This window comes from Pipistrellus hanaki, assembly GCF_964339955.1.
Source record: "Pipistrellus hanaki genome assembly, chromosome: 13".
Classification (NCBI taxonomy): domain Eukaryota; kingdom Metazoa; phylum Chordata; class Mammalia; order Chiroptera; family Vespertilionidae; genus Pipistrellus; species Pipistrellus hanaki.
Genome location: NC_140515.1, coordinates 35666920 through 35791226, shown reverse-complemented (window position 1 = coordinate 35791226; position 124307 = coordinate 35666920). Strand labels below are relative to the sequence as shown.

General features: G+C 46.2%; 3 protein-coding genes and 2 long non-coding RNA genes across 6 annotated transcripts; 3 read left to right on the top strand and 2 right to left on the bottom strand.

Moving 5' to 3' along the window:
• The first annotated feature begins 19500 nt into the window (after positions 1-19500).
• Positions 19501-54419, top strand: TF (transferrin). The gene is made up of 17 exons (XM_084902125.1): positions 19501-19670; positions 21518-21678; positions 24866-24974; positions 25723-25899; positions 26647-26794; positions 27542-27597; positions 28138-28316; positions 29315-29492; positions 31157-31311; positions 31874-31964; positions 32538-32573; positions 33940-34098; positions 37803-37947; positions 39102-39166; positions 50952-51136; positions 52658-52847; positions 54214-54419. The coding sequence occupies exons 1-17, from the start codon at positions 19628-19630 to the stop codon at positions 54267-54269; spliced, it is 2133 nt and encodes a 710-aa protein (XP_084758251.1). The 5' UTR covers positions 19501-19627; the 3' UTR covers positions 54270-54419.
• Positions 31318-60991, bottom strand: LOC311631725. 2 transcript variants are annotated; one of them, XR_014796632.1, is made up of 3 exons: positions 60839-60991; positions 34309-34455; positions 31318-31594 (listed from the first exon to the last, which is right to left on the bottom strand). It is a non-coding gene; the product is annotated as an uncharacterized lncRNA (long non-coding RNA). The 2 variants fall into 2 exon arrangements; XR_014796633.1 differs by lacking the exon at positions 60839-60991 and adding an exon at positions 54193-54320.
• On the top strand, positions 39175-41751 carry LOC311631727. The gene is made up of 2 exons (XR_014796635.1): positions 39175-41339; positions 41488-41751. It is a non-coding gene; the product is annotated as an uncharacterized lncRNA (long non-coding RNA).
• A 108-nt stretch (positions 60992-61099) lies between the features above and the next one.
• SRPRB (SRP receptor subunit beta) lies at positions 61100-72463 on the top strand. The gene is made up of 7 exons (XM_084902153.1): positions 61100-61364; positions 62386-62480; positions 63305-63382; positions 64714-64796; positions 66926-67062; positions 68498-68552; positions 70332-72463. Exons 1-7 carry the CDS (start codon positions 61208-61210, stop codon positions 70543-70545), a joined length of 819 nt encoding a protein of 272 aa, XP_084758279.1. The 5' UTR covers positions 61100-61207; the 3' UTR covers positions 70546-72463.
• A 2584-nt stretch (positions 72464-75047) lies between these two features.
• Positions 75048-122338, bottom strand: RAB6B (RAB6B, member RAS oncogene family). The gene is made up of 8 exons (XM_084902156.1): positions 121842-122338; positions 96105-96163; positions 86671-86724; positions 86362-86467; positions 85578-85689; positions 84479-84572; positions 81636-81702; positions 75048-79522 (listed from the first exon to the last, which is right to left on the bottom strand). The coding sequence occupies exons 1-8, from the start codon at positions 121909-121911 to the stop codon at positions 79458-79460; spliced, it is 627 nt and encodes a 208-aa protein (XP_084758282.1). The 5' UTR covers positions 121912-122338; the 3' UTR covers positions 75048-79457.
• Positions 122339-124307: the final 1969 nt, after the last annotated feature.

Below are 124307 nucleotides of genomic sequence, written 5' to 3'. Positions count from 1 at the left end.
AGGGTTGGGAAACCATAAAAATACTAGAAGAATCCACAGGTAGCAAAATTTCAGACATGCCAAAAGACCTTCTTCACTGATACTGCCTTAGGGCAATGGAAGATAACACAAGCTGATAAAACTATTCTACTGATTTCCCTCTTTTACCTTTTGTGCTCTTTTTATCATTCATTTTACTTCTACATGTTAGAAACTCCATAATACATATTATTTTTACATCAAGTAATCATCTAAAGAAATTTAAAAATGAAAAAGAGAAAAAAGGTTTACCCACATGTTTACTGTTTCTGGCTCTCTTCATACCTTTGTGTAGGTTACATATTTTAGGTGTTCTGTGGGCATATTTTTCTAGCATGCTTTCATAGTCTATAGTAGGGGTGTCGAACTCAATCAGAGAAGGGGCCAAAATCTAAAATCCAGCCTAAATCGCGGGCTGAATGGTTTACTGAACAGTCATAAACTGACAATGTCATAAACTGACAGCGGAGTGCAGTGATGACAGCGCGGTGCGGGCCACATTGCAAGGCCTGGCGGGCTGGATTTGGCCCGCGGGCCTTGTGTTTGACATATGTGGTCTATAGAGTAATTTCTCCCCTTATTTAATATTTTCTTATAATATTTGTATGGTGTTTGACCACGGGACTTTTCTGTTGCCCAATTTTAGGTGAATTTTGTTTTCCTGAACTTTTAGAATAAGGTTATTTTTACTCAAAAACATAGTAGCTTGCTTTTTAGGGTTTTTTGATTTTATTCTTCTTGTCCATTTTGGTATAGACCTTCTTTTTACTTCATCCTTGTTGTCCGTTTCCTTAACAATTTTGATTTCACTTCTAAATAGCGTCTCCTGCTTCAGATTGCTTCAGTTCCTTTAGTACTTTTTGGGAAAGGTATTTTCACATCTAGTCGTAGGTCATTTCCTTGCAGGCTTCCCCCAGAAAGTCACAGGCATGCTTATCCTTTACACTGGGGTTCTAGGAACATGATCTCCTGGAATTTCACCTGCTAAAAAGCCCTTAAGGCTCTGTTGGCCAAAACCTTGGAGAGCCAAATGTAAGTCTTGAGTGACATAGACTGATCCAACAGGACCTTTCTCTGGTGCTGGGGAAGAGCTGTCAAGTACCCTACCTCCACTTCCTTTCAATTCTAAGAACTTGGAAAGTAGACTAGAGCAGATAATTAATGGTTAGCATTCCAACATATTTGAGATATTAATGGACCCCTTTTGAGGACTGATAAAAGCCTGGGGCTCTCACCCTGGTATCTCTCTCTCTCTCTCTCCCTCTCCCCCCCCCCCCCCCCTTCTTTCTCTCTCTCTCTCTCTCACACACACACACACACACACACACACACACACACACTACTTGGTGTATAATTTTTATGCATTCATATCTCCAGTCCAGTGACTCTGTAGCCTTATACCACGTGCCACTGGGGACAGAGGCTAGTTAACCTGTTTTTAGCAGATTCTAGCCCATGGGACTAAGTGTTGTTAAATTAAACATATAGACAAGTGACATATATTTATGTAAAAGGCCTGTCAGTGGGAAGATTTAGAAGAAGTAAAACATAAGATAATTCAACTGTAGAAGCTAATAGGGGACACCAATTGTCTATAAATTTGTACAGGTCAGAGGTTTACTTTGAAACAGTAAACCAGGTGGAATTTGCTCTTCTCTTCCAGTAGTGAGCAGGGACATTAAACAATGGTGTTTGCTCTGGGGGCAATAGAGTGATCAGTGATCTGTTTGTTTTGGCCTCAGGACCACTAGACTCTGCTCAGCTTAACCAGTTGCTACTTATGGGCCCAGCTGATGATCGTGGGACTTGGCTTCTTTTGGTGAAAGAGTAACGGGAAGTGAAATCCCTAAATAATTTTGGAAGAAAAGAAGAATGACACTTTCCAAGAAACTGTGTCACAGGATGGTTAAGGAAAACTGAAGGCACTGAGTCCGAACTCCTATGTTCTGGCTTTGCTTCCTGGCTGGGCCTCGGTTTTCCCCTCTATGGAATGAGCTCGTTGTACCAGGTTGTCTTTCAAGGTGTGTTTTGCTGAAGGGCCCATTAGCAATGGGAGGAGCCATAAAGAAATTAGGTGGAGTCCCTTCATTAATTCACTGAATGTGTCATCAGTACTTGGTCCATGCCAGGTGTTCTATAATAATGATAGTCATTTACATCTATTGGTGCCTGCTATATGCCAGGCAGAGCCAGCATTTTAACACATTTTCAAAATAACCCTAGATAACAGATATTTATATTCCTTTTACTAATGAGAAAACAGAGGCTCAAACAGAGAAGTAACTTGTTCAGCATCATGCAGCTTCTAAGTGCTCTAGAATTCAAACCCAGGAGTCTCTGATTCTAATTTCATACCTATGTTAATCCACAGATTGCCCATTATATCCAATACCTGTCTTTAAGAATGGACAGGTAATAAGAGGAAGTGCACAGGTAACTGATACGCAGAGAAACAATGCTGCTAGGCTCTGTCTGCTCTATTCTCTATGTTGCATTGTCTAGGACCTGGTGGACAGAGGGCCTGCAGGGCTTCCTGATGTGGCGTGATCTCATGGGCTGGGCTTACAGTGCTACGTATGCAGGACTTACATGAGGAAGCTATTTGTAATGACACAACTAAAATTAATAATAATAATAATAATATGCTGGGTACAGAAATAGGTGATGTACTTTAATTGCTCTTCTCGTAATAACCCTAACAAGTAGGTATCATTATTTCCATTTTTTAGATGGGAAACTGGGAGTTAAGTAACTTGCCTAGTTCACTAAACTACTGAAAGTCTTACCATAAAGAAAGGAACGTGTAGGAACAAATGACCTAATCATACTAGCTTAGTGGAGGCCCCAGGCAGGGAAAACCAGGGCTACATTTTCCTCTTTTTCTAATCTTTGCAGCTGTGATCATGTCTCATGCTTACTTAATGACATTGCTACTACCACTATTTCCTACTTTGCACTGGGTAGATGGTTTCTAATTATATATCTGGGAATGAACTCTACTTCTGTGAGCAGATCCCTCTACCTGAGATCTTTTTTTTTTAGTTTATAATCCAAATTCCTTGACACCCTGGTGTCCTTGCCACATTATACCAAGCTCTCAGAATTCCCCAGCCTTCCTTCCCCTTCCCTAGCATTCCACTTTGTGGCCTGGGAGAGGTCAATTGCCAGAGGGGTTTCTGGAGTGGGAACAGAAGCAGCTCCTGGGACAGATATGGCCTGAAATTAACCCTGCCATGGACCTCTAAACTGTATCCCTGGCCCTGAACTCTAACCCCTTTCCCATCTTTGCCAAGCCTATTCAAGTGTTGTAAACAATGTGCCAGAGAAGACCAGCTCTTCCTGCATGCCTACCCTCAATCAGGACTTTGTTCCTTTACACATGAGAGTTTCTAGAGTCTACTCAGCTCCAAGGTCAGTGGTTTCTGAAGCTGTTGGCCTACAGGTCAGGTATGGTTGGATTAGGTTGAACATTATACTAATGAGGAAAGGGTTTTCTTAGGTTATTTTGCTTGCAAAATGGATTGCGCTGACTTTTAAAAAGAGGACATATGGCTTCTAGTCTCTCCCAGTAACTTATAGAACTAGAGGCCTGGTGAATTTCATGCACTGGGGAGAGAGGGGGAGTCCCTCAGCCCAGCCTGCACCCTCTGTCTGGGAGCCCTTGGGGGATGTCTCACTGATGGCTTAGGTCCACTCAGTCAGACATCCTTAGCACTGAGGCAGGAGAGGCTCCTACTACTGCCGCTGTGCTTGCCAGCCATGAGCCCAGCTTCTGGCTGAGTGGTGCTCCCCCTTTGGGAGCGCACTAATCACCAGGGGGCAGCTCTTGTGTTGAGCGGGTTCAGGCTGAAACCAGCTCTCCAACATTCCCCAAGGGGTCCCAGATTGTAAAAGGGAGCAGCCAGGCCAAGGGACCCCACTAGTGTACCATCAGGGCTGGGGAAGGATGTGGGAGGTTGGCCAGCTGGGGAGGGACTGTGAGAGGGCTCCAGGGCATTTCCAGCCCATCTCACTCAGTCCTGATCAGCCAGACCTCAGCTGCAAGCTAATCTATCAGTTGGAGTGTCTGCCCTCTGGTGGTCAGTACACATCATAGCAACTGGTCGACCAGTCAACTGTCTACCCCCTGGTGGTCAGTGCACATCATAGTGAGCAGCCTTAGCATATCATTAGCATATTATGCTTTAATTGGTTAAATGGATGACTGGACACTTAGCATATTATGCTTTTACTATATAAGATGTTTGAATTGAGTAAAAGGAGCTCAGAGCTTCCTAACATTGAAAGATGCTGTTCAGTTATTTCTCATTCTACACATGATATTGCTGTCTGCTCTTGACAGTACCATCTGACTGTGAAGACAGATAAATGGCTTATTTTTCGTATTCCTCTTCCCTTTTTCCACCTTTCTTACTTCTTTGTTCTTTTCTTCAGCTAAAATTATGTATTTACTTTCCTCCTTTTTCTTTCCTTGTAGTGCTGGTAGGAGTCACCACCTGCAGGACCAGGTGGTGGGTATCCCTGCTGGGTAATCTGAGTCTTGGAGTACTGCCATCAAAATGGGGGGATAGGACAGTCAGGGAACCTGGTTTTGTGTGCTGCTACTTATTTCCCTAGATCCATTGGTATTGCTGTGCTATGGCTGGAATGCTAGAGATGCATCTCTGTTACTGTTACTGGCCTCTTCAGTGGTACAAGCACTACCAGAACCAGGGGAGGGAGCCAGATTCTTGGGTGCTGATGCTTCCCCTCTTACACTTTGCTGGGCTCTGGTGTGGGAGCTGCATCACAACTCCTCCACTGCTACCACATATTCTGGAGCTGAAAACTCAGCTGGGCAGCTGGGGAACCAAGGTTGCAGGCACCTTCTCTCTCCTTCCTCTTATTCTGCCTCCGTATAGTTCCAATATGTCCACTTTTAGATATCCCAACGTGTGCATCTCTCTGCTGTCCGAGTATGCTGAACAGAGGAATTTTTTTGAGTTACAGAGATTCCCACTAGTTGTAGATTAAAGGGGAGATACTAAGGAATATTCTGATTTCACCATGTTGCTGATGTCACTACTATCAGTAAGTACTTTAAATGTAAATGGATTAAATTCTCCAATCAAAAGGCAGAAGAAGAACAGAAAAAGAACCATATGATCCAACTATATACACTGTATACAAGAGACTTCAACCCAAAGACACAAACAGACTGAAAATGAAAGTATGAAAAAAGATATTCCATGCAAAAGAGAGCAGGGCTGGCTATAGTAACATCACACAAAATAGTCTTTACATTTAACAAAAGCTTACAAGACAAGAAAAGGACATTATATATTAAAAGTTTCAAAACAGCAAGATGATATAACAATTATAAATATTTATACACCTAATAAAAGACCAGCAGGATACATGAAGCAAAAATTGACAAAATTGAAGGGAGAAATTGATAGTTCTACAGTAATAGTTGGAGACTTCAATACTTCACTCTCAATAATGGAATGAAGAACCAAACAGTATACAAATAAGGAACAGAGGACTTGTACAATTCATTAAACCAATTAGATCAAACAGATATATACAGAACGCTCTACCAAACAATAACAGAATACATATTTTTCTCAAGTTCACAGGGGACTTAGAGCATATTCCAGATTAGGTCACAAATTAAGTCTCAATAGATTTTAAAAGATAGATATAATATAGGTATCTTCCCTGACAACAACAGAAAGAAGTTAGAAACAAACAACAAATTTGTTACCAGACTCTCAGTCAACCAAAGATGAAATTGCAAGTGAATTTAGAAACAATTAGATGAATGAAAATAACAAAATATACCCAAATTATGGGACACATCAAAAGCAGTGCTAAGTAAGAAATTTATAGTTATAAATACATTGAAAAAGAATAAAGATCTCAGGTCAATGGCCTAATATTATGGGGCTAAAAAAAAGGATAACAAACTAAACTCAAATTCAATAAAAGGAAATAATAAAGATGAGAGTAGAGATAAATAAAAAAGATAATAGAATAGAAAAACTAGAGAAAGTAAATTAATCCAAAATTGTGTGTGTATGTTTTTAAAAATATCAACAAAATTTACAAACCTTTAGCTTGCTTGACTAAGAAAAACAAAAGACTCAAATTAATGAAATCAGAAAGGAGAGTAAGGCATATTACTATGAAATAGAAAGGAGTATATCAACAATAAATAGTACATCAACACATTGGATAACCAATGGCCAAATTTCTAGATACACAAAGCCTATCAAGACTAAGTCATGAATAAATAAAGGTAGGGGAGGATGGAGGTAAGGGGGAGAGATCAACCAAAGGACTTGTATGCTTACATATAAGCCTAACTAATGGACACAGAGAACAGGGTGGTGAGGGTATGAGTGGGGGGATGAGGGGTAATGGAGGAATAAGGACACATAAATAACACCTTAATAAATAAAGAAATTATACAAAAAAAAGAGAAAATAGAAACTCTCAACAGACTTTGAACTAGTAAGGAGATTGAATCAGTAACTTTTTTTTAAAAAAAAATCTCCCAACAAAGAAAAACCTTGGACCTGCTAGCTTCACTGAGGAATTCTACCAAACATTTAAAGAACTAACACCAATTCTTCTTAAACTTTTCCAAAAAATTGAAGAGGAAGGAACACTATCAGGTCAGCATTATCCTGATACTGTAGGAAAAGAAAACTATGGGCCAATAACCCTAAGAACATTCACTTAAAAAAATCTTGAGTAAAATATTAGCAAACTGAATTCAGCAGTATATTATAAAGATTATATACCATGATCAATTGGAATTTGTTCCTGGAGTGTAACATGTGAAAATGGCTCAACATGTGAAAACTGATCAGTGTAAAACACCACATTAACAGAATCAAGAGAAAAATCCACATGATCATTTAAGTTGATGTAGAAAAAGCATTTGACAGAATTCAACATTCTTTATATATATATATATATATATATATATATATATATATATATATATATATATCACCAACAACAAAATAGGAATAGAAGGAAACTACCTCAACATAATAAAAGTCATATATTAAACCCCCCAGCAGACATCATATCCAGTGGTGAAAGATTGACAGCTTGTCCCTAAGATCAGGAACAAGGCCAGGATGCCCACTTTTTTACTTTTGTTCAACATAGTTGGTACTAAAAGTTTGATTCAGAGCACTTAGGCAAGAAATAAAAATATTTCTTGTGTGGCTCAGGGAACCAAGAGGCCACCACATTGATTCTTGATTAGGGCACCTGCATGGTTTGCGGATTGCGTGTTTGATCCCCAGCAGGGTGCATGCAGGAGGCAGCCCATCGATGACGTTTCTGTCTCATCGAGGTTTCTATTTCTCTCTCCCATTCTCTTCCTCTCTCACTCAAAACCAATAAAAATACAGTTAAAAAAGAAATAAAGGCATCCAAATTGGAAAGCAAAGTAAAATTATCTTTGTCGGCAGGTGATAAGATCTTATATGTAGAAAACCCTAATGATTACACAAAAAATGTTAGAAATAAAATCAACAAATTCAGCTAAGTGGCAGGAGCTAAGATAAACACACAAAAACCAGCCACTTTTATATAAGCCTAACCAATGGACACAGACAACAGGGGAGTGAAGTCATGAGTGGGGGTGGTGGTGGAGGAGGGCAATGGGGCTGATAAGGACATCTATGTAATACCTTAATCAATAAAGAAAATTTTTTTTTTTTAAAAAAAACCTGTCACTTTTCTATATACTAACAATGAACATATGAAAAGGAATTTAAGAAAACAATTCCATTTATGGTATTGGTATCAAAAAGATTCTTAGGAATTATCTTAAACAAAGAGGAGAAAGTCTCCAAAACATTGCTGAAAGAAATTGAAAAAGGCATAAATTAATGTAAAGACATCCTATGTTTTGGATTTGAAAACTTAATATTGTTATGATATTATGCCAATACTATCCAAAGCAACCTACAGATTAAATGCAATCCCTATAAACCCGATGACTTTATTTTTTAGAAATAGAAAACAAAATCCTAAAAGTCATATGGAATCTCAGATGATTCTGAATAGCCAAAACACCTTTGAAAAGAAACAAAGCTGGAGGACTTATCCTTCCCGATTTCAAAACTTCAGTAACTAATAACGTTACATTTATCAAAAGAGTGTTATACTGTTTCCACAATGCCACAGTCCTTTCACCACTTGTTCCATGTAGGGGATGATAAGCAATAGTTCTACTTTGCATTTGTTGTTAAAAAAGAAATTCTTCCTCACAAAGAATGAATTTACAGCAAGAGAGTGAAAAAAAAAAAAAAAAAAGGTATGGTACTGGCATAAAGACAGACACATAAGTGAATGGAATGAAATGGAATGGAATAAAACAAAATAGAAGAGCCCAGAAATAGTCACCTAAATGGTTAAATGTTTTCCTACAAGAAGCCAAGGACATTTAATAGGCAAAAGAACAGTCTTTCAACAAGTTGTGTTGAAAAAACTGAACAAAAAACATGCAAAAGAATGAAATTGGACCCTCTCTATCACCACATATAAAATTAACGCAAAAACAATTTAAAGACCTAAATTTAAAACCTAAAAGTATAAAACTCTCAGAAGAAAATGTTGGGCAGAAGCTTCATGACTTTGGATTTGGCAATGATTCCTCAGATATGACATAAGGCACATGCAACAAAAACAAAAATAGAAAAACTGGACTTTATAAAAATTTCAAGTTTGTGCATCAAGAGACATCATAAACAGAATAAAAAGGCAACCCACACGATGGGAGAAAATATTTGCAAATCAAATAACTCTGAATATATACATATACATATTCATATACATATACATACACATACACATATATGTATATGAGTAATATCACAAATATACAGAGAACTCCTAAAACTCCACAACAGAAAAACAAATAACCAATTAAAAAATGGGCAAAGATCTTGAATAGACATTTCTTCCAAAAAATTGTAAGAATGGCCAATAAGCATATAAAAAGATCCCCAAGATCACTAATCATTAGGAAAATTCAAATCAACTCTATGAGATACCTTTTCATACTTATTAGGATATCTACTATTAAAAAATCAGAAAGTAGTAGGAGTTGAGGATGTGGATAAACTGGAACTCAGCACTGTTGGTAGGAATATAAAATGGTACAGCCATTGTGAAAAACAATATGGAGGTTCTTAAAAAAGTTAAACATAATTACCATATGACCCAGAAATACCCAAAAGAACAGAAAACCAGGTCTTGAAGAAATATTTATGCATATATATATATATATATATATATATACATACACACATATATATACATACACATACATATATATACACATATAAGAGATATTTATGCATATATACACACACATATATATTTTATATATACACACACACACATATATATATGTTATTCACAATACTTAAATTGTGGAAGCAACACAATTGAGACATGAACAGATAAGCAAAAACATAATACATAAACACAATGGAATATTATTCAGACTTAAAAAGGAAGGAAATTATTGAAATATACTACAACATGAATGGAACTTGAGGACATTACTGTAAGTGAAGTAAGACAATCACAAAAAGTAAAATTCCACTTAAATGAGGTACTTGGAGTAATCAAAATCATAGAGCCAGAAAGTATAGTGATAGTTGTTAGGGACTGGAAGTAGGGGGAAATGAGGAGTTATTGTTTACGGGATTTAGAGTTTCAGTTTGGGAAGATGAAAAGAGATCTGGAGATTATTGGTAGTGGATGGCCATACAATAATTTGAATGTACTTAATACCACTGACTTACACACTTACAAATGGTTAAGATGGTAAATTTTATGTTATGTGTATTATACTAAGTGATAGGAGTCAGACAAGAGGACAAATACCATATTATTTAACTCATAAGAAATCTAAAAAACAAAACAAATGAACAAGCAAAACAGAAACAAATTATATACAGAGAACAAACTGATGGTTGCCAGATGGGATAGGGATTGGGGGCAATGGGTGAAAAAGGTCAAAGGAATGAAGAAGTAAAAAGTATCAATTATTAGAATAGTCATGGGGATGTAAAGTAAGCATATAGCCAATAATATTGCAGTAACTATGCATGGTGTCAGATGGGTACTAGATTTATCAAAGTCATCACTTTGTAAATTATGTAAATGTCTAATCACTATTTTGTACATCTAAATCTAATATAATGTTGTATGTCAACTGTAATTGAAAAATTAAAAAAAGAAAAATGATAGGAAAGAATTATAATCCACTGAATAAAAAAGGAACACAAGTCCATAGTGATAAAAACAAATAAAGGAAATAAAAAAGGGAAAAAAGAGAAGCACTAGTTTAGAATACCAATTGATAAATGATATAATCAGAGAATCACTATTTGGCAACTAATATAGTAATAATTGATTTAGGCAAGAATCATCAAGGGGGTGAAAGTGTGATGAGCAAAATATTAAACAAAGTATTTCCCCACACACTACTCATTTATTTAAAAGATAAATTTACAGTGTAGAAACCTGTCAGACACCACCCTAACCAAGCAAACAGTTTTAATGGAAGTAATAATGGGACAAATCACTACTATGCTCCTTCTAATGCAATATCCTGACACACTTTTGTCATATTGCTGTAAAAAATGCACGCTCTGAAACATCCGACAAACAAGAACTGAGGAGCTTTCTACCAAAAGCTGTTAAATACAAAATAACACCATGGGGACACACATCAGCCAAATCCAGAAATTCCAAAGAACAAATGATGTAGTTTCTTCAGCAAAAAAATAGCATAAAAGATAGAGGGACTGTTTTAGAGTAAAAGAAATTTAAGAGACATAATCAATGCAACTCCTAGATCTCGTTTCAGGTTCTAATTTCAACAAGGTCACTTACAAATATTTTTAGACAGCTAGGGAAATTGGCATATTAACTGGGTATTAGAATGTATAATATTATAGAATAATTGTTCATTTTTACAGATGTGATAAACATGTTATGGTTATATAAAAAAAATTCCTTGGCTGTTAGAGATGCATGCTTTTGTTGGTGAAATATTATGTTTGTTAATCCAGAAAAAAAAAAGTGGAAGTGGAAGGATGAATGAAATATGATTGTCAAATGATTGACATTTATTGAAGCTAGGTATGTTGTGAATGGATGTTTATTACATTAACTAGTAGCCCTGCGCATGAATTCGTGGGCCAGTAGCTCTCTGCGGGGCGTGGCCACTCTGTGCCCGCTGCCTAGAGGCTCTCCGCGGCCCACAGGCCCATCTGTGGCTGGGTGTGGAACACTTGCTTCATTGCCGCGGTGAAGCAGGCATTTTGCCAGGCTGTTCACACTGTCTCTCTAGACTGGGGGACTCTAGCGGGGCTGAGAGGACTGGGTGCCTCTATCTTGTGGCTATGGGCAATGCCATCTCTGCGTCTTTGTGATTGTCTTATTTCACTTACAGTAATGTCCTCAAGTTTCATTCATGTTGTAGTATATTTCAATAATTCCCTTCCTTTTTAAGGCTGAATAATAGAAATGATATAATAGACTTTCTGATCTTTTTCATAATAGAAATGATAACAGACTTTCTGATCTTTAATTCACAGTTTGCATATTACTCTTTGATTAGATAGGATTTTTCTTTTAGATGTTTGAATTTTTTCATATATATATAAAAGGAGGAGGAGGAAGATTAGACAAATCTGAAAAAGACTTATGCCATAACTACTCAAAAGTTTAGTTTACTTCTTAATGTGAAAGAAGTGGAATTATTTTTCCAAAAAATTGTAAGAATGGCTAATAATCATTTAAAAAGATGCTTAAGATCACTCACCATTAGGAAACTAGACTTTAGTTCTGGCGGGGTCGCTCAGTGTGTTAGGTCATTGTCCCAATATGCCAAGGTTGCAGATTCAATCTTCCATCAGGGCACATAGAAGCAGCAACCAATGAATGCATAAATAAATGGAACAACAAATCAATGTATCTCTCTTTCTCTGCCTCTCTTTTTTTTTTTAAATAAATGTTTATTGTTCAGATTATTACAGGTGTTCCTCCCCCCTTAGCCCCCCTCTACCTGATTCCCAACCCCACCCCATGTCCTTACCCCCACCACTGTTTTTATCCATAGATGTAAGATTTTTGTCCAATCTCCTCCTGCACCCCTCAAACCTCTTTCCCCCTGTGAATTGTTAGTCCAATCCCTTTCTATGTCCCTGATTCTATTATATTCACCAGTCCATTCACCAGTTCTTCAGATTTTTTTTTTTTGATTTTTTTTTTTAAACCCTTGTGTCGAGGGCTGACTTTCAATAGATCGCAGCGAGGGAGCTGCTCTGCTCCGTACGAAACCCCGAAAGCCCAGATTTTTTTTTTATTCTCTTGATTTTTAGATTCGCTTTTTGATAAGTATGTGTTTGATGCCTTTTTGTTGTTCATAATTTTTTACCTTTACCTTTTTTTTCTTCTTCCTCTTCTTAAAGAATACAGTTCAACATTTCATGTAATCCTGGTTTTGGGTTGATGAACTCCTTAAACTTATTCTTGTCTGTGAAGCTCTATCTGACCTTCAATTCTGAATGATAGCTTTGCTGGGTAGAGTAATCTTGGTTGTAGGTTCTTGTGGTTCATCATTTTGAATATTTCTTGCCACTCCCTTCTGGCCTGCATAGTTTCTGTTGAGAAATCAGCTGACAGTCGTATGGGTACTCCCTTGTAGGTAACTAATTGTTTTTCTCTTGCTGCTTGTAAGATTTTCTCTTTGTCTTTTGCTCTTGGCATCTTAATTATTATGTGTCTTGGAGTGTTCCTCTTTGGATTACTCCTGTTTGGGATCCTGTGTGCCTCCTGAACTTGTAGGTCTATTTCTTTCATCAGGTACGGAAAGTTTTCTGTCATTATTTCTTTCATTAAGCCTTCAATATATTCTGCTTGCTCTCTTCTTCTGGCACCCCAAAAATCCAGATGTTGGTATGTTTTAAGCCATCTTGGAGGCTCCTTACACTATCCTCACACTTTTGGATTCTTCTTTCTTTTTGCCTCTCTGGTTGGGTGATTTTTGCTTTCTTATATTCCTGTTCTTTGGTCTGATTCTTGGGGCATGTTGATCTATAGTTGAGTTTCTGTATATTCTTTATTTCAGACTTCGTATGCTTAATTTCTGGCTGGTCCTTTTCCATTTTTTTTTTTTTTTGTATTCTCATTAAGGTCCTTGAAGGTCTCACCAAGCTTCTTGGAGGTCTCATCAAGTTTCTTAAAGGTTTTTAGAAGATTTTTGAGTAATCTTATAAATGTGACTCTGAACTGTTTGTCGTCCAGTAGTTTCATCTCCTCCATCTCTCCCATTCGTGTCATGCTTCTGTGTTTCCTCATTTTGGCTGTCTCCCTGTATTGATGGAGTGGCTTTGTGTGGTCGGTGATCTATAGGGACCAGTAGCTCAGCTTCCCCAATCACCTGAGGTGGTCGCTTTTGGTATATCCTTTTGTGGGATTAGTGCAAAGTCTTGGAGTAATTAAGCCTTGATTGCTGTTGGTACACTGGGAGGAACTGACCTTCAGGCCAATTGTCTGTGAGGATCAGCTGTGTCTATAAAGGAAGAACTGCTGCACTGGAGACACACCTTGTTTCAGTGGGGCTTTGGTGCTCACTGAGACCATCTCCTGAATGTGTCACTTACGGGTGTGAGGGACTGAAACAGCATTAGAACTCTGGTTTCTGGGTCTCAATGAGGTACGGTTCAGCTACTGTTTGAGGCCAGTACAGTTGCAGAAGCTACAGCATGAGCTACTGTCCTGTCCTCCTTGGATCTGTTTGCCCCAGGTTGCAATTTTGCTAAACTGCACCAGAGAGGGCCATTCATATGCAAAGTCTGATGCTTCTAGCTTGGATGTGTTGTGAGGGGTGGAGTCTCAGGGAGGAGTCTCAGGGTGTCACTAGGCTAGGGCGTGGCCAACAGCGATGGCTGCCATCCACCGCTTCTCCAATGGCGCCCCTGCATCTCTCCACGTCTCGCACCACAGCACAGTAAATAATCTCAGCTCTGCAAGCAAGACAGCCTCACTTTCTGACCTGATGGCAGACAGTCTAGCCTCTTCCCAGAAACTGTATTTCAAAGAGATCGGGTGCTTGTCTCTCTTCGGGTTGAAGAAAGCACCGCCCTCCGCCAGTCTGGATCCACCACCAGCCCTTTTCACGTCCTCACCCCTCTACCATAGTTTTTCAGTGCCTGTGCCCTGGATTCTCCTCTTTCTCTTTCAGTCTAGAATGTAGGGCTTCCTCTCAGTCAGCTTTCATTTGTTTTTTGGGAGACAGCCTTTTGTTTTATAGTTGTTGTTTTTTGGACTTGTTGTGCCTGGCAGCTGTTTAGGAGTGTTTACCTAACACTGCCATCATCATTCTCTCCTCTCTTCCTCATTTAATCCATTTAAAAAAAAAAACCCTCAATTATATACTTTTTGTAGTGGATATATGACTACAAATCCTTAAGTATTGAGTGGACTGCATATAATTTTCATTCCATACTACTAGTCCAGTTTCAAGTTATAGAAAGCACTTAGGTAAAATTATTGATAATTAACACCTGAATTGTATTATTGATCTTGGTGCTCAAGTAAGAAAGGTAAGGTAAGAAAAATCAAATATATTCTGTTCTTACCTTGCTATCATACAATTTACAAAAGGAACCAATTGTCTATTTTAGGACTTTTTCACTTTCATATAAATTTTAGAATTATATTGTCAATTCCCAAAAATATAGAACACTTATTGGGAATTAGACTAGAAGTACTTGAATCTATTTATTAATTCGGAGAGAATTGAAATCTATATGATATTGGGTCTCCACTCTATGTTTTGGGTATAACCTTTTATTAGCTTAATGCTTCCTTATTTTTACTCAGTCATATTTTATAGTTTGGTGTATACAAATTTTAGACATCTTTTGATAAACTAATTCCTAGGCATTTGTAATTATTATACTACTTTATATTGCACTTTCATGGTCCTTTTCATTTTGTATATAGAAATACAATTGATTTTTGTATCCAGCCTAATATTGCCTAACATTTTTCTTTCCTTTAATAATTTTTTTTAGAATTTTATACATGTACAATCATATATCACATGTAAAAATAATAGTTTTTTTCCCTTTTTAATACTTATACATATATACATTTTTTTTCTTTTTTTTTTTTACCTGCCTGTACTAGCAAGGACTGTAAGTAAAAGTGTTGAATAGAAATGATAATAGACTTTCTGATCTTTTTCATTATCTCAAAGGGAAAGCTTTCATTCACCATTCCACCACTGAGTATGATATCTTTTGTATATAAAATATTTCTTTTATATATGCTTATATATATATTGAATGGCCAGATTATTATGACCACCTAATGTTTGCAGGCAAATTAGCATACTGCATCATATGGGATATGGAAGCCGAAGGCCTGTTTGAACACCTTTGCTGTCTGCAGTTAGCAAGATAAAACATCTCCAATTTGCACAGAACACAAGGATTGGACAGTCGAGCATTGGAAAAAAACCATGTGGTCCAAAGAATCACATTTCCAGTTGCATCATGCAGATGGCACAGTGAGAATTTCCTGGAAACAGCATGAAAACATGCACCCCACATGCATGAGTACAATCCTTCAAGCTGGTAGGGGCAGTATTATGGTATGGGGCATGTTTTTCTGGCATGACTTGGGTTCTTTAATTCGTGTGGAACAATGTCTGAATAGCACAACATACCTAACTATTGTTGCTGATCAAGTTCACCCCATCGTGTTGATGGTGTATCCCAATGGAGATGGCTTCTTCCAAAAAGACAATACACCATGCCACGATGCTCGTATTGTGAGGAGTGGTTTCAAGGACATGAGGGAGACTTTAACTTGCTTATGTGGCCCCCACAATCACCAGATCCCAATCCAATTGAGCATTTGTGAGACGAAGTTAAAAGAGCCATCAGGCAGCTGCTTCCACAACCATCAAATCTCACAGAACTGGACAGTGCTATTCATCAGGCATGGTGTCAGATTCCTCGCATCACCTTTCAACATCTCGTGGAGTCAATGCCAAGAAGAATTGCCGCAGTATTGAAGGCAAAAGGTGGCCCAACAAAGTACTGATGAGGTGGTCATAATAATCTGGCCACTCAGTGTGTGTGTGTGTGTGTGTGTGTGTGTGTGTGTGTGTGTGTATCTGTATATATTATATGTATGTGTATATATGAATATAGATGTATACACACACACACAGATCCAACAGATTAAGCAAGTTTCATAGAATAAGTTTTCTAGAAGGTTTTAAAATGAATAGATGTTGAATTTTATCAAACACTTCCTATACAGATGATATGGTCATATAACTTTCTCCTTTATTATGTTAATGTGATCAATTACATGATTGATTTTCAAATAGTATTCATTGAATAAACCCAACTTAGTAATAATTATCATTTTTAGATATTGCTGGATTCAATTTGCTAATATTTTGCTTAGGATTTTTACATCTATGTTCATAAAAGGTAATTCTAAGTTTTTTGTCATGATATCCTCATGGTTTTTGCTTTCCAACTATACTTACTGACCTCAAAAAGTAGTCAGGGAGTAATGTTTCTTTTACTGTTTCCTGGATGTATTTGTCAGATTGTCTAATTCTTAAATGTTTGGTAGAATTCATCAGTGAAGCTATCTGTCCCTGGGCTATTCTTCACAAAAGGATATTTTTATGGATCCCTTGGGGAAAGAATGGAAATCTTGAGAATCACTGTTGGGAGATTTCTGAGAGGTAAGAGAGAGAGAGGTGGTGGTATATGGCATTTCAAATTATCTGACATGTTTCTAAAAGGAAAATTGCCCTTGGTTTCCACTCTTGGTGCTCACCACACTTTCCCTGAGTCACAGGGCTATGGGATAACAGGTCTATGAGCATAGGAGTCTATGACCCAGAGTCAGGTCTTTTAGAGAAGGCCCTGTTGTTGGGCAGAGTTCAGTGAGTAGGAGGTGGAGGAGGAACTGGTTTAAGCAGACAGAGGCTCTTTGTTTGCTCTGTTTCTTTGTAAATGAGGCAACATTTGGAAACAACAAATATTGGTTCAGAAAACTAATGCCCACCCTCTTCAGGTCAGCTACCCAACACCCCTGCACGTACACACAAGTTCAGCTCTTTCTACAGGGGGCCAATCTTGTTGAAATTTAAGACTTTCATTCAGTTTATAATAGAAGATTTAGGTCATGACTTGGATTGTTCTGTAAATGGAAAATCTCTCATATTCATATTCTCTCTTTCCTCCTTTCTTCCCTTCCTTCTTCCCTTTCTCTCCTCTTCTGGATTAAAAAAACAAAACAAAACAAAACCAAGAAGGCAGTTGTGGTCTGCAGAAGGCTGGGGCACTTAGGAGATCCGAGTTCAAGTTCCAGAGCTCTGTGAACGAAGACCTGTTATTTCACTGTAGTGTCCACATTTAAACAATGGTTAGGATTAGAAACAGTGCTTGGCACATGGAAAGGCTGCAAACATGAGACTTTCCATCTGAGCATAAGCCAGGGCATGCCTGCAGTTCTGCAATAGGGGTAGTTGATGGACCAGGCCCTTTGCAGATTGAAACCTGGGGCTGCATCTCTGGAGAAACTGCAAAATTGGGAGTGCCCTGTCCATCCCTCACTCATATGAGCTCTGTGTGTCCCTGTTTCCTAGGAGAGGGAGTGTCCCTGGTGAATGGATATGTACATTCTAGAACCAGACTCATGATTTTGCATCCGACTCACCAGTCGACTTTGGACACATTATTAACCTCTCAGGGCCTCAGTTTCCTAATTTCATTTGTGAAATTGGGATTCAAATGCACCCATCACAGAGGGTTAGCATCCAGTAGAGTTCTCAGTGTGTATTAGCCATCATTAAGTGCTGAGGGACAATGAGTTTTCTGACTCGAGTGCTTATAATGTAAAATTAAACATAAGAAGGGAGAGTACAGGGATAAGTGTCAAGGACATGAAACACTGTCATGTTAACCTTTACCTCCTCACACAGCCATACTCTTTACAGATGTGGGCACAGCCATATAACCAGGGTGCTATACACATGTGCACCCCACAGCCTGCCTCACCCCCTTCCTCCAAGGAAGGGCAGACATAGGGATTTTTTTCTGTCCTCCTGCTGAGCAAGAACTAGATGATGTTGGGCTCCTGCTGTCCATGCCTCATCTGACCTTCTTCCCCTGCACCTGTATGGGCTTGGACTCAGAGGGCTCCACTAAGGGGCATAGGGCTGGCCAGATGGTGCTCCCTTTGAGGGGCTTAGCCTATGCCTGTCCCTGGAGGAGCTACCTCAGAAAAGGCTCACTATGTGAGTGCAGTAGGGGCCCAGGAAGGAGAATCATGGTCCATTGACCTTCCATGGCCTCCACCAAGCTTTCCTGAGTTTGTGGATTAGCTCAACATTTAGCAACTCTCCATCCTACTTCCAGGCAGATTCTGCAAGCTCACTGTAGGGCCTAAGGAAGGCATGTCTGCTCTGCAGTGTCCTCCCCCAGCCAGTTCTGCCCCTCACTTTCCTCTCCATCTTCATCTCCGTACCTCAAGGTCCCCACATGAAGCCAAACTCCCTCCCCTCAATGCCTTTCAATTATGAAAAGAATAGAAATGTATAAGAAGAAAAGTTAGCTTATATTTGTTTAAAAAGCTTAAATATATTAGTTTAAAAAGTCACTATTTTTTTTTTTCCTAATAAAGTTGCGCAATCAAAACCTTTTGGAGACTACTTAGCTGGAGAGTTAGGGTGACCCAGGTCATTGAGATCAGGCCACATCCTCCCCGGGGTCTCTTTCTTTGAGCTCATGTGTCACTTTGTTTTGAGTCTCTCAGAATCTAGACCACATTCCTGGGCAGCTTCTTATGGGAGAGAATTTGTCTCTCCTGTGACTCTGACCCTAGACCAAGATGTCCAGAAAGCTGCATGAAGGGAGAGAAGATTTCTAGTCCAGGAGCCTTGGCTCAGCAGGGCACATGGGGAGAAAGCAAGCGAAGGGTGTTGAGCCTGTTTTTTTGTTTTGTTTTGTTTTGAACCTGATGCCAGTTTTATTCTTCTTCAACACCCTCCCCAGGTAGGTTTTTGCCTGTCATTCTCTGGTTCTAATCTGGATCTGGGCAGTTCCCTTCCCTCTTTCATCTGTGCAATGAGCACCTAGGACTGGGGCAGGACTAGCTCTGCCATCGCCGGGATTCAAGAACAGAGCTACCCCTTCCCCATCCTACCCTCACCCCCTCCTCCCCAGCCCCAACCACCTGCAGCTCCACTCCTGCACAGAGGCAGCACACATGAACAAAGGATTGGTTTTTCTTTAATTTTCTTCCAATCAGCATTTTTGCGCTGGACTCCTTCCAGGGGTCTGACCCAGATCTCAGGAAATGAGGAGAGCGGGGGTGAGGAATGAAGGGTGATTGGGCAAGAGGCTGTGCAAACACAGGAGGTCAAAGATTGTGTTTGGTCGCCCTGGTCAGGGATAAAGGGGAGAGGGGCACAAAGAGGCAGCGCAGAAGACTGCTGGTCTGTGCCTGCTGCTCCACCCCACAGACCCAGACCCGGAGGATGAGGCTCACCATCCCTGCCCTGCTGGCCTGCGGGATTCTCGGTGAGCGTGGGTATAGGGAAGGTCCTATACTCTGGACCCAGCCACACTGCCCCCTGGGCTCCATGTTCCCTCATTGGGGCTGGAGAGACACAGCCTTTCCTCAGCTCTTCCCCATGGCACCTCTGCACCTGCTTTAGCACTGCCTCAGGGATAGCTTTGTGCCTGCATGCACCTGCTGGTCCTGCTTGTGCCCCTGGCACTTTTTCATGCTCTTCTTGCTTTCTCCTCCTCCTCCCTGTACAGTAAATCTTGTAACAGAGAAAGACAATAAATTAGAGCACTCCCATCACAGTTTATCAAATTCCTTCTCTGGAGAGTCTCAATCAAGTCCAAATGGTTTAGCGAGGCCTTCAAGGCCTCGCTGGATCTGATCTCCTCTTTGGGAATATGATGACTCGTTGGAGCCATTGGCGCTGACAAAGTCCTGATGCATAGCAGTCCAGGAGTCTGGAGTATGGGATTTAAAGCCAGACTTCTTGGGTCCTCACCAGTGAGGAAGGTAGTACAGCCTGGCCAGGGAGGGTAGGTGAGGAAAACTGAGGCCATGGATCCAGGCAGTGGTGGAGTTTGCTGCAAACATCCCTGCAATGGGGGCTGCCAATGGTTGGCCTGTCCCACTCTCATCACCTCCAGAGATTACGGGCCCCCTTCTCCTCTTACTTTTACCTTTGGAGACTCCCATGTTCAGTCATTTGTCTCTCCTGAAAAAGTTTACCCTTGAGAGTCGGTCTCACATGATTTGCCTTTGCCTCACTCCTATCCCACCCGCCACCTCAAGGATCTCATAAGGCTGTGCAAGGTAAATGCATAACTAAGACACATTCCTGCCCAGGGGAACCTCAGGAGGGGCAGTTTGGGAAGGGTCTGCCCCTGGTTCCTGAGGCCCCCTGTGGTTTCCCAGGGCAGAGTTGGGATAAAGGATATTGGGGCAGAAAGTTCCTTCTTACACATTCTGGGAACTGCTGCCCTCCCTCTCTGCTGCTTTGTGGATATTCAGTGGCTTCCTTAAGTTAGTTGATCCAAGGGGAGTAGAGATAACAGAGGGTTTGGGGAACAATGCCAAAGCTCACATGATGGGGACAACACATCTGTAACCACATGGATTTTAGTAGCTACAGACATGGCTGACTTTAGCTTCTCCTAACTGCAGCCCAAAAGACTGGTGAAAATTGAGGGTCATTGGAAACACTGCCTCTGCGGAGTTTCTAGTTATTCCTGGGACAGAGGAAGACAGATGGTGTCACAGACAAATTCATTATCTCATCAGCCATTTATCTCTACCTACTGCCCAACCAGATGCAAATAACTCAGAATGTTATCTTCTTTAGTTCCCTGGGCAGAATCCAAAGAATGGAGGCCTGGTTTCTAAGCATCTCGGCTACTAATGATAGGCTGGTTGAAACATCACTCTCTAAGCACAGTTCCTGCCTCTTTTAAAAGTAGTAATTCCTAGCCTGTTGGCTTCCTGACTGCGGTATTGAGCCAATGTTCAATTGAGATGGTTGAAAATGCCATGGTACACTGATGAGGCTTATGTACCATTGCAGTCCCATGATGGTGAGGGAAGAAGGCACGGAGAACACAGAGGAGCAGATTGTGGTTTCCTATTGAGAACTGAAGGTCAAGCCCTCTCTCCTGCCAGCAATTCAGGGAAAGTGGGAACCTGGGAAGTCATTAGGGTTCGCTTCTCTTGTCCCAGCCTCAGAATGCAGTGGAACATGTGCCCTTCACTGATCATGGGCTGGAGTTGAAGGAGGACAGGGCAGAGGGGATGTAGCCTCAGGTCCCTTCAGAGGGTGCTGCTGTCTCTCCCACTGGAACAAGGCTCTCTGTCCTTTCTCCTGTAGGGCTGTGCCTGGCTGTCTCCGAGAAACCTGTGCGATGGTGCACTGTCTCAGATCACGAGGACAGAAAGTGCACAGCTTTCAAAAATCAAAATGATGATTTGAAAAAGGCTCTTGACTGTGTGAGGAAAAGCTCCCACTATGAGTGCATTGAGGCCATTGCGGTAAGTCACGGCTGCCTAAAGGAGAGTGGAAGACAATCTGCACTTCCTCTTGCTCCTGGCGTTCTGGAACAATTCTGTACTCACACACTGAGGCTGATGTACTTTAGAAATGGACATCGGAGCGGCTATCTTTAATGAGTCTTAAAGCAAAACACAACATGCTCTGAAAGGGGGCTATTTTGAGGGACTAAATTCTCTGAACTCAGGGAAAAAACAAGAAGGTTTGCTATCAAAATAACATGGTTTGGAAGTTCTTAATACATCATGAAAGCAGATGATTGATAGTCACAGAGAAGAGAAATATGGTGACAGAATTGCAGATGATAGCTGATCCCTTTGTTTTCTAGATTTTCCAAAATCCTCTTCTCCTTCAACATTGTTCCTGTTCATTTGAACCTGTGTCAGTTGCTGGCTGGGCAAAGGGGCTATAGTGATAAATTTAAACATACATGGTCCTTATTCTTGAGGAACTTTTCTTCGAAGAAATGCATGCAAACAAGTAGATATGTAATTTCAAAATATGTGCCATAAAATGAAGAGGGAAAGTAGAATGCTCTCGCAGAGCCTGGTGTCAGGAACAATCTCCCTGAGAAAGAACAATGAAGCCGAGATTCCCAGGGATGAGCATGGGTAAGCCAAGAGTCAAGGTATAACACTCCAAGCAGTGAACAGTAGCATGTGCAGAGACCCTGGCAAAGGGGAGAGATGTTTGAGTTGCTGTAGAGCAGCCAGGGTGACAGAGCAGAGCAAGCAGATACTGGAAGGAGCAATGAGGTGGGAGAGGCAGACTCAGCTAAACAGAGCTTGCTAACTCCGGAAACCAGTGATTTGATACAAATACTTGTGTGGTTTTTTGTTTTTTGTTTTTTAATATATTTTTATTGATTCCAGAGAGGAAGAGAGAGAGAATCATCAATGATGAGAGAGAATCATTGATTGGCTGCCTCCTGCATGCCCCTTACTGGGGATTGAGCCCAGAACTTGGGCATGTGCCCTTGATCAGAATCGAACCTGGGACCCTTCAGTTTGCAGGCTGACACACTATCCACTTAGCCAAACTGGCTAGGGCTTGTGTGTGTGTGTTTTTTTATTTTTTATTTGCTTTTAAATTGTACCTCAGTTTCTATCATGGCTTAATTATAACCCTTGAATTATGAATATGATCAGCTTTGGTCTATGCAAGCCCCTCTTTTTAAATATGTAAATAATATAAAGTAATACTATCCACAAATCCACCACAAGTTCTGAAAACTTCATTATTGCCAATAGCTTATGTTTGCAGCAGCATTGGATTCTATGGGAATGAGCTTGATTAACTCCGGAAACCAGTGATTTGATACAAATACTTAGGGTTATGGAACCCCCTGGCCTTACTTGCAATGATTTGTGCTTCCCCTTCCTAAGAAAACAGAATCCTAAGATTCCCGCCCCACCCCCTTTTATTTTAGTTTTAAGCCTTATCTATGTACTAGAGGCCCAGTGTATGAAATTAGTGCACTTGGTGAGGAGGGTTCCCTCAACCCAGCCTGCACCCTCTTACAGTCTGGGAGGCCTTAGAGGAAGTCTGACTGCAGGCTTAAGGCCCGCTCCCCATAGGGAGCTATACCTCCACGATCTGTGTCATGTTCTATATAGGGAATAAGACAATAGTAGTTCTAAATGAAATTTAACAATAATGTAAGCCAAACTATATATTTGTCTAGTTGATACTTGTCTAGCCCTATAATTCTATCAATAAAAACTATTCATAGAGTACTGGCAAGGGCTTCTAAAAATTATTTTGATCAAAGATAGTTGAAGAAAAATGGGATAGAAGTTATTAAGAGTATATATAAAAAATAGTGCTTCTTACTTTAAGAGAAAATAAATTATAGATACAGTGGAGGGTACCAAAACATTTAAAGTGAACTGTTATTTAATTTTTCACTCCTAGTAGTGGTGCATTTAAATACTTTGCATTATTAAATTAATTATAGATACAGTGTGTAGGCATCAAACAACAACCAGCAAGAACAATGCAATGAAGGAAATAAACCCATACTGCCTGTATTAGAATTCCTGCTCCATGACTCACTAGCTATCTGGCCTCAAGAAGTGATTTCAAGTGTCTCTGTTTTTTAAATATATATTTTATTGATTTTTCACAGAGAGGAAGGGAGAGAGATAGAGAGCTAGAAATGTCGACGAGAGAGAAACATCAACCAGCTGCCTCTTGCACACCCCCTACCGGGGATGTGCCCGCAACCAATGTACATGCCCTGGACCGGAATCGAACCTGGGACCTTTCAGTCCGCAGACCAACTCTCTACCGCTGAGCCAAACCGGTTTTGGCTGTCTCTGTTTTTTAATGTGTAAAATGCAGCTGCAGAATGGCTCCCGCCTCCAAGATGGCACTACTGAAGGCTGCTGGCTGGCAATGTGCTAACCTCCCAGCTTACAAGTTGGCATGTGTTGGATAGCAGTGATCTGTGACAATCTGAAAAGTCCATTAAATGAGCCATGAGCCACAATGGAAGCAATTATTGCTTAACACTTAGTTCAGAGTAAAGCAAGAAGTTAAATCCAAAAACACACTAACTCTGTGAATGCAGGACTCCTATAGTTATCTGGACCCAGGACAGGAAGGGAAAGTGCTGAGTACTGAATCTGAGTGGAGAAGAGTATCATCAAACCCCATAAGGAGGGCCTCACAGTGACGCCTGAGAAGGCCCACCATAAAGAGGTCATTAAAGAAGAGCACCTGGGTTCTCAGCGTACACATGTGAAAGAGCATGGCCAGGCAGCGGGCCCGAGTGACTGACTGCAGCCTCCTTCAGAGCCTGCAGTGCCTGGGCTGTGCACCCAGCCTGGGGTGGGGAGGGCAGTTTTCCACCACGAGGCCTGCGGGTAAAGCCTCTGTAGCTCAGGTTGATCCTAGAAGATTAAACACAGGTTTCTGAGCCAAGAACCTGACTCCTCACCAGGAAAAAAACAACAACAATCCATTCCTTCCTCTATGTTGGAGGAAAAGGAATACGGTGGTCACACTGCCCCCACTGAGGTGGTGGAGTCAACTGAAACGGGTTAGTGGGTGGTCTGGCCAAGATGATGGCTTTTCTGGCCCCAAACGTCACCTTCACTCACCTGGGTTTAGGCGGTGTTTCCTGGAATTGAGGGCTTCATTGGTGTCTGCTTTGTTCCTTTTCAGAACAAGGGAGCAGATGCTGTGACATTGGATGGAGGTTTGGTGTTTGATGCGGGCCAAGCCCCCTACAACCTGAAACCTGTAGTGGCAGAGTACTACGGGTCAAAAGAGAGTGAGTTTTCCCTGTGGATCCAAGAGAGAGTTTGTTGGCTTTGTTCTACCCTGATAGAACCTTGTTCCCTCCCGATAAGACTCTTGTCTTGTTTAGACAGGTAATATAGGAGTGAGTGGGAAATGTGGTGTCCTGTAGGTCCCCACAGGCACAACTCAGGCCTCTGTGACTTTGGGCTAGCTGAGGACTGGTGCTGTTGACACGGACCTCCTGGGCCAAGAAATATGCTCCCTGAAGAAATAGAGCAGCAGGCTGCGTATAGTGTGACCCGAACCATTAGAGTTCAGAGCTATATAGAGAGTCCTCTAAGAACCACAGGTGCCTCACGCAGAAGACACCACACTGGAGCACACACTCTGAGAGTAACCTGACTATCTCTGAGCCTGTGTCCCTAGGTTCCAGGAAATACTTAGGAGTCAGGAATGTGATCTCTGGTTTCCAGGTAGCCTTGGGTTGGCAGGTGTAGGCAGACAACCTGCAGGGCGAGAGCAGGAAAAATCATTGAGGCCCATGCACATGTGGCCTTCTGGCCAGTGTTTGCCCGGAGAGTTATACAAATGTCCCCTCTGTGGTCCTTTTCTTCCCTGCAAACCTAGGGAAGTTATTCTGATCTCTCCCTCCTTAGCACCCAACCCATCATAAGTGTGGCTTGTGGGTTCCCCTTCCCTAGTTAGGAGCCCAGCAGTGATGAGCAATGTTTCCCTGAGGTCCAGGTTGTGGGTCTTCCAGTCACACTGTCTCTCTGTAGATCCACAGACCAGCTATTATGCTGTGGCCGTGGTGAAGAAGGGCAGTGGCTTCCAGCTGAACCAGCTTCAAGGCAAGAAGTCCTGCCACACAGGCATTAACAGGTCTGCTGGATGGAAGATTCCTATGGGTACACTCTATCCCGAATTGTCTGAGCCACAGGAAGATCTTCAGAAAGGTAAGCAGGCAGGAGGGTGTGTGCCCTCAGGCAGACGTCCCTTCTTTAGGTGCCATAGGCCACCCTGAGGTCACTCGGACATGATCAGGTGATCATGTGTGATGATTCCTGGGGTGGAGGTGGGAGGTTAACCAGTTTTAAACTGGTTGGGTCTGCAACACCGACAGCCCTTGGGAGGGTTCGGCTAAGTCCTTTCTTCTCTGAGCTCCTGATACCTCAGCTCCTGGAGGAGTGGGTGGGGAAGGGCATCAGGCCCGACAGAGGGTTCAGGCAGGACCAAGGTCAGTGGGCCCTATTGCCCACTTCCCTGGGGCTCCTTCCTTTCTATGTTTCCCCTCCTGCTGGAGCATTCTCTGGTGGCCATGTGCTGGCCATGAGCTTGGCATGCACTTGTCCAGGTGGGTCTGTCATCTCCTGGGCATGACTTCCAGGGGAGATGTCTCTCTGAGCTGTTCCAGTGGGACAAGGCAGGGAGGGGGGTGAGGGTAACAAAGACCTAAGACAGGCCTTAGTTGGTGGCAGGCATAGGCCTGGTCCTTGGGGAGGGCGATGGGAGAATAGTTGTTAACATGTCCCTTTTGGGAAACCTTGAGCTTGACCAGTGAACACACATATGTGCAAGCTGGGCCTGGTATGCTGGTTTTGTTCTGGTCCCTCTCGGTTCATGCATGAACCTGGGTTGGGAGCTGGAATTGTCTTTGGCCAGGCTGGCTCATGCTCTGTGTTCTACATTTCTGTGTTGAGCAGCAGCGGCCAACTTCTTCGGGGGCAGCTGTGTCCCCGGTGTGGATCCGAATGCCTACCCCAAACTGTGTCAGCTGTGCGCTGGGAAAGGGAAAGACAAGTGTGCCTTCTCCCACCATGAACCGTACTTTGGCTATTCGGGTGCCCTCAAGTGAGTGAGACCTGCTGCTGCCCCATGGAAGCCAAAGTGTTCAATGTCCTTAGGCTGGGAAACCCTCTCTGGTCCTGAACAATAGTGTTCAGGTGACCTAACCCGCTCTGCCCCCCACTTTCCTTGCCCAGCTGGGACTCGATAGACTAGGCCAGTGCATGCTCCCTTCATGCTTCATTGATAGGAACCCACTTTCCTTGGGACTCTTCTGTCTTCCCTGAGCCCTGAATCTGGCAAGTGTGTCCTCTCACGGTACTGGGCAGAGCCTGAGGGGACAGAAACATCACTAGTGTCTGACTGGCTCTCTGTTTTCTACTGCAGCAATGTCACTTGCTCAATGTACTGGCCTCTCTCCTGCCTTCCCTTACGGCTTCTGTGCAGACAGCTCACATAGCTCATTTCTTGCTTCTTCTTTTCCCTTGGTTTTATAGCAAGCTAAGGGTACTTTTCCCTCCCTCAGGAGATGCTAAGCCTTTATTCTCCATTTCAGAAGTTTGAAAAATATTCACTGTACTAAAATATCTTCAAAGCCTTTTTGCTGCTTTGGGGCCCCTGGTGAGGGCCCTCTAGTTCCTGGAGCTCACTTCTCACACATCGGTGGTACCCTAGATGCTTCCTCTGCTGTTGGTCTGCACAGAGGTCTCCACCAGGCTTTCCCCGTGTCCCAGGCAGGATAGGTGATCAGACCCTCAAGCCAGGAGAAGGGTCTATCCTGCAGAAACCCTCCTAATGTGTTTCTTCTCACAGGTGTTTGATGGATGGTGCTGGAGAAGTGGCCTTTGTCAAACACTTGACGGTATTGGGTAAGTTATTAGAAGAATTTGCTGATCCCCATGAAACAGTGGGCCTTCTCTTTTTCCTGCCTCCCTTTTCATGCTTAGCAGTCAGACTTGAGGATAGTATGCTCCTCCTTTATCATTGCTTGGGCTTCTACATGTTCAGAGGTATGGGTCTATGGGGTCCCTGCCTGGACTCCTGGGCCTCTTTCCATCATTCAATATCCTGTATACAGGGCCCTTTCCTTCTGTTAAATATTGCCATAGCAAAGGACTGGGGACAGGTCTGGCCAACCTTGGCCTGTAGTTGGCCTACTAAGATGAGACCAATGTGCGATGCGGGGCAGTTAACTCTGCACTGGGTATCAGAAAATTCCTCTCCGGTAACTGGCTTAATTGTGGGACCTTGAGCAAGTCAGTTTCTCTAAGTTCTTTGGCCCTCAGTGTTAGCTCTAGGCTTCTCAGCTCACACATTTTATGATGCAGCGGGATTGCAAGGGAGGGGGCGGGGGACCAAAAGCTGATGGCTTTTCGTACAGTAGGTTCATCTGGGCTTTCCTCCCTCAGACGATCTTCCAAACCAGGCTGAGAGGGACCAGTATGAGCTCCTCTGCAGGGACAACACCCGGAAGCCAGTAGATAAATATGAGGAGTGCCACCTGGCCACTGTCCCTTCCCATGCTGTTGTGGCCCGAAGTGTAGACGGCAAAGAGGACTTGATCTGGGAGCTTCTCAACAATGCCCAGGTATGAAATCCACTGTTCTCCCTCTTTAGTGGTCCTTGCTTGGATTTGGGGCATTTTCCTTCATTTCCTTAATGCCACTGCAGACCCTCCTGTTTCTAGGACACAGTGGAGATTATGCTACACACCATCCACTTATCTAAAAGTGCTCAGCAGGGACTCTTAGAGTAGTATGGAACTTATTCCTGCATTATCATCTACGAGACTCCTACATTTTGGACCAGTGACATGAAGATGCTCCTCACTGCTCTATTGCATTTCTTTCCACCTAAATCAGGCTTTTAGGACAAGAGCAAACATCCCTGCCCTCATGAGGCCTTCCAGGAACTCCCCAGAATAAAATGGTCTCTTTCTTGATGTCCCTCAACCTAACTGCAAGGGAGCTTTACATCCCTAGGGCAGCAGAATGCCAGAAATGAGCCAACTATCATTCAGCCCTCCCATCCATCCATCAAGAGTTTAAGTGACAGCTGAAATTGATTTGGCTCAGTGGACAGATTATCGGCCTGCGAACTGAAAGGTCCCAGGTTCGATTCCGGTCAAGGGTATGTGCCTTGGTTGTGGGCACATCCCCAGTAGAAGGTGTGTAAGAGGCAGCTGATCGATGATTCTCTCTCATCGATGTTTCTAACTCTCTACCCCTCTCTCTTCCTCTTCTTGGTAAAAAATCATATATATATATATATATATATATATATATATATATATATATATATTAAAGAAGAGTTTAAGTGACAATCACACAGTGTCAGCCTCTGACAGAGATACTTTGCTTGCACTCAGTGAGAGGGAGATAAATACAGAAACACATTCAGGGAAATAAGATATGGCATAGCCTCCAGACGGCTGTTAGTGGAAAAGGTGATGGGTAGGAAAGAGCAGGCCTTGGCATTTGGAAATTTCATAGTTTAATTTAATTTTCGGGAATTTGGTTTCTTTTAGTCCCATTTCACAACTTACTTAGTCACTGTAACCATTCACTGCTGTTTTACCATAAATAGGAACATTATGGCAGAGGTACAACTGGAGACTTCCAGCTCTTCAGCTCTTCTGAGGGGAAGAACCTGTTGTTTAAGGACTCTACCCAAGGGTTTTTAAAGGTTCCCCCTAAGATGGACGCCTGGATGTACCTGGGATATGAGTATGTCTCTGTAATGAAGAATCTGAAGGAAAATACACGTAAGTACTTGGGAAGAACCATGTGACCTTAGGAACTTGGAAACCTGATGAGGGCAGGGACCAGTGATAGAGTCTGTTCAGATACTGAACACCTGCCCTGATGTTCCTTTATCAGCCCTACCTGTGGGATAGATGCATTCATCATCATGAGATAAGCCTGGGCATCACTAAAGGGAATTAAAGAAAATTCTTATGTAAAATGGACATTATTTCCCTTGTATAAATCAGGGCTGACCCAACCACTTTGTGAAGCCAATTAGCCTGACACAAAGTAAGTCAAAAAGAATGAAATTGATTTCCTACATATAAGCCAAGTACAATGGTAAACAAGTGGTCTAGTGAGGCTGAAATTCTAGAAAGGTCCGTCCTGTTTCTGAATTTTCTTAGGTTACTGGAGGTTTGTTTGGTCATTCATTCATTCAGCAGAGAATTATCGGTTATCTGGCCATAGATTGTGCTAGGTGCTGGCATATAATGGGGAGACAAACACATATTAGATTCTGTTATCATGAAATTTTCTCACCAGCAAAGAAGACAAATGTTCAATAGATAGTCATTCAATTGAATGATCAATTAAAATGGAGACATTTACTCAGAAGGAGGAGAAAATACAACACAGGACAAAATACCATGATCCTATGAGACCATGAAAACAAAAACAGGTCCTGGAGTTAAGATAAGGCTTCCCTGAGGAAGTGGCTCTTGAGCTGCGTCTGATGGTTAAGTGTTCATTCATTCAGCAGACATTTATTGCGCTAACCACAAGCCAGGCACTATCCTGAACAATGAGGGTGCAGTGGAGAAAAGACAGGCCTGGCCCTTGCCAGGCAGAGCTTATGATCTTCTACAGCAGTGGTTACCAACCTTTTTTTCGTCATGCCCCACCTAAGCATCTCAAAAATCCTGATGTCCCCCCTGTGACATATAATTCTTATTATTCAAAAAGTGAACTCCTATTCACACAGAGGAAGCCTAAAAGGCCATTAATGTGGTCTAAACAAGCTTCCAAATAACATGGCATCACGAATGAGAAAAATGAGAGGACAGTTGAAGTACTGAGGAAGAAATCACTAAAAAATTGTTTAAAAAATAATAATATGAATAAGAAAAAATAGCAAATAAAGTTTCAAAACATATAATAGAGAACTGAAATGCATAAATGTCACAAAATATATTAATATACTGTATATGAGGCCCCTAGAAACATAAGAAATGCAAAAAATTCACTGTTAATGACTCATTCTCGAATTGCTCCCTTAAAAATTACACTGCCTCCCTGTGGAGTGTGTACCCTATGTTGGGAACCACTGTTCTACAGGGAATAGACAATAAACAATGAAGAAATAAATAAGACCAGCTCAAGTGGTTAACTGTTATTTCAATAAAAGGAAAAAAAACAAAAACAAAAACCTAGCCTGAAGTGATAAGAGTGCCCAGCATTTGGGAGGATGATTGGCTTTTCAGAAGAAATAAATTTAAACTAAGTCTAAATGATAAGAAGTCAATCAAGAGATTGTTATTGCCTGTGCTTTCTAAGATAATTCCTTGAATGGGATCTGTTTGGGCAAATCCCAGCATTTTCATGAAGACAGTTAGTAGCATTCAAAGTAGCAGGCAGCTCATGGTGCTGCATCTGAAACCCCATTCTCTTTCTTATGTCCTAGGCCCGGATCCCTCAACAGCTGGATGCAATACTGTGAAGTGGTGTGCAATAGGCCACCAGGAAAGACTCAAGTGTGACGAGTGGAGTGTAAACAGTAAAGGGAAAGTAGCCTGTGAATCAGCAGAGACCACCGAAGATTGTATTGCCATGATCATGGTATGTCATTCCTGCTTCCATAGGGCAGTGCCTTTGCCACTGCTGCCTGCCTGTCCCAGGTGTTCCTGGGAGTGTTATGAAAACCCAGGAATAATCAGGTATGTGGGCAGCTAATTCATTAGGCAAAACGAGTTAGAACCTTACCCTCACTGAGGGAGCCCGGCCGCATAGAAGCTTCAGTATTTCTGAGCGTGTGGATCTGATGAGCTCCTTACAGCTGGCTCCATTCATCTTTCTTGCAAAAGAGAATTCTTGGTGGCAGAAAGATGCTGTAGGAATGTCCCTGAGACAGAGTTGTACTATTAGAGAACAGGCAGATCAAATGTGGGTCTTTGCTCCTGAAGAAACTAAGCAAGATACTCAGAACTGATCATCAGTTCAAGGTGGTTTGGGTGAAAATGAGAGTACATAAGGAGGGGGTCCAGAACTATTGTAGCAACAGCTGTCTCCTTGGTACTTGATGACCTGGGCTAGGAAGGATGCTTCAAGGAAACACCTGGAAGGGCAGACAGGACAGAAAATGGCCTCCTTACATCTACTCAGATATTCTGTGTCTTTGCAGAAAGGAGAAGCTGATGCCATGAGCTTGGATGGAGGCTTCATCTACATCGCGGGCAAGTGTGGACTGGTGCCTGTCCTGGCAGAGAACTACAGTAAGTGGAAGGGGCGCCCCTCAGTGTTTCATTTCTTCTAGGCCATGAAGAAAGGAGAGGGGAAAATCATAGCCTGATTCTTACTACAATGGCCATAAAAGATCTTGCTTACTGAGCATCTCCCACTTCCCAGGCTCTGGGCTCCCTCATCTCTAATCCCCACAGTTACCCTGAAGGATAGTTCTTCTATCAGACCTTCCAACAGGGGAAATGGAGGCTTTGCATTACAAAGTTCCAGCTAAAAGAAAACCTATTGCAGAGAACAGTGGGGATTCTCAGCTGAGATTCCTGGCATGTCTTCTTGCTTGCAAAGATTCAAGTATAATTGAATTGGCAAGGACCACTGTGGCCACGGGACAGACAGAGCAGGAAACTTGAAATTCATAATTTTGGGCTAAATTCCATTGGCCAGTGAGTTAAAGTGAATCTGCACAATTAAGAGAGCTTGGACTTTTTGGGAATTGGTGATATGTAGTTTTTATGGCTCTTTTTATTCTAATCTGCAACATGGGGGAGGCATGATTTCAATCTATAAATGAGTATTTAATGAATTCTTCATTTTCTCTTCTCCAGAAACTACCAGTAATTGTGTGCACACACCAGAAAGAGGTGAGTTGGGATTGGGAACCTGAGTTTAAGATAAATTCCATTGCTTTTGGGAAAGAGGAAGATAAGTTTAAATTCAAATCACAAGTAGATAAGGCAACAGAATAGATCAATTTTTAGAATGCAAAAGAACCATGGAAAGATAGTAAATGGTAATGATGGGTCCTCTTTTACACTTGCCAAGACTTACACAAAGGATTTCTCATTGAATCCTATAAAGTAGGTCTTGTCATCCTCTAAGGATGTTGAAGAGGCTGAGAGAGTTTATAAGCTGTCTAGGCTCCTATATCCTGTAAGTATTATACATCCACACCCTCCTCACCACTCCTGACTGCCTTGTATTACATTAGGCCTGCAGTTTCAAATGAAAGTTAGTATCAGCCAAGGAGCCTTGCATATTTGTGTCTGGCAGGCCTGGGGAGAGAGGCTCCCACAGACAGATGTCTAAGAGGATAAATTTCCCCAGTCTTCCAGCCAGGGATGGGCTCAGGAAGCCAGGCCAATGGTGGCTCTTGCCCAGGGTTCTGGCTGGGGTGGATTTGGAAAGATGGAGTGGGAGCAAGTCAGGAACTCTTACACCCTGGTAAGCACTGGGCCCCAGAACCTCTATGCACAGACCTCTCCAGGTCATTTTCCAGCTACTAGTGTGTAATTCTGTCCTTGTGACTTCTCCTGATTACAACCTCCCAGCCTTTCCCCATCACTCTAGGAGCCAAGCTCAGTAGGAGAATATAGAAAGGCCTATTCTCACTCCATGGATAATATGACTTCTCTGTTTTCTGCTGTAAACAAGTTACTCAGTTAAATTAGAAAGTTGAAATCACAGGTTGATGTTCCATTTCCTGTTTTAAGAATCAGCAACTATTTGCTGCTAAAAATGGTAGCCGACTTGCTTTTGACAGTTTGCACTTCACATATTTATTTTAGTGCAAATCTGTATTCTCCTTATCGCAACATATCTGGACAGAATATTCCCTGCAGTTTATTGGCCATATACAATATTTCCTAATAATTGTTAGTACACTATGTATTCTTCAGTATTCATTTCTCTGATAGTCCCCAGTGGAAGGTGAGCTGCTGATTTTTAACTTCAGTAGCTTTGTGCATTTGGAAAAGGGTCATACACCACCCACTACTCTATGATAACATATTTTTGTTATATTGATTTTTCAGTTCAGATTAATCTCCACCTGAAAGAATCACTTGTATTCACCTCACTGTTATTGGCAAGGGCTCCTTCAGAGACAGTAGGAATAATTCAGAATAATTTTGCTTCCCTAGGGAGATGGCAGACTTTGATTGCAGATAGACACTCTGGAGTGCCTAGAGGTGTTAATATGTCATTATTTTTTTGGCGTATTTCTTATAGGATATTTGGCTGTGGCTGTGGTTAAGTCATCATCACCAGAGGACCTCACATGGAACACTCTACAAGGCAAAAAGTCCTGTCACACTGCAGTAGATAGAACTGCTGGCTGGAATATCCCCATGGGCCTGATCTACAACAGGCTCAATCACTGTCAATTTGGTGAGTGAATCCTGGGAGGTCCCTGTACTCGGGGCAGGCCAGAAAGAGGTGATCTGGGAAGAGAGTGGTATAGTACAAAATTCTGCTGTGGCCCTGGTTCTATAGTAGTTAAAATTTGTTTAAAGTGAACCTTAAGGAAATACCTAAAAAGACAGTAGGGCTGGAGAGATGCATCAAAATAGTTCTTTATGGTTGCACATAATGGCTTACCTTTCTCTCATGAAAAAGAGGAGAGGTGAGTAGTCCATGCTGATATCATCATTAGAAACCCTTTCTCTTTTGCTTCACCATTCTGAGCATGAGGCCTCTATCTTCAAGCTCATCCATAATTACCGTCACATCCATAATCCAGGAAACCTCAAGGAGCAAGGAGTAAGAGCAACTTAAAGTGAATGTCACCTGCTGTTAACATATTAAAGAAGCATCCAGGAAATCTACCCAATCACTTCAAATAACTTCTCATTGCTCAGAATTAGGCACATAATCCACTTAACTCTAAAAAACACTGGAAAATGGTCATCTTTTATTTGGGCATGTTTCTGGATATGATTCAGCAATTCTACTTCTGGATATTTGTCAAAAAGAAAAAATACTAATTCAAAAAGATATATGCACTCCCATGCTTACTGCAGCATTATTTACTAGTGGCCTAGTGCACAAATTCATGCACATTAAAAATAAAAAACTAATTAGAGAAAATATTTTAATATCAATATTTACCCTTTAGATTAGAAGTGTCAACCAAATTCACGATCAACAATGATACATTGAAACATACACATGCGATTAGCACCAGCAAGAGCTTTATATGGATCACACATACACAAGTCAACTTAGCCTTACACACACACACACACACACACACACACACACACACACATATATAATATATATAATATATATAATATATATAATATATATTATATATATATATATATATATATATATATATATATATATATATATAATATATGGAATAAACTTGCTTAATTAGACCTGCTTTCTGATTTAGTTAAACTTTTTCCAGCCCAGAGAAGCACCCCAACTTCTCTTTCAGGTAATTGTTAGCAACACAGCAGTAAATATCAACATGAAGCAGGTTATTATTGTAGATCACAGCAGGAGAACAAAGGGTAAAATCGTTAACTGCAGCAGTGTTTGATTATATTCTACACAGTGAGAAAACCTGAAGTCATTTTCAAGGTTCACCTTTTTTTACATCTTTTCAATTGGGTCAAGTTTCTAAGCTTTCTAAATCTCAGTTTTCTGGCAAATAAAAATAGGATTCTACTGAGTCTCCCATCTACCTACTCCAAGACTTCCTTGAGAATCAAATGAGCTGAGGCACAGGAAAACACTTCACAGACATTTGGTTAAAGTATAAATGTTTCCACCTGGCTATAAAGCAAGTCCTGTTCCTGGGCTGAAGAAACTGCAAGGAGGCTAGTCGCTAGGGAGAGGAAACTAGGCATTGCTACATGATGCCATTATCAGTACCCACAACCACAGTTTCCAGGCTGGGCTGGGCTGTGGGCAGCATTTTGTGCCATGGGGTTTTGACACCGTTGGCTGCAATTTGGTAAAGTGTTACTCCAGGGTGGTGGCTGGGCCTGTGTCCCACTTGGGGGAAGCTGAGTGTTGATTAGTCAATGCCAGGTCCACGGTCCCATTTATTTTTAAATGGCCGTGCATGTCACGGCAGTTCCTGTGTTGAGTGCCTGCCCTCTGATGGTCAATGTGCGTCATACTGACCAGTCAGATGGGCAGAGCATATTAACCTTTTATATATATACTAGAGGCCTGATGCATGAAGATTCGTGCAGTGGGCCTTCCTTCCCCTGGCTGCCGACACCATCTTTGCTCCAGCTGGAGCTGCCTTTCCGCCTTCACTGTGGCCTAGAGCTGCCTTTCTGCCTTGACTCTGGCCTGGAGCTGCCTTTCTGCCTTCCCACACTGCCCCGAGGCCCAGAGCTGCTGGGGCAGTGTTGAATGCCTGCGTTGTTGCCATGGTGAAGACACAGTGTCCTGCCACATCCTCAGCTGCTCATTACCTGCATATGCAAATTAACCCTCCATCTTTGTTGGGTTAATTTGCATACTCATTCCTGTCACAAAAGTACAGTCAATTTGCATCTTTCTCTAATAGTGTAGATAGAAGAAGATAGCCAAGACATGGAAATTACCTAAATGTCCATCAGTAGATGAATGGATAACGAAAATGTCACACACACACACACACACACACACACACACACACTGCAATATTATTTAGCCATAAAAAGTAAGAAAATCTTGCATTTGCAACAAGATGGATGGACCCTGAGGGCATTATAGTAAGTGAAATAAGTCAGATAAAGATAAATATCGTATGATTTACTTATATGTGGAATCTAAAAAATAAAAATAAAAACAGGAAAAGAAAACCAAACCAAGCTCATATATACAGAGAACGCATTGATGGTTGCTAGATGCCAGGGTTGGGTTTGGACAACAAGGGTAAAGGGAGTCAAAAGGTACAAACTAATAAATAATCATGGGGATATGCAGCATGGTGACTAAACTTAATAATGTTGTGTTGCATATTTAAAAGTTGCCAATAGAGATCTTAAATTTCTCATCACAAGAAAAACAGTTTTATAACTGTATGATGGCAGATGTTAACTAGACTTATTGTGGTGATCATTTCTCAATATATTCATAATCATTATTTGTATACCTGAAACAAATATAATATTAAATGTCAATTATGTATCAACAAAAATGATAAATGGAGAAAAATATTGAAAAAACTAGATCTTTGTTAATAAGGAACCACGGGAAATAGCTATTGGTCAACTGCTATAATCCCTGCCTTAGGGCTTTCTAGGTAATGTGAGTTCGAGGTCCCAATTCCCTGGACCCTTCCAAGGGATGGAAATCAGTATATCCTCTGTCCTCTGAATATCCTCCAGCTTAGTTTTAGCCCCTAAAAACCCAGGTGAAGTTCACCATGGCCAAATGTTTTCTAATGGTTCTCCTTTACATTAACTTCCTGAGTATGTCCTCCCTGCCACCTCCAAATACATGTAACTGATGTAAAAAGGAGAGTCCTCTAAAAACAGTTATGAACCAGATGAGTCATGTGTGTGGACTGGATCACAAGTAAGCACCAGTTGTTCTGATAGCAATCTGACAAGAAGCATAGAGTGGCTGGGACATTCAGAAGTTTTGGTTCCCAACCAGCAAGGGCACCACCTCTGCTCTCCTGGAAGTGGTACAACCAGGAAAGAGCAGCTGAGCTGTGACTAAGTTTCCCCAGCCCTTTTCTGATCATGGAGTTCTAAGTTCTGTTAAAGCTTCTTGTAATAAATGGCAGGAGAAGAAAACATCTGCAAATAGGTGGCACAAGTTCAGGGAGTGAGACCTTCAATTTTATCCCCTTTATGTTATTTCCATCTTTTTCCTTTAGATAAGTGATATCATTCTCAGGGGGTCGAAAGAATTCTCTTCACCAGAATTGTAACAGTCACTAACTTCTATTCCCAGTCTTAATTAAGTTTCCCTTTGAATCCGATAGCCTGGTGGGTCCTGAGTTGGTGGCAGGTTCCAGAATAAATGAGTACATTCTACCTCTCTTGGGCTATCCACACCTGTTAATGTGTTAGATGAAAGCCATTTATATCGACTTATTTAGGAAAAGCTGGCTTCCTCTTGCTCTTCTGCAGATAAATTTTTCAGTCAAGGCTGTGCCCCTGGGTACGCAAAAACCTCCAGTCTCTGTGCTCTGTGTGTTGGTTCAGCAAGTGTTCCAGGAAAAGAGTGTGAACCCAACAACAATGAAAGATACTATGGCTACACAGGGGCTCTCAGGTAAGTCTTACAATGCTGAAATTAATATAATACTCCAAGATCTGACAAGATTCCTTTTTTTGGTACTAAGGTAAGTTTCTTATGTTACTAGCTTATTAGTCCTGCGTGTTTCAGGTACCACATTCAGCAACCATAGGTAGAACCCTGTGTGAAAGGGCCTCAAGGACTGTCTCCAGGCCTGGCTGTCACAGACAGCAAAGACTGGCAATATGGTTGTTCTCAACAGAGGGCAATTTGTCCTCTGGAGATAACTGGAAATACCTGGAGATTATTTTGATTATCAAATAAGACTGGAGCGGGTTGGGGTGAGGAGAGGGTGCTACTGACATCTAATTGGTAGAGGCTGCTAAACATCCCACATGCATAGGACAGCACCCTATACCAGTTATCTGGCTCAAAATGCTACAAGTGCCAATGTGAGGGAACCCTATCATAGTTGAATACAGAAATCAGGGGCCTGGATCATGCTCTTCGTGCATCTCTGGGGAACCTACAACCACACTCAACCTGGAAATATATGAAAGTAAAGTACATGATTTCTACATTCCCAACTATAATTCTATTTCATGGAATGTTTATCATTTTTAAATAGAGAAACCTGTTCACTTTATGATCTTATTACTTTTTAATTATCCTTTCTGATTCATACCTGTGTTACTTAGCAGTTCATTAATCCATCAACTGCACAAATATTGTAATTGAACTTCTCGATGAAGAAAAACACAAAAATGTATCCCAATGTATCAGTTAGAACCACCTTGTGAATTAGAGCAAGTAAAATGCATAGTCCTACACATTTCCAATTTTACAAAGAAATCACCTCACTGGAAAAACTACTGTCTAATATCTGTTTTGATGTAGCTCTCTCTGTTGGAGAAACTGTGCCAGAATTTAAGATTTAGTGTGTAGAACCGAGACTGTATAACTTACAAAGCAAATTGGAGATTTCTTTTTCTTTACTACTTCGTGATGTAAGATTAGTAATAATAGTTGAGTAGTGATAATCTATTATTTGAAATATTAGATTAGTGATAGAAGGGGAGTCAAAATTGCTTATGTCAGATGGCCAGCTCTAGATCTGTAAGGCTGCCCTTCTGAATGACAGATCTCTCTCGCTGACTTCCTCTCTTTCCTCCCTATCTTGCTCTCTGTAGGTGCCTGGTTGAAAGTGGAGACGTGGCCTTTGTGAAAGAAGAGACTGTCTTGCAGAACACTGGCGGTATGTGCACATGCTCCTCTGTTCCTCTGCACCAGGGTTGCTGTGTTCCGTTGTGCTCAGGATGCTCTGGTGAAAGTGTTATGGACTCTGTCAGGCAACAGAGCTCTGATTCTCAACCCTTTTGTTCAGTGAAGAGAGGTTTTTCACTTGGGTAAGCAGCATGCTAAGAACCGTGAGGTTCCAGTGGCCCTGAATTCTCCCCCAGGAACCCTACTATGACTGCAGACATTATGCTGCCTGTCCTCTAAATACCTCAGGGCATATTTATTTAAAAAATATATATTTTATTGAAAAAAAATAAAAAATAAAAAAAATATATATATTATTGATTTCAGAGAGGAAGTGAAAATGAGAGAGAGAGAGAGAGATAGAAACATCAATGATGAGAGAGAATCATTGATTGGCTGCCTCCTGCATGCCCCCTACTGGGGATCAAGTCCGCAACCCAGGCATGTGCCCCTGACTGGAATCGAACCTGGGACCCTTCAGTCCGCGAGCTGACGCTCTATCCATTGAGCCAAACCAGTTAGGGCTCAGGGCATATTTCTTAAGAACTAGGACATTCTCTTAGATACCTATTTTACAATTATCAAGATCAGGATATTTACATTAGCATGAATTTAATATTCATTACATCCACAGTCCATATTTAACTTTTCCAAATCATTGAAAAAGGTCCTTTATAATTATTTCCTATATTTTCATGTCCAATATATATCCCAAATATATTCTATGTCCCCTGGGGGGAAAAAACCCTAGAGACGGTGGCATACTAGTAGGGATGAGCACAAGATATTGGATTCTAGAACCAGTTCCATTAAAAGTAACCAGGGCCCCTTAGAACAATAGCCTATTCTAACGCTGAGCTGGAAAAATATAAGGTGAGCTTGGAACATCACATGGAAGTGATCAGAGTGATGGGATACGAGGAAGCACACAGGAGTCATTTGGACCCCCAACTGGCCAAATCTGGGGCATTCTGAATATTAAAGGAAATAATATTAGTGTAAACTATGATAATCCATTGAATAAAATAATACGAGTCGATCCTGATTAAACAAATGAAGATAAAGGAACAGATATTCCTTATTGTAGAATGCTAAACTAATAAACGTAGAAATAATTATAAAGTTAAAAAACTATCACTTGGCAAACAATATAGTCATGATTGATTCCATCAAAAACCATTATTGGATCCTAAAACTAGAGGGTGGATATTGGATGGCTATGACATTAAGAAACAAGCCCTGGCCAGGTGGCTCAGTTGGTTGGAGCATTGGTCTATAAACCAAAAGACTGTGGGTTTGATTCTCAGTCAGGGGACATACCTCGGTTACAGGTTGATCCCAGTCAGGGTGCATAGAGGAGGCAACCAATTGATGTTTCTCTTTCTCTCTCTCTCTCCTCTCTCAAAATAAATAAAACATATATCCTCAGGATTAAAAAAAAAAAAAAGGAACAAGAAAAAGTTTTTAAAGTTGGTAAGAATGAGCACTCCACCTGCCCGCTCTATATTACTAACTATTCATAGAACGCATTATAGTCCAAGAAGCTATTTCTTCCCTTCCTTTCCTCTTTCCCTTCACCCAACCTCAAATCTTTCCAGCTACCCATCTAGAATAAACTAACTCAATCTCCTCCAAGAAGTCTTCCCTGATGGGACACAAACATCCACAACAGAATCCCTGTCCATATTGCTAGTGTTATTAAATTCATCACACTTTATAATAATAAACTGTGGCCACAGGAAGTCTTTTGAGCTTCTTTTTTCTTCCTTTTCTATCCAGACACTGACTATAGTATGTGGAATACAGACGTTGCTAAATACTTACTTGAAGGAATATTGTTTTGGCTAATATTTCTTTCCTCCCTCCTATTATTATTACTATTTTTCTTTAAGGGCTGTGTTTTTTTTTCCTGCTACGGAGAATTATCCTAAGACTGGTTCTTTGTCACTCCCTGATTTCTTTTTGTACTCTTCTGAGTAGGGCTCCCCTTTCTAGGCTTTAATTCTCCACTCTCTGCAATGACTCCAAAAGCTTTGCCTCTTGAGGGGAATTTAGAGAGGAAGCCTAACGTATATTGCCACATGGCCATTTCTATGTACAAAGTACACTGGTGCTGCAACCTCAACCTGTGCAAATCCAAACTCCTCATATTCTCTCGAAATCCAGTCCTCTTCCTCTGTCCCTATTAAGACTTGACTATATGCCCTGCCAGTCAAGCCTAGATTAGTCTCTCAGTATGTTTCTTATTTCTTCAAAAAATGTCTTTATTAATTCCATGATATGTTGTGATATAGAAGAGTCAGGATAAAAAAGCATGTGGAGTCTATGATCTAATGATTTAGATTTGTCTGCAAATTATGTGTGTTGAAAAATGACTAGAAGAAATGCACCAATCTGAAAAGTGGTTGCTGTAGGATTTTAAGTGTTTCAAAATTTTCTTCTTTAAACTGGGTAACATTTTACAAATTACTGTTGTAAAACCAAAACCAAAACCAATGATTACTTTTTTTTTTTTTTTTTTTTTTTTTTTTTTTTTTTTTTTTTTTTTTTTTTTTTTTTTTTTTTTTTTTTTTTTTAGCATGTTACTCTTTTATTAGGTAGATACACACATTTATTTATTCTACAGTTGATAAATGTCCCCCCCCGCCCCCAGTTTGGAGCTATTACAAATAATACTATTACGAACATTCTTTTACATCAGTGGTTCTTTTTTTTTTTTTTTTTTTTTTTTTTTTTTTTTTTTTTTTACATATTTTCTTGATTTTTTTTTTATTGCCCCCCTCCCTCCCTCCCACACATCCCCTCCCTCCCCATAGTTTTATGTCCATTGGTTGTACTTATATGCATTTATACAAGTCCTTCGGTTGATCTATTATCTCCCCCTGATATCCCTACCCTCCCCACTGTAATTTGACAGTCTGCCTGTTGCTTTACTTTCTCTATATCTGTCTCTTGGTTCATCAGTTTATAAAGATCTTTATCATCCACCGATGTGTGAGGTCATGTGGTGTTTCTCTTTCGTTGATTGGCTTATTTCACTCAGCATGATGCTCTCCAATTCCATCCAGGTTGCTGCAAATGATGAGAATTCCTTCTTCTTTATGGCAGCATAGTATTCCATTGTGTAGATGTACCATAGTTTTTGGATCCAATCATCTGCTGACGGGCACCTAGGCTGTTTCCAAATTCTGGCTATTGTAGATTGTGCTGCTATGAACATAGGGGTGCATATATCCTTTCTGATTGGTGTTTCTAGTTTCTTGGGATATATTCCTAGAAGTGGGATTACTGGGTCAAATGGGAGTTCCATTTTCAGTTTTTTGAGGAAACTCCACACTGTTCTCCACAGTGGTTGCACCAGTCTGCATTCCCACCAGCAGTGCACGAGAGTTCCTTTTTCTCCGCAACCTCGCCAACACTTGTCGTTTGTTGATTTGTTGATGTTGGCCATTCTGACAGGTGTGAGATGGTACCGCATTGTTGTTTTGATTTGCACCTCTCGGATACTTAGTGACTTTGAGCATGTTTTCATGTGCCTTTTGGCCTTCCTTCTGTCTTCTTTTGAAAATATTCTGTTTAGGTCCATTGCCCATTTTTTAATTGGATCATTCATCTTCCTTTTATTTAGTTGTATAAGCTGTCTGTAAATGTTGGAGATTAAACCTTTATCAGTGGTAATATTTGCAAATATGATCTCCCACACCGTGGGCTTTCTTGTTGTTTTATTGATGGTTTCTTTTGCTGTAAAAAAGCTTTTTATTTTGAAGTAGTCCCATTTGTTTATTTTCTCTTTAGCTTCCATTGCCCTAGGGGCAGTATCAGTGAAGAAGTTATTTTGGCATACGTCTGAGATTTTGCTACCTGTGGATGCTTCTAGTATTTTTATGGTTTCCCGTCTGATGTTTAAGTCCTGTATCCATTTTGAGTTTATCCTTGTGAATGGTGTAAGTTGGTGATCTAGTTTCATTCTTTTGCATGTGTCTTTCCAATTTTCCCAACACCATTTATTGAAGAGACTGTCTTGACTCCATTGTATATTCGTGCCTCCTTTGTCAAATATTAATTGAGCATAGTGATTTGGGTTGATATCTGGGTTCTCAATTCTATTCCATTGATCTATTTGTCTGTTCTTGTGCCAGTACCAGGCTGTTTTGAGAACAGTGGCTTTGTAGTATAGTTTGAAGTCTGGTATTGAGATCCCTCCTACTTTACTCTTCTTTCTCAGAATCGCTGTGGCTATTCGGGGTCTTTTATTGTTCCAAATGAACTTTTGGAGAGTTCTTTCTAGGTCAGTGAAATATGTCGTTGGTATTTTAATGGGGAGTGCATTGAACCTATAGATTGCTTTAGGAAGTATGGACATTTTGATGATGTTGATCCTACCAATCCATGAACATGGTATGTTCTTCCATCTCCTTACATCTTCCTCTATCTCTTTTTTCAGTGTCGTGTAGTTTTCCGCAAATAGGTCCTTTATTTCTTTAGTTAAATTTATTCCTAGGTATCTTAATTTTTTTGGTGCGATGGTGAATGGAATTGCTTTTTTAGCCTCTGTTTCTGTAGTTTCACTGTTGGTGTATAGAAATGCCATGGATTTCTTGGCATTAATTTTATATCCTGCTACGTTGCCAAATTCATTTATTAAGTCAATTAGTTTTTTAATGGAGTCTTTTGGGTTTTTTATGTACAATATCATGTCATCTGCAAATAAGGATAACTTTACTTCTTCTTTTCCAATTTGGATGCCTTTTATTTCCTCCTCTTGTCTAATTGCAATGGCTAGTACTTCCAGAACTATGTCAAACAGGAGTGGCGAGAGTGGGCATCCCTGTCTTGTTCCTGTTCTTAGAGGGAATGGTTTTAGTTTTTGCCCATTGAGTATAATGTTGGCTGTGGGTTTATCATATATAGCTTTTATTATGTTGAGGTATGATCCTTGTACTCCCACTTTTTTAAGAGTTTTTAACAGGAAAGGGTGTTGGATTTTGTCAAATGCTTTTTCTGCGTCAATTGATATGACTATATGATTTTTATCTTTCAATTTGTTTATGTGATGTATCACGTTTATTGATTTGCGGATATTGTACCATCCTTGCATTCCTGGAATAAATCCTACTTGGTCATGGTGTATGATCTTTGTGATGTTCTTCTGGAGTCGATTTGCTAGAATTTTGTTGAGGATTTTGGCATCTATGTTCATGAGGGATATTGGCCTGTAATTTTCTTTCATTGAGTTGTCTTTATCTGGTTTTGGTATTAGGGTGATGTTGGCTTCATAGAAGGAGTTCGGAAGTGTTCCTTCCTCTTGGATTTTTTGGAATAGTCTGAGGAGGATAGGTTTTAGTTCTTCCTTGAATGTTTGGTAAAACTCTCCTGTGAAGCCATCTGGCCCTGGGCTTTTGTTTGCTGGAAGCTTTTTGATGACGGTTTCAATTTCTTCCCACGTCACTGGTCTATTGAGATTTTTAGATTCTTCCTGATTGAGTTTTGGCAGTTTGTATTTTTCTAGGAATATGTCCATTTCCTCCAGGTTGTTTAGTTTGTTGGAATAGAGTTGTTCGTAGTATTTTGTAACAATCTGTTGTATTTCGGTGGGGTCTGTTGTTATTTCACCTCTTTCATTTCTGATTTTGTTTATTTGGGTCCTCTCTCTTTGTTTCTTGGTTAGCCTGGCTAGAGGTCCATCAATCTTGTTTATCCTTTCGAAGAACCAGCTCTTGGTTTTGTTGATCTTATGTATTGTTTCTTTGGTCTCTATGTCATTTATCTGTGCTCTGATTTTTGTTATTTCCTTCCTTCTGCTTACACTGGGCTTTTCTTGTTGCTCTTTTTCTAACTCTTTGAGTTGTAGAGTTAGTTCATCTGTTACCATTTTTTCTAGTTTTTTGCAATAGGCTTGTAAGGATATGAACTTCCCTCTCAAAACTGCTTTTGCTGTGTCCCATAGATTTTGGATTGTTGTGTTTTCATTGTCATTTGTTGCCAGGATGTTTTTAATTTCTTCCTTGATTTCTCTGGTAACCCAGTCCTTGTTTAATAGCATGTTGTTTAGTCTCCATGTATTTGATTTCTTTGGATTATTTTTATTGTAATTAATTTCCAGTTTTATGCCACTATGGTCTGAGAAGATGCTTGATATGATTTCTATCTTCTTGAATTTGAATAGACTCTGCCTATGTCCCAAAATGTGGTCTATCTTTGAGAATGTCCCATGTGCACTTGAGAAGAATGTATATTCTGTGGCTTTGGGGTGGAATGTTCTAAAGATGTCAATTAATTCCATCTGGTCTAGTGAGTCGTTTAGGATTGATATTTCTTTGCTGCTTTTTTGTTTAGATGATTTGTCGAAGGGTGACAGTGGGGTATTAAAATCTCCTACTATGATTGTATTGCTATTAATCTCTCCCTTAATGTCCTCCAACAGTTTTTTTATGTATTTGGGTGCTCCTGTATTGGGTGCATATATATTTACCAGGGTTATTTCTTCTTGTTGGATTGTACCCTTTAGTATTATGAAGTGACCTTCATTATCTCTTGTTATGTCCTTCACTCTGAGATCTAATTTGTCAGATATAAGTATTGCTACCCCAGCTTTTCTTTCCTTTCCATTTGCCTGGAAAACTTTTTTCCATCCCTTCACCCTCAGTCTGTGTGCATCTTTTTTTCTGAGGTGGGTTTCTTGTAGGCAACAGATGTAAGGGTCTTGTTTTCTTATCCAATCTGACACCCTATGTCTTTTGATTGGAGCATTTAATCCATTTACATTTAAGGTTATTATTGATAGGTACTCATTTGATGGCATTTTTATTCTATACCCATGTTCCTTCTTCAATTCCTATTTCTTTATTTTTACAGTAGACCCTTTAGCATTTCTTGCATTGCTGGTTTGGTGGAGATAAATTCCTTCAGTCTTTTTTTGTCTGTGAAGCTCCTGATTTCCCCTTCAATTTTGATTGATAGTCTTGCTGGGTACAGTATTCTTGGATTCAAACCCTTCCTTTGCATGACTTTGTATATTTCATCCCATTCCCTTCTGGCCTGATATGTTTCTGTTGAGAAATCAGTTGCTAGTCTGATGGGGGTTCCTTTGTAAGTAACTTTCTGTCTCTCTCTGGCTGCTTTTAAGATTCTTACTTTGTCGTTGTTGTTTGCCACTTTAATTATAATGTGCCTTGGCGTCTGTCTTCTGGGATTCATTTTGCTTGGGACTCTGCGAGCATCTTGGATTTGTGTGGGTTTTTTCTTCTCTATCTCAGGAAAGTTTTCTGTCATTATTTCTTGAAATACTTTTTCCACGTCTACCTCAGTTTCCTTTCCTTCTGGAACCCCTATTATTCGAATATTATTTTGTTTTGTAATGTCCCAAAGCTCCCGTAGGCTCTCCTCCTGCTTTTTAATCTTTTTTTCTAGAAGCTGCTCTAATTGGGTATTTTTTTCCATCTTGTCTTCTAGCTCACTGATGCGGTCTTCCGCTTCATCTAGTCTACTCTTGATGCTTTCTATTGAGTTCTTCATGGTAGCGATGTCATTTTTCATTTCTTCTTGGTTCTTCCTCAATTCCTGATGGTTCTTCCTCATTTCTTCTTGGTTATTGTCAAATTTCTCTTCCATTCTTTTTAGCCAACCAATAATCATTATTCTGAACTCTTGCTCTGGTAGGCTGCTTGCCTCTGGCTCGTTTACTTCCTTTTCTGGTGATGCCTGCTTTTCTTTCATTTGTGGGGTGTTTCTTTGTCTTCCCATGGTATCTCTTTTCAGGATGTCTGGTTATGTGGTGTTCTTTCTCTTGCGTTAATTTATAGGTGCAAAATACAACACTACCATGTACAACACGAGAGGCACTTAACAGGAATGTATTTACAATATTAATAACCTCTAATAAAGGTAACCCCTAGCGATAGGCAAATTAGGGTATAGGAGAGAAGGAAGGAAGGAAGGTAAAAATAAAATAAAGAAAAATTAAAAAAAAAAAAAAAAGTCAAAGAAGAAATAAAGTAATGACAAAATGAAGTTAGAAAACAGGGAGAAAAAGAAGAGAGAGAGAGAAAGAGAGAGAGAGAGAGAGAGAGAGAGAGAGAGAGAGAGAGAGAGAAGAAGCAAACTAAAAAAATGGGAAACAAACTATATATATGTGGAGAAAATTGCCATAGATCAACCAGTGAGCCCAGCCAATGCCGGTAACAATACTTGGAGATTAATACAAACTACAATACAATATCCACTATTATTAAGTAAGGTTATGATATACAGAAGTCAACGAAACAAACAAAAACAGAGGATTTAAAAAAAATTACAAAGCAACAATAACAACACTGGAATAAGCATAACAATTTCACTGAAAAGCACCAATATTCACAATAATCAACCTTCACTCAAACAATGAGAAAAGGATAGAAAGTAGAACCGTTTTTTTTTGTGTGTTTTTTTTTTTTTTTTTTTTAACTAGTTAATATAGTGCAGAGAGTGATATTTATACACTTGTATCAGGGGTTGGAACTTAGATCTATGAGTATAGTGAGAGCTTTAGCAGGGGGTATACAGAAAGAATAGAGGAAAAACTAAAGCCGGAAAGGGATAGGATAAACTGGAGACTAAAAGGTTAAAGTTTAGTAAGAGAGTGATGGGGTAAAGGTCGAATTGAGATAGGGTTGAATGATGCTATAGTAGAGATTAAAATAGAATGAAGGTTACTCCCAATGTAAAATAAAGACGAAGTAAAATGGTACTGGGGAGGAAAAGAAAAAGAAAAAAAAATTGCAAAATAGCAGTAGTAATAGTGAAGATAGAGATTGAAAAATGTAATAATTGAAAAGGTAAAATCAAGTAAGGAAAAAAGAAAAAAAATCGTTTCTGAAGTAAAAGATGTAAAAAATGAAAATTAAATAAAAAATGTAAAAAATGAAAATAAAATAAAGAATAGTATAATTAGCATAAAATTGTCCAGTAGAGTTCAATCACTTCCTCTGTTATTGTATTTGGTATGCCTGGTTCTTGGATCAGAGAGTCTTGCAGTTCCCAGCTTTCCACTGCACCTCAGTTTTGTAAGGTAGTCCTTAATTTTAGGCAGGCTATATCTTAGTTATTTGTGTCCATTTATTTATTTTTGATTAATTAAAAGAAAAAGAAAAAGAAAAAAGAAAAAAAAAAAAAAAAAAAAAAAAAAAAGGCAGTTTGTAGTTCAGCCCTTAGGTGTCAGTGTTACTGGTTTGACCTCCCAGACTTTGGTTGCTCTGGCCTTCTTTCTCTCTGGGGGCGGGCCCTCGCAGCTCTCCCGGGCTACAATATAGGCGGGGCCACGGCCGCTCTGGGGGCGGGGCCTCGCGGCGCTCCTCCGGGGCGCAGCGCTCAGGGCCGCACTGGGGGCAGGGCCTCGCGGCGCTTTGGTGCTACAATATATCAATAGGTGGGGCCGCGGTGCTCTGGGCCGCTCTGGGGCCAGGGCCTCACAGCGCTCCTGGTGGCGCGCTCAGGGCCGCTCTGGGGGCGGGGCCTCGCGGCGCTCCGGGCCGCGGTGCTCTGGGCCGCACTGGGGCCGGGGGCCTCGTGGCGCTCCGGGGCCGTGGAGCTCAGGGCAGCACTGGGGCCGGGCCTCGTGGCGCTCCTGGTGGCGCGCTCAGGGCCGCTCTGGGGGCGGGGCCTCGCTGGAGCAATGGCGCTATCGCAGCCTGAACTCTCAGCCTAGCCACGCAGACTCTGACCTTTCTGTGGGTGGTTGAAGAGCTTCCTTGAATCCTCCCGCTTGCTCCGATCGGGGCGCCACAGGTGCTCGATGGACTCCTCGGCTGTGGGTTTTCCAGGCCTCAGAGAAGCTGCTCCCTTCCTGGTAGGGTGGCGCCGCCTTTGCGCTGAGCCCGGAGCTCCGGGAGAAGTCGGGAGTGCTGGCCGCTTGGTCAGGAAAAATTGTCCAGCGGACACTTCCTTACCTTCCTAGAGTGATCCGCTGCCCCTTAGCTGCTAATCAACATTCCCTGAGCGACTCAGATGTTGCTTCTATCTGTTTTGGGACCGGGGTCAGAACAAGTCCGTCTGTTCGGTCGCCATCTTCTGATTACTTTTATTGGAAATAAAAAGTTTTATCATGTACTTCTAGATGCCCACTGCTATCCTCCCACTGCTAACTCAGACTAAATCTCCTCCCATCTCATTATTTGTAATTGTCCTATTTTAGGTTCTGGCTCACACAGACATGGAAGTCATATTGATTTCCGTTCATAAATCCTCATAGACCCACTTTCCCTCCTGCCACGTGTCACACTCCATCCCACACTCAAGGCCTTTAGTGCCTGGGTGTGCCTCACCTGCTCAGCCCAACCACCGAAACTGTCCCACTGGGTCCAATTCTCCTTTCACCCATTAGAAACACCAAGTTTGTACCTCCCTGGGTCTTACCAGTGCCCTCCATCTTCCCCAGAGAAGCATTCCTTTCTCCTCCCCCCAATTCTATACAAGACACATAAAACCTTGCCTCTTCCAGCCAAATTTCCCTAATTAATGTACCCACACTGTGCTGGTTCTGAGTTCACACAGCATTTAGAGTGCAGTGTATTCCACCAAATAGAAAATGTTATTATCTGTGCCCTGAATCTTTGCTTTTGGCATGTGCGCTATCTTCCCCTCTAGTCAGACTGTGTCTTGTATAGGGCTGAGAACAATGTATTAAATAAATGCTTAAATAATGAGTAGAACCAGGGTTTAAAGAGAACTAGGATAGATTTCATTTGGAAGGTGTTGAGTTGGAGGAACTGATAAGAAAGGAGAAATTTTTGAAGGTGAGTAAAGATGTGTATGGTTAGGCAATTTGAGTTTTTTACTAAATCTAAAAGAGTACATGTTGGAGTATAGAAAACAGGTATTTTGACTTTATAGATAAGTAATATAAAATTTTATAACAGTGAGTTCATGTATTAGTTGTTCCATTAAATGAAAAAAAAAGCTGAAACCAGTTTGGCTCAATGGATAGAGCGTCGGCCTGCAGACTGAAAGGTCCCAGGTTCGATTCCGGTCAGGGGCATGTACCTTGGTTGCAGGCACATCCCCAGTAGGGGGTGTGCAGGAGGCAGCTGATCGATGATTCTCTCTCATCGATGTTTCTAACTCTCTATCCCTCTCCTTTCCTCTCTGTAAAAAATCAATAAAATATATTAAAAAAAGAAAGAAAATTAAATTAAGGAAAAGATTAGGAGAGAAGTAAAAAGTAGGAAAACATATTTTAGAATTGCTTCTGGAGGAAAGAGCCAGAACCCTGAGAATGGGTAAGATTATTTTCCAGAGAGAATACAGAGAAGGTGAAGTAAAGAGCTGAGAACAGGGTCGAGACCTGTATGCACAGAGGGATGTACACATTTTCACACAGAGCCAGTATGAGCGAGTCAGACTTAAAACTCCACGAGTTTCCAAAAGGGCTTCTGGGGAAAATTCCTTTGCTTGTTGGTGCAAGAAGATTGTCAATCAGTTGAGGGTCACATACTTCCTATGCTGGAGCAAGAGGCCTAAATGCTTTGGAATTTAGTAGAAATAAAGAACTTTTGGAACAGCATCCACAGACTACAGTCCTCTTCTCTGGCTGGGGGGGGAGGGGGGGGCAGGTTGGAAGGGGTGGTCACTAGGAATTCCTGATAAGTCTCTTGTTCTTCACATCACTGTGACCTCATGGTGTGCACTTCTGTCGGCCACTGGGTCCAGGCCCTCCACACACCAGTGGATTGATCACTGCGCCCCGGGGAGGGTGACTTGACCAAAGCTGCCAGCTGTGGCTGACCCACCTTCTCTATCTCCAGGGAAGAACACTGAAGAGTGGGCTAAGAACCTGAAGCAGGAAGATTTCAAGCTGCTGTGCCCTGATGGCACCAGGAAGCCTGTGTCCGAGGCTGAGAACTGCCACCTAGCCCGATCCCCAAATCATGGTGTGGTCTCAAGGCAAGATAAGGCAGCTTGTGTTCGCCAGGTGCTACTTGAACAGCAGGTATGAACCAGACAGGGCCTCCACCCTTTCTCTTTGAGTGGTGTGGATAATTTGGGAGGAGCTCACAGCTAAATGCAGCCCATATTCCCGCATTCTCTTTCTGGAAACTAGAATTGTGAGGGTATGGATTTTCAAAGTGGATCTCGTAGGCCTGGCTCTCCTGGTCACTGGAGATTAGCCTCCATCTGATGTGCATGTCCTCAGGTCTGCCTTCCTGCTTTGCCCTTGGTACCCTCATTTTCTGCACATCTGCATTTTGTTTAAATGAAAGAGACTGATTCTGTTTCCCAGACCTCCTTGACACAGGTCATGAAATGAGGATCTGTGTTTCCCTTGCTTAGACAGAGAATGACTCAAACATCCAGAAAAATCCAAGCTCCCAACCCTCATGGAGCTTCTCCTCTGGCATGCCTTGGTGAGGAGATGGGCTGCCTGAGTATTCTTTTTTTTATATATATTATTATTGATTTCAGAGAGGAAGGGAGAGGCAGAGAAAAACATCAATGACAAGAGAGAATTGTTAATTCCTCAAGACCGCAATCTGGGCATGAGCCCTGATGGGGAATTGAACCCGGACCTCCTGGTTCATAGGTTGACACTCAACCACTGAGCCATGTTGGCTGGGCCTGCCTGCGTATTCCAATTCTAAAGGCTCCTCTACCAACTAATACTAACTGCCTATTGAATCACCAATAGCTTTATTTTTAAAAACTTAAGATAGCTTATTTTTATGAGTCCTCTTATGGTAAATTATGATAATAATTCAGATTTAATGAAGATTTCCTAGGTGCTAGGTGGAATGCTAAACATTTTGTAATCATTTTTTCACTTATATGCTTAGGAAGCATGGAATAATTAAGCGTCTTGCCCAACATAGGATAAAAAATGTAGTCAAACCCTTGCTGGGTAGCTCAATTGGTTGGAGTGTTGTTCCGTACACTAAAAGGTTTTAGGTTTGAATCCATCAATCTCTGGTTGGGGTGCTTACAGGAGGCAACTGATTAATGTTTCTCTCTCTCCTTTCTCTTTCTAAAAATCAATAAAAACATTCCCTTGAAGATTAAAAAAAAACATTTAGCCAAACATGAACTTGTAACAACTACCTGTACCTCCACCTATTGGGTGGCTCATGTTTAACTTCTTCTTTGACAATAACACTTGGGAGGGACATGTTTCTGCCTGAACTCTCGTTTCCTGGAAGCTGCTCATGAGGCCATGGCCAAGGAAGTGGGGTGGAGAGATCAGAGAAATCAGGAGCAGGTGGCTGGGTGGGAAGGACTCCACAGAGGATGTGGACCAGGAGGGACCCTACAGAGGACTTTGGGAACTTCATGGAAGCTTGGAGCTAGGGCCAAAAGTGGGTGAATGCCAGGTGAGGGAGGTGGAGAGATCCTGAAGCATCCTTGGTAGCTTCTCTTGCTTTCCAAAGCCAGTTCTTAACTTTTAGCCTCCTCCATCCCATCCATATTTTCCTAGTTTCTCACTTCCACAGATCCTCAGCACTTTCTATTCATTTGACAGGCCCTATTTGGAAAAAATGAAAATGACTGCTTGAGCGACTTTTGTCTATTCCAATCTAAAACCAAGGACCTACTGTTCAAGGATGATACAAAATGTTTGGCCGAACTTCAGGAAAGAACAACGTATGAATCCTATTTAGGAGCGGAGTATGTCACGGCTGTGGGTAACCTGAAACAGTGCTCAACTTCAAGTGAGTAGGAGGAACAGCATGGGGGGAGCTGCAAAGCAAATACGGCAGGGTTCTGGATGGTGGTTACAAAAGGAGAAGTGGGCTATAGCTCCAGGAGATGACCACTGGACAAGATGAAACAATGAGCGAACGCATAATCCCAGGAAATATGAAGGCTACTTGTAAGGGCAGTTGGCAAGAAGGCTATTGCCTCAAGGCACTGAAGTAGTGAATTGCCTAGATATGCAGAATTCCATGTTATTGTGAAGAAAAGAAGGGATTTATGTGCCCATGCCCTTTGCTCTGCACCAAAATCCTTTTTTTAAAATTTTTATTCTGAGTTGTACTGTCTAATATGGCAACCCTAGCTATATAACACCATTTAAATTTAAATTACTTAAATTTAAACAGAATGAAAAATTTAGTTCCTTGGTCACACTAGCCATAATTCTAGTGCTCAACAGCTACATGTGGCTCCACATAGGTGAGAAAAGATGCATTTCCATCAACGCAGAAAGTTCTTTAACACAGTGCTGCTCTTGGGAGCTTGGACAATGATAATTCTTGTAACTATAAAGTTGTCATATATAATACTCATCTGGAACACCAGTTTTCTCAGAATTAAAATACAAAACAGTACATTTGCACTATATCTATGTTGGACCTCATTTAATCACTTGAATCATTTGGAAGTTGTGGGAGAATAATATGTTATAGAGTGAATATACATCAACTTTTGTGTGCATATAAGTGAGCCATAGTCCTTAAGAAAGCATATCTTAAGGACCATGGCCATGTGGATTCTGATTCCCAGGCCCTGTGGAGACTGAATCAGCAAGTCTGTGCCACAGTCAGGTTTTCTGCACTTTAACAGCTGCCCCACATGATTTTGATGTAAAGAACATGCTTGCCCATGGCCACTGTTGTGAGCACCCAGTTATATTTATCTAACCTATATCCTCTAAGAGGGGAGAAAGTCCGGCTCTGCTGTTCTCTGCTCCATCCCAGCCCCTAGTACGGAAACTAAAACATGCAGGTGCCTGGTGCATCTTGCTATGAGTGGTTTTTTTCCAGCCTAAAGAGGTCAGAGAGGACAGTACTCACAGGCTCCTCTCAATCACATGGACTCAAGTGTAGGAGCTCTGCCTATAAGACACCAGGTGAGGGATGATGCAGGGCAGGGAAATTGTGTTACCATCTTTGGCATGGGGCATGACCTGGGGTAGGCACAAGGGCTATGCAGGCAAGTGGAGAAGGCCACTGAGAGAATGACTGGTCCATTCTACGGTCTGAATGCTTTTGTATCAGGTTTAACTGTTCATTCACTCGACAGAAAATAAATATAGGTATATACTGACTTTCCTACCTTTCTTTTCTTCCCCTACAGAACTCCTGGAAGCCTGCACTTTCCATAAACATGTAACTCCAAAAACGGGACCATGAGCTGATGGAGATGGGAGCTCATGTGACCCATCACTGTCCCCTGGTCTCGCTGGCCTGAGTGGTTTTTTGGCTGCCTTCACAGTTCAATGTTGCCATCTGTGCAGGAAATAAATAAAAAAATATTATTGGTTTTATCTTTTAAAAACTTAATTCTTTCCTAAATGTTTGTCCTGTAAGGATTTCTTCTATACCATCCATCTAAATATGTGTGCAATTGAGTCCTTCCTTCAGAGCTCAAGATCTGATCCTTCCCACAGCTTCAGTTGTGGTGCCACAGCCACACCTCCTGGGTACAGTCCCACTAGGAATTCTTTCTAAAAGGGGTTTGCATGGCCATTATAATGGAATCAAGTGTATGTGGCTGTGTGTGTGTGTGTGTGTGTGTGTGTGTGTGTGTGAGAGAGAGAGAGAGAGAGAGAGAGAGAGAGAGAGAGAGAGAGATACTAGAGAAGAGGCAAAAAGGAGGATGCAGAGTGAGTTATTGAGATAGACTACAGAAAAAGAATATAAAATATTTATATAAAAATTTTTAAATGAATTTTATGAGATCCTGATTCTAACTGGTTGGAAAAGTGAATCACTGGAACATCCTCTTGCTAAAAATCATCCCTTGACCCCAATTCCCACAGCAGTCATTGCCCTGTCTCCTCCCCTTCCCAGTCAAGCTCCTGAAAGATGGAGGCTCTCTCTTTCCATGCCTCCTTTATTATTAATGGCTGCACATACGGAAATCAGCCTTCTGTTCCACTCACTTCTCTGTAGCTACCCTGGCTAAGGTCACCTGGGTAAACCCTGGCAAAGGTCTTCCTTGGAAGTGTCCAGCTTCTCTGCCCTGGTAGTCCCTCTGTCCATTTGCGGCCTTACTTTGGGCTCATCCTGTCAGCCCTAAATTTTTTTTTTAAATATATTTTTTTATTGATTTTATACAGAGAGGAAGGGAGAGAGATAGAGAGTTAGAAACATCGATGAGAGAGAATCATCGATCAGCTGCCTCTTGCACACCCCTTACTGGGGATATGCCCGCAACCAAGGTACATGCCCTTGACCAGAATCGAACCCGGGACCTGTCAGTCCCCAAACTGATGCTCTATCCATTGAGCCAAACCGGTCCCGGCCAGCCCTAAAATTGTAGGGACATAATTTTGGGGTTTTTCTCTTGACCCAGCACTCTTCTCACTTTGCAGGCCGTCCCTAAACAATGTGAGTGACTCTTCGGCATCTATATCTATATTTCTGCCTCCTGCCTCCAGTGTCCCCACACTCATACCCCCTGCTCCTTATTATGGGTGTCTATACTTGTAGAGTTCTCACAGGAACCAGAAATCCAACAAGTCAAAAAATTGAGATGATCATCCTGCCCCTTCCCTTTCCTGCTTCCATAACCTAACTGTTGTTTATATATATTTCACACCAGCTAAAGTCATGGTCTTGTACCCGCACAGGAGTCAAATTTCAGCTCACTGTTTTCCCTCACTCTATGTCCAATGTCAGCAAGTTCTGCTGATTCTGCCTTCTAAACAACTCTCCAGTTTGTCCCTTTATTTCCAAACTCCTCCCGTAGCCTCAATTTACACTCAGGAATGGAGCTGCAGAAAGGAGTTTCTGGACACAACAGTCCACATCTCTCTTACATTTCTAATGTCCATGGAAACAGGATTCTAGGTCCGCTTTGCAGTGAAGACCTGATGTTCACATTTTCACAACAGCCCTACTTTGCTTTGAGCTTATCAGCACTCTGCCTTTAATATTCACCAAAACTCCACCCTTACCCCAAATCCTATAATAACTTCCTTCTCCTTTATTTGGTGAGATATCCCATGGAGTGTAGTCTGTATTACTAAAATACAATGAGACAACACACCTACCTTTGCCAACAATGTACTAAGCACCTACCATGAGCCAGACACTGTTCTAGGGACTGCAAATATAGCCGTGCATGCTATAGTTCCTTAAAATAATTTCTGTGTATTTTTATTTATCCCTCTTTCTAGATTGCCTTCTTATCCATATTTATGTACAGAGAAATGCCTAAAATAATGTTCACCAGTTACTTATAGGTATAAAAGTTGAGGTGATCTGTGGCCGCCTTCTTTGACCTTTCATTATTTTTTTAAAATATATTTTTTATTGTTCATAGTATTACAGATATCTCCCATTCTCCCCGCATCCCCATTAACTCCTTCCTCCCAGACCCTATCCACCCTCCAGGTCTTCACTACCCTATTGCCCATGTCCATGGGCTATGCATATATGTTATTTGGTTAATCTCTTCTCATACCCCAAACCCCACCTCAAGATATGTCAGTTCCATGCCTCCATGATCTTTCATTATTGTTTGAGTTTTTTGTTTTTTAAAAAATATATTTCATTGATTTTTTTACAGAGAGGAAGAGGGGGGGATAGAGAGTTAGAAACATTGATGAGAGAGAATCATCAATCAGCTGCCTCTTGCATACCCACTACTGGGGATGTGCCCGCAACCAAGGTACATGCCCTTCACCAGAATCGAACCCAGGATCTTTCATTCTGCAGGCCGACGCTCTATCCACTGAGCCAAACCGGTTTCGGCTGTTTGAGCTTTTAATAAGTATAACTCATTTTAATTCTTTTTAAAAATCCTCTAAATATTTTTTCAAAAAGACAGAGTTAAAGAGACAAGCCAGAGTAGGGAACCACATAATTGGTGTCCCTGAGTCTGAGATAGGTTCCATTGTGCTTTGGAACTGTTGGGAACAAGAGAGGAGATAAGGATGTACCTGGTGAATGAGACATTTTAATGGAAGAGAAAAAAAAATTGTATCACTATACTTTGTTTCCCAGTAACTGTCCATCTGCTGTTCGAATCAAGGAGCAGAACTCTTTCAGCAGAACTCTTTCTGCTGCCTTTATCTGCATGTCCTTCCTCTGCATCCATCCTCAGAGAGATCCTGGAAGCCTGTGGTGTCCAGGAGGTGGACCCGTGCGAGTAGGGGTGTCGAACTCAATCAGAGAAGGGGCCAAAATCTAAAATCCAGCCTAAATCGCGGGCCGAATGGTTTACTGAACAGTCATAAACTGACAATGTCATAAACTGACAGCGGAGTGCACTGATGACAGCGCGGTGCGGGCCACATTGCAAGGCCTGGCGGGCTGGATTTGGCCCGCGGGCCTTGTGTTTGACACATGTGCATTAGAGGATAGCAAGCAGCTCCTGCTCTCATTCCTGAGAATGGCAGCCCCACCTTCTCACTTGGGTGTGGAAAGTGTGCACATTTCTTTGGCTTTCATGATACCCAGGATAGAAATTGGGAATAAAATGATTGTGTCTTCCTAAACTCTCCTTTTATCATCCCCAAATTTCATCACCAAGGCAGTACTTTTGCATTCACATAACTCTGACTAAAAATTCTGTTAGGTCAGTTATGATGTGTGCTCTCCTTGTCTGGTCCATCCTCCTTCCCTGCATTTTTAGTCCATAACAGATGAATTGATGATTATTATAAAGGAGGTGTGTGTGTGTGTGTGTGTGTGTGTGTGTGTGTGTGTTGAGTGGCACATACAGAGCAGGGATTGGGATCATAAGATACAATTACTGTCAGTTCTGATTGTTTTAACTGATTATGCTTATTTTAAAAAGTAGTTGGTTTACTTTAACCTCACATCCTAAACATCCATATTGCCTATTATATTGATGAAGTGCCTGGGAAATGAATTGTACTATGTCAGAGAAGATAGTAAATATAGATAATTCCAACTGCCTGGAATCAATGAGTAAGTTAGTTAACCCCTGACTCAGTTTGCCCTCTGTAAAATTAGGATCATGAGTCACTGCGAAAATTAAACAAATTAATAAATTAAAAGTATTTAGGACAATGCCTACTAGCAAGTACTCATTAATGTTAGCAATTACCTACCCACTTCACCTCCTACAGTCTTGCTTCCATATCCATGACCCCACTGCCAACCCTAACCCCTCTATTCCCCCCGAGCAGGGAAAGAGAGAGAAACAATGAGAGAGACACAATGACTGGTTGTCTCTCACACATACTCCTGCCAGGGCAGGGGATCAAACTTGCAACCCAGGTATGTGGCACTGACTGGGAATAGAATCTGAGACTCTTCAGTGTACAGGCAGACACTCTAACCATCAAGCCACATGAGTCAGGGCCCCGAGCTCATTTTTTACTCAAGCCCTCATCACAGGAACCTCTGTGGGGTTTTTTTTTTATATATATAATATATATTTTATTGATTTTTTACAGAGAGGAAGATAGAAGGATAGAGAGTTAGAAACATCGATGAGAATCATCGATCAGTTGCCTCTTGCACACCCCTCCCTCCCACTGGGAATGTGCCTGAAGCCAATGCCCTTGACAGGAATCAAACCTGGGACCCTTTAGTCCCCAGGCCAATGCTCTATCCACTGAGCCACACCAGTTTCGGCAGGAACCTCAGTTTTAAGCAATGCTGCTGACCACTTCCAGGACATGCTTTACTCCAGTGTCGCTGCTTCTTCCTTCTTAGGCCTCTTTATGGGTTCCTTTCCCCTTCTGACTCTTCAAGCTCACCATGATCTTAATGACCATTTGTTTCCGACTCCCTAGTGAAAGTCTAGCACCTATTGCTGAAACTTTCCATTTGTTTCCTGTATCGCCTATGTGATGTAAGATTTTATTTATTTATTTATTTATTTATTTATTTATTTATTTATTTTTATTATTATCCAGAGGCACCAGAAACTCAATATATCCAAAAGAGAGGCAATTTTCATTCTGGCTCTGTTCCCAACTCCAAAGTCCCTTTAAGTGAGTTCTAATCCACTTTATGTACTCGGATAGCCTCAGTAAGCCACACCTACCACCTCAGATGCAGTCTTGATAATTCATCTTAACTCAGAATGCCCAATTAATCACCACACCCTATATATTTTCCTTCTACACATCTGTCCAATTGGTGCACTCCACACCTACCTCTGACCCTCATTTAGACCTTGTGCATCTCTTGCAAAACACTGTACCAGCCCCTAGCTGGTCTCCCTACCTCCAGTATTTTCTCCCCCAAACGATAGTTTTCTATTGACCTGCCGATCATCTATGTCACCTTCAACTGCCACCCACGTCTTACTGCATTCTGTATAATGCAGCCAGTCTCTCAGCACAGCAGTCCCTTCAGATCTGATTCCTGCCAACATTTCCTGCTTCATCTCCTGCCACTTCTGCGGAAGTGACACCTGTTTCATGACAGTCTGCAAAATGGCAGTCCCTAGGCTGGCTCTTCTGGCCCAATGATGTGTTTTATTTGGGCCACAAACTTTTGAATGCTTTCCATTACTGGCTGAGTGGCTCAGTTGGTTGGAGCACCATCCTGTATATCAAAAATGATGTGGGTTCGATTCCCAGTCAGGGCACATACCTGATGTTCAAGTTCAATTCCTGGTTGGGATTTGTACGGGAGGCAACCAGTTCATGTTTTTTCTCTCTCTCTGTCCCTCCCTTCCCATCTCTAAACACATCCTAGAGATGGGAAGGGAGGGACAGAGAGAGAGAGAGAAAATTGTCTCTCTTTTGGATAGATTGAGTTTCTCAGATTCTATTCCCAGTCAGTGCCACATACCTGGGTTGCAAGTGAGTATTCTTTTAAAAACTGGAAGAACTGACCACTTTGGTCCCATATACATGCCTGGCAGGTTGTGGCTGCCCCTTTGGGTGGGAATGACAGCTGCCCTTTTCAACAGCTCTCACCCTCCCACGGATTTTCCTGGCGGCCTGCTTTACAGGAGACCTCTCAGTTGCAGCCCTGGGTCACAGGGTAGGGACACTGAATTGCTTGTTTGCCTTTGCCCAGAACACCCTTTCTCCTTTCACACCAACAGAGGCTAGGGGCTAACTCATCCTTCGCGGCTCCATCCCAGTCACCTTCTTCCAGGAGATATCCTCTGAACCCATGATGGACTAAGCATCCTTCTCTGTATCCCCGTATCTAACCGTCCATCCTCTGTCACATTCCATGCCACGTTCTATTCAGATGAAATGCTTCTGTAGCGAAGATGTGGAAACTGCCCAGGTGCCCATCAGTAGATGAGCGGATTAAAAAAAAACCTGTGGTACATTTACACCATGAAAAACTTAGCAGCGGTAAAAAAAAAAAAAAAAAAAAAAAAAGGGGGGGGGTCTCTTTCCCTTTAAGAAAGCATGGAGGGTATGATGCTAAGCGAAAGAAGCCAATCAGAGAAAAACAAGTATCACATGATCTCACTCACATGTGGAATGTAATGAACAAAATACTCTGACGAACAAAACAGACTCGCAGGCATGGGTACATGGAACACACTGGCGAATCTCAGAGGGGACGGGGTTGGGAGGGACGGGAAGAGATTCCCCAAACAACTTTTGTTACCCCCAAAAAACTTGTATGTATAACCCATGGACACAGACTACAGTGCCGTGAAGCCGTGGGGTAGGGCGGGGGCTGGGTTGAAGGAGGGAAAATGGGGGACATCTCTAATACTCTCAACAATAATAATAATAAAAAATCCATCAACAAGTAAAAAGAAATGTTTCTGTAACGTTTGAGTTCATCACAAGACTCACCTGAGGAAAGGAGCGACTGGAAATCCTCATGGGAGATTTCTCAAGCCACTCATTTTATTCCTCCAGCATTCTGTCAAAAGCATGAAGAGGGTGGCGACATTTGACAATTTATCTCAAAAGGATAAAAGCCTCACTCGAGAAATTCCGGTGGCCCCAGCTCGCGCGAGCAGCAGGTACGCACTGTACCACGGTACGAACGGTGCGACAGAACTACAACTCCCATCAGGACGTTCGGGACCATGGCCCTCGGGGAGACCATATACAACTCAAGGAACTACCACTCCCGTGATGCTCCGCTTCATACGTCTGCGCAGAACGTAGGGACACGTAGCATTTTTACGGCGCAGGAGACCACGCAGGCGTCTCAGCATGGCTTCCGCGGACTCCAGGCGAATGGGGAACGATGGCGGTGGTGCCGGGGGCGCCTTCCAGCCCTACCTGGACTCCTTGCGGCAGGAGCTGCAGCAGAGGGACCCGACGCTGGTGTCAGTCGTGGTGGCGCTTCTCGCTGTGCTGCTGACGCTGGGTAGAGAGGCGGCGGTGGTTGTGGAGGGTGCAGGGCGGGGAGTCCGGGCTTGGATTGGGAGGATGCCGGGCGGAGAAGGCACCTGGGGGTCGTCTATTGAGGGAGACTCACCCCTGATGACACACTGTCCCCCTGCCCGAAGCAGTGGGAGCAACGCTGAGTTAAAGGGGAACCCTCGCGACCCTGGAAGGGATGTCCTAGACCTCAGGGAACCGATTACTCTTCTTCAGCCCCTGTTCACGCTGAGAGTGTGGTGACCCCCTTAGATTGCTTTTACTACCAAGGCTCACAGGGCCTCTCCTTCAAGTTCGAGCGTCGCGTGTTTGCCTGCTAGGCGCTGGGGATACAGAATTTATTAGACGAGATTGCACTTAGAGGGTCCACAGTCGGAAAAGGGGGTGCACACAAAAGTTGATACCTTTTGACATCGAAGTTGGGTCTCAAAAGAGCTGTTGGCCCGGAAAAAAACTCACTGCAGACTGATTCATATGCCTTTCAGTATAACGATTATGGCTTGTCTCAGTTTTGATTCTTATATTTCCAGTAGGGCATGATCTCACTAATCTAGGGGAAATGGTGAACAACATAGACTGATGAACAAGAACAGACCCAGAGATCAGGAGCCATGGGTCAGACTGTTGGACCTCAAAGGGAGGGTGGGGATAAAAGGGAGAGATCTACCAAAGGACTTATGTGCACACATATGAGCCTAACCAGTGGTCAAGGACAATAGAGGGGTGGGGGCATGAGTGGGGGGAGGTGAGGGATTGGAATGGGGGGTTAAGGACAAATATGTGATACCTTAATAATAATTTAAAAAGTTGATACTTGATAGTAGCCAGTACCCAGTGGGGTCTATTAAACAACAATAACTATTATAATGGTGGTAATAAAAAATAAAACTAAGTTTCATATAATTGCGGTGTTCTGTTGTAGACTTCTGTTAACTTCCTCACCCCAACCGTACACACGTACTGTTGTTGATAAGGCGTAATCTTGGTTCGTTTTCTCTCTTCCACAGTGATCTGGAAGTTCATTCGCAGCCGAAGGAGCAGTCAGAGAGCTGTTCTTCTTGTTGGCCTTTGTGACTCCGGGAAGACGTTGCTCTTTGTCAGAGTAAATGCTTTGATTTACGTCTCTCTCAAACTTGATAGGAAAATTGAGGGCATCCCATTATTTCTGTCAGGTCATGATTTATGATGGTGATAAATTAGGGAGTTAATTCTTGACTCACCTGAAAGGACAAGACTGCTGGAAACTCATGAACTGGAATTTTTTGACCATTTCTATTTTCATGTGCTTACCAAATTTAGTCCTTATCCCATTTAAAGGTTTTATGTAACTACGTTCATGTTATGGTTAGAATGCCAGAAGTCCTGGAAAGAGAGAAGACATTGATCTGTATATGGTATATAATCCATTGTACAGTATACTCTTCCTGATAGCTTGTCAAAGAAAATTTTTAAATTTTTGTCATTGGGCTCCTTAGGTTTCTTTTCACTAGTATTTTTAATCTATTTAGTATTTTTGCTTTTTTTGTTTTGTTTTGTTTTGTTTTTTTACTATGGAGAGTAGCAGAGATGTTCTCATTCTTCCTTTTGAGAGTGTAAAAGATTTTCCTTTCTATAAAGAAATATAAGTATTTTAGTAATTAAAAAAGGTGTAAGGAAAGTTGGAAATTTGACCATTAACTATTTGAAACTCTTATTTGAAAAAAGCAGGGATTCCCCCTCCCTCAATTGGGTAGATGGGAATAAAGTTTGCAATTGATTAGATTTTTTTCTACAAGTAAAGGGGAAAAAAGGCAGCATGGTTCTTTTCACCTTCTGCAAGCAACACTCATTTATTGGACCACTTAGGAGCGTTAGAACAAAATTACTCTCTTAAAGTTTGCTACTTACATGTTTACACTGATCTCACCCATGTTATTTTTTTTACAGTTGTTAACAGGCCTTTACAGAGACACTCAGACTTCCATCACTGACAGCTCTGCTCTGTACCGAGTCAACAATTCCAGGGTAAGCAGTTCCTAGAATGTTGGGAGTCGTGACCATTTTACTTCACTATGGTGTGTCAGGAAAGGACATTTCTAACAAATTAGTCTAAGGTTGTAGTTTATTGTTATGGATAAATAGAATCCATGTGACAAATTCTGGTCTTGACCATCCAGAACAGATTTAATCACAGCCTCCCTCCTTTGTTGTACCTCATGTACACTGATGTTACATTACATTTTATTAGTATTTGTGTCTTAAGGGTGAGCATCAAGCCTTTCTCTTTTCTCTTATGTCTTAAATATGTAATAACATGCATATGGGACAAAAATTCAAAATGTCAGATCTATGGATTATTTAATAGTGTTTGCTGCAGTGTTGATTATGAAATGTGGTAGTGGGTCCCAACCTGAGGTCCCTAGACTCTTACCTCTATTTAAAAAAAACAACACATCATACTTTTGCCCATAAAAGACTCACAGACTAAGTGACAGATCATAAGTTCAGCTATATTTATGTCAAATCTGAGTGATACTGACTTCCTCCTGCTAAACAGTGGTTAAGGATGGCTATGGATAAGGTAGAGTATCTGAGAAATGATTTGTGTGTCTTACGATACATGTGCCAGAGCTGTACCTGAGAGTCTTGCCTTTGGGCATGGTCACATCTACATTGAAGGCTCTAGGGTGAAGGCCTGGAATAAAGAGCACGTAAATGGTGCTTAATGAGTCTGCTTGGTAGGGCACAGTCCTCCCTGTTTCAATTATTGTTATCTGGATCAAGAATTGACACAAAATATTGACAGAGTTAGAACAAATGATGTGTCTGGTAGACATATTTAAAATTAAATTGTGGTAGAAATGTAAAAGAATGTTTTATTATAAAAATTGGGGATCCCTATAATGGTAACAAGCTATATGGTAAAATATAGGGTCTTATATTATTTAGTTTTGCTATTATTTACACTAGGGTATTTCCCCAGCCTCCTATGGACCACACTTCCCTGACTCCCCCAGACAAGGCCAGGTTTTCTCATGTACCCTCAGAACATGTATCAGAGTTGTAATTTTACATTTACATTTATGTAATTTTACATTGTGTTGATATTTCTGATCATAAGGTCTGTTAGAGCAGGGACCATGTCTGTTTTTGTTCATTTTCCCTCAACTGATGATTTACCAATAGAAGATAACTTGGTGAACATTTGTTTGATTCATTGATTAATAGAGTGAACATTTTTTTTTATTAATTAATTGGCCACTCTTCTGGTACCTGAAACCTGATATGAAAGGTTTATGTAGTGTATGTGAATCAGGACCAAAACATTAATTTAACGTTTTTGCTGCCATCCTTAGGGCAGTAACCTGACCTTGATTGACCTCCCTGGCCACGAAAGCTTGAGACTTCAGTTTTTAGAGCGGTTTAAGGCTTCAGCCCGGTGAGTAGAAGTGGAATGGGCTTGCTTGAAGTCTGTATATCAAAACATGTTTGCTCTGATGGTATTTGGGAAGCATCTGGTATCCTGGAGTGGAAAGAGCATGGACCCTGGGGTCAGCCAGTTCTGGGTTGCAAACCTACCTTCACCAGGGTTTTATGAGGATTAAGGTAACATTTGGCCTGTTTCCCAAGAGTGTTCATAAAGTGTTAACCCTTATTATCATGTTAATAAAGTTTTCAGTTACTCTGGGGACAGATTTAATAATGTACAGAACTATTAAAATCTGAAAGAAGAATTTTAAGGGTAGGTGGAATCCTAGAAGTTATTAAAATCCAACATTACATATTTATATTTTTGAATTACATAAAATTGATACCTCAAAAGTACAGAACAGTATTTTCATATTTAAATTTTTAAAAAAATATATTTTATTGATTTTTTCAGAGAGGAGGAGAGAGGGATAGAGAGCTAGAAACGTCGATGAGAGAGAAACATCGACCAGCTGCCTCTTGCACACCCCCTACCGGGGATGTGCCCGCAACCAATGTACATGCCCTTGACCGGAATCGAACCCGGGACCTTTCAGTCCGCAGACCGATGCTCTACCACTGAGCCAAACCGGTTTCGGCTCATAGTTAAATTTTTTTTAAAAATATATTTTATTGATTTTTTTACAGAGAGGAAGGGAGAGGAATAGAGAGCCAGAAACATCGATGAGAGAGAGACATCGATCAGCTGCCTCCTGAACACTCCCCACTGGGGATGTGCCCACAGCCAATGTACATGCCCTTGACCGGAATCGAACCTGGGACCTTTTAGTCCGCAGACCAACACTCTATCCACTGAGCCAAACCGGTTTCGGCTTAAAATTGTTTTAATGTTACTCTTTTTTCCTAAAATTCTTGTGCTACAGTTTAAGTTGCTTATACTTATTTAGTTTCTAACTCTGAGGAAAATTAATATACCAGATTTCACTGATTTTTAAGACACATTTTAATATATATTAAATTGAAATGCTACTTATAGTTGATGGTATCATAGTTAATTCCCAATATTTTTCTTTCTTAGTTGTACCTGAAATAATGTCTTTTAATTGATGGAATCTTAAGTTTGATGGAATGAAATGATAGTTTTTTTACTTATTTTTTGGAGATGTATTATATTTTATTGTTGCTTCCTTGGCCACAAGATGGTGGTGATGAGCAATCTATTACAGATGAGATTGTTGGTGTGATTTTAAAAACCAATTTTTTTAAGAGCAATTTTAGGTTTACAGCAAAATTTAAACAGAAGGCATAGATTTCCCATATATTCCTGTCCCCACACATGGATAGTCTCCCCTGTTGTCAACATCCTCCACCAGATTGATGCATTTGTTACAACTGATGAACCTATGTTGACATATCTTAATCACTCAGAGTCTATATTTTACACCAGGATTCACTTTTGGTGTTATACAGACTAAAGATTTGAACAAATGTATAATGAATGACATGTATTCACCGTTATAGTATTACACAGAGTATTTCCACTGCCCTATTGATTCCGTTTCTTTAATAGTTGTAGGCCTATTCAGGTTGTATATTTCTTGTGAGAGTTTGGTAGATTGTGCCGTTCAAGGAATTGAACCATTTTACCTAGGTTATCAAATAGGTCAGTATAGAGTTGTTCATATTATTCTTTGATAATCCATGGTATCTGTAGTAATATCCTCTTTTATTTCAGATATTAGGAATTTGTGTCCTTTCTCTTTTTCTTAGTTAGCCTGGCTAGAAGTTTATAAATTTTATTGTTGATTATTTTTTCAGAGAACCAGCTTTTAGGTTTGTTGGTGTTCTCTATTGATTTCCAGTTATCAGTTTCATTGATTTCTGCTTTAACTTTCATTATTTATTTTCTCCTGCTTATTTTAGATTTGATTTGTCTTAATTTTTTCAAGCTTCCTAAGGTAGAAGCTTAGTTTATTGATTTTAGGTTTGTCTTCTTTTCTAGTATATGCATTCATGTCAAAATTTTATAGAGTATAGAATTCTATTGTTGGGATGGATTTTTCTCTTAAAGAAAAATTAGGGATATAATTTTTAAATATTGAATGCTGACATGCCAGTTTTTCATTTTTCCCCCTCCAGGGCTGTTGTGTTTGTTGTGGATAGTGCAGCCTTCCAGCGAGAGGTGAAGGATGTGGCTGAGTTTCTGTATCAAGTCCTCATTGACAGCATGAGTCTGAAGAACGCACCATCATTCTTAATCGTCTGCAATAAGCAAGGTACCATCACATTTTCTGGCAATAGTAATTGAGGTTTTCCTGGGATTGCTGCTAAGAATTGATATAGTTACCTAAGTTATTATTATTCATGAGGAGATACAGTTGCTAAACTATATATTGAAGGATATTAATTCTTAAAATTTATACTCCTATATTTTTATTAATATTATCATGTTACTTTAAGGCATAACAAAGGAGTGACTATAATAATTTTTTTTTTTTGATATAGTGTTTTGCTTTTTTTAAATTGTGAGTCATTTTACTTTACCTAGTTAATTTCATCAGATTGACAATATGTCATATCAGATACTCAGCAAGTGGAGTCTCTCAAACAAGTTCATCATCTACTCTTGTTTCCCCAAGGGGAGTTTGCAGAAGTTTTTCTTTAACCTGGTAACAATTAAAAACTTTTTAGTCACACCCAATAAAACTAGGCTTCAGTTTCTTTACTTCTAAAATAAGATAGACTAGTTGATCTTTACAGGCCTCTTTCAGATCTGAAATTCTGATTCAATGAAGAGCCCCAATGCATTTCTAAGAAGTGATCAGGTAATCTAACAATGTCAAATCAGGAATCAGTCTTATGATCGTTACCTGACCTTCTCTTTATTTCTCCTATTCAGTATAACAAGGGGAGGTAATATTTATTTAACTTCAGCTGTGTGCCAAATCAGTGCTTGTTTCTTACCAATGTGCACTTGATGCTGTAACATGCAAAGTTAATATCAGTTGGCAATATGCTTAGCTTACTTTTATATGACAGGTAGGATGTTTCTGATAGAGTGAAGACTCTTATTAAAAATCATAAAATTAGTAAGGTTTTATTTTTGTTAGATTGGTGGGAATTATATATATGTTGAATTAAAATACCTGTAAGGTATGGAAAACTTTCATGAAAGAGCTATTCAGTTTTAGAGTCACCAGTTTAATATAGTTGTATTATAGGAAAACCCATACATCCAAATGTAAAGCTTTCTTTGATAAGGAAGCTACTAATGGTAGCTTCCCCCCCCCCCCCCACCCTTTTCTTTAAAAAAAAAGGTATGTGTGGCCCTGGTTCAGTGGTTGGAGTGTTGACTTGTGTATCAAAGGGTTTTTGCAGGTTCAATTCCTGGTCAGGGGTGTGTACCTATGTTGTAGATTGGTGGCTACCAATCTCTCTCTCTCTCTCTCTCTCTCTCTCTCTCTCTCTCTCTCTCTCTCTTTCTCTCTCTCACACACACACACACACACACACACACACACAATCCTTCCTGTCTTCCCCTCCACTCTCTAAAAATTAATGGAAAAATATCCTTGGGTGAGGATAAAAAGAAAAGAATATGTGTGAGGTTGAAATGTACTGGTTTAAATAGGAATTTCCCATATATACAAGAAGTCATGGGAAAAGACCCTTTTTGGTTTAAATTATAACAGTGTCCTCATTTCTTTATAGACATTACAATGGCGAAATCAGCAAAGTTAATTCAGCAACAACTTGAGAAAGAACTGTAAGTATGAATAAGTTCTTTTGGTTAATATCTGAATGGCAACTATGCTGGGTATAATATTCTTAGTTGATAGTTATTTTCTTTCATCATTTTGAATATATCATCCCACTCTCTACTGACCTGCAAGGTTTTTAGTCTTAGGGGATTTTTCCTTGTTTGTGACAGTTGATTTTTGTCTTGCTGCTTTCAGAGTTTTCTTCCTTCTAAAATTGCATGTTTATCATCTCTTCCCATTCTCTTTATGTTCACTCTCCAGAGACTACATATTGTTTATCATTAGATTACTGAAATTGAAACAAGTAGATGATTTGGTATATCTAAATAGACTGTTGTAATTGTTGGAAATTACCTTTAGGAAAAAAAATTATATTATTTGTATATATTTTTTTTAACAGTATAGTTCAAGTCTTTCCATGTTTAAAACACACTTTCCTTAGTCCATTTGCTTTTCACTCTAAAGAGCCATAGAAAACAACCCAGAAGGAAATGCTGTATTGTAATGAAGTAAAACGTTTAAAAATTTATGAAGGCTAGTTAGTATCAGTTAAAGTAGGAGTCTAATTTTAGTTTAATCCTTTGGTAGTGAGAATTATTCTCTGTCAGCTTTGAATCATTTTAGTCTTCTGAATAGTAAGGTTTACTATGTATACATGGCATTATGGCAAGAGCTGAATACATATAATATTTTGGGTTTTTTCCTTTTAAGTTTTTTATTATAAAATATTTTATATACAAAGGAAAATATATAATGCATGTCTTGAGTTTAAAGAGTATTAAAATGAATACCCATTAACCCACCACCTTGCTTAGTCCTTCACAAAAGCTATGGGCCCTATGTGCTCTTCCCAAATGCTTTTCCCTTTTTTCCTTGAGGTAGGTAATATTTTGATTTTGTATTTGTTTTTTAAAATACTTTTTCCATAGGCGCGTGTGTGTCTTTATAAGCAAGGTAGTGTTTCGTTTTTCCTGTGGGTTCTTCACTAATGTTCATGAATGTCACTGCAGCAAGAAATGCTTTATGTTGTAAGAAAGCAGATTAGCCGCATGTGTTCCTCTGCTTTAGATGGCAGAAAGGGTGGGAGTAGACCCATGAGCATTGCTTAGGCACTGTTTATTAGGGCCAGCAGGTGGCAGTAAGGCGATTTAAATTACGAAGGTTTTAGTGGTTAAAGAGGCTGAAGAATAGTAATTGTGCCCAAATAGGATATGAGAATCTGGATTTTGTGGATTTCTAAGCTCTATATTCAAAAGACTAAAGATATACACAATTACCCTATCTACCTACACTTAAATTTCCGAAACTTATATTTTTATAACACTTAGAGCATATATTTAAAAAACACATACATACAGGGTATCGCCAAACTTTAGTAGCTGATAGCTCAATTTTGAAAATGAAATGTATTTTAATTTATAATTAATTCAAAGCCTGTGTATACATTTTTGGGAGGGGGGGACATCCTATATTTAAAAATGGCATCATGCAGGAGAGCCTGGTGATGGGGCACTGGGCTGCAAGAAGGTTGGTGTGACCTGGGCCTTTTATTGCTGTCATCTAGCATGGCAGGTTGGACCTCATCTCACCTTTTTACCCAGGAGAGTGATTTATAAATGCACAGGATTATCCAACAGTCATGATAGCATGATTGGCAGTTTCATGATTAAGTATCTAAATGAGTGCTGAAATATTTAGGAAATATTTTGATTTCCTAAAGGCCTTTAACTGTGATATTAAAAATTAAACTCTTCACTTCCTGACTCTTTCATTTTGCCTCACAGCAACACTTTACGAGTCACCCGCTCTGCTGCCCCCAGCACACTGGACAGTTCCAGCGCAGCCCCCGCTCAGCTGGGAAAGAAAGGCAAAGAATTTGAATTCTCGCAGTTGCCCCTCAAAGTGGAGTTCGTGGAGTGTAGTGCCAAGGGTGGAAGAGGAGACGCCAGCTCTGCTGACATCCAGGACTTGGAGAAGTGGCTGGCTAAAATCGCCTGAGGGGCAAACCCAGACACCCAGCTGGGAATGTGTACGCGGTGACGGACAGTTTTGGAAAAGGGTGTAGTTAGAAACATTTCCTTGTACTGGAAACAAGTTATTGTTGAATTCCAGCCTGGAATTTTTTTTAAAAGTCCAGTTCCCCTTATGGCTTTCAAACTTGTCACTTTTATTGACTCGTGTGCCTTCCCTTTGTTAAAGTGTATGTGATGTTCCGTTAGTGTAGCTGGATGTGGGTCAAGGTTTTTGTGACCGAAACAAGCAGACTCCACATAGAGAAGATCAGGAGAACATGGTTACCATCTGAGAAGTTTTCTTTTGTGCTTTGGTTCCTTTTTCCTGGAAACAAACCTCTGTGTATGGAACCAGTGAATTTCCAATTACCCTTGAGGTTCCTGGGCAGTATATCATTTAGTCCTTTTGAACTCTCAGATTTGTATGTACAATTACAATATGGTCTCCCGACATGTGGAGACAGGTATAAAACAGCAAGGCTGTATTGACAGTGGTCTGTTCTTCATCAGCTCAGTGACTTGTCCACACTCCACCCTCATAGCACTTAAGTTTCCAAAAAAATGTCACAAACCCTTGGAATTAATCATTCCCAGGTGATAGAACCGTAAGTGCTATTTTGCCAAATGCCAGGGGTCTGGTGTGTTTTATTGGTTCCCCCTAACGGGAGTAGATGGAGATTTAGAAGTTGTTCTGCTTTCTGTGAGGCTGAGGGCTCCTGAGCTATCTTCCTGTGCTGTTGATCAGCTCCTATTGTATACTCTTAGCTAGAATGCTGTGGAACAAATACAAAATGAAAAACGTTCTCTGGATTTTTAACGTGCATTTCACTGATGTTAAAAAAAAACAAACTTGGCCTTTTTAAAGTGATATTACTTGCTGTCGTCTTAAATGTATGGCTTTTATAAATTATTAATACATTTCTTGGTAAGTAAAACAGCCTGTTTAGCTCAAAGCAATTAAATAGCATGGTATAATGAGTACAGATGGGAGTGTGTATTAGATTAGGCCTCACTAAGTTTCCAGGGCCTAAAGATTGCAGTGAACACTGGACAAATTCTCCTATCCCTGCTTCACACACTCAGGGTCCAGCCCCACTGTCGCTTAAAAGGAGACAAGGGTGGCATGAATAAGTGGGGAGCTAATCCGAGAAGTGTGGTAAGAGCCATAACAGAAGTGTAGGGTGCTCTGGGAGCAAGCAGCAGGAGCACCTAACCTGGCCTTGAGGGATCAGGAAGAATCATTAAAAGCAGATGGAGCTGACAGCGTCCCAGTGAGTGTGGTCCCCAGGTACACTGTAGCCCGGGGGTCCTCAAACTTTTTAAAGTGGGGGCCAGATCACGGTCCCTCAGAGAACTGGAGGGCCGGACTGTATGAACTACTAATTCCTACTGTAACACCTCGGCTGCGCTCACTGCCCAAAAAACCTGGCGGGCAGGATCAGACTCCCCTGGGGGCTGCATGTGGCCCGCGGGCCGTAGTTTGAAGACCCCTGCAAACCTCTGCCTGCTGTCCCCCTTCCTGTGGGCCTCTCTAGCTCTGAATGAGAATACTCCAGCTCTCCTGCCCCAGACTCTGTCACCTGCTGCTCGTGTATGAAATAAATGTAAGCTGAGATGACAAGACCTTAACCCTGGCAGAGTTCTCTCTGAAAGCCTCATTGCTACTAGTGCCCCTCCTCTCCTTTGTACTGCTAGCCATGCCCTTTCCTTACTCCCAAGTAGTAATTTAAGGAAGTAGGTAAGAACAGTGGACCAGCAATCAAAAAGGAATGTGATAAGTGTGACATGTTTGCATAATCCTAATAGATGCTCTTGTGTATAAAATTCATTGGTTTGGTGCTGCTGTGAAGAGGCCTGGGTTCTCTCAGCTTTTTTCTCTCTGGTTAATAAAGTTTTTTACTTTATTGGAGAAATCATAACACCAAAACTGATTGAAGAAGGGGAGCAATGGTGAGTTTTACTCAAGGCCTAAAGAAGGTTGTCTGAAGTAGGCAAGTTCTGCCTCAGTGATTCTCTGATGTGAGTGTGCATGAGAATTCTCTGATGCTTGTTGAACAGCTGATCTGAGGACCCTGCTCCGAAACATTCAATGTGATAGCAGATCTGGTGTGGCCTCAGGAATCGGCATACTGAACATCCCTCTACAGGCACACGGGGCCCCTGGGATCATCCTGAGTGAACTGGCCGGGAGTGTGCCTTTAGCATGTTTTTAAGACCTTTGGGTCACAAACCCTTTTTAGTTTTTCCAACAGGGTGACGTAAGAAGTGGGGCACAGAACCCCTCCTGGGCGCTCTTCTGCTTCCTTCTCCACTACAGTCTTCTCATACTCATAGAGTTGGGCCAGGATGAGGTCATGGAGACTGGTCCATGGGAGTTGGGAAGGGGTTTTGATGGGAGACAGATGTGTTCTTTACCTTGCTGGTATCCTCCTGGCCGTGAAGCCATTCAGCCAAAGTAGGCCTATTCCATCATGAGATGGGGGGCAGGTGTGGCCAGAGTGGAACATGGAATGTCAGGTCATGAGGACTGACAGACTAGGCATGACTCTACATCACAGGTGAGACACTTATGGCTTGAAACACCTTGGGAACAGCAGTGTCTGAGCTGCTGTGTATGGGGGGGTACTGACACCTGCCTCCAGGGCAGCAGCCACCTCATGGGAATGACTAGCCTGCCATGGGAGAGGTGCAGGCCACAGAGGTGCTACGGTGCAGGGGCAGCTGCGATGAGTAAGCCCTGGGCACTCCATTGGTCAGTACTGCCTGCTTCCGCAATGGAATCTTCCAGGCGTATGGAGTGCACATTCAGATAGACCAAGGGGTCTAGGCACCGGTCCTGCTGTCTATTCTAGCCCTTCTTTCAAGCCCCTTTTGCAAGGGTTCCGGGTCCTTGGAATTAGGTTCTAGGTCCCATCCTTACCATGTGCCTGCCAGTTTCCTGGGGTCCTGGCTCCTGATCAAGAACAGATGCTGTTGGGGAGTCCCTAGGGTTTCCCACTTACCTTCTCCCATGGCCCCTGTCTGAGTGCCTCCTCGGATTCCAATGGTCCTGCTGAGTGTGAGGCACGTGGCCATGGTCCGCTGTCTTGAGATCATTTCAGCCAGAATGTTGTGTTGCTGCTTTTTAAAAAAAAAAGACTTGGGTTTAGTTCAGAATTGTCAAAGCTTCAGCTGGTTTATGCCCATTCTCACCTGAAGGATATTAAGATGCTTAGCTCTTCTTTCAACCCTTCACATAGTTAAAGGAAGTTGATTACTACCCTGGCTTTTGTGCAGGAAAGGAATCGTAATCCTACTTTCTCCAACTACAAAGCCCTAAATTGTTGATTGCTCACAAGAGCCTTGTGTGGCACTCGTTCGTTCAGAAAACAACAAGTCCTGTGCCAGCCTCTAGGAATAGTGACTGCAGCACAATTCCTGCTTCTTGAGGTGTACAGTCCCATTCGGAGGCGGAAAACAACAAATTCTCTGTGCCTCCCTCTCTTCCCTCATCTCATCAGCGTGACCTCCTCCACGGCCCTGCTGGTTCCTGAGAACCGTGTGGCCAGGCGTACCGCCCCAATAGGGCTGCCACTTCTTCCTATGGCTTGTGTCTCAGTGCCTCCGGGGATTCCAGTGCCTCCCTGTGGCCCTGTGAGCGTGAGGTACTTGTGTTGACTTAAGATTCTTGTTTCAACTGAACTAGGCTTTTTTTTTTTTTTTTTAATTTTTATTTTTTATTGATTTTTTTACAGAGAGGAAAGGAGAGGGATAGAGAACTAGAAACATTGATGAGAGAGAGACACTGATCAGCTGCCTCCTGCACACATCCCACTGGGGATGTGCCCGCAACCAAGGTACATGCCCTTGACCGGAATCAAACCTGGAACCTTTCAGTCCACAGGCCGACGCTCTATCCATTGAGCCAAACCAGCTTCGGCTCACTAGGCTTTTTTTTTTTTTTTTTTTTTTTTTTTTAGCACAGGGTTATCAAAGTTCTTGGGCAGTCCTGCATGTGATGCCATTCTCAGATTATGCACCCCTTCGCTGTCTTAAGTCATGTTGCCCAGAATACTATAATCTTGGAGAATTTATGGTCCACCTTCAATTCTTGCCTCTAAATGGCTTCCTGGAAATCATCAGAAGGAAGAGAGATCCAGTCCCTGCACCCACCATTGATCACCCCTAACCCTGGCCAGTGGGGAGCAGGGAAGACAGAAGACACATACCCTGAGGCTCAGTTCTGCCTGGAGTTTCCCTGACCACCAGCCTTCAGGAGAATGGAGATTACGGAAGTGAGTGTGTCCTTCTGAGTTGGTGGCGAGCCCAGGTGAGTGGGAGGAAGAAAGAAGCAGAGGGCTTTGGGTAGTGGACAGACATATATAGGAGGGTCTTTGTGGAGCATGCACTTGAGGAAATACTTTTTCCCACACCACACCCTCCCCATAACCCTTCCCCTGCCCCACATATGATCGAACCACTTAGAAATATTAGACAAGACGCTTTGCGTTGAGAATTAGGACAGTTTATTGTTTGATCAACATGCTGAGTCTTCCACATTTTACACAGTTTTATGTAAAGTCAGTGTGGCCATTTATGCCTGCTGAGCCAGCAAGAGATGGACATGCCACCCTCCATGTTCCTCATGGCTAGTCCCTTCCTGGGGGTGGGCGCGGGAAGTGAGGGGGCAAGTTGATACACACCGTGACAGGGACTGGCTTTTGATGTACGGACACTTCCCGCTGGAAGGAAGCACCCAAAGCCCACTGCCGGCAGCATCACCCACACCGGGCTGGCGTCCAGGAGTTCACACATTGAGAGCCCAAGGTTTTGGAACACCTAAATAGTTCAAACAAAAATGCAAAGGGTGCCCTCGTCTGTGGATGTCCACAGCCATTAGAGTGGAGCTGGGGACTGGCCCTTCTTTGCAACGGAGGAGCCTGAGATGTATGTGGGTTCTTTCCTGGCTCGCTCAGATGCTGGACAGAACCTCATGTCCCAACCAGAGTAGAGAGTCTGGTGAACACCCACGCACAGCAGCCCTTTATGCGCAGGCACACGGTCACGTTTGTACACACAGTGGGCGACGGGGATGGAAACATCTTGGTTCTGACTGCTTCCGATTTGCTCGGAAGTCACCCTTCTCTATCTTGGTTTTCCTGCCTGTGAAGCAGGAAGGGCTGGAGACCTCTGCCTCACACCGCTGCAGCCAGGTGCCAGTGCCTCACATTCTTGGGGAAGAGGTAGTTTGGAAACCAGTGAGCATACAACCCGGCTTGGTTGATGCAGACAGACAGACTTCTACTCAGCTGCCCCTCGTGCGGCTCAGACACGCCTCACAGTCCTCGGCTGCCTGATCTCACCTTCTGATATTCTCACCTGCCTTTGCCGTGTGAAGGAATGTGGCTGCTCTGCCTGCAGGACACCGAAGCCAGCGGTGCCGTAGTTGTCACATCTGGTCCCTGAGGGCAGGGGCTCTAGCGCTGGCCGCCACCAAGATGTGTCTGCATCCATAGCTACCACCATTGCAAGCCTGTTTCTGTTGCCTGAGGCACTTGAACTGGCCTGGCCATCGCTCCTCGGACCTAGGAACATGACAGAATTTTGGAGGATGCTGACGGGAAGGGAGCAGTGACGGGAAGAGAGTGGTGACCGTGAGAGCAGGGGGGCCTCTGGTAAAAGAAACTTGCTTCTATCCGTCAGCAAGCGAGCTCACCCTGGACGACACAACTGCACCTCTAGCGCTCAGGATGTTCCCGTCACACTTTCATTCTGCCGCGTGCACATTTCAAATGTGCATCTGCTTTTTCCGTCTTAGGCTCGATTTTTCAGTGCCTGTGAAACGGGAGCTTTTCCAACAGCTTTCCTTGGACATCCCCAAAGGGGGAAAAAAGAAAAAAGACCCAAAGAAGATGACTCCACTCACCTCCCAAGTCAGGGCTAGTCTTGGAGGAGAGGGACTGAACTACGGGTTAACTGAGATCATTTCCCAAAAGGAGTCCTCCACTTTGCCGTATGCTAGCCCATCGGGATTCAGCAAAGACGTCAGTCACAGGGAGATGCCGAGGCGATGTCAAGACATAACCTGGTCACTGAATGATTGAACCTGAACTGAGTTGAAATCCTACCTCTAAGCAAGAGGACAGCGGTGGCACCTGCCTGCTCAACACAAAGGCCAAAGAACAGTGCACTTCTGTGCAAGAGATCTGGCTGCCCTAACAGGCGCCAGGAAACGAGGGGGGGGGGGGGGGAGGAGGGTCCTGGAATGGAATGGCACCACCAAGATGGAGGACAAGATGGGGCAACTGCCCTCACCTTCGGAGGTCCCCAGGGCTGGGGAGAGCCTGGACTCCAAAGGGAGGATGTTGTGTACCTGCTAGGAAAGGCGGGGCTCACGGAGGCCACGCCGGACCAAGCGGTATTTATCGTGTCTCTTACTGCTCCTGTAGGCTGTGATGGAACAGAGTTCATGGTGCCTTGGGTACGTCTGCACGTGAGAAAGGAACTGAGTTTCTACTTTTTGTTTTGTTTTTTTTTTTTACAGGAATGTTTTAAGAAAAGCTACTCTTTAGTACCAAGAAAATAAAAATCCACCGTACATTCATGCCACCGAGGCCCAGGGCAGATCCCTGCAAATGGGGGCTGTCCCCGAGGCCACCAGCAATGGCCCTCGCTGCCACCCAGGCCGGATGCTATAACACGGGCTCCTGTAAATTCCCACGAGGTAAGTAAGCACTCTTCCAAGGAGCACCACTTGGGGGTGTGCCATGGTGGTGTGGGGGGGTGCTGGCCCACGAGGCATGCACACCCGTGCATATAAGTACATAGGAGGAGAAATGGTGCACATATTCCCGTGGGCTATTTTTTTGCCTGTAGTTTAACACATCTATGTAATTATTTTATTGATGGCAAGACAATCACAAGTTTTGTGTTTTTTGTGTTTTTTTTTTTGACAATATTAAGTACTACTTATTTCAACACGTCGCCGCAGTACTTCGGAATTCTCAAAACTGTTATCACAACGCAAGTTCCAACTGGAGAGCAGGAAGAACAAGAATATACGTTGAGCACATGTACCTCTGTGAGAATGTGTGTGGGAGGTGTATACACAAGTCTATCTCTATATATAATTATGTACACACATATAAAAACTAAACACACGACACTGGGGTTACGTCCGTACGTTGCAACGTCTTTGCCTTTCGGAAGAGGAACTCGGCGGGGATTCTGCTCCCTCTTTTCTCCACCTGAAGATACATCTCTCTTTAAAGATCAGCTCTGACGCTCCGTCTCCTTAGCTGAACCTGTGTGGCGGGCCCACGGGACAAACAGCAGTGGGTCCTGCCGGGCTTCGCTGCACTTACTGGCTGCCATTTTGGATTCGTTTCTGAGAAGTTCCAAAAATTCATTGCAATAGTTTGAGCACTGCTTTGTGGAGGAATTCACACCACAGATGGCCCTTTCGCTCCCCTGGGACATGCCCAACAGCAGCCTGGAGGAAGCCAGTGACAGCTTGGAGGGCGGGGGTTTACCCTTTTTTGGCCAGAGTTGCCGTTCACTGCCTGGCTTTTGCTCAGGCTCAGGGTCGGTGAGTCTGGGTCTATTTGGGACACAGGCCAAGTGGGTTCCATCACTTAATGAGAAGATAGAGTTCTCCTCGGAGGGTTTTACAGGTGCTCAGACTTAGCCCTTCTCAGAAATGAGTCAAAAATGGCAACGATCCAGGCAGAGAAACCCCACTGCAGCCCTCCTCTTAGGCAACAACATCAGCAAAAGATTGTGCAAAGCACATCAAGAAGCCAGCTTTTCCAAATCAGCACTCAACGGTATTAGCAACCGAGGCCCTGGGCCTTTAAGGTGGTGGTTCTGCAGACAACACTCCCTGAGGCCGCACAACGAGTCTCTGCTCTTCCCTTAGATTCAACCCAGATATGTGTGCTGAACGCCGGGCCGGGTGGTTTAGGCATTTTCAGAAGTACACATGGTGCCCCAAGCCTACGAACCAACCACACATCAACATGACCCAAAGTTGCCAACAGCACCCCATCCTTCCTTTCTTCCAGGGACCTCTTGTTCTGCCAATCACTGACGGGGCCACAGAGAACACCAGGGTGTGCCTGTGGCCAGTGCTCTGTCCTGCCTTCAAGGCTTCTCCGGGAGGAGAAGGGAGAAGCAGGTGTAATTGCAGTGGGGCCTGCGGCCAGGCTCCCTGCTGTCCAGGAGACCTTAATGTCAGCTCGGGGCCATGCCTGGTGTCCCATTCTGGCCACGGAAGAAGGGCAGGGTCAGAGCTGTCTCCTCAGAGGCTGTTTTGTTCAGGGGTTTATTTAACCAGGTCGGACCTGTTTGGTGGGACCTGGTCGGTCAGGGCAGGATGGCCCGGGATTGGAGCCTAATTAGATTGCTCAGTTCATGTTTTAGTTTATCGGGCTGGGGGCTGGGGGCTGGGAGGAGGGCAGAGTCGATGCACAGTTGAAAGAGGACAGGAAGGAGGAGGTGTGTGGGAAAAGGTTCTCTTGTAAGTTTACAAATATACAAAAACAGAAAAAAAAGCACATCTTTCAAATAAAAATGATTACATTTTTTTTTTTTATCTGGCAAAAAGTCGTATACACATGATTAAAATTTCTTTTTTTTTTTTTTTAAATTTTAACCGTTTTTGGCAATCTTAATAAAGTACAATATATTACAACCAAACCAAAAAATAGTTGTTTGAGTAACAGCTGTTAAGAGTGACTGTGATCCCTGATGCCCGGCCTCCCTCCCCACCCGACCCTGCTCCTAGAGACAGAGAGAAAAGAAAAATCCTCCCATCCGGATAAGCTCGTTTCCCACCCCCCTTTAGGAAGCTAACCAATAGGAAGCAACACAACAAGCGAGTAGTAGTGTCGGAGGAGGAAGCCTTGGGGCCAGGCTGCATTAGCAGGAGCAGCCGCCTTCGCTGGCCGGGGGCTCCTGGGGCTTGTCCAGCTTGATGTCGATCACTGCAGGGGGCTGGGCTAAGGAAGAGGACTCTCACGGAGAAGCTGCCACCGGGCCTCAGGCCCTCCCTGTCCCCCCCTCAGCTGCCCTGCCCACCCCCTCTTCCCCTCCATAAACACCCGACTCTGCTTGGCCTGGGGAGGGAGGATGCAGGGTCCCCAGCCCACCCCAAAGTGCCCTGAAGGTGGAGAGCACGGACCCACATCTGGAAGCACAGGGCTCCTGGGGCCTTGTCCTCGTCTGCTGCAGCAGCATGGACCCCTCAAGCTCTCCGGTCAGTGTGCGTCACTTAGACTGAGAATGCCGTGTCCCTGCGGGAGGACTTCAGCACAGCCCCCTCTCCAGCCTTTCCATCGGTGCCCAGGGCCTGGAGAAGGCTGGAGAGGCGCCAATCAGAACTACCGGAGCAGTGGGTTCAAACTGCACAGATAGGCTCTGCCCTCTGCCCTCAGCAGGCTGGAAACTACCATGCCAGCCCCTCACACAGAGCACCCGGCCCTCTGCACCACACGGGATGACTCCTCCTGGCCAGGCTCCGGGGCGACTGTGAGACTGCTCTGGGGTCGGGGAGTGGGGTGGGAGGTAGGAGGCCTGCTACAGGGGTCTTCAAACTACGGCCCGCGGGCCACATGCAGCCCCCAGGGGAGTCTGATCCGGCCCGCCAGGTTTTTTGGGCAGTGAGCGCAGCCAAGGTGTTACAGTAGGGATTAGTAGTTCATATAGTCTGGCCCTCCAGCTCTCTGAGGGACCGTGATCTGGCCCCCACTTTAAAAAGTTTGAGGACCCCTGTTACTGGCATCCTAGGGATGTTTTGGGGGCCCCGTTTAAGGGCTGTGGGAGAGATTCTTCTGCCTGTAAGCACAGACGACCCTGGGTGCCCACAGGCTCTGCCTCTGTGGGTGGATTCCACCAATTGTGAATAAAAAGTATTTTTTGGGGAAAATGTTCTGCTGTTGCTGACGTGTGCGGTTAAGCCTACAACACTTGCATGTGAACTAAACATGTACGTTATTTTTTGTCATTGTTCCCTAAGCAATACAGTTAACAACTATTCACATAGCATTTATGTTGCATTGGACATTGTAAGTGGTTTGGAGGTGATGTGAAGTATAGGGGAGCATGTGCATAGGTTATATGCAAATACTACGCCATGTCATTGAAGGGGCTTGAGCATCAAGGAATTTGATATCCAGGAGGTGGGAGGCAGAAGGGGGGAGGGTCCTAGAACCAATCCCCTGCAGAATCAGAGGGATGGCCGTGCTAGAAAAAGCCACGCTCCTCCTGAAGATCAGTTTCCCTCCTTGCCACTTGTTGGCCATTCAGCCACGGCATATATTTCGAGTATGGCTTCATCTCTTTCTTGTCCTTGTTTTCCTACCTTTATTTTACCTGTGCCCTGATTTTCTCTCGTGAGTGTACACATATGCATTTTTATCTTTATGTGTGTGTGTATACCTATATCAATATATCTATATCTATATACACATTTTTCATAACATGGCAGAGTATAAGTAAACAAATAAACAGATAATAAATAACTACCTTCTTCCTATTGGGCAAATCAGATGATCTCTCTGAACCTCCATGCCAGTTCTGGTGTTGCCTGTGGTGTGGGGTGGACCATGTGAGTGGTGTATGACCCTATCCTGGGAGCAGTGGCGAGCTCTGGGGCTGTGCAGGGCTGGGCCGAGGAAGCAGCAGGACGCATCTGCTGGGGGCTGCCTCGTGTGGAGCGGGCTGAACCATGTTGAAATCATATGTGAGCGTAAAGAGAGAAACCCTCCCTGCAATGGCCACTCTACTTACACCACGAAATACAGATCGATGTCCACTCTAAAGAAGGGCAGCGCCACTATGTCTCCCTCCCCGCCCCTCCCACCACACATCCCTCCGGTATCCCTCCCTGCATGGGAAGGGTCAGCTTCGGTGGTTCGAGCTGGATGGGCCTTAAAGACCTTGGCGCTCAGCCTCGTTCCTGCACAGAGCCCCACCCCATGTCCGCCAGCGGGAAGCTGGGCTGGAGGCAGGCCAGCGCTCGTCCACTGCTCTGAGGTACTAAGATGGGTAAACGGCTTCTCCAGCACCTCTCCCACCACTCGTCACCGAAAAGGATACTCCCTTCTTTACTTTTCTCCTGAACATTCTCCATCCCAGGCAGAGCCGACGCCACACGTCGAAAGAGCTGGAGACAGGGAGATGCAGCATGAGCCCTCTGTACCCTGCTTTCCCTCCTGCTCCCACTGTGTCTACACCCTCCTGCCTCTACTCACCCCGCCCTGGGGCTTCACTGTCCTGCCTGTCCCACTGACTGTGTCCTGGAGGGCAGGGCTACACCGACTTCTCTCTCCTCCACCTGCCCCCCCTAGACCCCCTCCCCCCCGGCGCCTCTCACAGCGTTGGGCCTCGGCAGGCTGGCCTGGGGTCATGAGGAGCTGAGCTTGGGTCATGGTGTCTGAAAGGCACCTATCCCGTGCAGATAATGACCTGGACCCTGGGAGACAGCCCTTAGGAGGGCTCCTGTCCTGCGGTCCACGTAGGGACCTGGTGTGGGGAACCCACCTCCCACCTGCCCTTGAGACAAATGAGCCTCTCAGGGAGTCCTGCACGTTCACGGGCATCGAGGCAGCTGGGCCCTGGGAGCCAGGGCCACCCGGGCACCACAGAGAGACCTTCCTGAGAGAATAACACCGGAGCGTGAACGTGCCATTGTGGGTTTGTCTGGGGATGGGTGTGTGATGTGCACACTGTGTGGAGTATGTGTGGTGTCTGTGTGTGTGTGCGCATTTGTGAAGTGTGTGGGGGAGTGTGTGCGGTATGTATGTGCACATGGGGCTTCTGTGCGTGTAAGTGCGTGGGGAGAAATGTGTGGGGTGTATGTGGGGTGTCAGGGAGGAGGTGACAGTATGCAGAGCACAAGTACAAGGCACCAGAAGATTCTGAATGCTCCCCTTCTTCCCCTGAACACCAATTGCAGGAACTCGGTGGGCCCTGGGCTTACAACGTCTCTGTGTGAGCTCGCTGAGGACGGGGTGCATCTCAGTCCTGGGTTCCCCAGAGCCCAGCCTTATTGGAGCACCAGGCCGGGTGAGGGCCCCGTGGAGCACTCAGGGCCAAAGGCAGTGAGGGCCTGAGGGGTGACGACACTGGCCTGCCTGACAGGGTGTGGGCCCTATGGGTGCTGCAGAAAGGGCTCCGAGTGGGGCAGGCAGGATCGGGCGAGGGTGCAGAGGGCCCGGGTCACTCCTTGGATCTTTCCTTTGTGGCCCTGACCCAGGCAGCCCTGCTCTGAACGTCAAAATGGTCACCGCTCCTACTAACGGCCAAGCTGACAGAAGGCAGCTGGTGGGTCTCTGAGAGCAGATGGGATCAGGGTTAGGATCCAGGAGTCTGCACTGCATGGAGACCCTCTGAACCACACAGGGTCTCAACCAACCATACTGAACTGCTCAGACCATTGTGGGGTCCAGACCATGCTAGGAAGGGAGGCATCAGCGCCTCCCTGACCCTGACCCCTCTGCGCCCCGCCCCCATGACTCCCCATTCAGATGCGAAGAGCAGCAGCCAGCCTTCCTGTATGCCTCCAGGGACAGGGACGGGTAGCTCCCTCCTCCAGGAGACACCACAGCAGCCTGGCCTTACAGGGGAGGAGGCTGGGAAGGGGTGCGAATGAATGGAGACGTTGTAGTCCAATTGGGGGACTGAGTCCTGGAACTTGGGGCTCCCACTCTGTCTCTGCTCCTCTGCCACCTTCCCCACCGCCACTGCCACTGTCCACGGGGCGTGAATCTTCACCGCACCCAGGCCGATGCCGCACGGGCAGCTAGCTTGTCTAGTGTTCGCCGAGCACCAACGGGGACGGCGGGCAGAAGTGACACCCCAGCCAAGCCATGCTCCCCACTTGGTGTCCCCTCCCCAGGCCACAGGCACCCGAACTGCCCCACCTGTACTCATGCTGTTCCCCTTGCCCAGATATCCTCCCTCCTGTCACCTCTCCAAGTCCTCTCCTTCTCAGAGGCAGAGGCTCCTAACCCGCTGTGAACCACAGGCCCCTCTGGCAGCCTGGTGACACCCACACACGCCCTCTAAGGGCGTGACATCCATTACACAGGAGCACAAAGGAAGCCACTTAGTATTGAAATACACCTCTAAGCTCTTTAAAGACACAAGTTCGTGACAAAGCACGAACGTGTAACACAGCAAGAGCTGGCGGTGTGTCTAAGAACCACCGTGATACCGAAGCAGTGACGGGATCTCATAACACACACACTGCCAGGCGATAAGAGCACAGCCGTGATCCCTGCGTGATAGAGCCACGGGGCTGCCGCCGGGACAGGCGTGCTGCCTACGCTCACCGCTGAAGGTAACGACGCTAACGAGCACTTAGAAGGGAGCGCTGATAAAGCTGTGCTTTTTCCGGCCCACGTCCGCTGGCCTGCTGCATTGCATCACGGATTCCTCCACAGCTCCTCAGATGATTCTGTTTCACAGGCCTGTCCCTTCCTGAGAGCCCCAGCACACCCAGGTGGCCTCCTTTCTCCAAGCCTGCCTGGCCCTGCAGCCCCTGAGCTCTGCCAAGCACAAGGCATGAACGCCTGCACCCCCTTCCATCTCCAGCCGCTGGGGAAACGGTGCCTCTTTCAGCCCTTGTAAGCTGGTGACTGGACGCTCACACACGTTTCAGGGCCACGTGGCTGGCTGCTGTATGGTACCTCACGAGGACATTCTCCAGGCACCCCCTGAGGTCCAGTGCTCCTTCCTTCTCGCATGGCATGCATTACCACCTCTGGGTAAGCTTGTTCCCCAGGAGGTGGGTTTATGGGCACTCTGATTGGCTACCCCAACCCAGTCACTAGCCTGCTGGGGAGAGACAGGGCTGAGCTTGAGGCTGACTATGCCAGAAGCCACAGATGGACCCTAAGGCCAAGCGGGGCCAAGGATCGGCAACAGGTGCGTCCTACCTGCTTCACGTTGTAGCCGGTCTTTGCACTGGTCTCGATGAACATGACGCTCAGCTCTTTGGCGCGCTGCTCCCCCTCTTCGATGGTTATCTGCCTGCAGGTGAGGGAAGGGGACATCAGTTCGGGGGAGAGCAGCCCCTGGGTGAGATGGAGGGAACAGCCTGAGAGGAGGGGCCCACCCAGCAGGACGAAGGGGGCACAGGGCACAGCAGCCCCTTCTCTCCTCCTCCAGTAGTATCTTCCCCTCGGGAAGCAGGCCCGGTGGCAGGTGGATGAGGCTTTCCCATAGCTGCCTTTCCCAACAGTGGCCACGGCCAGAGACCACGTGTGTGAAGTGCTGCAGGCCGAATACTGCCCCTCTGGGTGGTGTCATCGGTCCTGTTTCCCAAATGAGAACACCGAAGTGAAAAGGAACTGCTCCAAGCTCGCCTACTCAGCAAAGGAGCTAGGCTTTGAGCCCCATTTTCTTCTCAGCAGGAAGAGGATTCTAACAAAACAGTCTCTAATTCAGATTACTCCTTAAATAGCTATAGTTCAGGAAGCCCACAATGCATGACCTTTAACCAAGTTGGGTCCCCTGAGGTAAGTGGACACATGTATGTAAGTCAACCCTGTGCCCTGGAGCAGCCTCTTTCAGAGAGGGTCACATCCAGACACAGAGCCAGACCAGAACCTCTGAGGTGAACACGTGGGGCCAGGACCCTCAGACCCACACCCACCCTGGTGCGGGCATGTCATGGGGCAGAGACACAGCACAAGCAGGAGTCGGCAGGAGCCTGCAGCTGTGTTGCTGGTTGTGGCCAGTTCCCCGACCATGCACTGCGGGGCTGGGCCAGGTGCATGGGCTCCATGCAAACCATGCACAGAGGAGCACCCTGGAACTGCCCCTGCCGGCTGTGTGAGGGGCCTCAGAGATGACATGGGCAGGGGTCTACCAGGAGCTTTCAAAGCCTCCAGCAGCCCGCCGGTACCTTTCCAAGATGCATGGGAAGACGACAGGCAGAGTGGGTGCTCGCTACCTGTGCACCCCAGAACTCCTGGTCCAGGAGGAGCTGCAGAGGCGTGGAGGGTGGGCCCAGCCTGCCAGCCCTGCGCCTACCTCTTGTCAGCCAGGTCCGTCTTGTTGCCCACCAGCATGATGATAACGTCACTGCCCCGCTCCGTCCTGACGTCATCGATCCACTTAGAGGTCTGCTGGAAGGAGTTGAGGTCTGGAGGTGGAAAGGGGGGTAGGACTGGGAGTGAGATGCTGCCCTCACTGGCAGAGGGAAAAGGTAGGAAGGGGCAGCAGGCACACCAGACCCCGGGTGGGGCTGGAGCACAGCCACACAGGCCAGTGGGTCTGGGCCTTCCACAGGAGGCCCGTGTGGGTGTGTGGAGCTGCTGCCCCAGGGCCCTGGAGAGCCCCTGGCATTGCTGAGTCACCCTTTGGGGGCAAGAATTTACCCCGCCTGGAAGGTGACAGTGTCATGATTTGCTATGTGGACTAGTGGGAGCCTGGTGAGGGGCTGGGATGCCAGCTGACAGAGCCACAGCTGCGGGGGGCAAGCTTGTCCAGGGACCAGTGTCTTCACCCACCTTGACACACAGGCACAGAAGTTGCTGTGCATGGGATCTTTCTGGCAGCCAGGGCCACCAAGGGTGCAGAGGGGCTGGGAGCAGGGCCAGCCTGCACAACCATGACGGGCGCAGGAGGGGGGGAAGAGGAAAACATGCCGTGTTCAAAGGCAAGTAACTCCCACTGGCAGGCACCTGCCTTCCTGCATTCAGACAATTAGAGTGCGTGTGTACATGTACGTACACACACACACACACATACACACACACTCTGGCTGGGGCTCCACTAGGGCCCCGGAGCCCCTGTGAGCCAGGACCACACTCACTAGTGATGTCGTACACCACGACGGCCACCGTGGAGTCCCGGATGTAGCTGGGGATCAGGCTGCGGAACCTCTCCTGGCCCGCTGTGTCCCAGAGTTGCAGTCGCACCTATGGCAGGGAGGGCAGGGGTCAGCAGGGGCAGCCAGCTCCTTATGGTGGGGGTGGGGAGTGGGCGAGGTCCTGCTTCTGTGCTGCTGGCACTGCCAGCTCTGGGGGCAGGCCTGGGCTCTCAGGGGTGCCCCGCTAGGGGTCCGGGTAATAGATCCAAAGGAGCACCCCCTGTTCTCCTGGTTCTAAAGTCAGGCACTCACCGTACGATCCTCCAAGTACATGGTTTTTGACAAGAAGTCAATGCCAATGGTTGCCTGTAAGAGAAAAGCACAGACAGGTCAAAAGTGAAAAGTCTTGGGCAAAGGGACAAGTTCTCAGTGATCCAGGTAGTGACTTCCAGAAAAATGGGGGGCACCCATGCCACATGCCAGGTGGGTCCTGCTCTGTTCTCTCTTTCTCAGCTGCGAACCTTCTCGTCCCTCTTAGAGGAAGTGAGTTTGAGCTAAATCCAGATGAGGACAGGGTTTTCTTGTCTGTCTGTTTGTTTGTTTGTTGAGAAGGTTGAGGGGGTGAGAAAACTGGGTGAGAAGGTTTCCCCAGCAACAAAGCCAGAAAGGGCCAGCTTTGGAAGAATGGACGTCATATTGGGACTTAAGATGACTAAGGGAAAAAAGCAAAAAAAAAAAAAAAAAAAAAAAAAAAAAATCTATTGAAGTTTAAATACAGTAACACTTCCAAAAATATTAGCTGCCCATAATTTAATTGCCTATTAAAATAAAACTGAACACCATTGAAAGGAAGGTAAGAGAATCCAAGAATCCCTACAACATTCTCCCCTACACAATACAAAAGGATTAGACATGTAAGGAAGCAGGGAATTCAAGCCATAATCAAAACAACAAATCTATAGAGACAGACCCCAGATGGCCCAGATATTGGATTAGACCCAGACAGCACTTTAAAATAACTGATATAAATGTTAAAATATAAAGGAAAAGATGTATATGATGGGTGAATTTTAAGAAATATAAGAAAATGCTAAAAGAAAACAATGAAATCTTAACACTAAAAAATACAATACCTAAAATAAAAATACATTGAATTTAATTAGAAAAGATCAGTGAACCTGAAAAGGGCCAAAAGAAATTATCCAAACTGAAGCACAGAGAGAAAATAGATGTAATGAAAGTGAAGACAGGATCAAGAGCTTCTAGGACAATATCAAGTGATCTGACATACATGCAATTAGGCTCTTATAAAAAGAATAGAAACAAAATCAGCCAAAAATGTTTTTTTTTTTAATTTCCTAATTTGATTAGAAACACCAACCCATAGTACCAAGAAGCTCAGTGAACCTAACACAGGATAAATACAAAGAAAACTACACCCAAGCATATCATAGTCAGAAAAACAAAAGATAAAGAAAAAAGCCTTACCAGCTGCCAGAAATAGAAAACACATTATATACAAGGAAACAATGACAAGGACGACAGTTGATTTCTCATAGAACAATGTAGGACAGAAGACAATGGAATAAATCTTTAGAGTTCCAAAAGAAACAACAAGCATCATGCCAACCTAGAATTCTATATCCAGTAAAAACTTCCTTTAACGATGAAGGCAAAACAAAAACATTTTCAGATAAGGGAAAGATGTGATAGTTTGCAAGCAGTGGGCCCTCATTATAGGACATGCTTTAGGCTGAGGGGAAATTTTGAAGATGGAAATTTAAATCTTTAAAGAAGGAACACGAGTACCAGAAATGGTAAATCTATGGGTTTTCTTTAAAGAACATGTGACTTGCCCTTGATCACCTCCTGCTTCCATCCATAGAATTCTCCTCTCTATTTTGCCCCTGCCACATCCTCAGCACAAATTACTCTCAGAAAACAACCTAACATCCTCCTATACAATTGCAAGAATAAACCACTTCAATTCCTTCCTTGGTTTTACACTCTAACATAACACTAACTGCCGTAACAATGACTAAACATTGGAGTACTGACCATTTGCCAGTGCTAAGGGCATTATTTAATCCTCATAACCTATGTTAGGGATTATGTCCATTACTATTCATATGTCACTGGTAAGAAAACTGAGTACAAGAGTACTTTCCCAGCATCAACAGCTGGAAGTGGCAGAGCCAGGATTTATAACATATTTGCAAAGTTGTCTACATGTGCTCGGCCTTATCCCCACATCTTTCCAGGCTCTATTTCTTTGCTCCTGTACAAAGCAAGCCTTTACTTTTTTCTTGAATATGAATTTTACTCTCTATGTCTAGTAATTTTTAGTTATATCCTACACATTGTCATTAAGACTGTAGATTTCCTTTGTTCCTTTACAAGAGCTCTGGTTGAACTGTGACCAGATGTTTCTGGGAAAGGCTGCATGTTCTAGCCCAAGCATGCCAAACTCATGGCCCTCGGGCCACATGCCTTATTTGGCCCATTTAGCCTTTGAGTTTGACATGCTTGTTCTAGCCCCTAGTGGAGAGCCATAAAGCACACTGGCATAGTATAGGTCCAGAAACATCCTGCTCTAAAGAAATGTGAACAATTTCATGTAACCCAACATTTCCCAACCTTCTTTGCGCACTGGGAATCTTTGTGCTTATAATTCCTATTAATATCCTAGTGTTTCAGGAATTTCAGGAAAGGCTGACCCTCAATGAGGTTCTAGGGTTCTAGAGGAGACCACATCCCTCTTCTATATTGTCTTAGAGCAGTGGTTGGCAAACTCATTAGTTAACAGAGCCAAATATCAACAGTTCAACAATTGAAATTTCTTTTGAGAGCCAAATTCTTAAAACTTAAACTTCTTCTAACATCACTTCTTCAAAATCGACTCGCCCAGGCCATGGAAGAGCCACACTCAAGGGGCCAAAGAGCCGCATGTTGCTTGCGAGCTGCAGTTTGCCGACCATGGCCTTAGAATCTTGGTCAAAGCATTCATTCTTTGTACTTCATTCCCATTTATAAGGTATGGAGTAAATTATTATTTTTAATATTTTTTTTATTGATTTCAGAGAGGAAGGGAGGAGAGAGAAAGAAACATCAATGATGAGAGAGAATCACTGATCAGATGCCTCCTGCATGCTCCCCACAGGGGTTCGAGCCTGCAACCTGGGCATATGCCCTTGACCGGAATCGAACCTGGGACCCTGAAGTCCACAGGCCAATGCTTTATGCACTGAGCCAAACCAGCCAGGGCTGGTTTGAATTATTCTTGCTGGTAACTAGCCACAGGGATGTAAAGAGGATATCAAGACAAATGAACAGCAGGCTTGACTTTGGGGACTCCCCTTCCAGTCCATGGTCATTACCATCCCCTCCCCTCCTCAGCGGTGCTGCAGGAGCCTCTGGAATGCCCCCTGGGGAAGCTGGGCTGCATTCTGCTGTGATTAGGTTGCCCCAAACCTGGCAATGCTTATTTATTCCTTTAATATCATCTTGCTCGCAAACGGGACTGCTTATGAAAAATGGCAGGCGCTTTATTTTATACAAAACACGAGGAACTTAACAAGCCCAGATTTCATAGCCACGTCCACATTCATCTTCTAAAGGTGGCATTAAACAGTGTCAACGGGGGCTCAGAAACACAGTGCAGACTGCACATGACACGCCTCCATCTGCACAGAAGCTTCCATCGCCTAGCGGATCCCCGAGGAAAGAGATGTTCCCTGCAGCACTTGTTGAAATCTTCTTTGCTATGTGCATTTATTATGAAATATATTTTTGCCTCCACAGTCTGACAAGACACAGTAATAAAGTCTGCGGTGGAAATTTGCATGGTAATTTGCATAAATTGACTCAAGACTCTCTTCTTGGGGAAGAGAAGTCATGAAAAGGAGTGGATGTGTGCCTTTTTGTAGCCTTGGCCAGGCCTTGGCCCAGGGCTGGGGAAGCATCCCTAAGTGGCAGAAAGCAGCCGGGCCTGACAAGCCCTTGACAATGGAGCTGCTGTTTGGGCTCCACACCACCAACCATTAGATGAGAGTACCAGGGGAAAGTCATGCAAATTAGCATGCAAATGAGGTTGGCAAAACTTAAGCATTCAGACTGGCAAGCGGGTGCTGTGGGGAAGGAGACAGCAGTCCCTGGAAAACATGCTGGGCAGGGTCTGTCCTTGCCAGCAGCTATGTGCTCTGGGGAAGGGGGTGCCAGGTACGAAGTCACAGCACAGGAACCTCAGCTTCAAAGTCTACACAGTCCTGGTGGCCACTTTCCTCTTAGAGGAGAGCAGCTTGTGTTAGTCATCACCCACCGGAATATTTGTTGATTGCTCTTTTATTTCCTGACTGTGGTTTGAAACATCAACCAAACAACATGCACCTTCCAACTTTAAACAAGGGGTTACATTTCATCAAAACCAGTCAATCCCCTCACGGATCCCTGAGCAGTCTCCTGAAAGGTCACATAAAGATGTTATGCATAAGCTGCCTTTAATAATTAGGGCAAAATATGCTCCCGGTGATGGACTTTGAGGTTGTCTAAGAGCTACCTAAAATCTGAGCAATAAAGATTTATTAAAAAAAAAAAAAAAAAAAAAAAAAAAAAAGAGCTACCTAAGTATAACCTACAAAGTGAATTAGGAAGGATTACTAAGATATGGGGCAGAGAACTGCATCATGGGTCCATTCAACTTATGAAATGGAGCTACTGGGGATTCACCAGTAGCTACTGGCAGGCCCTGGGGAGATGCCACCCATTACCCACTGGCAACTTCTTACTCCCTTGCTTGCCTAGAGACTGTAAAAGCGAAATTCTGCTTTTCCAGCCTCTCCAGAGGTTAAGGGTGATGATGTGACCCAATGCTGACCAATAAGACAAAAGCCACAGTCTGCTCGGAGGGAGAAGGTATTCTAGGGTAGCTCTATCTTTCTTTTTTTAAAATAGGTTTTTATTGATTTTAGAGAGAGAGAGGAAGGAAGAAGGAGAGAAAGATCAGTGAGAAACATCAGCATCCTTTAGATGCCTCCTGCACACCCTCTGCTGGGGATAGGGGATCGAACCTGCAAACCTGAGCATGTGCCCTGACTGGGAAGCAAACCGGCAACCTCCTGGTCCCTGGAGGACCTCCAGTCTGTGGGACAGTGTTCAACCTCTCAGCCATGCTAGGCAGCTCTTGCTGCCTTCGATGCAGACGTGCTGTCTGGAGCAACAACAGCAAGCCTGCACGAAGACGAGAACCCACACAGCAAGAAGGCGGAACAGCACGAGAGCAAGGGCCTGGGGTCTGACGGCATCACTGCCCAGCTGTGCCACCTCAGGTCTCACCACGACTTCCTGCATCTGGGAAAGCAAAACCTTTCTTTGTTTAGGCCACTTTGTCAGCTTTCTGTACTAGGGGACCATATTCCTAATTTGTATATGCTCACCAAAGGAGTGGGATCAGACTGAGAGGTGCCAGAGCCCAGCATCGGGTTGAAGAGTGTCCCTGAAAATTCTGTCCACCTGGAACCTCAGCATGTGACCTTTCTGGAAAGGGGATCTTTGTTGGTGTAATCAGTTAAGGCTCTTAGGATGAAAAATCATCTGGGATTCCGAGTGGGCCCCTAAATCCAATGACTGGTGTCCTCGTGAGAAGAGAAGAGGATGCACAGAGACATGCAGTGAAGGCCAGATGAAGATGGAGGCGGGCATTAGGGCTGCGCAGCCCCGCTCCAAGGAAGGCCTGCAGCCCCGGAGGCTGCACGAGGCAAGGATCCTCTCCCAGAGCCTCTGCAGGGAGCGTGGCTCTGCCACATCTTGACTACAGACTGGTAGCCTCCAGAACTGTGGAAGGATCATCCCCGTGGTTTTAAGCCTCCCTGTCTGTGGTAATGTGTTGTGGCAGCTCCTGGGAACTCACACAGACCTGGGGGCTGGAGAGGAAAGCCTCGGGCAGCGCAGGCAAGTTGCCAGGGGTGAGAGCTCCTCAGGCAACTGCTCCGTGTGTGAGGGCTCCGTGGACTCAGCTTCTGCCCCCTTTCCTTGGCTCCCGGGGTCCCCAGGCATGCCCCAAGGCAGGTAAAGCTCCATGTTCCTCCAGAAATGCTCCTCCACTCCAGGGAGCAGCGAGGGAAGTTCCAGCAGGCCGGGACCCTCTCCTGGGGGTTCCTAACTTGTGCTGAGGTGGGCGCATGGTCCAGGGATGGGCCAGCGGCTCCAGCCTTGGCTACAAGTTCATCGCAATCACCTCTGAGATTTAAAAAGTACCAATGACTGAGCCGGCCTGTGAATCTCCTGGCCCATACTCCCAGTAAGAAATATTAAAGTGCAGCCAAGATAGAGGACCCATGAGAAACCCTGGAGTTCGCTGCCTCCAAATCCTCCCTCCCACCCCCAGTGGCCACCTGCAGAGGCCTGAGACCATCCACACGGCTCTAGTGCAGGTTTCAAGCAGGTGGCCCACGGACCAGGCCCGCAGGTATGTTTCGCTGGCCTATGAGAGGGGAGGGGGCCTGGCCACAGGGGGTCAAGACTCATCACAGCACAGGTACAAGAAGGTTTCTCCCATAGCAAATTTTGAAAATAATTTCTTAGTTGGGGGCTTATACAAGAGATTTGTGAATCTATGACTCTCACCAGGATGCTCGTCAATTTCATTTTTTGCTTCTTCTAGTGAGTGGATTAGGTGGGGTGGTGAGAAGAGTGGCAGAGGCTGGGATGCATGTGCCAAGAGGAGAACAAGGTGCATGTGTGTTGAGGGGAGTGCCAGGCAGGAGACAGCAGCAGCAGGGGCCCACAGGCTGCCAGGTGGGTAGGGCCCCTGAGAGGTGTAACAGGGGAACCCGGCTCTGCATAGCGTCCTCATGCCAGCCCCTCAAGGCCTCAGCATGTTCAGCCCCAGGCAGAGGGAGGACTGACTGCCACCCACATGAGGCTGACCCTCCTGCCCCCTACCCTCCACGCAAGGCTGAAGGTGGGGTCAGATTCTATTTTCTCCTACTTTCTCTCCAAGCAAGTAAGCACTTGACAAACATCTGTTGTCAGAATGAGTGGAGGGAGGGGGCAGGAGGCAGAGCCAGAGGCACACAGAAAGGATGGGAGGGAAGGCGTGGGGACTGGTTCTGGGAATTGTCTGGGCACCTCAGCTAATTGAGGTGGGCTGGCGGCAGGCTCTGAAGGGTGGTCCTGGCCGATGGGCGGGACGTGCGTGGGGGTAGCTGGGAGTGACTACAGTGCTGGGGCCAACAAGGAACATCCCCCAGAGCTCCTGGGGGATCTTGTCTACTTCCCAAATGAGTTAAAAAAAAAAAAGCAAACAAAATAACACTTCCCCCTTTCCTCGTTCTCCAGAGAATTCATTAAGATGAGCCTGTGTGCACACGGAATTGGAGCCCTGGCCTCCTAGCCTAATTACCATCTTAAAGGGTTTCAGGGAAGAAACTCTACCTTCTGGGAAAAGAAGTCAGAAAGCCTGCAGTGGGAGGGCACCTGGCTTGCTCCCCTCTCACCACAGTGACATGGGGCCTCCGCCTCTCGGTGTGGTGGGTCTAAAACCAAGGCAGAGAGTGTTGGTACCAACAGGCATTTGACACCAGCTACGGCCAGGCCCAGGGCTGGGGCCACGAACAGTGGTGGATCTGAGAGGTCGTGGCCCCAGCCATGCCCAGAGCCCACCCAGGAGCCAGAGCACAGAGAGCTCCTGTGGAGTCAGGAGGCCCCTAGAGCCCAGGGCAGCGTGATAAGGGAGAGGGTGCCATGGAGGGGGCGGAACACAGGCAAACATGCTCTGAGCTTTGATGAGTCACAAGAACATTTCACAGCAGAGAAGGCAGGGCGTTCCAGCAGAGAAGATACCATGAGCCAAGGTGTGGGGCTGGGGCAGTGCCACTGTGTGGGGAGCAGCCAGCAAGCGGGCCTCTGGACCCCGGGACAAGCAGTGAGCAAACGGACACTGGAGGAAGGTGTGCTGAGATTTTTGAGGGACTCAAACTACATGGGGAGGAGGTGATCCATGCCAATGAGGACACTGCAAAGGTCACCGTCACCATCCACCACTGCCAAGAACCCCAAATAGCCAAGTGTCTCACAGTAGTCAATGGGACACCAACAAGAGGCATGATAAGTATTCGATAATTCAAAATTTCAAATAGAATCTCTCTCTCTCTCTCTCTCTCTCTCTCTCTCTCTCTCTCTCACACACACACACACACACACACACACACACACACACTGAATACTAGGTCATACTCCAGAATGGAAATCTCTTAGGATGGAATCCCAGATGCAGATCCATGTGGCAGAACTCCCCTTGTGGGGAGGCCCGGCCTCTGTCAAGGCTGTATTGGTGCAAAGCCCTGGCCTGGAACGCATATAACGAAGGCAGTGAGGCTGAGACCACCTCCCGAAGCCGGTGCCAAGGGCTGTGCATGCCACCCAGGGCCCCTCCCCCAGAGCCTCACGTTCTGACCCTTCCATCAAGTCCACTAGTTACTTGGCATTTCAGACGACTGCAGAGGAAAAGCAGGACATTCGAGAGAGGCAGAGAGGGGGGCTGTATCTGGGGCAAAGATGGTGACTAGTCCAGGGGAAGACCCAGACTGAAGAGAAGACCGGAACTGCAGTGGGCAGTGAGTTGTGCTCCGCATCCTGGGTCAGTCCAGGAAGGCAGAGGGACCTCTGACCCAGCCATCCCCAGTGTGCTCTATAAATATGTCCCCTGTCAGGACTCAGTGACAAAGATTCCATGGTCAGATACATCTCGGGGACCCTGCACACTACACCCCCTTTCGGCCCAAGACCACACGTTGATGCAGTCAAGGAAGTCCTGCAGGAGGAAGTTGATTTCCTTTTGTTCATCAGTGTTTCCCTAAATATACACAAGTACTACACCCCCCTGCCTGCCTTCTTCTCAAATAAAATCTACGTACATGCCTTGGAACTGGTACCTCACAGGTCCCACTGGCTTAGAAAAAATGTATTTTATTTGTCTCTGCTTTGAGGAAGAAAATATTTTTTTTTCCTTAAAAATAACTGAAATGATTAAATGTGGTGCCTTTTGCAAAGAGCTATAATTGTAAGGAAAATCCACTTCATTTGCACAAACCTCTCCGTCACTTGTGCCAGATAAATGAAATGTTACCGACCCCCAAGAGCTCAGCCTTTGAACCACCTGGAGCTCCCTCTGGGCCACTGGTTGACCCCAGACCACCGTGAGCATGAGGAGCCACCAGCCTCCTGCCCACGTGGAGCCTTACAAGCCCATCACATCAACCTCCTCAGGGAAGAGAGCGCCTCAACAACTGTGTGTGTGTGTGCCTGAGTGTGTGCACGCCCATGCATGAGGTCCAGCAAATATAACCATGCTCAAGGAACAAGTTCTCCTGCTGCTCTTTCACCTCCATTATTTTGCATCTTGTCCAACCTCTTCCAGGTGACAACCCACCCACGTAACCAAACCCTGTAATGTTAGACCTGTCCACGGGCAGCAAGATGACGCAGACTGAAACATGTCCTTCCTCTCCTGGAAAACACTTCCTTTGCCGAGGTTTGCACCTTCCGAAGGGCTCAGAATTGTTACTGGGCTGGGTCAAGTGCATAGAAGGGAGGCTCCTTCAAGGCAAAACCAACGCCCTGGGCCCCGGGAACATCCTATTCTCATCTCAGGACCAGCAAGCCCCAGAGAGAGACCAGCATCATCTCCGGGCAGCTGCCCTGGCTGCAGGCACCAGGGGTGACGGGGAGCAGGGGCTCCGGGACCTCACCTGGTACGTGTTGTCGAAGCTGTCGTACATGAATCTCGTGATCAGAGACGTCTTCCCGACTGTAAAACAAGAAGAGAGGGGGGTTCAGCCACGGCATCCGAGCCAGGGTCCTCTAAATACATTTCACGTGGCGACAGCAGGTAACAAAAAAGCCCACAGGAAAGATGAGATGTGGGAACAGGAGTGAAAGGCAGACCCTGGGAGAGGGTCCCAGAGCAGGCAGCTGAGTGGACAGGGGAGTTCTTGCCAGGCACCGAGAAGGAGGCCTGTCTCTGCCCTGTGAATTCTCACCTCCCAGCTCCAACATCTTTCTTGGCCCTCAGGAGTGTCACGAACGCCAGAGCCATCTATGAAGGATTGGAGCAAGTGCGTGCAAGACGGATGCTCCTCTCACTGGCCTGCGTTCTTCTGGAAGCATTGCTTTGTCATTGGTCACATGTGGTTTAGTTCCCATTCATTCAGCCTGGAGGCTGCTGAGGAAGTGGCTTTCTAAGGAACCAGGCAGTAGGGGGTGCAAATGAGCCATTGCCCAGTGTCTGTCACAGGCAGGACTATTTTTTTTTTTTGGAGAGTGTGCCTGACTGTCCAGCTCCTTGCAGGGCGGTTAGCATCCCTGGGCCTCGCTGGGTAAGTTCCAGCAGGATCCCGTTAATGTGACAACCCTGGATTCTCCTCCCTGCCCGCTTCGCCCCTTCACCCGCCCTCATTTGCAAATGCCCTGAGAACCTCTGCTGTGGCTAAGAGAACCAGGCAGTCTCTCGGGATCCCAGAAGTGCTGCTTATCTCCCTAACTGCAGTGTTTGGCTTCTGACCCAGCCCTGTGCAGATCCCCCGGGGCCTGGCAGCGGCAGAAAAACCCACTGTAGCATTTCTATCATCTGGGAGGGGAGGAAGGAACATCTGTTAGGTCAGGCCCGGCACGGAATGCTTCTCTACACTGTCCCACCAAGTATGCCATGGCCCCGGGAGGCTCAGAAGGGACTGGCACGGCTGAGCTTGGCTCACAGTCCCCTCTGCTCTGGCTGCCAGGAACACAAAACCCTGCTGGGAAAGCAGGAGAGCCAGCACCCGAGAGTTCTCCAGGCTGCCTCTCCCTGATTCTCAGATCGGATGTCCACGGTCTCCACCTGGCGGGGTAGCTGGTCACTGCCTGAATGGAGCAGGGTGACCCACGGGGCTTCTCTGGGCAAGGTCCTTCTCTGAGGCCTCAGTGGTACAACATCTCACAGACCAGGGCAGCCACCTCCTGTCAGCCCACAGGTGTAAAGACAACAGTCTTCTAGGCAGAAGGAACATCTGTTGGACTGTGTTTGGGACAAATTTAGGTGGCTCCATCTTTGACCGGGAATGGGTCAGCTGGATCCAAATCCTCACTGGGGTACTGTTTAGCTCCATCATTCTGTGGTCCCTGCCCCACTGGACCTCAATGCCTCATTTGGAGATAACATCAGAGGCTTCAAAGGGCAGTAGTAGAAATGAAATAAGATAAAAGTGCCAGGCACACAGGAAATGCTTAACACGGAAAGGAGGTAGGTAGCAGGTAAACAGCTGATACCACCACCACTACTGAATTCACCTTGCCCATCACGTCTCTCCGTCTGGCTGTTCCTGATCTTTCTTCTTTGTTATAAAACTGGTACCTTATAATCGCTCTGGTGAATGATGGAGCTGGAGGAGGGTCATGGGAGCCCTTGGCTTTGTAGCCAGTTGGTCAGAGTGCGGTGTCGTTGGGGACCCCACGTGTGGCTGGGGACTTCACCTTTAAACTGGGGAGTCTGACACCAACCCTGGGTGGGCAGTGGCTGGAAGGACTGCAGTACTCCAGCTGGTGTCCGAAGAGCCACATTCTGGAAGAACCTCTCTGGGGTGAGCAGTAATGCATTCAAGGTCTCTTCTAATTGCAGCTGAAAACTGTCCTTTGAAAAGCTATTGACGGGCATTTGATCTGTAAGGTACTTTCCAATTGCTTTAAATCTGCCCTTAAATTTCCTATGAAGGTGGGAAGTGGGGGCTGGAGATTGCTCAGGGGATTCCAGCGTAAAACTTGGAGCAACACTGAGCCAGCGAGAGGCAGACACAGATGGGAGGGAGCACAGCTTCCCCCCTTTCCAAAGACCATGGAAAGTTACAGCCTCCTCCTCCGGAAGAGAGGCATGGCAGGGCCCACGGCAACTTCCCTAGGCAGTGACACTCTGCACCTGACTCCCAGGGGACAAGGGACAAGCATCAGGGAGCAGCGTGAGAAGGTGGGGAGACACCAGGTTCCTACTATCTCCCAGGTTCTTCCCCGGGGCAGCTGAGCAGACAGGCAGGAAAGACAGCGGAATCACGAAGTGGAAGAACAGGAGGTTCGTGGAGTAGCTGAGAACTCAGAGATCCCCACAGGGTTTCCAATGCCGAGTCGCTCCTTCTCAGGACACCAGCCCCTGGCAGTGGACTTGGACTGGCTCACAGGGCAGGAGGAGAAAATCCCAAAAACAACGTGTTTATTGGGACTGTCAGGAGGAACAGGTGTGGGGGCCCTGCCACAGCCGATACTCTCCGCACATCCCCACAATAACAATCACAGCCAACACGTGTGTTTGTAGAGCTCGCTCCAGGCACACGCCAGGGGCCCGTGCCAGGAGGATTTCCATGCCAGGAGTAAACAGGGGAGACGGGACACCTGCTGCCTGAAGCGGCAGGACTCCATGCCTGCTGCTGCGCTGTGCTGAGCCCTCGGCACCGGCCTGCGCAGTCCCCCACTCTGAAGTGGGTACTCATGTCACCCCCGCTTTCTACAAGGGGCAATGAGTGGGCAGCCTCGTGCCCAGGGCCAGAGCTGAGTGAGGCCAGGATAAGGCGGCCTGATCAGGAACTGAGCTCCGAGTTCTGACCCTTCTTGGCATCTTTGAGTCAATCTGGGTGTCAGGGTCCTGCCCGGTCATCATTGTCATCCCTGTGGTGTCTGGAGTCCTGGGAACAGCCCCTGCCAAACCGAGGCACCACTCCCTTGGGACCCGCTGCAGGTGAGGGCCTCTCCCCACTCGGCTAGTGCTTGACCCAAACTGGAAGGTCAGACACCGGACACTGAGGTGCCCTGTGGGGCCCAGGGTGGGCAGGTTTGAACACCGGGGGCCCAGCACCCCACCCGAGTCCTGGGCTGGATGACGGGATCATCACTGATGAGCAGCAAAAGGGAATCTCTATCCCTCCAGCCTTGGTTTCCTCATTTCTCAGGGCAGAAGTCCCCCTCCTCCCTGCCTCAGAGCTTCCCCACGACCACCCAGTACTCTTTCCAAGGCTGCCCGGATAATGGGGCTCAGGCTGTATTTGAACTTGTCAGCTCGGCTGCCTGCTGAGACCTGTCCGGGGGCTCTTCCTCCCTGCGGCATGCATCTGCGCCCGCCATTGCAGGCTCAGGAATGGAGATCCAGCCCCACAGAACAAGTCTGATGGCAGCGCCTCCACCCTGCCCCTGACCCCAGGCTCCGGGACAGAACTCAGGGATGTTCCGGGCACTGCAGCTCTCAGAGGAGAGCCTGGGCCACACTGCCGGACACGAATGCAGGAAGGGCATCCACCACACTGTCTCTGGGAGGCTGCCGAGGGCGCTGAGACAGAGCTGATGAAAAGGGGCGCCTTGCACACGGATGCCCAGGCTCCACCCTGGCATCACATAAAGAGGCTGAGCTGGTAAAAGGGCTGTCCTGTGCCAGCTCATCTCCCCTATGAAGGGCTGATGCCCCCACCTCACCCCACACCTGAGTAAGAGGTACTGGAACCCGGAAATGGTGAGCTTGCACAGGCCGTCTAACTGGCAGCTCCCCCAGTCTCACCACAAAGAGCAGGCGGAGGCTGGAGCCGTCACCTGACTAGCCACTACCACTGGGCTGTAGCCAAGGGGAGAACCAGAGGGGCAGTGACATTCAGCCGGTGCAGACAGGGAGAGGCGCATTGGGAGGGGCAGGAGACACTCCCCTGAGGTCCCTCCTGCCTTCCCACCAGCCCCTGCAGCCTCTGAGAGAGTGGTCCTCCCCACACGGCTCTGTTCTCAAGGTCACACTGGGCTCTGTTCTCAAGGTCACACTGTCCCGAGTACAGCTAACAACAGCCTGAATACAGCTAACAGCAGCCTGAGACACCAGTACGGCAAAGCTGAGCTTTTTCTGAAAGATTCCACTCTACCGCCAGGATTTTATTAAAAACAAGCAGCCAAATCATTTGAACATTATTATTATTATTATTATTTTAATCTTGGCTCTTGGCTTAGCAATATTCTGTAGTTTAGTCCCACCTGACTAAGCGGAGAGATGAATTTTCCTTTCAACCAAACCAGGGTCAGACGATTCCTTACTATTTACCAGGAACCTCTAAAGGAAGGAATAGGAACTCGAACTCTTAACGGGGCTTCCTCTTAGAGCCAGACAAGAAACCTGGTGCTTTACTTAGGGCCCCTCATTGGATCCTCGTCATGATCCAATGAGTGAGTTATTATCCCCCAGGTCACACAGCTGGTAAGCAGTGGAGCTGGCGCACAAACCCAGATCTGATGCCAATGTCCACGCCTCACGCATGACTGCCACATGAAACCAGACCCACCCAGGGCTTCGGGCCTTGGTTTGTGCCCGGGCCACAGGGTGACAGCTGAGTGGTCCATGAGCCTCCAGATTCCCACACTGACATGGACTCCCTCTCTGAAGGACCCCTCTCCGCCCTGCCATCTCCATAGTAGGTGTGGGTGTGGGTGGAGGGATTGCCATGCCGGCCAGAAACGTAGGAGAATGTGAGGCAGGGCACAAGAAATTAGCTGGAGACTTTGTAGAGGGTCTGCCAAGGCCTGGCAGAGATAGCCCCACCCACGAGGTGGCCCCCTTGTCCAGCCCAGCCAGAACCTGCACCCACAATCTGCTCTCAGCCACCACCCGTTCCCATTGACCACCCACACCAGCTCCGGGCTCTGCTGGACAGACAATGGGGTCCCACCTGGTCCTCCTCAGGGTCACAGAACTGGCCCAGAAGGGGAGGCAGAAAAGACCTGGTGGAACCCACTGCCATTTCTCAGCCACCACGGTGGGCTGCCTGGGAAAGAGCCTCTGAATCTGGGCCCACAGCCCCGCTTCAGCCGGCTCTCGGTCAGGGAGAGTCTGCCGTTGTCAGAAGGTGGCCCTGAGAAAGGCAAACCTGCTCTCAGGCCAGCAGCCCACTCCTCCACGAGGCTGGCTGACCGATGCTCCCACCAGCGCAGCTTGCAGCATACAGCATACAGCCAGCAAATGCTGAGTGCTGGGAAGGGCCTGCTCCGAGGGGCTCCGTCCCTGCCCGGCAGCTGAGAAGGAGGCCAGGACCATCCTGGCCCAGCTTCCCTGCTCCACCGGGGCCTCCGGGGAGGATGTATCAAGCCCTGCAAACCTTTGCCCCAAAGCCCCCCATTGCTGGCCCTCCTGCGGGGCGCACAGCCCCCAGGCCCTGTGGTAATAAGACACCAGCTACATCTGCCTGTTTTAAGAAAATAGAAAATCCAACCCCAACCTCAGGGCAAGGTGAGCAAGCCTGGGCGTCTGGGGGCCAGGCTCCCCCCCTCCACACGCACCCTGCCACCCAGTGCACAGAGAGGTGGCCCCAGACCAGGGCTCTGCCAGCTCCTCCCCAAGTCCTGAGGGGCCGCTGGCTCACCATAGGCTAAATGAGGAAACACGTGAAAAATCCCATTTCAAACTGTTCCCCCGAAGACTCCGACGGTAATTAAGAAATATGCAAAGCTCTTCATTGGACACTTTAATTAAGTGTGCTAATTCCCTGTGCCAGAGAATGCTCAGCCACCTGGGCCTCACCAAGGGACTTGGGGAAGACAGGACCGAGGAGGAAGGAGGGGAGGAAGGATGGAAAGGGGGTTGGCAGGACAGGAGTGGGCTGGGCTGACCCAGACTCTTTCTCCTGCTCCTGTTGGGAGACTGACCCATGGCTGATCTCACGCAGCCCCATTGTCCTCCACCCATCCCCTGTCCTCTGACCAAGCCCAGTGACCCCAGGAAAACCTGCCCTGAGTCAGGACTAGGAGGTATCATCCACTAGCCTCACAATGCCCCCCCCCCCCCACCTGCTGGAAAGGAGAAAGCCCTATGTGTGTCCCTGGCTGGCTGTGGACCTTGAGCCTGTCCAACCCCTGCTCAGGGTCTCAGCTTTCCATTAGACTCTAATGATTAGAGTAAGAAGGTCCTAAGAGCCCCATCAGCATAACAGCCCATGCTTCCATCATGCAGAAAGGGTGAGGACAGAAAAGGAAAAGGAAAAACAAAACAAAGGCCCTGTGTGGCCCAGGAGAGCTCAGACTCCAGGTGGGGAGTTTCCCTCGTGTCTGCAAACCCACAGGGAACTCCCAGGGAGGCCGGTCCTCCATTCCATCATTCCTCCAGGACACCTTAGCTCAGCCCTGTGGTGTCCAGGGACATGACGGCCCGCCACAGTACCCGGGGCTGGGGCCACGGAGGTTCAGCCTCAGTCTCCCTTCCAGACCCGCCTCCTGCTTCCTTCCCCAAAGGTTTCACGTTTGTCAGAAAGAGGCGAGTTCCAGGGAAGCAGGCGGCCAGCAGGGCTGGGCTCGGAGAAACCCCAGGCTCAGAAGGCCACACCAGCACCGCTGGTTGCCCAGGGGAGGTTTGGCTACGTCTCCTTCTGCCTGGTGGCGTGCTCTTGCCTTTGCTTTTCTTCCTTTCCTCTCTAGATTCCCTCCACTTCCCAAAGCCCCCAGGCCCAGCTTGTAGACTGGTCTTGACCTCAGCCCCTATCTCTCCCAGGAACCCATGAGCTTTCAGAACACTGCAAACCACCCCTGCCCAACCCAGGGCACAGAAAGGCGGCCCCAGACCAGGCTCTGCCAGCTCTTACCTGAGTCCTGAGGGGCCGACTGGCTCACCGTAGGCTAAATGAGGAAACACGTGAGAAGTCCCAACCCACCCAAGGAGCTTCTAATTAAGTGAGTCTACACCTGGCCTGAGGTTTCCTCTTCTTCCCGATCATTACTCTATATGTTAATTGTCTTCACAAATCAGCTGGATAGAGAGAATAGGTTTCTCTTATTTACAATTAAGAATTCTGAGATGGATACAAGGCAAAGGAGATATAAACTAAAAAGGCAGGAGCAAAAAGTTTACCTACAGAAATACATCTTGCAACATCTTATTTGAGTCACTGAAGTCAGACTAAGAAGCTACCCAATCTCCCTGGCAGTCGTGGGATGATGTCAAAGCAAAAAATAAAAGTAAGAATACATGACCAGCTCGGCTGCTATGGTTCAGCGTTTGAGCATTGACCCAGGAACCAAGGGTTCACTGGTTCGATTCCTGGTCAGGGCACATGACCCTGTTGAAGGCTTGATCACCACTGGGTGTGTGTGTGTATGTGTGTGTGTGTGTGTGTGTGTGTGCAGGAGACAACCAATCGATGACCTCTGTCACAATGTTTCTATTTCTCTATCCCTCTCCCTTCCTCTTTCTCTAAAAAACAATAAAAACATTTATTTTTTTTTCAGTACATGACCAACTGCAATAGTCACAGTACTCGTGAGCTAAAACCAAACTGGTTGCTGAGCTTTTTAAAAGAGTTGAATAGCAGAAAGTTCTTAAAAAGAGTCTCGAGTGCAGAAATTATGTGGCCACTTACAGGGCAAATGTACATGTTTATGTAATCAATTGGATGAACATCACTGATGAAAATCAAGGTTGCCAACATCCCCTGTCTGAGTCAATGTTCGCAGTCATGGGCCCAGACCGATGTGCCTTACAAATAAATAATTAAATGAAAAACCAAGGTTCCAAGATTTCAGCTTCTGATCAAGATGAAGTAATAGGGACTAGATTTATCCTCTCACATGACAGGACCAATATATGAAATAATGATTTCCAAGACACTGGACTTCAGGCTCTGAAAAAAGTAATTACCTCTGAGAGGCATGAAACAAATGAGGTGAGCCCCACAACCGTCCCCAAATTATTGCTTTGAGAAACTTTCAGGCCACAGCATAGGGAGAGTGGAGTCAGGTGGAACCTGATGGACTTCCTGAATTGAGGAGACAGAGCTGAGAGTCTGGAGTTCATAAGACAGAGGACCAAAGAGGAGGGAGATGCCCAGAGAGAGAACTCCAGAGGTCTGTAAAGGGGCTCCCCTGAGTTTTCAGCTGAGAATTGCTTAGTGCATGTGTGTAAGGAAACCTATTCAAGACTGGGGAAAGCACCGCTCAAATGGATTAAAGGAAACGGTGCCTGGAACCCACACAGGGCCTGGGAGAGTGCCTCTTCCCACCTGTTTCCAGAGTGGAAATCTCGGGACACTAGGGAGAGGAATCAAAAGGGCTGTGCCTCCATAGTGGGTAATAATTAGCCCGAACCTGAACACCACCCTGGGTCTCAACTAACAAATCTTAAGAATGTTTATAGGAATACAAAAACCACCCACTAACATGGCAAAAGTCACAATGTCTAGCATCCAATAAAAAAAATTACCAGGTAGCCCTAGCCGGTTTGGTTCAGTGGATAGAGCCCCAGCCTGTGGACTGAAGGGTCCTAGGTTCAATTCCAGTCAAGGGCACATGCCCAGATTGTGGGCTCGATCCCAAGTAGGGGGCATGCAGGAGGCAGCCAATCCATGATTCTCATCATGGATGCTTCTATCTTCTCTCCCTCTCCCTTCCTCTCTGAAACCAGTAAAAATATATTAAAAAAAAAAAATCAGGTATGTTAAGAAACAATAAAATACACCCCCCAAAAGGAAGAAAACACAATCAATTGAAACCAAATCCAAACTGACACAGCCTGACATACATGTAATTGAAGTCCTCAAAGGATTGGAGGATGGGGATAGTGACAGCAAAATATACGTATTTGAAGAAATAATTACTTTTGAACATATTCTAAATTTTAGGGAAACTATATACCCACAGATCTAAAAAGTTCAATGAATCTTAAGCAAAGGAAACATAAATAAACAAAACGAGGCACATCATATACAAATTGCACAGAATCAACAGTGTGGAGAAAAATCACAAAAGTAGCCAAGGGGAATAAAGATACCTTATATACAGGGAAACAAAGATAAAGAAGACAGCCATTTCTCCTCAGAAACAATGCAAGCAAGACAACAAACGTGCCATTTACAAACTACTGAAAGAAAAACCCATTAACCTAGAATTCAATAACTTTCAGATATATAACATCTTTTAAAAACAAAGAAGAAATACAATGCTGACAAAATTTATCACCAGCAGACACTCACAACAAGAAATGTTACAAAATGTCCTTCAGGAAACTGAAACGACACCAGATGGAAATGTGGATTTACACAAAGGAATGAGGAACACAGGAGATGGTCGCTATGTGGGTAAATATGTAAGATTTCCTTCATATTGTTAAAATCTCCTTATAACTGACTGTTTAAACAAAAATTACTACGCTATGTTGGACCCACAGACCCAAGAAAACATAGATTAAAAAATCTTGTTACCTTGACAGAAACTATACAGACCAGAAGAAAGGGAAGTGACACCTTTGAAGGAGTAAAAGGAAAATGTTGTCAACATGGGATTCTATACCCAGCACAGATCTTTCAAAAATGAAGGTAAAATAAAGAAAATCAAATGCTGAGGCAATTTACTCTAGCAGACCTGCAACACAAGAAAGGAAGTTTTTTTGGCAGAAGACCAGGAGACCTGCACACTCACACTACAGCCAATATAGGACACGCATTCAAATTCTGACAGACCTGGATTTTAATCCTGGTTCCGCCACTTATTTCCTGTGTGATCTTGGGTTAGTTACTATCCTCTGAGGTGCAGCTTCCTTATATCAACAACTAGAGGTCCAGTGCTTTGGCTGACCCAGTGCATGGTGCCTAGGGTAGGGTCCCTAGGCCTGGCTGGTGATCAGGGTTGATCTACGGGGCAGGGTGATAGGGGAGGGTGGCCCACTGGCCTTGGGCCATCTGCTGGCTACCCTCCTCCTCCCGCCCTGCAGGTGGTGGCCTGCAGGCTGGGGGCAGCTCCTGTGTTGAGCATCTGCCCACTGGTGGTCAGTGTGCATCACAACAATCATTTGGTTGATTTGCATATTAGGGTTTTATTGTATAGGGTGGGAGCAGAAATGTCTACCTCACAGCGGTGTTATGAATCCTCTGAGAGCAGTAAGAAGTTAACATTCTGGGGGAAAGGCATATGGGAAATCTTGGTACTGTTCTTACAATTTTCTATAAGCCTAAAGTTATGTCAAAATAATTCTGATTTAAAAAATTACGCACACACATGTACACATCCATTTCTCTCAGATTACTGGCACATCCAGGAAATATTGTGCTGATTAGTTAGACATTCTGGTCAACATGACATTTTCCTACGGAACTAGACTGTAACTATACTTGGCATCAAATTAATCTTCACAGTGAGGCGGGATCTAGCTGGGTACTGAGGAACTGCTGTGAGCACTCCTAACCACAGACCAGGAGATGGAGCAAGTCCAGATAGATCAGCTAGGTGGGCCGAACCCATGTGTATCCACCATGTGTGCATGTTCACTGATGCATGCACACACACACACACACCCATGCTCGCACATGTGAGCTCAATGAAACAGGCACCAGAAGCCCCGGTGTCTGGAAAACTTCTAGTTTCCCTGGAGTCTTAGCTGTGAAACTGAGAACCTTACAAACACAACATCTTCAGGGCTCCTTGAAAAAAACCACCTAAGATCTGACCACACAGCTTGTGTGAGCTGCAAAGCTCCTTTCACCCAGTCCATCCACCCACTGCCTGGACCCTCTCTCTCTCACTGAGCCATCTCCAACACTTGTCAGCTTCAAGTAGAAGCAGGTTCCACAGAGCACCACCACCGGCACCTGCTATCTTTGAGGACTAGCCACCCTCCAACATCAACTCAGAAAAGGAGTTCCTGCCCACAGCATACACTATTTCCTGGATAGCCAGACCAGGGGGCAGAATGTAATCTATTTCAATTGGTTTGGAACTCAGCCCAGTTCCAGCCAGACCCTACACATGCCAATAATATCCATGTGTCTGAGTGCTGTGAAGAATTGATTCATGATGAGTATAGGTATGTTTGAGAGAAATGTAAGTATGTTTAGTTCCCATCACCAACTGATCTTCCGACAAGGCCGGTATTAATGCAATTTGGCAATTTATTTAACTGATAGGAACTCTTGACCCATCCACAGCATGGAATTGGATAAAATAATATATATGTTCATTCTTTTATTGCCAAGGAAATTGCTGGTGGCATTGATGTGAAAAGCCTCACTTACAGGGGCAGTGAGAATGGGAGAAAAAGTGTTGAGAGGAACGGCTTACTATGTTTCCTAGATTGTTAGTTGAAGTCCAGTCAGAGGGGCTTTGTGACAATGGACCCACAGCTCCCATCCCTGGGGGCACAGCAGTGGCCTGGTCATGTGACCAAGTTCACTCAGGAAGGTGGAAGGTGGCCTCCAGATTGTAGGCTGCTATAGGCAGAGCATCTTCTCAGATGCCCACCCCCTCTCAGAGGAGCCCCTGGGCTGGGCAGCCGTGGGTGCTGACTCTGAGGTCTCCTTGAGCCTAAGGAGCTGTTCCTGGTGCTTTTGCTGGCCCAGCTTCACTCCTGTCCTCACACAGCCTGCACAGTGCTGTTTGCCTTGCTGCTTTGACAAGGAGAAATTGGGTGCAATCCCAGGCCCTGCGCCTCCACAGTCAGCTGGTGAGAAGAATGGGCTTGTGGGCTTCCCCATTCTCAACAGACAGAAGCCTCCTCCTGCCCTCAGGGCAGACTCAAAGTCACCTGCCCGGGACTGACTCAAAGAGTAGGGACAGCCTTCCAGGTAATGCTTAGTGTTGTGTTCTGGGATGGAAAAGGCACTCTAGATTCCAAGGACCCTGGGCTTGAAGTGGGCACAGGGCCACCCAGCAGGCAACTGTGTCTTCACCCCTATTGGACCAGAAATGACTGCTGAGCAGGCTTCGGGGTGGCCAGAGGGCCAGGCTAGAGGAAGGGAGTAAGGGGAACTGAGTTAATACCCAAGTCTGCCCCTGGGCTTCAATGCCTGGGTAACCAAGACAGGGAGACTATAGCCAGGTCACCTGTTTCCATCCCACAAGCTCCGGGGCCCTAAGGAGCCCATCTCAAAAGCAGCACCACAGATGGCATAAGCCATCAGAGCACTGGAGCTGATCTTGTCCAAGCTGCTCACTGAGCTGAGAAGTTGTGAAGGTGCAGACAGAGAAGGGCCACTTGCCCAAGATCACACAGACCCAGGGTCATGGCCAGACAATACTTCTCCTGGTGCGCAGCTAAGAGCTCCTCCTCATACTCCAAGTATGCACAGGACAGGAAGACCCTGCCTCCTGAAGTCCCAGTGGAAACATACCACATGGAGGGGCCAAGGAACAGCAAAGAGTAAACAGTACCAAGGCGCAGAAGGCTGGGTTCCAGAAAGATCTCAGATCAGAGTAGCTTCAGAATGCTAAGTCATGGCAAGAAGGTGCCTAGGAAACGTCTGATCATGTGACAAGAAAAAAAATCAAAGGTGCAGAAGCAGGCGGGTTTGCTCAGGGCCACGTGAAGGGAGAGCAGTAGCAGAGTGGGAACCAGAACCCAGCTCCCAGGGGCTTCCCTCGTGCCTGCTGTGGGTGGCCCCAGCCAGCTTTGAAACTGGGAGCAGGTCACAGCCCCTCCTGGATGCTCCAACTCCTTGTCTGCAAAATGAGGGCTTCTCTAAGGCATTCCCTCCCTCAGACATCTTCACCCCATCTGTATTAGTTATCTGCGCTGTGTAACAAACACCACAAACTCAGTAGCTTAAAACAACACACATGATTATGTCACAGTTTCTGTGGGGCAGGAGTATGGGCACAGCTTATCAGGGTCTCACAAGGATGCAATCATGGTATCGGCTGGGTTATGTTTCTTTCCGGAGCTCAGGATCCACTTCCGAACTCCTGAGGTTGCTGACAGAATTTAGTTCCTTGTGGCTAGAGGACTGTAGTCCCCATTTTCTAGGGGGCGGTAGGCCAGGGGCTGTTCTTTTTTTTCCTAGAGGCCATCCACAGTTCCTTGCCACATGGCCCTTCACAGACTCTCTCACAACATGGCAGGGACACCCCATCACATTTACTAAATCATATCTGCTAGAAGCATGTCTCAGATTCTATGTGCATTCAAGGGGGAGGGGACTACACAAGGATATGAGTCACTGGGGGTCACCTTAGATCATGTCTACCACACTATCACACGTTCACAGGTTCCTAAGAGATGCTGCCTCTACTCTTCACTCAGCCTCCACCCCCTTTCCTATACTGATGGAGTAGCTAATCACCTCACAGGTATCTCCGTCTTAAGACTGAAGCTCCCAGCTGGCCTGGATGGAGGCTGCGGGTGGGCAGGGGCTGACCCCTGTGGTGCCCACTTCACTGTGTATTTTTGCATGCTGCCCGGCCAGCTCTCCCACACCACACCCAGCCCTCCCCCACGCGGAGGTGGATGGATGAGCCAACACTGCTGTCCACACCAGCACCTGCCCTTTTTTGGCCCTTGTGCTGCATGGTGGAGGCAGGAGAGGAGCCAAGTTCTTTTGGACCAACCTCTGGGGCTCTGCCCTCTTCTGGAGCAGGTGGGGGAGAAGCAGGGTGGATAGGCTGGCTGGGCACCTTTTCAGGCCTGCATCTCATCTTCTGACCTGGACAGCAGCCTGCAGTGTTTTGGCTGGATGTGGAGGAATGGAGGGGGAGGCTTCATGAATTAGAATCAGGGGAGAGTTTCTGGGTCTGGGTGGTACACGTAGGATCTGTTAACATCCTAAAAATAAGTGGCTACTTTGATAACAGTCTTTTTCTTTTTTTCCTCCCCGAAAAGAAACCCTTCCCAGAGGTCCTCTCTCCCTCAGAGCACAGACCCAAACAAAAATCTCCTGCCCCCAACACTAGACCCTACTCACAGCAGCCCAGCCTGGGAACTGCTGGGGAGGGAGAGACAGCTCCCTCCGCCCCCGAAGCCCCGCCTTGGCTGCCCTCGGGGAGTAAAGCTGATGCACGTCCTCCCTCATCCCCAGGGCGAGGGGAGGACCCTTCTCTCCTTCTCTCCGCTCCTCCCGCTCTGCCTGGCTGCAGGTTATCGGCCACCATTATAGCAGCAGTCTCACTGCTCACCTCGTCCGTCCTCCACACGAAACAGAATTGGTCCTGTGCTCCCATACGCAGTAATGCCTCCAAGGGAAACTCCAGCCTTTTGTTCCACTTGGTCAGAACCCAGGCATGGACAGCGCCACCGCCCCAAGGAGCAAACCACCCTGGCTTTGTCAAAGCCCCCGGCCACGGTCACAGACAGGCTGTGGCTCCTGGAAGCCTGGCTGTGTCTGGTGGCAGCGCCTCCCTCCTCCATCTCAGTGATTTCACAGCTCTCTTCCCCCGACAACCCATTTTTCTCTCCTAGCCCTCTCCCTTCATTGGAGGGGGAAATCAACAAGAAACAATTGTTCTAGATGCTTCCCTTTACCCTCTTCAGGCTGTGCAGTGTTGACTCCCCGCTCAGCAACAGGTCAGGACAGAACATGTTCTCTGCCTCTCTCAGAATTAGCCACCCCCAGAGGGGCAACTCTCCAGTCCTGAACCAGGAATGGTTTTTTTGGTTCTGCCTCTGCCTCAGGGGTAGGGGCCATGGGTAAGGTGACCAGATGGCCCGCTTTTGGCGGGACAGTCCTAATTTTTCACAATTTGTCCCGTGTCCGGCGGCGTTTTTAAAAAGTCCCGATTTTTGGAAAGATTCTTTTAAATCTTTTGGACTTTTTTTTTTTTTTTTTTTTTTTTTATGCTGTGGGACGTGGGACAAATAGTTAAAAGTCAGACTGTCCTGTCAAAACGGGACATCTGGTCACCTTAGCCATGGAGGACCAGTGGGTGTTCCCATAGGTCAAAGCTGAACCGAGCTGCTTGTGGCCAGCTTCCAGGCCAGTGCTCCTGGCAGGGAGACACCCTTCCTGAGCACCCAGCCGAGGGGACAGCTCTCCTTACCCACCCTGACCCCACAGACAATTACTCTGGCACTGTGCAAAGGGCCATGGGTGGTGACTGAAACGTGCTGTGATCACTGATGATGCACAATAGGATATTCCCCTGGCAAAGGAGTGCAGGTGGTGCTCAGTAACCTCCTCAGGCCCTGACTGGACAGAAGGCAGGAGGAGCAAGGAGCAGAGGTCACCAGGGCTTTGGAGCCTGGGGTTTCAGGCCTTGAGAACAGACCGTGAGCTGGCCTGGAGGCAGGGAATGGCAGCAACTGGCCTGAACAGGCTGCCTGCTCTGGGCTAGGGCCGGGTTCGGGATGGCAGCCCCACTTGCACTCTGGCTCCAGGGCTCTTGCCCTTCCGCTTTTTGTGCATCCAGTTTAAGGTTGGTTTTCTGTCTCCAAGGTGCTCTCCCTTACACATCACTGCCTCCCTCGAGTCCTGAGGGACCTCTGAGCTTGCTGGGAAGCTGGGAGAGAAGAGCAGGGAATCCCTGGCAGAGAGCAAAGACAGCGAGTCAAGCCGAAAAAGGTTTGGCTCAGTGGATAGAGCGTCTGCCTGAGGACTAAAGGGTCCTAGGTTCGAATCCGGTCAAGGGCATGTACCTTGGTTGCATGCACATCCCCAGTGGGGGTTGTGCAGGAGGCAGCTGATCGATGACTCTCTCTCATCGATGTTTCTAACTCTCTATCTCTCTCCCTTCCTCTCTGTAAAAAAAATCAATAAAAATTTATTTAAAAAAGAAAGAAAGAAAGCAAGTCAAGTGTCCCTGGAAGAGGAGCCTAGCAAGGGGGGCAGTGATGGGAAGCTGCACAAAGGGCTAGGGGAGCTCACACACCCGCCCTGATGGCCAGAGGGTGGAGGGAGTTCTCACACTCAGTCACCAGAGGGATCAGAGAAGCATCCACACCCAATGACCATGGGCAGAGGGAGCACACAGACCCAATGGCCAGAGGGCTGGGGAGCACAGATATCTAATAGCCTGCTCCTCACCGGGTAGTCCATTCTGCCCTGGGCAGGTGGCAGAAGGGGAGAGTGTGGGAGGGCTGCCAGCGTCCTGGGCACCCCCTTGGCAGGACAACAGCAGTCAGGGAACCCAGGGCCTTGTGGAGGCAGGAAGGACAGAGGAGCTCAGGGTGGCCGGTTCTGGTACCTCTGAGGATGGTGTGACCTTGCAGGGACAAGCCAAGCTCCTCCTCTACAAGCCTTCACTGCTCCTGCTCCTCCCTCTCCAGAAAAGGACCCGGAAGACAGACATCCCCAGTGGGGCTGAACTTCACCGCCAGAGGAGGAGCCGTGGCTTACCCTCTCAGAGCCCTCCTCTCATTCTATCCTCAGAATGTTCCCAGCCTTGTCTGGTTCAGGTCGCCTGGATCTTGGGTTTCCAATAGGACCCCACCCTGCCTTCTTCTTCTAATCCTTGATCATGTCCCTCCTTAATCCACACCCTGGTGGGTCCTCCCTGCCTGGAGGGAAGACCCTGACTCCCGCACATGGGAGCGAGGCTCTCTGGGGCCTGACTTTGCCTACTTGTCCCAGTTCAGCTCCTTCTCCCACCACGCTGTACGCTGTGCCCGCCGAGGCCACAGTCCTGCCACCTTGCACCACACTCCATTCCCCGGAACCCCCAAGCCCTTCACACCCTCCAGCCCTGACACAGCCTGGCCCTCTACTTACCACGCCCACTTTTGTCTGCCCATAAGTCCAGTTCACTGTGAAGCCTTCCTTCACAACCCCAGCAGACCCCGCCCACAGCCTTGCTCGGTACTGACCATTGTCTGGCTGGGACTTAGGACCTGCTTACCTCGCCAGCTGCTGTTCTAATCGCGCCTCCAAGCCTCCGCCCCTGCAGTCCACCTGGGCTGTGCTGGGGGAAGGAGGGAGGAGGGAGGCGTGCTACCAGAGTGTGAACATGAGATGCTCTTCTGTGAGCAGCCGTGGGGTCAGCAGGGCAGGGTGAGCCTGTCCCCCTTCCTGCTGGGAGGGGCAGCAGGGAAGACACCCACCAGGAGTCAGAGACCCAGGTGCCCTTCCCAGCTCAGCAGCAAGCACTCTGGGTCCTGCCCTCCATGTAAAAGCCTTCACCTCTCAGAGCCCCCGAGTCTTCACGTATAAAATGGGACTCGCAGCGCTACCTGTCAGATCACACGGAAGTGCGCCTTGCAGCTCACGACACAAAACTGACAGATCAGTGATTCTCAAAACCTCGTCACAGCCCTACCCATCTTTCCCTCACCCGTCTACAAAGGGGGACTGCCATCACTATTTCATTAACAAAATTACCTGTCACCTGAGCGTTCACCACGTGCCACGCAGGGAAGTATTCAGTCCTCGTGAAACCCCAACGAGGCAATAGGCACCCCCGTGTCTGGTGAGGAAAATGAGCACAGAGTGGGCCTGTTCCGTCTCAACAGCATCCAGACAGGGGGTGGGGGTGGGGGGGATGGAGTGGAGCTGGAGCTGGGGAGGAAGCCGTGAGAAATGGGGTCGGAGCAGGAGTGGGGTGGGGTAAGTTGCCTCACCTGGTGGGAACACTGCAAACCTCTCCAGGTGCTGGCCCTGTCCCAGCCCTCCCTGCTGACCACCTGCCACCTGGCTGCAGAAGGAAGTGTCCCAGAGATGGAGAGCCTGGGAGCTGTCACATGTTCTGTCCTCATCATAGGTCCCCTCTGTACAGAATAAATGCCTGCCAGCAGGAAGGGCAGGGCAGCCCCATCCCTGTTGCCTGGCAACATGGGCCAACTACATCCTCAGATGGATGAGCCAGAGTACCCTGAGGTCACCCGAGGGAGAGCTGGGCCCAGGGAGGTGCACCAAGACTGCTTCCCAGGAGAAGAGGCTGGAGAGGACCCCGCCCTGGGGGCCTGCTGGCAGAAGATCCAGGGGGTAAAATAGCTGGCAGACACCTTGACCCCACACTCTCATCCCTGCAGCCCTTCTAACCCCTCTGGCCAGCAGGGCCATCTCTCCAGGATGGGCGTGCTACTGGCTTGGCATCATGTTCTAAGATGGCACTGAATTATGAGCAAGAGTTAGAGATCCATTGGCTGGAGTGGTCACTCAGTCCAGCAGCCTCAGGGGACCCATCGAGAAAGCCAGAGATGGGACAGGCCTGTCCAACCACACAGCTGGCTGGTGGCTGACTGGGGCCAGATTCAGGGTCTCCAGGGGCCTGGCTGCTCCAGGCCTGGGGGGAGGAGGAGGCCAACCACTTACTTTGGTTAGTTCTTCCCTTTTCAGTACTTAGCTCTCAGCTGAAACCTGGGGAGTGTCTTTCTTCTATGCAGTTCATTCGGTGTAAGGATGGAGTGCCTACTAGGCAATCCACAAGTCCAGCTCCATCAGACTCCCACATGGAGACTCAGCCTCCTTCCTAGACCCCCCGCCCCCTCTTTCCTCCTGGCTTCGGGCTCCAGTGCCCCTCACCAGCCTGGGGGAATCAAAGGACTTCCTGCCCACCCCCATGCTGTGATCTGCTGGCTCCTCCTTGGCTAAGAGCTCAGATGAACTCCCTAAGAGGCATTTATAAGTGACCTCAAGTCCATCAGGCTGCCGTGGTCCTCTGTCCCATCTTCCCCACACCCTGGCCTGGGCCTGCTTTAGAGGCATGAGGCCCAATAAATCACTGTGTTCCTCCTTGTGCCCTGGGTTTGACTCCTAATCCTGCCACGCTAGCAGGGAGTCCCTGGCATGACCAGCTCTCACTGATCCTCTGCCCCCGACCTGCAACGTGGGTGAGTCCCAGGTCTATTGCAGGGTGCCCCGTGCAGAGCCGCGGGCAGTGTTCCTAAGTGCCATCTGAGGTTCACTGGAGGAAGGACACGGGAACCCAGGAGGGTCGGCTCCATTTTGTCAGGAAGGACAGACAGACTCAGTGAGAAGCCCTCCCATCCATCCTCCTTCCAAGGCCCTAAAATGACAATCCTTCCCACGTGAAGAGGTGACTGAGCCACTCCCCAGCCGAGGATCTTCCACCAGTTCCCCATTTCTTTCAGCACAAAGTGCCAGCTCATGGCCCCTGTGACTCACCCTCACCTCCTCTCCAGCCACAGGGGAAGCTGGGTGAGCTGGTTACCTCAATCCTGGAAGCCCCTTCCTCTGGGGAAACCCCAGGAAGCAGCATGCCCATCACCCACAATGCTGGAAGAAACCTGCGGTCTCCAGCACAGAAGGCACATACTGAGGTCTCCCTCTCCCTCCCGATCCCAGACCCTACCGCCCCCCTTCCCCACCCCTCTGTCCAGGCACCTGCTTGGGCTCTAGGCTGCCATTCTTTGTATTTCCTGGAAGAAGCCTTAGCTTAAAGGCTCTTTCCTAGTCATGGGCGAGGTATAATCTGCACCCTCTTGGACCCCAGCCTGTCCTTTGGGTATGTCACCACCTGGGAATAGGTGCTACCTGTCCCAGAACACGTGGTTGAGTCACCACTGGTCTTGTTACCAAGAGCCCAGAATAAATAAGCTTTTCTACTAAAAAAAAAAATAAAAAATAAAAAAAATACTAAATTGATAAAGTATTCGTGACATTGAACATTTATTTTTTTTAAAGACCTCACTTAGTTTAATGGAAAAATTATAAAAATAATAAAGGAAATTGGAAACTTCATGTCCCAAGAAACAGTAATAAATCTTAGAAGTTATAAATCTAGCCCTGCCCAGGGCCTACCATATCAGGGCATGGCTGGTTCTTCCTCCTGGCAACCTCTCCCATCTTCCCTTCTCTGGTGAGAATTAGGATAGGATGACAGGTGATGGACAGTAGAGAAAATGCCCAGCAGTTTGTCAGCAGTCCACCCTGATGATTATGAATTTTCTATTCTACCTAACCTTTTCTCATCTTCCTCAATGGTTCTGTCCAACAAGTTTTCTAAATTATTTACATTAAGACCATCAGTCCTGCACATGCAGTGGGTCATTCATTCAGCCAGAGTGGAAGAGATGGGGTGGGGATGGGACCCCCCAAAGGCCTGCCCCAGATGAGTGTGCAATGCCAGGGAAACACCTACAAGGATAGGCGTTTCCATGGCATTGGTGGTTCCCTCTCATTCCAGACACTGAGGACGAGAGAGAGGCTGGGAGGAGAGAAGGCAAGGCTGAGAAGCCTAAGGCACAGGACAGTTTGGTGATCGACCCCAGTGCTCACAGTGAGCTCTGCTGGCATACAAGGATAAGTGTTCATGGCTGATTTAGGAATGTACTATGTCACAAAAGGACAATGACTTTATTTTGTCCTATTTTAATGGGATTCATTGTCATTTGGGTGCTGCAAGTGATTCTGATCATCAGATCATGCAAAAGATGGTAATGACTATTACATCAGCACGATCAGAACATGTTCTACCTATTTCTTTTTTTCTCTTCTGGTTAGTTCTGTCATCTCTCATTAGCATTGAGGCGCAACTTTCCTCTTACACCAAGTACAGGCGAATTCTCATCTTGGTGTCGGACTCTCTCACGTCACACACACCTCTCTCAGCAAATGAAGCAAGGGTTCTGGTCTGTTCTCAACATCCAAGGTTCCCTCTCTCATTCCAGACACTGTTGGGAGGAGAGAAGGCAAGGCTGAGAAGCCTAAGGCGCAGGACAGTTTGGTGATCGACCCCAGTGCTCACAGTGAGCTCTGCTGGCATCAAGCTTGGATGCATCCCTGCCTTCCCGCCTCTGGTGGCCATACTGCATCCTCATGAGTCTTCAGAGATGGTGGTGGGGAAGGGGGCACCCTGATAATGAGATGAACTGTGTGAGCCGGGCATGACCAAGATAAACAATCTAATTGTCTGTGAAAGATTCTTAAGTGTCACTGGTAAGAATCTTCCGGCTTGTGAAAGCAGCAGGTGTCAGGATGAAGAAGCCTGTTTTAAAGCCGCCTTGATTCCCTTCCCTTTTATTTTATTTTTTTAAAATGTTTTGTGTGTGTGTTTTTTTTTAATTGATTTCAAAGAGAAGAAGGGAAAGGGAGAGAGAGAAACATCAACGATGAGAATCACTGTTTGGCTGCCTCCTGCTTGCCCCCTCATGGGGAACAAACACCAGACATGTGCCCTGTCCTGGAATCATGACCTCCTGGTTCATGGGTCAATGCCCAACCACTACGCCACACCAGCCAGGCGACTCCCTTCGCCATTAACCTGTGGATGGGCCAGCAGCAAATCTCACACAGCAGGTTCCCCTCATCATTTCCGAACATTTCCGAACTGAGGTCGTTAACCTCCCAAAGGTGGGGAGGAGGATTGACAACTAAACCCTCGCCCCCTTAACCTTCTGAACTTTGCCCTTCAAGGGGCTTCAAATTCAGTTAGGGTTTTTGTACTTAGGAAAAAAAGAAACTTTTTTTTTTTTTTTAAATCCCAAGTAACTGAAATAACATAGAAGTTACAGAGCAGCGTGTGATTGTTTTGTTTTTAAATTCCTCAGGAAAAAACAAACACGGTGAGTGCCCAGGGGAGCCAGCCAGTCTGGGAGTCAGTGGGGAGAGAGAACTTCTGGTATGGGTTTCAGGCACAACCACCGGGCCAGCAAAGGGTGGTTGTGGGTGGTGTGGGTGGTAGGAGGGCAGGGTTCGGCTAAGCTGGGGAGGATGGGCCCTCCGAACAGTGGGGAGCCAATGAAGGCGTATTTTCCGGTGTATAAGACGACCCCCCCTAATTTTACAGTTAAAACATAGGTTTAGGCCTATATTCGCTGTATAAGACTACCCCCCACTTCCGAGGCCACACCAGTTCTTTTTTTAATAGACCGCCTCTCTGACTCTGGCCAATCTGAGCAGGCTTTTTTTCCGGTTCAAAAGTCGTCTTATACGCCGGGAAATACGGTACCCTGGAGGACTGGGACCAAAGTGGAGGAAAAGGCCCTTCCAGGTACTAACAAGCCAGACACTTGAGGGTCACCCTTGTCCTCCTGCTCCCCAACCTCCCCCCCCTACTCTCTCTCCCCAGCAGGGAAGAGGGGGAAGGGGACCCTTGGAGGACTACTCCCTGCACTTGGCCTGAAGGAGCACCAGCCTGTAGAAGCGTCTCCTCTATATGCTTCCAGAGCAGCTGTGGTGGCGCTCACAGGCCTTTACGGTAATTATACCCACAACTGTCTGCACTCCCTAGTGGACCATCAGTTCCATGAGGCGGGGAGACACTCAAAGATGTGATTAAATAAACAAATGGGTGATGGGAGGAGGAAGGGCCAAAGAGGGAGGCAGGGAAGGGAGAGAGGGGGGAATGAACAAATGCCGTAAGGGCCAGGTGGCAGCTGCGCACAGGGTCACAGGGCGGCACAACTCTAGGGCCACCACCCAGGCGGTGCTCAACGTGGATGGCACCGGTAGCAGCACCACTGGCAGGGGCAGGGCGGGAGGTGGCTGGCCAGAGGGAGGAGCTGGCCGGCCAGCCTCGGCCTGGGTGAGTGGCTGGAACTTGCTGTGTCCATCAATCTTCCTGCTGCTGGAGGAGGGTCAGGGAAGGAAGCTCAGAAGAGGCCACAACCCATGAGATACATTCACACGCCTCCTCCTTGCTACACACCGCAATGAAGCTCAGCCCCCTTAGAATGCCATCAGAACTCAGGAGGAACATGTGTCCCCAGACCCACGCTCCTTCCTCAGACACCTGCCTGTGCCTGTCTTCTCGGCTGCCACCAAGTGCCCCCGTCTGGACTGGTGTGCATCTTCCGGCTGTCTCCCACCACTGCCATCGGCAGGGGCATGGCCAGCAGGCCCAGAGAGCCATCTAAGTCCCAGCAGAATGGCAATCTTCCTAGTGCAAGGACACCCCTTCTCCTGGGTCCACAGCCACCCTCCCCACAATCCTCCCCACTGCCAGCCTGTATTCCATGGTCTAGTGAATAACAGAGGTCATTCTGCTGCCGGGAACAGGGGCTCTCTCACGGGCTGAGGGTGTTCTCTCATGAGTGGCTCTTCAAGGGTTTCCCACTCAAACCAGGTCCCTGGCATCTTTGGAAGATTGACTCTTCTCATCACCGGGCCCCAGGCTGGACACTCCTCGTTGGAATCCAGCTGTCCTCACGCACTTGCCAGGCACACGAAGCCAGCGACCACATCTCTCCAGATCCCTCCCCTGGCCCCTTCCCAGGGGACTCAGCTCATACAGGCAAGCCCCAGAGGTGACTAAGTCTTGGCTTAGGTGAGGGAACCTCAGAGGTTACACAGGGCAAAAGGGAGAGCTGAGGATGGTGGGAGTGGGGGCAAGGAGTTAGGGCTATCAGGGTCTCCCTCCACTGCAGAGGCTCCACGGGATGCTGGCACAAAGGACCAACACAGGCAAAACTGGGTGCAGGTGAGATGGCAGCAGTGGCTGCAGAGGCAACTCCCCAGTCCCACCCACTCAGAGATACACATTCCCCTGCCCAATTCAGGGACCCTGAAAGCTCTGTAAAATCTGCCGTAACCCACTCATGACCCACCCAAGTGGGAGGAAGCTTTTCAGAGCCCAGGACTCCTTGCTAGGAGGGGCCAGAGTGGCCAATAGCCAATCCCGCTGAGAGCAGAGACTAACATCCATAATGACCCTGTTCCAAGGACCCACAAACCCTGCCCCCAATCAACTAGCCCTGCATTCCCACCCAAGCCTGACCAGAAAGGGGCACCCCTCACCCTCCCTTAGGAAGACTCCCCAATTCTGGGCTTCCTCAACTCAAGGTCATCTTCTTTCCCCAATGACATGGTAGTGACTGAGAGCAGGAGAAGTGGTAATAACTCACAACGGGATTCTGGGTAAGCCCTCCCCATCCCTGGAGCCCAGACAGCCCACCTCACATGCCAGGGAGGCGGGGGCTCCATCTCTGAGGCGCAGCTCTAATTTCCGTGATTTCAGCAGCAAAAGGGGGATCTGCAGGGCTCAGCAGGGGCCTCAGCCCATCAGGGATGCTGAGGGAGCCCTGAGTTTTCACTCAAACTCACCAGTGTCCTCAGCAAAGCCCCGGCCCTTTCCTAAGACATGTTCAGACTTGGAATAAACGAATGTTTATTGAGAACCTCCAAGGTCCTGGCCGTTTGAAGGAAACATGCAGGAAGGAGTAAGAGGATTGCCCTCCAGGAACCATTCCACAGAAACAGAAATGGAGGCTCAGCGACGCCCTCAAAATCTGCTCTGGGAGCTGAAGAGAGGAATTCCCTGCAGAGTTCTCTTCCCAGTGAGGCTAGTCTTGGGGTGGGGAGACCCCGAAATCCCTCCAGGCCTGGGGAACAGTGAGCTCTGAAACTGGAAATCTATTAAGATCAGAAACTCCGAGTCCAGGCCACAGGGCTGGCTGGCTGGCCGAGTTCACCTTGCTCTGAAATGCCCCCTCCCCAGGCTAGGGCCTGATCACCTCCTGATACCCTCCCCGCTTTCCATCCACCCCAGGTAAGGGGCTGCAGACAGGAGATGGCCATGGGACCCCCACCACCCACATGTACACACACCACAGGGACAGGGTTCCCTGAGCCCACCGGGTTCTCCCAAGGTTGCCTGCCTCTTGGCCCTCGGCACAGAAAGACGCCAAACCCGGTGAACTGGACTGGTCTGCAGAGCGAGAGCGGGGAGTCCTGCCCCCAGGGGCTGCCTTCTCCTCCAGGAGGAGCTGGGCAGGGCCTGCAGCTCCAGGGTGAGAGGCCTTCGGAGGGAGGGATGTTCTGAGAACCGCTCCTTCCTACAGGTGTCTCGCAGGTCCCTGCTCTTCAATCCCTTGCTCTTCGATGGCCTTCCCACCTTGGGACCCACCTGGGTTTCAAAGATGCTTTTCCCAAGGGAGGCTGCCTGCGGCAGGGAAGCCGCGTCTCTCCCCCGCTCCCCGCCCCTGGCCGGCTGCCACGGTGACCTCCCCTCCCCCAAGCAGGGCGGGGAGCTGGGAGGTGGGGGTGGGAAGGATCCGCTGCCGGCGCTCTAGGGAGGGGTGCGGGGAAGCTGGGCAGGGCGTGTCGCCGGCTCCTTTCTCTGTCCAGCGCCAGGCTTCACCGCCGCCCCTGGGTGAGGGGCACCCCTGGACCATCCCCCAAATCTACTTCGCGTTGGGGAATCCTTGCTACCCATCCATCGCCCAGACCCCTGGGCCCTAAAGAGGCTAAAGCATGCCGGGAAGGGCAGAGGGTCTAGAACCTTCTGTGTCCAGGGGAGTAGCCAGGGGACATTCACTAGGAGAGGTAGGCGTCCTGCAGCCCAGAGGCGCTTCTTGGAGAGGAAGCAGGTGTCCGTTTTGCCCCCGCCCTTTGCCTCTGGGCCTGGGCGCAGGGCTGCGGGCGCAGGGTCCGCAGGGAACCCCTCCGGTGCATTGCGCGGGGGTGGGCAGACATCAGACCCACCTCTTCCCCCACCCCCCCGAAGAGGGGCGTCTGTCCTCGTCCCGACCCCCGCCAGCGCCCCGCCACCTGCCCGGGAGCCGGTCGCCCGCAGCCGCTGCCGCAATGCGAGCCAGCCAGCGAGCCAGCGAGCCCGGCGCCCGCAGGAGCCTCCGCCCTCCGGCCTCCCGCCCCGCTGCCCCGCTGCCCCGCACCTGCACCTGCACCTGCACCCGCACCCGCACCCCGAGCCCCCACCCCAGATTCCACCGTGACCCCGATCTCTGGCCCCACCGTTTTCTATCCTTGGTCCCCTCCTCTGCCCGGCCCCGCCCGAGCCGCCCCGACCTCCACCGTCCATCCCTCCCCTCTCTCCACCCGGGCGCGGAGGGGCCTCTCCCAGCCGGGGCCCGGGTCCCGCAGGGGTGGGTGCTCTGGCGCCGGGAGACGACTACGCGGGGCACTTACCGCTCTGCTCCCCCAGGAACACCAACTTGAATTTTCTCAGCGGGTTCCCAAAATCTCCCCCTGCGGACATGGTGCTGGCAGCCGGGGCCGGGAGAGAAGGAGGAGGAGGAGCAGGAGGAGGAGGAGAAGCGAAGGAAGGAGCCGGGCGGGGAGAAGAGGAGGAGGAGGAGGAGGGCGCGGGGAGGCGGCCGGCGGTGCGGGAGCCGGAGGGGGAAGGGCTGGCTGCGCGCGTCCCTGCCTCCCCAGCTGCGCCCCGGCCCCGGCCTGCGGCTGCGTGTCCGGCGGCGGCGAAGAAAGAGGAGGAGAAGGAGGAGGAGGAGGAGGAGGGGCTGGAGGAGGAGGAAGGCTGGGCTGGGCTGTCGCGGGTGGCGCTCGCTGCGGGGAGAGAGGCGCGGAGCGCGGAGCGGACGGCGAGGCGCGGGCGGAGCGGGCGCGGGGACAGCGCGGGGCGGGGGGCGCTCTCCCGGCCGCGCGGCTCGCTCCCCTCCCGCCCCCTCCCCGCCGGCGCCTGCGCTCTGCGCGCTCCCGGCCTCTGATGTCATGCGGGGCTGCGGGGCTGCGGGGCTGGGGGGCTGCGGGGCTGGGAGCGTCGGTCCGCCCGCCCGCCCGCCCACCCGGAGTCCGCACCCGGGCTGGAGGGAACCTCCTCGCCCGGCCTCCGGCAGGCCAGGAATCCGGCCGCCTCTCGTCGCCCCTCGGCGTCTGTCTGCACCACTCTTCCCCTCCTTTGAATCCAGAAAAAAAAAGGCATGAAATTGTCGGGGGACATTTGTTTCTGGTCTTTAAACCTGATGCCAGTCCCTTCCTCCCCCTCGCGCGCCGCCGCCGATGCGCAGCGCAGCCACCTGGGAGGGCGGGAAGGGAACGAGGTGGCGGGGGAGCCAGGGTGTGGTGGGCTGTGTGTGCTGGGGCGCTGCTGTCACCCCGTGTGGTCTCTGCCTCCTCTCCCCGCAACACACACACACACACACACACACACACACACACACACCTTCTCTAGGCCCCGACCCCTCCTCTGGGCGCCTCCGTGGGGCATAGGTGTCCCAGCAGACCTGGCCCGCCAGAGAGGAGGCACCAGGAATGGGCGCATTTTTTAAAAAAATGTAATTTATTGATTTTTTACAGAGAGGAAGGGAGAGAGATAGAGAGCTAGTCGATGAGAGAGAAACATGGACCAGCTGCCTCCTGCACACGCCCAACCGGGGATGTGCCCGCAACCAATGTGCATGCCCTTGACCGGAATCGAACCTGGGACCCTTCAGTCCACAGACCGACGCTCTACCGCTGAGCCAAACCGGCCTCGGTGGAATGGGTGCATTTTATCCCAAATCAGCTGCCCTATGGGAGAGAGAGAGAGCAATGTCGCCCTAGCTATCTGCATGGCCATCGCGAGGACAGTGCTCTGCGTTCCTTGACCCCGGGCTGCCGGTTGACAACACCACTCCTTCCCCCAACAACTAGGTGTGTGGAGAGTGAGCCCGCAGAGGACAGGGCTGCAGCCACCCATGCACCTCTGTATCTACCTGGACCTAAAGGGGCAGAGAGCAGGGAGCTGCCGCCAGAGTGGAAGCTCTCCCAGGCATTCTGATGAGCGGAGGTTTTTCAAAACTGCCTTCTTCCTGTCCTACCACCAGGTGGTCTCATTTTTTTTAAGAGCTGTTCATTTTCACTGCTATATAGTGTTCCATGGTGTGAATATATCCGTCTATTTATCCATCTATTGTAGAGGGACATTTCCCTTGTTTCCTATGTTTGGTTATTAAAGATATTGCTGTTATGAGAATTCTTGTACATCTTTTTTTTTTTTTAAATATAACAAGCACCAGTGGAATGTGAGAGTTGAGATGTTTCACATCCTTGCCCACATGCAATATTGCAAGTCTTTTAATTTTAGATATTCTGTAGTGACTTCACACAGCAGTTTTAATTTGCATATCCGAAACCTAGGACTTCTTCTCCTTCTCTCAGATGGACTTGCATTTGTTTGTGCTGGGCTCTCAGAAATTCTAGCAAACTGGTATTTTTTTTTAAGTCTGAAATCCCTGAGAGAACAGGTCTACTTGCAGCTCAAACTTACTGTACTACAGCTATTTGGGTCCTCATCCCAACATAAGCCCTAGACTCTATAACTTCTTACTCCACACCTTTGAGACAGACTAAAACACCGCTTAGCTCTCACTGGCTTGTCCGGAATTAATAAGTGCCCCCGGGGCAGAAGTCATTCAAATGTGCAGTACACTTTTCTGGATTCCCATTTTCTCCAAGATCCAGGTTCACTCCTTCTTGACTACTGTGTTCTCTTTCCAATTCCCTCAAGTATATATTTTAAAACTGTGTCTAGTTTTTCTTGGTGTTCTGCATGAATTATTTATTCTCCCATCGAAAGAGGCACTGGGTTCTTTTTTATTTTATTTTTATTGCTTCTTGTTCCTTCTTCATTTTATTCAATATTCTCTCTCTTTTAAA

Bases quoted from the DNA above. Each gene is read 5' to 3' on its own strand.
- RAB6B (XM_084902156.1), bottom strand. From the start codon at position 121,911: ATGTCCGCAGGGGGAGATTTTGGGAACCCGCTGAGAAAATTCAAGTTG. The intron at 96,164-121,841 runs GTAAGTGCCCCG...CTTGTTTTACAG, and splicing joins GTTCCTGGGGGAGCAGAGCG to TCGGGAAGACGTCTCTGATC. The intron at 86,725-96,104 runs GTGAGGTCCCGG...TTTCTCTTACAG, and splicing joins GCTTCGACAACACGTACCAG to GCAACCATTGGCATTGACTT.
- SRPRB (XM_084902153.1), top strand. From the start codon at position 61,208: ATGGCTTCCGCGGACTCCAGGCGAATGGGGAACGATGGCGGTGGTGCC. The intron at 63,383-64,713 runs GTAAGCAGTTCC...TGCCATCCTTAG, and splicing joins ACCGAGTCAACAATTCCAGG to GGCAGTAACCTGACCTTGAT. The intron at 68,553-70,331 runs GTAAGTATGAAT...TTTGCCTCACAG, and splicing joins CAACAACTTGAGAAAGAACT to CAACACTTTACGAGTCACCC.
- TF (XM_084902125.1), top strand. From the start codon at position 19,628: ATGAGGCTCACCATCCCTGCCCTGCTGGCCTGCGGGATTCTCG. The intron at 28,317-29,314 runs GTATGAAATCCA...TACCATAAATAG, and splicing joins AGCTTCTCAACAATGCCCAG to GAACATTATGGCAGAGGTAC. The intron at 29,493-31,156 runs GTAAGTACTTGG...CTTATGTCCTAG, and splicing joins GAATCTGAAGGAAAATACAC to GCCCGGATCCCTCAACAGCT.